This window comes from Cololabis saira, chromosome 24, assembly GCF_033807715.1.
Source record: "Cololabis saira isolate AMF1-May2022 chromosome 24, fColSai1.1, whole genome shotgun sequence".
NCBI classification, from domain to species: domain Eukaryota; kingdom Metazoa; phylum Chordata; class Actinopteri; order Beloniformes; family Belonidae; genus Cololabis; species Cololabis saira.
In genome coordinates this window covers 16,759,259-16,902,132 of record NC_084610.1, presented here as the reverse complement: position 1 = coordinate 16,902,132, position 142,874 = coordinate 16,759,259, and the positions used below count along the sequence as shown (strand labels likewise).

The window sequence follows — 142,874 nt, the reverse complement described above, 5'->3', positions numbered from 1 at the left end:
TGGATGTGGGTTGGGATGGGGGGGGTTAAGACTGTTAAGTCAAAAGTTGTTGTGAAATCTCCTTTATAATAATATCCTGTGTGTGAATAAAAAAAATCAATAAAGATATTGTTAAAAAAAAGAAAGCCTGAGGTGAGGCGTGCAGGGACAGCTAGCAGCGCCAGCTAGGTATGTTTTTAGTTTGTTGCACATCACATTTAGCTCAAGTGAGCAGTGAGGACGCGTTCCCGTCGGTTCTCCATCTGCACATCAGCCGTCACGGCTGCATCCGGGGCCCCAGCTGCAGCCGAGCCGCGTCTTGTTTACACCAGGGGCCAAAGCGTGTCTGACCTAGTTGATGAAACGCCCAGGAGGAGTTGGAAAAGTGCAGACAACAAACACGAGCCATTGTGTAAATCAAGCATGTTGTATGAAATAACTTCACTGAAGTGTTGCAGAGTTTAAAGCACACGGAGGGGAAGGATCCCGCTGGAAAAGGATCCAGTGAAACTCTCTTTTCCCAGTTTGAGTGTATTTGATGAGCGAGTCAAGCTTTTCCTCAGATGATGGAGCGAGGACAGTGATACGGGGGTTAAAGCAAAGTCTGTTTTCAGAAGTCTGTCCAGACTCCAGAGACAAGTCCACCTCTGTGTGCAAAATCCTCATTTATAACTAATATCACCATCATGGTGTTGGAGGCCAGAAACGTTTGAGAACACATGAGCAGCTCTTCCATGTTGAGTCCAATTGTTTTAAATTTAGATCAAAATTTAAGCTTACCTTGGAAATTTAAACATTTAGTTGTTGGATTCAATAAATGCAACAAGCTTTACCAGAAACGGATTAACATATTATTCCGTCAAACATTTTTGACATGACACTAATGTTGCAAACACACACCACCATCCCACACACAATTCAAGAATTAAGAAATACATAAAATCCCCCAATGTACTTATAGTGATAAGAATCAAGATTTAGAGATGTTTTTTTTACACTTGAAATTAAGCTAAATTTAGGTTTTTCTCATATTATTTCATGTGTGAGGATTACAGGACCAGACCAAGTGAACATGCAGTTTCACTTCCCCGAAACAATAAATAAATCAATCACAGGGATTTGTGGGGGTCTCACATACTTCACCAGGAGGTATTTTGGCCACAGATGTTAATGTTTGAGGATCTGAACTGATGAACAGTCCCTCTTCACCACACAGCCCCACAAATATTCTCAACTTACATGTTCCTGATGACCAGCATTAGGGTGACCAGCTTCATGGCGTAACGGCAGATTTTGAGAGAGAGAGAATATGGACTAGGCTTGTGTTGAAAAAAATACATTTTCCGATTCGAAATCGATTCTCATATGAATTCCTAAAAATCGATTCGTATGTCTAAAGATCGATTTAAATTATTATTATTTTTTTCCATCATTACATTTTCGCCCGGTGAACTTTAATCCCAGTAGTCACGTCCTTTAATTCAAACATGCGTGGGTCACAATTATCAAACAGATCCAGGGCAGCAAACAGAGGACGAATGAAATGGGTTTTATTTTTTCCCACATTCTGTTTTAATTTTTTCTATTTCTGTTTTTAATTTTTGAGAATTTGATTTTCAGCATTTTATGCAAATGTACCCCAAGACAGTATATAAAGTAATGAAATATAGACAAGTTATGCAATTATAAATGAAAACTTTAATGTTTTCACACCTTTAAACATATTTAAAGGCAAAAACATGGCACCAGTTATTCTCGTGTCCAACAAAACATTCCTTTTTTGGGCTTTAACAAAAAAGATACCAAAAGTTGTAATGTAATGATGGGGGGAGAGAGAAAAAAAATAAATAAAAATAAATAAATAATCGATCTTTAGACATACGAATCGATTTTTAGGAATTAATATGAGGATGGATTTAGAATTGGAAAATCAATGTTTTCAACACAGGCCTAGATCAGACCCATTGGACTAGACTAAAGATGTCCAAATTCTTTCCTGATGCAAGTTCAACTTGCAATCGCTGCAAGTTACTGCCTGCCACTCATGCACACATGTTCTGGTCATGTAAAGAACTTGAAGAATTTTGGTCTCTTACTTTTAGAACAATTTCTGATTGCCTTGAAAAATTAATTTCTCCGTGCCCATCTATAGCCATCTTCGGCGTTCCCCCAGACACAATTGTACTTTCAAAGGCAGAGGCTTTCGCCACTCTGCTCGCCAGGCGATTCATTTTATTCAAATGGAAGGAGGCAAACCCCCCCAGCTTCAATCACTGGATAAGGGATTTACTGTTTTTTGAAACTAGAGAAAATAAAGCATTCCATGAGAGGCTCTGCTAAAACCTTGTCTAAATTGTGGAACCCTTTCCTGAAACACATTAAAGATAATATCAAATTGTCTGCGGTCCCATAATCATTGAATCCTGCCTACCAATTTAAAAAACCACCATGCTTCATTTCTTCTGATCTCCATGTGTGACAGTGCCTACTTGTTATTAGTATTGTCTTTTCTTCTTTTTTCTTGTTTGTTTTGTTGTTGTTATCATACTCTGTGCTCTGACTTTACATTTTGCTGAGGGCATCACTTCCTTTATTGTACATACCATGTTTGATATTGTAGTTCATGCATGTTCTGCCTCTACCTAGAGCAGGGGTCGGCAACCTGCGGCTCTAGAGCCGCATGCGGCTCTTTAGTGCCGCCCTAGTGGCTCATGGAGCTTTTTCAAAAACCTTTTTTTCCTCTTTATTTTCTCTTTTTTCCTTTCTTTTTCGTTTTCCTTTTTAATCTTGACATTTCAACTTTTTTCTTGAAATTTTGACTTTTTTCTCAGCATTTCCACTTTTTTCTCGAGATTGCACTTTAACATTAATCTCGACATTTCGACTTTTTTCTCGACATTTCGACTTTTTTCTCGTCATTTCGACTTTTTTCTCAACATTTCGACTTTTGCCATTTGCCTTCATTCTAAAAGGTGCGGGTATGGTTCTGCGTCACACACACGCAGAGCACACGGCGCACCCGTGATGCCGTCACAAATCGTTCAGAGTTCTCCGTCTCTCCATTTGGTCGCGGTGCAGTACCCCCCGCGGCCACTAGTTAGCGATCTTTTTCTGAATGGTTTATCCGACTTTTTCCGGTCACAGTAAATCAAAGAAATAAGGACAACTATTGTGCAAAAAACAAAAACAAAAAAAATCACATATAAACGAAGAAAAAAGCCCTGGAAGTTCACTACTGATTCAAACCGGAAACCGGAAATGCTTCGCTTTCAAACGAACCAATCACAGCCCTCTCTGTCTGCGTGTGGTCCGCGTCTCCTCGACGCGTAGTTACAATTTTCGGGAGGTGCACGTCACTGACGGCGCATGTGACGGCGTGTCCTCTGCGTCGATCCAAACCACACGCCGTAGACACGGCGTCGTTTTGACGCAGAAGCATAATTCAGCCTTAAGGCTTATACAAGACTTTTCATTTTTTGCGGCTCCAGACATATTTGTTTTTTGTGTTTTTGGTCCAATATGGCTCTTTCAACATTTTGGGTTGCAGACCCCTGATCAAGAGGATGACCATAATCTTGTTTTTTGTCATCGTTTCTTGTACCGGTCTTTATGAAAAATTGAAAATCTTAATAAACAAAGTTTAAAAAATAAATAAATGAATAAATAAAGGCCGACACACTTCAACCGAACACAGCTAATTGTTGTAAACGGATCACATTAAAACTCTAGGCATTAAAAAAAACAAACAGACACACTGTTTTGAATCACCTTTGTAGTTTTTTCATTGAAATATGAGTTTTTTGACTTCCATGATGCCGTACTTGGTGATGAGTTGTGACAAGCAGCCATGTGGATGGAAATGTTTGTTCATTCGGTTCTGAAGCGTGTGGAGTCCAGACAAAGCGACAACCTTTTTATCCTGACAGCTGAATCCAGTCCGACCACGGACTCCCGGCTCAGGCAGACACGCTCACGTGCGGCGCGACTCTCTGTCCACGTCCTCGTTCTCTGGGGAACCGAGAAGTTCCTGGATCCTCTTCAGGTCCTTGTTGGTCTCCTCCTCCTGAGAGCTCACGTTCAGATTGGCAATCAGCTCGTCCGTCATCTGCAACCGCGCCGTCCTTACGGGTGGAAAAGAGACCAGAAAAACTAATAAATAAACTAAAGTCAGAAACTGGTGAAAGATTTACCAAGCTCTTGGTTTGCTTGCTTTTTGAACACTTTTATTTCCTGCTTAGCTGTGCGACGCTTGAATCAAATCAAATCCAATCAATCTTTATTTATATAGCGCTTTTGATGCATACAGGAATGTCTCAGAAAATTAGAATATTGTGATAAAGTTCTTTATTTTCTGTAATGCAATTAAAAAAACAAAAATGTCATACATTCTGGATTCATTACAAATCAACTGAAATATTGCAAGCCTTTTATTATTTTAATATTGCTGATTATGGTTTACAGTTTAAGATTAAGATTCCCAGAATATTCTAATTTTTTGAGATAGGATATTTGAGTTTTCTTAAGCTGTAAGCCATGATCAGCAATATTAAAATAAAAGGCTTGCAATATTTCAGTTGATTTGTAATGAATCCAGAATGTATGACATTTTTGTTTTTGTAATTGCATTACAGAAAATCACAATATTCTAATTTTCTGAGACAGTCCTGTAAATAAAAATGCAACACAAAGTGCTTCACATAAAACGTTAAACAAACATAAAACTTAATAAATGGGCGGACTCTGGCTATGTTCTTAAGGTGATTAAAAACCTATTTTTGTTGTGTTTTTGATATGAGGAATAAAATTCAGCTCAGAGTCAAAAATAACACCCAGGTTCTTTACACAGTGTGATGGTTTAAAATCTTGTAGTTTTGGTAAAAGTTTCTCTCTCTTTGCTTCAGGACCAATAATTAAAACTTCTGTTTTGTCCTGGTTGAGCTGTAGAAAGTTCTCTGCCATCCATGACTTTATATCTAAAATACAGTTAAGAAAGGCATCAATTGGTTTGGTGTCTTCAGGAGTCACGGCGATATACAGCTGTGTATCGTCATAACTATGAAAATTGATGCCGTGTCTCCTGATAACGTCGCCAAGCGGAAGCATATATAAATTAAAAAGTATTGGGCCTAAAATCGAACCTTGGGGTACCCCACACTTTATTTTGTAGGTTCTTGAGGAACATGTATCCATACTTACAAAACATTGTCGGTCTTTGAGGTAGGAGCTGAACCAGTTTAGGACCAGAGAGGCCCGCCAGGTCTCTGAGTCTATTTAACTAAGTTTAGGTGATCTACTGTATCAAAAGCAGCACTTAGTTCCAGTAGCACCAGGACTGACAGTTTCTGAATGAAGGCTAGAAAAATGGCCATCTAACAGTTTCAATCATTTTGAACACTTGGAGGTTGAGACAAGTATAGTTTGGGTTCTTTAACCGAAGTGAACCCTTTTTCTTGTATCTCACCATTCGGCAAGCTTTAGCTCATGAAGCTCTCTGCGCTCCCTCCTCCTCCTCTCTCGCATGGTTTCTCCCGTCAGCGACTGCAGGCCGAGGGCCAAAGCTCCAACAGGAATCCTGGTGGGAGGTGAGATATCAGAGACACAGCCTCCACTGAAAACCAGACTTTCATGACAGAACCAAAGCAACAATATCTTTGCAGGTTAAATACTGTCCAACATCACACCACTTCCACTCAAAACATATTCATTCAGGTAGAGCATCGTTTTGACTTTACACACACACACCTGCTCACTCACCTACATACTCACTGCACAGTTTTGGGGGACAGATAATCACAGTAGCCTAGCTTTGATTCAGTCTCAGGGACCTGAAATGGTTTCTGTTTGTGTCTCTGCTTGTTCTCGTGTCTGTTTGTTTTTTCTCTTACAGATCTCCAAGGCTTGTGTGCCCGTTGTGCGTTTCCCTGTGTTTTTCGCGTTTCAGACTAGCAGCAGATGTCACCCCTGACCCCCACCACCCATTAAAAAAAAACCCCAACATATAAAAATAATGGATTACATTTAGTTGCACTTTTCTTGGACACTCAAAGCGCTAGTCAGTGTATTTATATTAAAAAAAAAAAAAGCATTTGTGTGTAAGTTGGTCAGTCGTGGATGCAAACTCAGTGAATAAGCAGTACGTCCACTAACGGTTGATTTTATTTATGGGGAACGGGTTCAAGTTGATTGTCAAATGTTGATATTTCTAGGTGCCTGGAAACTACAATCACTCTAAATGTGACTGTGTGACTAATATAAAGTCAGAGAGTATTTATTTATTCTATTTTTTTTTAGGTCTATGAGGACACTACCAGCTAGCGTTCTAGTACCAGATACTGGTTTTAAATACCTTAATATTTTTTTGAAGGTATAAATATTATAAACTCATTAATTTTCAAATAAAAACACTCCTAAACTTCAAGTATTTTTGTGCTTTTTCAAGTCTGCAGCCTGCTGGGATTTTAGCCTCAGCACTCCAGTGATCAACCTCAGCCCAAATCTAATTCAAAAAGACGACAATCAGTGATTCTAATATTCAGCATGTGTAAATGTGAACCTTACGGTGATACAAAAGGTTAATCGCTGGCTTTTTTTTTTTTTGTTAAATTACTTTTTCCATAATAATAAAGAGTTAATTTTATGAAAAGGGTAACTTGCGAACTCAATTGTCATTTTAAGGAGGTCTTGTACCTTTTAGGAGTTGTTAGATTTTAGAGTTTAGATTTCTGACCTTTTCCATCTTTACAGTGACAAAAAAGTACACACATTTACATAACGCCACATGCTCTTGATATAAATAAAAATATATTGGATATATTAAAAATGCATATATACATGCCATAGGTTTTTACCATCAATATATATGCATACAAAAAAAAACCAAAAAACATATCAGCTTGTGTCTGGTGACAGAAGAATCCTGAGGCGAGACGTGAAGCGTGATGTTCTTCGCCGTTAGCCGCCTCCTTCCACGCCCTCGCGCCAACCCTCCTCCTGCACCTGGAGCCGCGGAGGCCGGGGATGTTTGCACACATCAAACGCTTCAGGTGGCAGCCCACTCAAGCACACGGGGAGAGGAGGCAGCGGGAGCCGTGGCAACGGCGCTGAGAGCCAACAGGAGGGATGGCCGAGCCAACATGGCAGCCCTCCATCCCCCCCCCACTATCCTGGGCCACCAGGCTCCTCTAACACACATCTCTCCTCGTACAATCTGCTTTTAGCTTTTCACTCAACTAAGTGGCGAGGGATGAGAGAACCGAGACGGGCGAGGAGCTTGTGAAGAGCCACCAAGTACAAATCAGAACGTGACTGATGAAACTTTGAAGCTGGAGCAACAATGATGCTGTACATGTGGAGCGGCAGCTGATGCCTCGGCCTGCGTTTCTCTCTCCACCGTCCAAAACACGGCCCAGTGCGGGGCAGACGAGCCCCCCCGGGGTGGGGGGGTGAGGGGTAGAGGGGGCAGCTGGCCAGCAGAGGGTTGCTGGGAGGGCCACAGCTGGCTGCCAGAGAGCTGCTGCTCTCAAGCACACAGAGAAGCAGAGCTGGGACCACGTTTACCACGTTAGACTCACAACCAGGGCTGGGGATCGAGTCAAATGTCAAGAATTTATTCGATTCCGATTCTTAAGATTCAGAATCGATTATCAAGATTTGATTCCGATATTGATTTGGGTTAGTGTTATTAAAACTGTTTTTTCAGCTGTTGCATGAATTATATGACTGTAGTTAGGCAACATATTAATACTAGTATTATATTGAGATTCAACAGCAAGTATTGCAGCTAATGATGCTGTAAGGACCGATCACCTCCCAGAATGCTGATAGAACTGCTTTCAGAAACATCGTGGGGCAGAATTATCAAACAGATCCAGGGCAGCAAACAGAGACGTATGAAATCACTTTTATTTTTTCCTCACATTCTGCTTAAATTTTTTCCATTTTCGGTCTATTTAGGTTTTTAATTTTTGAGAATTTGGTTTTTAGCATTTTATGCTAATGTAACCCCAAGACAGTATATAAAGTAATGAAATATAGACAATTTATCAATCTTATATATAATCGATCTAGACATACAAATCGATTTTTAGGAATTAAGGAGCTTGAGGCTGGATTTATGAAAAAAAAAAAAAAAAAAAAAAAAAAAAAAAAATTGTATACGTTTTAAGTTTTCTAGTAATAATGTCAGATGAAGCGTTCCAAACCAAAAAGAATGAGCCCTCTAGTGTATCTCTCCGTTGCCTTGAACAGGCTGTGTGCTGCAAAATGTGCTGCAATTCTGGGCCCGAATTTCCCGCGCTGGGCTGCAGATGTGACGTCACATGACGCTGCATGCACGTTCTCCCCGTTCTCCCGTGCCGGCTTCACTGTTGGCTGCAGTACCCCCGACGGCCGTCGTGGCGAAGGGTGGCGCTAGAAAGTCTCATTTCTTAAAAAGGAGCCTCAAGCTCCTTTAAAGTGAGAATCGATTTAGTATCGGAAAATAATTTTTTTCAACACAGGCCTACTCGCAACACTAGATATCAGTGGCTCTACTGATGACAGGCAGACGGCTGAGCCTCTTACCCCAGGACGGCCCCGATGACGGACCCGGCCACCAGCCCTCTCAGGCCCAGGTTCAGTCTGAACAGGCCCATGCTGACGGCTGCAAAAGAGAGGTTCAGCATCAATCACAGCTCAGCATAAACAGTAAAACACTGTCTGTGTTCAAACAACAGCTCTAATCATATGGATGTGTGGCAAGGCAAGTTTATTTGCAAAGCACAATTCAACACAAGGTAATTCAAAGTGCTTTACATCAACATGAAAAGTGGCAAGACACAATTAAACATTAAATAACAAATAAAATGAAATGATAAGAAAAGAGGTAAAATTCTAAAAAACACAAGTTGTTAAAAGTAAGGGCAGTAGAGTACAGCAGGTACATCTCATTCTTACAATGGCAAGAATTATGTTTCTAAACGGTCAAAATGTACAAAGACCGGGTCAAATACAGTATTACAAAAGTAATCGGTGCCTATTTGTGCGCTGAATCAGACCAATTTGACAATTCTACGTCACAATGCCTGCATTCAGGGCTTATCCATCACTAGTGTAACTTTGCGCGGTTTTCAAAAATCATAAGTATTTCAGTCAAGAGTAGCTTCAGTAAACAGTAATGTTTTTATCCCAGATTTAAAGGAGCTGACAGTTTGGCACGTAATGCGTGCAGCAACCAACGTCAGTTTTTATCCATGTAAACGTGTTTGCAAGAGCATAAGTGTGTCTGGTGTTATAAATGCAGAACTGTAAACATAAAACATCCACTGTTTCCACAGGTGCTGCATCAAACCTTCATTTTAAAACATATGTATTAGCATAGGCTGTTGAATATAAAGGCGCCACGCCACTCACCTCCGGCTGCAACATAGTTGCTCAGGGCGTCCTTGTCTCTGTACACAGACAACCCCGTGCTGATGGAACTGCAGACACATGACCACAAACAGATAAACACAATGATCCAATGAGAAAATACATCCAAGACTATATTATCCTCGATAACAGTACAGAATATTCCAGTGAAACCTCAAAAACGTATTTTAAATAATTTATCCACAATGAATGCTTCACTATGTCAAAAATGAATTTTGCTTGCTGGCCTAACAGCAGCAAAAAAGAGAATTGCAAGTAAGATGGAAACCACCACACGTTTAACATCCCCAATTGGTATTTGACTTTTCTTGATATTATCAATCTGGAAATATCCATAATGCAAAACAACTAAATATTTTATTTTGGTATATGGCAGCAGATCAAATTAAAGCCAAACTTGAAAGATGTATTTAAAATTGATATAGACTATCTTGTTGCAGCTATCCTTATCCAGTTTTTGATATTATGTTTTGCCATTGTTTTATTGTTATTTTATTGTTATGTTTTATTCTCTTTTTTTCTGTTTTCCTTAATATTAATTGTTTTCATCAAATGCTTAGGTCCGAGGGGTGGGTTTTGAAGGGGGTGAAAATATGTTCATAATGTTTGTTTGACATCATTGTGGATGCCACAGTTTATAATAAAAAAAGAGAAATATAAATAAAATCTAATGGTGGAACTCGATTAAAAAAATTAATCTAATTAATTAGAGGCTTTGTAATTAATTAATCGCAAATCAATATTCGACACAAGAAACAACATTTTTCAATTTAAATGGATTTTGGTACATGACTGAATCATTGAATTGACACATAAATCAGCTTAAACAACAAAATTGTGTTTATTTTGATAACTGAGTGTTAACATAAAGTGCAATATGAATAATAGGAACATCATTGCATTGAGGTTATAGCGGAGGCTGGAAGAGCTCCGGTGATAGGGAAATTCTTTCTTGCACAATTTGCACACAACTGTGCTTTTATCCAGGTTTCCACTCGGTAGTGTTTTAAAACTAAAATTTCCGCCCACAATCCAGCAACGACTTCCCATCGGTTTGGGTTTCCATTGTTGTTTCTGGTGTTGAGTACTGTGCATCAGTATTACGGGTAACTTATACTGGGAACTCGTGCGATGAGAAACGTTCCGCACTGTTTTTGGAGTGCAAAAGTAAATTGTGATTAAATGCGTTATTTTTCTGTAATGAATTAATCTTAATTAAAGCGATAAAGTCCCAGCCCTAATAAAAACATTTGATCACAATAAAAAACAAAATACATCTAAGTTCTCAGGCAGCACGTCACATCCTCCCTGTCAGATAAACAACCGATAACCGCTGCTTAGATTGAGCCTGCAGCCCAGGAAGTGTCTCATCTCTGGAGGATCTTACCTTAACAAGGTGACTATCAGAGACACTCTCCAGCTCCACCTCCATCCATACCGCACGAAACCCCGGATAGCTGCGTTGTGAGCCGAGCGCTAACGGGAAAGATATCAGACCATAAGGACACTGCTGCTTTTAAGTTGAAAGCTTGTATTTCATCAGATCTTACGACGTCACCCTCAACTGCTCAGCATTCATTAAAAAAGTCACATGACACTAGTGAGAAGAATTTCTAAACTTTCATCTCTAGGTTTTGAATGCTTTGGTTTTGTCGCAACTGGATTATTGTTTTGTAGTTTGGTCAAATACTTCAGTTAAGAATGTGAAGAAATTACAAGTGGTACAAAATAAAGCTGCACGTTGTGCTCTATTGTGTCCAAGTTTTAAAGTGTTTGGGAACTGGGTTCCATTCAGACGTAGCTCTGTACTTCACCGTTCTTTTACCATAGTTTGTCTTTATTTTTTGGCAGTGAAAAGTTACCTCTGAGAGCACGTCTTGTGCTGTAAGTATGATTTTCTGAACTGTAACCGTGCGGTTGGTTAAGATCCTTGATGCTTGAACTGAGCTTGACTTACCACTGCTTCCACGCGGGTTGTGTACACCTCGGCCTGGCTGACCTGGATGTACCTCTGTCTGGAGAAGCGTGCAGCCGGAAGGCCCCCGTACAGGAAGCCTGCCAGTGCAGCGATGGAGCCGCATTTCACCACGATGGTGAGCTCCTCCGGGGTTTTCTGTTTCTCACTGCAGGGAAACACACGCATCATTACTAGGCCTGTGTTGAAACAAAATCGATTTTCCAATTTTAAATCGATTCTCATATTAATTCCTAAAAATCGATTTATATGTCTAAAGATCAATTTTTTTTTTCATTATTACATTTTCGCCCAGTGCAGTTTAATCCCAGTAGTCGTCTCATTTAAATCACACATGCGCTGTTGAGCTGTTGCAATTTCTTTCTTTTTTTTGCACTTTAAATGATATTGAAAGGCATATTTGAGTTATTTATTTCTTAGTTATTTATTTCATACAAATAACTTTTGGTATTTTTTTTTGTTTATGCCCAAAAAAAGAATGTTTTGTTGGACACAAGAATAACTGGCGCCATGTTTTTGCCTTTAAATATGATTAAAGGTGGGCCGCTCGGTGGCGCAGTGGGTTAAGCAGCGGCTCACATACTGAGGCTACAGTCCTGCAGCGGTCGCAGGTTCGAATCCCGGCCTGCACACCTTTGCTGCATGTCATCCCCATTCTCTCTCTCTACCTCCTTCCTATCTGCAACTTAAATAAAGGGCCACTAGAGCCCAAAAAATCTTTAAAAAAAAAAAAAAATATGATTAAAGGTATGAAAACATTAAAGTTTTCAGTTATAATTGCTTTATATACTTTCTTGGGGTTAAATTTGCACAAAATGCTGAAAACCAAATTCTCAAAAATTAAAAACCTAAAAACACAGAAAATGGAAAAAATTTAAACGGAATGTGTTAGAAAATAAAAACGATTTCATGCGGCTCTGTTTGCTGCCCTGGATCTGTTTGATAATTCTGCCCCACGATGTTTCTGAAAGCAGTTATATCAGCATTAATGGAGAGAGAAGCAAAAGCATCTCTCTCCATTAAATGTAGAAATGAGCTGTTGGTACATGCCTGACCTGCATGTTCACAAGTAAGCAATCTGGTCCAATAAATCCCATTAAATAGTAGAACTAACTTGTTACAGCCTCTTGAAGCAAAACCCAGAACCCTAAACTAGATTAAGAATATCTGGTAACATCTTTGTCAAACTCTGGATGTATGTACTTTAGCTATCTTTAGCATTTTATTGTCTACTTCTACAATTCAAACGACAAATACAGAAACGTTTCTTTTAACTGCATTCTAGGCCTGTGTTGAAGAAATAAAAAATAAAATCGATTTTCCGATTCTAAATCGATTTTCATAGTAATTCCTAAAAACCGATTTGTATGTCTAAAGATCTTTTTTTTTTTTCATCATTACATTACAACTTTTGGTATTTTGGTGTTTATGCCCAAAAAAGGAATGTTTTGTTGGACACGAGAAAAACGTGTTTTTGCCTTTAAATATTTTTAAAAAGGTATGAAAACATTAAAGTTTTCAGTTAACTGCAGCAATTGTCTATATTTAATTACTTTATTTATATACTGTCTGGGGGTTACATTTGCATAAAATGCTAAAAACCAAATTCTCAAAAATTAAAAACCGAAACAAGAAAAAAAAAAATGGAAAAAATTAAAACGGAATGTGTTAAAAAATAAAACCGATTTCATATGTTTGCTGCCCTGGATCTGTTTGATAATTCTGCCACACGATGTTTCTGAAAGCAGTTATATAAGCATTCTGGGAGCTGATTGGTCCTTACAGCATCATTAGCTGCCAATACTTGCTGTTGAATCTCAATATAATACTAGTATTAATATGTTGCATATAACAGTCATAATTCATGCAACAGCTAAAAAAAAACAGTTTTAATAAAACGAACCCAAATCAATATCGGATCGAATCAAATCTTAATAATCGATTCTGAATCTTAAGAATCGGAATTCAATCGATTCTTGACATTTGAGTCGATCCCCCAGCCCTGCTGCATTTTGAACACAGTTTATATAAAAAAATAAAAAAATAAATAAAGAAAGCCAACAAACAAACACCCACTCTCTGTCAAAGAGGTCCTTGATGCGCTCCCATCCTGTGTCTGGAAACTCTGGCCTGCCAATGTTCCTTGGCAGGGATGTGGGAGGGGGGGCAGCAGCGGGACTGGTGGGCGAGGAGGAGGGCATCTGTGCAGGCTGGGCAGCAGGCCGGGCAGCAGCCACGTCAGCTGCGTGCACCCGGGGGAGCAGGATGCAGGAGAAACACGGCCCGGCAGTCTGGATGAGGCCCTGCAGCAGACCAGCGCTCAACGCGCCCCGGGGGGCTGAATCTGCCCGGCGTCTGGGCAGGGCAGAGCTTGTTCGGCGCTGCGCTGGATGCATCACGCTTCAGCTGGCGTCAGGCTGCGGCAGGGAGTCAGAAACACATGGTTGTGGGCTGAGATGCTGCACTCACTCGGTCCAATTTCAGCGCTGAAACAAATAGCCTTGAGGCAAATGAGATGCTGGCAGGACGAGAGGAGGGTCCAACTCAGCAGCTGTTTAACGATGTGGCCGCATTAAAACACACTGGAAGCACAATCTCAGGGTAAAACGGGACCATATAGTCCTCAAAACAGGAGATCTGAGCTAATCCCAGACTAAAATGTATTTTATCTTTGCAAATGTGTTCACAGTATGTTGCACTACCCACACATAGATGACACTGAGGTTAGCGTCTGCCCTGCCAGACGACTCAAGGACCATTTCACATTATTTCACAGCATTTCTGAACAATCAGACCACCTTAAACCAAGTCCAGTCTAAAAACCACAATGTTTACACACCTAAACCCTGGATCATGTTAAGTTATCTATATATAGCAAAGAATATGGAAGAGTATTAGGGCCAGGCAGGAGAAAAATAAAAATAATATTTCAGAGGAGGAAGATTTTTTTCCCCCCCATTATGCACTTCGAGAAAAGGACAATTTTGAGAAAAAAGTCAAAATGTTGAGAAAAGTCAATTACCGTATTTTCTGGACTATAAGCCACATACGCTCTATTTTTTAAAAAACAATCAAAAAAAGATATACAAGCCGCACCTGTATATAAACCGCATCCGCTCTATTTAAAAAAAAAAGATATTTATGTTGTTAGATTAGATATTTACTACATGTACAGAACTATTTTGAACTGTAAATGATGTTTGTACCTAAATAGATCCTTTCCTAACAGTGTCTTTTAACACGGCAGCAACTTTGCTGATTAAAACTGGACAGAACCAAGAGAAAATAACGGGTATTTATTTATCTATTTATCTGTTTGAAATCTGCTTCTACCGACTTCTATCTGCTAAAGAAGAAGTAGTGTATTCTTCTTTGCATTTATTTTGTCTTAGTTTTGATTCTAATTCCGGTTAGCACTCCCCCTAGCGGTGGAAGAAAAATCCACAGAATAGCCGCACCTTTGTATAAACCGCATGGTTCAAAACCTATGAAAAAAGTAGCGACTTATAGTCCAGAAAATACGGTATTCTCAAAATTTCGACTTTATTCTCGAAATTGTATTTCAACATTAATCTCGACATTTCGACTTTTTTCTCGAAGTGCACAAAAAAAAAATCTTCCCCTTTCAAATATTTTTTCTCCTGCATGGCCCTAATACTCTTCCGTGTATATAAAATGCAGTTTGTCATTTGAAAAACTATTATTCAACTAGTGAAAATGCAAACTAAGGTCATCTCCCTCCACTTCTGACAGTTTAGTTTAGTTTGACCACCTTGAACCAGGTCCCAACGTACCAGCTCATCTCAGACCTATATGTCGCTGAGAGATACTACATCTAGCTTGAGTAGCATTTTGGGTTACCTTGAAAGATCCAAACAATCTAATGATCTGTTACTCACTGATACATTAAGGACATTTGTACAACATTTAGACTGTGAACTTAGAACCAAAGTTTCTTCATAACCAACATTTAATAACCACATTTCCTGAGACACCCTTTATCAAGTATAATCTGATCACGTCTACACCACAAACCAAGAGGCCCGCTACTTCAAGATAGACAAAGTTGAATTATTAAATGTACAGTGGGGCAAAAAAGTATTTAGTCCGACACAAGTTGTGCAAGTTCTCCCATTTAAAAAGATGAGATATACCTGTAATTTTCATCAAGTTATATCTCAACTATGAGAGACAAAATAAAAAAAATAAAAAAAAAATCCAGAAAATCACATTATGTGATTCTTAAAGAATGATTGAGGGAGATTATCAGTGTCTTGTATGTCTTCCATTTTCTAATAATTGCTCCCACAGTTGATTTCTTCACACCAAGCTCCTTACCTATTGCAGATTCAGTCTTCCCAGCTGGTGCAGGTCTACAATTTAGTTTCTCTGTCCTTTGACAGCTCTTTGGTCTTGGCCATAGTAGAGTTAGGAGTGTTTGAGGTTGTGGACAGGTGTCTTTGATACTGATAACGAGTTAAAACAGGTGCCATTAATACAGGTAACGAGTGGAGGACAGAGGAGCCTCTTATAGAAGAAGTTACAGGTGAAAGCCAGAAATCTTGCTTGTTTGTAGGTGACCAAACACTTATTTTAAAGAGGAATTTACTGATTAACTCAGTAAAAATCCTACAATGTGATTTCCTGGATTCTTTCCCCCCATTCCGTCTCTCTTGAAGTGTACCTATGATGAAAATTACAGGCCTATCTCATCTTTTTAAGTGGGAGAACTTGCACAATTGGCCAAACACTTATTTTCCACTATAATTTGCAAATACATTTTTTTAAAATCAGACAGTGATTTTCTGGATTTTTTTCTAAATTTTGTCTCTCATAGTTGAGAGTACCTGTGATGAAAATTACCGGTATATCTCATCTTTTTAAGTGGGAGAACTTGCACAATTGGTGTCTGACTAAATACTTTTTTTGCCCCACTGTATGTATGGATAGATGTATGGACCAGAGAACCTCACCTGTGGAACAGCCTACTACCAGAGGCTGACATATATATGGCCATATTTTGTATTTTTACAAATGGAATAATGGTTTCACAAATCACAAACACACGTTTTAGAGGTGTAAGCACAATATTTTGTCACTGTTTGAGCAGATATCTCAAATACCCATTGGCGAAATCCAAATAATTACAGGACTGTCTCAGAAAATTAGAATATTGTGATAAAGTTCTTTATTTTCTGTAATGCAATTACAAAAACAAAAATTTCATACATTCTGGATTCAATACAAATCAACTGAAATATTGCAAGCCTTTTATTATTTTAATATTGCTGATTATGGCTTACAGCTTAAGATTCCCAGAATATTCAAATTTTTTGAGATAGGATATTTGAGTTTTCTTAAGGCAGGGGTGTCCAAAGTCGGTCCTCGAGGGCCGGTGTCCTGCATGTTTTAGATTTGTCCCTTTTTTTAATCAAACCGTGATACAAGGAGCTTGGTCATCAACAGAACTATCCAGACTTTGATGACAAGGTGGTGACGACTGTTAATTAGAATCAGGTGTGTTGATGCAGGGAAACAACTAAAACATGCAGGACACCGGCCCTCGAGGACCGACTTTGGACACCCCTGTCTTAAGGTGTAAGCCATGATCAGCAATATTAGAAGAATAAAAGGCTTGCAATATTCCAGTTGATTTGTAATTAATCCAGAATGTATGACATTTTTGTTTTTGTAATTGCATTAGAAAAAAAAAAAAAAAATCACAATATTCTAATTTTCTGAGACAGTCCTGTATAATATCAGGAAGATTACTGCTCGAGAATTAACTGAAAAACCTGGAACAAGACTAAACATGGCTCAAGGTTTTCAGGGGTCACAACCAACCACACCATGCACACCTGTCACACTAACAACGGAATAAGTCCTTTCAGAGCTATTGATTACATATATGTTCACTAGGAACTTTTTGTTTTACGTTGCCGGAGAGTTGCTACACGGACACTTTAGAGTGATGCACCCCACATGAACATGTTGGGCTGTAATGTTATTGAAAAACTATAACCCACTTGGGCTGAAATAAGACATTCTGTAGTCATTGAGTAATGAAAGAGGCAGAATTTAACAGTTTCTGTTAAAATACCTCATTACACTGTCTAAAGAAGATCAAAACCATGACTTAACCAGTGTGATCTTAAATGTGGTGTTTTGACCTCTTTTACACTGATGTCTAGTAACAGCAGCCTGATATTATTATCTTACAGTCCTGTAAAAGAGAGGTCTCTTACCAGCAGCGTTAAACTTCATCAGCCAGCAACTGTGTGGAACAGGAAGAAATGAAAGCGACTTCACTCACAGAAACATTTACGCGTCTCATTACCGACTGTCCTTGAGTATTTTATCTTCTTTCACTCCGTGAACGACAACACAGCGGCCGGCGAGTTGACCTCTGACCCCGGCAGGATGCGTCTCGGAGGCAGCGCCCCCCGGCGGTGGAGGACTGAATTTTTATTTTTTATTGACAGATATACAGGACTGTCTCAGTATTAAAATAATAAAAGGCTTGAAATATTTCAGTTGATTTGTAATGAATCCAGAATGTATGACATTTTTGTTTTTGTAATTGCATTACAGAAAATAAATAACTTTATCACAATATTCTAATTTTCTGAGACAGTCCTGTATACAAAAGGTACAAAACCTCAGGATAAAATGCAGTTAAAAATTAAGGACAGTCAATTATATATCAAAATAAAATAGAAGGCTTGAGGTTTAAGGAGGAAAAATAAATAAAAAAAAAAAGATCAGGAAATATATTTTTCACACTTATACACTTATATTAATATAGCTTTGAGAACAATTATATTTGGACGTTGGCTAGCAAATTTAGTACAGTGAATATGACATTTAGCAATAATTAAGAGAAAGTTGATTAAATATACTTTGTCTGGGCTTGTTATATCATTTTTTGATACACCAAATAGTACATGGTGAATGCTTAACTTAAAGGAAGAATCAACTTTAGCATTTATAAAATTATTAAGGTCAGTCCAGAGAATATGAGTATATGTGCAATTCCAGAATAAGTGAGATATTGTTTCATCCACATTACCACAAAAAGAACAGTGTGTCACTGTTTATCTTATATTTTAATAAAATTGGTCTTGACTAGATAGCATATATGAAGTATTTTAAAAGTAACCTCTCTTACTTTGTTTGTAATAATACATTTTCATGACAAAACCCATGTGTTTTTCCAATCTATCTCATTATATAAGTTATTCCAATAGAAAACTGCTGCAGGTTTAGAAACAATATCTCTCTGTATGATATATCTAATGAAATGATTCGTAGCTTTATCACTTATTATCACAAATATTACCGACATATATGTCATCAGGATTCAACCTTGGAATATTACAATTTCTACCTTTAGGAGAGAAATTTGGTATTTTAACCAAAGCATGATCTAAATAAATAAAAAAAAAACATATCAATTTTCTTACAGAAGTTAATGCATTCATTCCAGAAAATTCAGAGAGACTGAGTAGAGTGGTTTATGTTTTTAAAAACATGTTTATTGAAATGTTATAAAAGAAAGGTGGACCACAGTGTGATGGTGATTGTAATGCGAGACTGGCAAGACACTCGATTAGGGATTCTTTGGTCTAATAAGCACAGTAATTCACACATTTTAACAGGAAAAGGGTGGAAAAACAACAATTTTCATGGCATAGAACAGTATATTGTGAATACTACAACATATTCAACATAATCCTACATCAGTGACATCAACACTGGTTCTTTAAAATGCCAAACAAATTAGATCAAACTGAAAAATTATTGCTTGTTGTTGGCACTTTGTGTGAAAGGAAATATCCATTAGATATTTAAGTCACAAATCTCCAGCGGAGCTTTAAAGAGGTGACAGTAGAGGGCGGTGTAACGAAACTTGTGTTCACTGGTCTGAACCAGAAGCCTAAACGATGAAGTGATAGTCGAATACAACCAGTTGTACGACATATCTGCCGATATAAAGCAACAATACTTTCCACCTTAAACAACACAGATACCTAGCACTTAATAACCAACACACACGGACGTTAACAATGATACATCAAAGCTGCTCCTAATACTCTTAAAAAAGCTGGTGTTCAAGTGTTTTTCCAAAGACAGTTTCAGATGCTTCACTGCTAGAGATTTCCACTAGATTTGTACGGATGGTCAGTTCGAAACAAGAAAACAAAAAGTTTCTTTTCAAATCAACTGCTTCACTAATAGCCATCAGGACATTATGATTTTTCTCGAGCAAAGAACATAACTTTTTTTCTATCAGCCTTCTTAGGCCATTACGGACAACCAAACAGATGTTAAAATACAAAAAAAGAAGGAAAAAAAAAGCCAAAATAATCTGATTTAAAACTCTTTTAAAAGTCTAGCTGAAATTATTACTAAATTAATTATTACTACTATTTAAAAGAACGGCAGCTAATGTTCACTAAATCAAAGTCGCTATCTTAGGTCAGTGAAACTACACATTAACTTGCAATGTCTGTCAAACAGGCACATTACTAATTACTACCCATTAACAGAAATAAATATTTCAAAAACACGGAAGATGTTTTTTCAATATGAAGATCCGCCCTCTAGTGGCCACCTGTTGAAATGACACATTAAAAACAACTATCTCCAGATGTTTTCTCAGCTCAACTGTCACAGCTGCCAGTGTGCTCCACATTACACTTCAAATCTGGAAATAAAACTCATGTGAAAAGCACCTGGATAAAGTTTTAGACTTCAGTTAAATAAAAGCGTCTTCTTACAGGATTGTACGGAAGAGTATTAGGGGCCATGCAGGAGAAAAAATATTTGAGGGGAAGATTTTTTTTGTTATTGTGCACTTTGAAAAAAAAGTCGAAATGTCGAGAAAAAAGTCGAAATGTCAAGATTAATGTTGAAATACAATTTCAAGAATAAAGTCAAAATTTCACTTTTTTTCTCAACATTTCAACTTTATTCTGGACATTTCGACTTTTTTCTCGTCATTTCGACTTTTTTTCTCAAAATTGTATTTCAACATTAACCTTGACATTTCTTCTTTTTTCTCGACATTTCGACTTTTTTTCGACATTTCGACTTTTTTCTCAAAATTTCGACTTTTTCCTCAACATTTTAACTTTATTCTGGACATTTCGACTTTTTTCTCATCATTTCGACTTTTTTCTTGAAATTGTATTTCAACATTAATCTTGACATTTCGACTTTTTTCTCGACATTGCGACTTTTTTCTCAACATTTCGACTTTTTTATCGACATTTAAACTTTTTTCTCGACATTTCGACTTTTTTCAGAGTGCATAATGAAAAAAAAATCTTCCTCCTCTAAAATATGATTTCATTTTTCCCCTGCCTGGCCCTAATACTCTTCCGTAGGATTGCGTGCCGTGGCTGAGGAATTACATTCAACGCTGCCATGGTCCTGGCGAGCCGCTGCTTCACAGCTCCGTTCTGCTGGGTTTGTGGACGACCTGTTTGTAGCTGCTGCTCCTGCTGGGCTTGTAGGTGAGGAGCTGGCTGAAGGCCGTCAGGAGTCTCTCCCAGTAGCAGGAGACGTCCTGCATCTGCAGGTGCTGGAAGATGAACTCCTGACCTCTGCGGGGAGATGGACAGGTCACGGCTCGGAGGAGGACAACGGAGCAAGTTTCTACCAAATTCAGACGTAAAATAACATCCAGTACCTCGTGGCAATCTCCTTTGCGACTGCATCATTGTCTTTGACGAACTGTAAAAGCTCCCTGAGGACACAGAAAAGTACGGAAGAGTATTAGGGCCAGGCAAGACAAAAATAAAAATAATATTTTAGAGGAGGAAGATTTTTTTTTCATTATGCACTTCGAAAAAAAAGTTGAAATGTCGAGAAAAAAGTCGAAATGTCGAGAATAAAGTCGAATTGGCTTCATATTGATTTGAAACACATATCACACATATGCAGTTGCATAACTTCAGAAACGTCCCCCTAACGTTCCACTCCAAGGATGTAAGTTAGTTAGTTAGTTACAGCTGCTGCTGCATAGCTGTCAGTCGCTCTGCTAACTGGATTTGATGGGCCAGAGGAGACATTTCCACTTTATTCATCAAATTGTTTTTCAACTTTATTCTCGAAATTTCCACTTTATTTACAAAATTGTATTTCAATATTAATCTCGACATTTCGACTTTTTTCTCGAAGTGCACAATAAAAAAGAAATCTTCCCCTCTCAAATATCTTTTCTCCTGCATGGCCCTAATACTCTTCCGTAGAAAAGGGCCTTCACACGAGGAAAAATCAAATCCCGAGGCTGTAAAACTCAGCCATGAGAGGTGGTTTACCTGACGTCTGACAGATCCTGCTGAACTGGGATGTAGTGGACCCAGGGCTTGAGCTGAGGGTAAAAAAACTCCTGCCACTCATCCCCGACGTGGAAGACCAGGGAGCCGCAGAGGAAGAGGTGTTTGAGCCGGAAGCTGGCGGCCACACCCCGGAAATTGAACAAGTACCTGCGAGGCGGTGAAGAGGAAACATCATGAGGAAATGCAAAGGAGTCATTGATGTGTATGAGGCCATGTCAACTGGTGCTTTTCCACTAGCACCTACTCAGCCCGACTCGCCTCGCCTCGGTTCTTTCCCACTAGGGGTCTAACGTGCCGAGTAGATACTTTTTCTGTAACTAGCTGACTGAGCCAAGTTGAGTCGAGCCGAGCTGAGATGAGTAGAGCTGAGTAGGTACTAGTGGAAAAGTGCCAAAAGTGTACAATGTCCTGTCTTAATCCTGGTATCAAAGGTGCAGCGTACTTGTAGTTGCAGTGATCAACCAGGGGGATCTCTTTGGCTGGAGGTCTCCCGAGTGTATCCTAACAAAGAGGGACATGGTTTTCATCCCGGGTACGAGTCTGGGTCAGTTTATTCACAAACACCACGAGTGTACGTGACCCTGGAGCGCTGCGGCATCGGTGCCACTGACCTTGTCCGACTTCCAGGCCTGGTTCTTGGTGTACTCTGCATCCACCAGCTCTGGAGCTTCTCTGGACAGGAGGATGAGGGGGTCGCGCTCTGGGCTGGTTCTGCCGCACAAACACAGCACGAGGGTGTGGAGAGGGTTTAGTAGGAGGGGATGTGGGGTAGGAATGGGCGATATTTTACCGTTCACGATATACCGTCCAAAAAATTCCCTACGGTAAGAATTTGTCATCCCGCGGTAAAAACGATAAATTCCAGTTGATGACGTTTTTGTGTTAAGCTGATTTATGGTTCTGTGTTAAATCAACGCACAACGTACATGAAGGAAGGAAGGAAGGAAGGATATGAGCAAGGAAGGAAGGAAGGAAGGAAGGAAGGAAGGAAGGATATGAGCAAGAAAGAAAGAAAGAAATGAGCAAGAAAGAAAGAAAGAGATGAGACAGAAAGAAAGAAAGAAAGAAAGAGAGAGAAATGAGCCAGAAAGAAAGAAAGAGAAATGAGAAAGAAAGAAAGAAAGAAAGAAAAAGAAATGAGAAAGAAAGAAAGAAAGAGAAATGAGAAAGAAAGAAAGAAAGAAAGAAAGAAAGAAAGAAAAATGAGAAAGAAAAATGAGAAAGAAAGAAAGAAAGAAAGAAAGAAAGAAAGAAAGAAAGAAAGAAAGAAAGAAAGAAAGAAAGAAAGAAAGAAAGAAAGAAAGATTCCCGTTTCTTTTTTTAATCGTAATTTTTATCATTATCGGGATAAATTCCAGATTTTTTAGTCCATACCGCCCATCCCTAATGTGGGGCAGCATTTCCCCTCCCGGGTGACAAATCTCATGTCTCGTTGATATAAAGTTGCCAGTTTAATCTTAAAAAAGGAGCTGATTGTACTCCGAACTGTAATTGAATCCTGATTGATCACATGACCGACCTGGAGCCTCTGAAGAATCCTTTGGACTTTTTGTGTTCCCACGGCCACCGTGATGCCGACCTGTCAGGGATGAGCAGGGATTCATTTGGTTAAGATTAAAAAACACCCGTTTGCAATCGCGCCCAAGCAATACAGTTAAAAATTACAGAACTGTCTCAGAAAATTCAAATATTGTGATAAAGTCCTTTATTTTCTGTAATGCAAAAATGTCATACATTCTGGATTCATTACAAATCAACTGAAATATTGCAAGCCTTTTATTATTTTAATATTGCTGATTATGGTTTACAGTTTAAGATTAAGATTCCCAGAATATTCTAATTTTTTGAGATAAGATATTTGAGTTTTCTTAAACTGTAAGCCATGATCAGCAATATTAAAATAATAAAAGGCTTGCAATATTTCAATTGATTTGTAATGAATCTAGAATGTATGACATTTTTGTTTTTGTAATTGTATTACAGAAAATCACAATATTCTAATTTTGTGAGACAGTCCTGTATGTATTTCAAATAAGTTTCTGACATTTCGGAGGATAGTTTGTCCCGTCCAACTGTTTAGTAGTTATAAATTTGTCATTTCCTCTCCTTATATCTTCAGAATCAGAATGTTTATTTGGCCAAGTCAGGTCAAACAAGACAGGGAATTTGACTCGGTTATTTTCGCTCACTGTACAGTAAATACTTTTTACTTACTTTTTAAGGTCGTTCCTCATCAGGTCCCATCTCCCCAGTCCAGTGGGGTATATGGGCCACACAGCGGGCCCGCCCTCCCAGAACGTCCAGGCCGGGTACATGATGTCCTGGTAGTCCGAGGTCTGCTCGGGTCAAACGTTCACACGTGGGCTCTTAAACAAAGACCTTCATGTGTTGATAATATGACTGTAAATATTCTGACCTTACTGAAAGAGAAGACGGGCAGAGGCGGCTGCACCCAGCTTGGGACTTGTGGGTAATCCCTCACGTTCACCACCATCTCCACGTCTGGCAGCCTGTCAATCACCTCCAGGATGAAGTGTTCCACCCCGCTGCACCTGGAAAACGGGATTCAGGAATAGAGGGTCGGCTTTGACGTCACTTCCCCACTGGACCAGCCCCCTTACTCGCACTGAGGGGCAAAACATCAGCAAAAATGGCTGCAACTAGTGGAGAAGACGGGATAACAGCCGATTATGGGCTTAAATTAAAGGCAGTTGGACTTGACAGTGACCCGTACAGTTACCCCAAGAACCAGTGGTCCATGGACATTAATATTTGGCCACGAATCCAGTTTCCTGATATTTATATGAACTTAATTTCTACACCGGGGAAATACACAAAGCAAAGCTTGAAGACATACAAAAGTCTTGACGCTTGGTCCTACTTCAAGGCAGGATTTGTTGGCGAAATTAAAGTGATGAGGACACCGAACTTTATGATTTGACCGTTTAACGTTAGCTACCCAAAAATCCAACATTACCTGATACAAAAAGGGAACCGCAAATCCACGTTTGGTGCCTTGAATCCAGTTGTTTCTGCAAATTGCAGCGATCCATTTTTCTCTCTTAAGCTTATTTTACGGCAGTCTGTAAAACGATAACTCTGATTTCTTGCTAAATCTATGAGTACAGTCGATCGCACAACAGCTCTTTCCTGTTTTAGATGTTTTCCAGTTGCTCAAACTGAAAGTTTACGTTGCCACTCAGTCTTTCTGCCACTCAGTGGGCGTAACCTGCTGTGAAGTCACATCTGTGACGTCATGCGATTTCCCTCTATTACAAACTAGATGCATGCATTTGATATGTGCATGAAACATTACAAATCCCACCCCCCCCCTTACCGAGCAGGGAACATGCAGTTGTGCTCTCTGTACAGTTTGTGTCCAATGATCTGGTAGTGGGTGCCCACTCCTCTCTGAACCGTAGCAGCCATAACATCCTCAGGGATTCCGCTTTGAAAGGGCTGCAGGTCGTGCTGGAGGACGCTGAGAGCCAAATAAAGAGAAACGTCATCAATGTAGTTTTCTCAGTCTTATTATTTAAGTTTGTTCTTGTAAATCGGTACATCTCTCACCTTAGATGGCAGCTGCAGTTGACCGAGTTGCACGGCGTGTCCTCTTCAACAGATTTTGAAATCTTTTCTCTGATTTTCTTCCACCGTTCGTCTGCGTCAAAACACATTGAGGCCAGTTAAGCCCAAAATGTACATCAATACTGTTTTGTTTTGACTGACGTTTCTTCTGGATGGGCATGAGATAATCAGTGACATCAATGAGACGCTATTTTATATCTTTATGCACTAAAATGCTGACTCAAATAGGGTTGCTATGTTTCTGCAAAATTAAAAAGTCTTTATTTGAAGTTACAGCATTCAGAATTAATGGGAAACACGTATGCTACTGAATCATGATGTGGTCCTGCTGAATCTGAGTCTGGGTTTATACAAGCTGATCCTAGATCCTAGGATTTGCAAAACAGCTCATGTGGACAATGAAGAAGTCTTCCGGTCATCGACCCAAAGCAGAGGTGGTAGTAACGAGTTACATTTACTACGTTACATTTACTTGAGTAAGTTTTGGGAAATTTTGTACTTTTAGGAGTAGTTTTGAATCACTATACTTTTTACTTTTACTTGAGTAGATTTGTGAACTGAAAAAACTGTTACTCTTACTCCGCTACATTAGGCTACGTTGAGCTGTTACTTTTCTTTTATCCGCGTCAATCTCATGACATCACTGGGTGATTCTTTGGGAAAAATGTTTGTTTTTGCATGTTTTGTCACATTTACACAGACTCAAACACACACAGAGTTTATATGAGTTCATGGGCTTGTTCTAGTTCTAGGTAAAAAAGAGAAGTACAAAGGCTTGAAATTGTGTGCTACTTGTGCTTAATTTATTTTTTTATTCTGTTATTATTTTATTTATTTTATTATTTATTAAAAGTACTTGAATTTACTTTAAGATTATTTTAATTTAAGCTATTTTTATTAATATTAATTTATTTTATTATTTTATTGATTTAATTTGCCTGAAGATGATTATTTTGTGCTTTTGTCTGTTTGAATGGTTGTGTTAAAAAAATAAATCAGACGTTACTCAACAGTTACTCAGTACTTGAGTAGTTTTTTCACCAAGTACTTTTTTACTTTTACGCAAGTAATTATTTGGATGACTACTTTTTACTTGTACTTGAGTCATATTATTCTGAAGTAACGGTACTTTTACTTGAATACAATTGTTGGCTCCTCTACCAGCTCTGGTCCTGGCCCACATCACACTCCAGTATTAAAGGTCACCACTACAGCATCGCTCTATATCTGTTTCTGGTGGTTAAAGTCATTAAACCTCCTTCAGCTTGTATTAATAAACCCACTCCTGGCCCAGATCCCGACTCCAGAACCAGTTCTGGCCCAGCTCCCCTCCAGAACCTGGTATTTTATAGGTTAATGTCTCAGAACCAGAGACTTGACTGTAACAGTGAGTGTTTGGGGAACAGTAGCCTCCCTGCAGAGTTAGCTGCAGTAGCTCAGGAAATACAGCCACAAAAGTTTCTGCAGAACCAAATGAGGTAAAGTCTCAGGAATACATTTAAATAATAATAATAAAAACATAGTTGATAAAACATGTTTTACCTGATGCAGCGACAGAACTTAAATCGTACATTTGCAGAAGTATTAACAAGCTCCACAGGCGCCTCATCCTCTCTCGATCGTCTAGCGATGTCTGTCCGGAACAAAGCGGAGCGAGGATCGAGGAGTGAGGATCTGCGATCTGCTGCTCTGGCCTGACTACCGCCATTACGGTTATGGACGCAGCAGCATTTACTACCTTAATACTTGGAAAACAAAAACTGCCATTAAAGGGACAGACAGACCGAGGTGTCTTCAGTATTCACCTTCATTACTCAGGTAGAAGTATAGATACTACAGTTTAAAATACTCCTGTAGAAGTTGAGGTATCAACTCAAGGTTTTTACTCAAGTAAAAGTATAAAAGTACTGGTTTCAAAACTACTTAAAGTATAAAAGTAAAAGTAATGTAAGGGGGAAAAAAGCCATTAAGGACAAAAGCCATTGAAAATGAATGTATCTTAGTATAATGCAAATATATTAAAGAACCATATGTGTACTATTGAGCATTAACATGTGTTTCAGACAGCAGCAGATATGATGACTAGTTGCCTATAAGTATTGTAATGGTGCAAAAAGTCAAACTTCAGAGGCATGTTATCATTTATCCTAACCTTTATTGGAATGTACATCCAAGTTTAGTTGCAGGAATCTGAGGGAACGGATGTAAGAACAAAACTGGACAAGAACATCTGAAACAACCACAACCAAATTCACTCTATCCGGATGGAGCAATTTAACTGGATAGTTTTTTTTTAAAGGCCGAAATGAAATAGAGTAACGGGGCTGTTTTTAAAATGTAAGGAGTAAAAAGTACTGATAATTGCGTGAAAATGTAAGGAGTAAAAGTAAAAAGTCGTCTGAAAAATAATTACTCCAGTGAAGTATAGATAACCAAAATTTCTACTTAAGTAAGGTAACAAAGTATTTGTTCCTTTTTACTAGACACCTCTGCAAACAGACACATCAGAATCAGAATCAGCTTTATTGGCCAAGTTTGAACATTGCCCAACAAGGAATTTGACTCTGATTATTTCGCTCAATGTGCCCAGATTTAAAAGTAGCAACAGTAAATAACAAATGTACAGCAAAAAAACAATGTGGCACTTATTAACATATATACAATACAATTAAAAAAGTGAAAGGTGGAGCAGTATTGAGGTAGACATGGTAAAGACAGCTCTTAATAACAAATATACAGTTTTTAAAAAGTGAGAGTTGCAGCAGAATGAGGTAGATATGATTAGATTATTGTGAGGCGCGTTGTTACAGCATATTGCACAGTGGTTGATTACTTTGAGACTCTATGAGTGATGAGAGTTCATCAGAGCAACAGCTTGGGGGAAGACTACAAGACATTGACTACACTGTTAATTCATTCTTTTTTTTTTCCAAATCATGTTTATTGATTTTCTCTCAAATAACCAACATACAAAATATTCATAACAACAAGCCCAATCCCCAAATATATGACATAAAATATGTGAATACATTAAATAAATAGGAATAATAATCAAAAGTAAAGAATAAAAGAAAATAAAGAAAATAAAAGAACTTAACTCAAGGGGGAAAAAAAGATGTATACATACAATGCAATACATTTTTCAATTGCAATTACAATTAGCCCATTTCCTGTATAAGAACAGCAAAGTCACAAAAAAAGGGGCATTGAAAATAAACAGCAATTAACTGTCATCTAATCTTTGTTCATGAGAATCATTGGGCAGATTGTCCATAAAATGTAAAAAGGGTGACCACATGTCATTAAATTCTTCAACTTTACCTCTTAGAATGTATGTTAGTTTTTCTAATACCAGGTGTGAAGACATCTCTTTTAACCGCTGAGTGGAATTAGGACTCTGACTCTTCTTTTCTTTCCATTTGCACCAAAGTCTTCAGGGTATAATGTAATAGACATAATCTAGGTTGTGAATTCATTCTTGATTAAAACCATAGCACAATCTTTTTTACGGCTAAGCAATAATATGTTGTATCAAATACCGAAAGACTGCCACAATTCCTAAAGCTTTTCTTCAGAATCAGAATCAGAAGGAAGTTTATTGCCAAGTAGTTTAACACACACAAGGATTTTTTTGTGGTGATTGGTCCAATACAAAAGAACAAATAATATAAAAAGAAAAAATTCTTATTCTAAATTCTTATTCTCAGAAAATTCTTATTTCTGATACCAAAAGATTGTCTTGATGACATTTACTTGATGAGTGCCTGGTGATGAAATGAGCCCAATACAAGGAGTTTCTCTATGGGGAAAAGAAAAGGAGGAGGAATGATGCCCTCCTGAGATTTGGGATGAGAGAAGACGGAGAGAGTGGGAGATAGAGGACAGGTAGGGAGGGAGAGCCATCAAGAGAGAGCAAAGAAGCAGGGAGAGTAGAAAACCATGAAATATAAGAGATTATACGACCAAATCTATTGATGTATTTTAGCTTCAGTGCATATTTCTTAAGTTTTTGGACGTGAGAGACTCTTTGATTTCCTTGGCAAACCCCTCCACGGCCGAGCAGCGATGCGGGGACTGTGGCTCTCTCTTCTGTCCGGCCTCTGCCTTTGCCTGGCTCTCCCCTGCAGCGCCGAGGAAGGTCTCGAGTTCCCCAACTTCGATGGGAAGGACAGGGTTCTGGACGTCAACGAGCGCAACTTCAAGAAGGCTCTGAAGAGATATGACCTGCTGTGCCTGTTCTACCACGAACCTCTGCCGGCCAACAAAGGCCTGCAGAAGCGCTTCCAGATGACGGAGCTGGTGCTGGAGGTGAGAAAGAGGAGGCTGGAGTTTAGAGAGTATCGCTGGCATTCTGAGCAGATGATCCTACGTATTGTAGATATAGAAATGCAGTGGTTTTTACGGGTGTCGCTGCTGAATTAAGTCATCATTTTAATTGCTCTCAGATGTTTTGGGTCTTCTTACATGAATTTCATCCCCTGGTGGGTTGTTTATAATTGTTGCAGATGTTTTCAGGTGTGCAAATTCCCCAAAACCTGCCAAGAAGATGTCATTACTGGTAACAGCATTATGAAACGATGCATGTGTTTTGACATATAGCGTCCTGATGGCTCTTCCGTAACTGATAACAGGAGATTGTCTCTGTGAGCGGAGGTGAGATCCCTGCAGGTCATATTCTCTCCCACTGACTTGTCTTAAAGATTAATTGTGTGATGACTGAGCACCATTGTTGGGAAAGCAGTGAATGCCTCTTCCCTTTCCTGTCTCCTTAATAGGCTCCGTTAAACCACCAGTTAAAAAAGAGTGCTGTCAAACTGTCAGTTTCAATGTGCAGACTTAAAATGGAAAGCTGTGATTTTAACACCATTATGTGCACTCCTCTGTGGCTCATGTGCCAAGGGACTGTTTTATAGGTCGTTCTGCTAATTAGAGCTCGTTCTCAAAACCGTTAGGCCCATTCTCGTGTCTTTAGAAATCAATCAACTTCACGCGTTCTTTTCCACTCAAAACGTTTGGCGTAACACCACCCAGTCGCTCAGCCCCAAAGCCGTCTGCGTCTGGAACTTTCTACTTGGGTGAGCAGCTGGGACCTGCTGGGTACTGTGACATCACAAGTTTATCCTCCCGTCTCCAGGTCCTGCTACGTCTGCTGCACCGTGGAAGAGGAGAGTCCACGGCTGCAGCACCAGGTTCAAGAGGGGCACACATTTTGAAACTGGTTTCAAAATGACCCAGGGCTGCCCCTGGACGAATTGGGGCCCTAAGCAACATGTTATTTGGAGCCCCCCCCCCCCGACCCCCACCCTCACACCTCTCCCCATCCCAAATGTATCATTGCCCACGGTTACATGATGTTTTTCAATTCGGAATTAATTATTCTGAATTAAATAATTCAGAGTTTACATGGAAATAGTAGTTCCTAATTGAGGTTTACATGGAAAACACGTTTGATCGGCTTTATCCAATTCCTCTAAAGGTCTGGGGGTTGGGAAGGTTCTTTTTTTTTTTTTACCTTGTCTGCACACATATTAATGATTGATACCATGACGGTAGAAACCAAAGGCATATATATGTGCATTATTGCTATATTTAATATATATACATATATATATATACGCATACATATGCATACACATACATAAATATACACATACAAACCCAATGATTTTTTTTTTGGGGGGGGGGGGGGGTGACATCCACTGCCAATCCAGGAAGCAGGAACACACGGAGGCACACGTCAAACACTGGAAATCTGCAACAAAAACCACAAACAAAACACAAAACCGACAAAACCAACACAGAGCCGACCAAAACATGAACAGCAATCGACCCAAATCTTGAGATCTGATCGCAGTCTGAGCTAAGCTACCGCTACCTAACCCCAAAAACTACAGAGCAAGCGTGCAGGTGAACAAACCAGTGTGTATGTCTATGTGTGTGTGTGCGTGTATGTATATGATCATGCGTGTGTGTGTGTGTGTGTGTGTACATGTCTTTGTGGCTATGTGTGTGTGTGTGTGTGTGTGTATGTATACGTTTGTGTGGCTGTGTATGTGTGTGTATGTGTGTGCATATGTATGTGACTGAGTGGCTATATGTGTGTGTGTGTGTGTGTGTGTGTGTGTGTGTGTGTGTGTGTGTGTGTGTCTGTGTGTGTATGAGCGTGTATATGTATGTGTGGCTAAATGTGTCTGTGTGTGTGTATGCATATGTGTGGCTATGTGTGTGTATGTGTGCATGCATGAATGTATGAATATGTATATATGTGTATGTGTGCATGAGTGTGGCTATGTGTATGTATGTATGTGTGTGTGTGTGTGTGTGTGTGTGTGTGTATGTATGTGTGTGTGTGTGTGTGTGTGTGTGTGTGTGTATGTATGTGTGTGTGTGTGTGTGTGTGTGTGTGTGTGTGTGTGTGTGTGTGTGTGTGTGTGTGTGTGTGTGTGTGTGTGTATGTATGTGTGTGTGTGTGTGTGTGTGTGTGTGTGTGTGTGTGTGTGTGTGTGTGTGTGTGTGTGTAATAAACCAAACAAAGCTCCACCTGAAGTGTATCTATAGTGGGGGAGGGGGGGGGTGGGGGGGGGGGCAACCCAATCGGAAAATCGATTTTTTTCAACACAGGCCTATGCGCTACCGTGCAAATGCGTCCCCTCGCGCAAAATGTGGTCCCGTTGGAAGATGACACCCTACGCACAGCGCGTGTTCTGCGTTTAGAGAGGGGCGGCCCTGACCCCACCACAGTGAAATTGCAGACTCTGCACTTTCAACCAGCTGCTATGAACCGAGCAGTAGAGAAATGGTTGAAAAGCGAGCCTTTGGGTTGTATCTCTTAAGTATTTTGAACAAAATATGACACTGTTTTATTTCATTAGACCTCTGGAAGTTCATCAACTTGTGTCTCCACGACAAATACAGATATGTAACGCACCGTAGCGCCACTAAAGATCAGTTTAAGTGCTTTTTGTGACTACCCAGCTTACGGCTCAAGTCCTGGAGAACAAGGACATTGGATTTGGGATGGTGGACGCCCAGAAGGATGCCAAAGTAGCTAAGAAACTGGGTACGACCTCCACATCACATGTCCTACACCACTTTTGATATTCATCTAAAAAAACAATAATATCATTTTGTGTGGATGACTTTCCAATAGATTATTTTAAGATTGCCCACCTTAGAGTAAAGGAAGATCCCTGTGCTGTGTACCCAGGCCTGGAGGAGGTGGGCAGCGTGTACGTGTTCAAGGGCGACCGCGTGATCGAGTTTGATGGGGAGCTGTCAGCGGACACGCTGGTGGAGTTTCTGCTGGATGTGAGGGAAAACGCCTGCTGCTTCATCACAACACACTCTTATCTACGGAGGAGTATTAGGGCCAGGCAGGAGAAAACATAATTGAGAGGGGAAGATTTTTTTTATTGTGCACTTCGAGAAAAAAGTGGAAATGTCGGAAATGTCGAGATTAATGTTGAAAAAAAGTCAAAATGTCGCGATTAATGTTGAAATACAATTTTGTGAATAAAGTCGAAATGTCGAGATTAATGTTGAAATACAATTTTGAGAAAAAAGTCGAAATGTCGAGATTAATGTTGAAATACAATCTCAAGAATAAAGTTGAAATTTCGAGAATAAAGTTGAAATACAATTTCATGAATAAAGTGGAAATGTCTCCTCTGGTCCATCAAATCCAGTTAGCAGAGCGACTGACAGCTATGCAGCAGCAGCCGTAACTAACTAACTAACTTACATCCTTGGAGTGGAACGTTAAGGATATGTTTCTGAAGTTATGCAACTGCATACGTGTGATATGTGTTTCAAATCAATATTGTCATCAAATTTTGAGTTTTTTCTCAATATTTCGACTTTTTTCTCGACATTTCGACTTTTTCCTCGAAGTGCATAATGAAAAAAATATTCCTCCTCTAAAGTATTATTTGTATTTTTCTCCTGCCTGGCCCTAATACTCTTCCGTACATCAAACACAGGCACGTAACATTATTTTATCTCTGCTCAGAGATGTGTCCAGAGGCGTTTTGGGCTTTATACCAACTATTCAGGTGTAGCCTGAGGGATGAGGGTGACCCCGACCCTCAGGCTCAATACACACACAGCTGAAGCCACTTCAGTAAAAACATTACAGCACTCCACTTGGAAACGCTTTCATTTAGATCTCAGATATCTGAGATATTTTCTTGAAAATTTACAAGCTTAAAAAGTCCGAATTGGAGTTTTTTCTGCACGAATTGTTGGAATTTTTCTCATTTTCTTTGTCTTGATGATCTGTGACTTTATAAACCCCCAAAATCTTTTTTAAATTTAAGCTCCTCAGACGGATTTACTTCAACTAAACGGCTCTACTTCAACTTCAAATTTAAATCCTGCCATTTAGTCTTTAGTTGTGTATTTAAATCGCTTAATGCTTCCCGTCAGATTCTCTGAACTGATCCGACTCAATCTGAACTAATTGTTGGTTTAAATAGTTGGTTTTGTCGTGAAGATGGCCTAACTTTGTTTTAACGCCCCCGCAGGTGCTGGAGGACCCAGTGGAGATAATCAATAGCGCCATGGAGCTGCGAGCCTTCGAGAGAATGGAGGAAGACATCCGTCTCATCGGTTACTTTAAAGGAGAGGATTCATGTCAGTTTTTCGAGCGTTGCCTGCATGTAAATGAATGCGTTCATATTTAAATCTGCCGCAGCGTGTGATGAATTGAAGATGCAGCCGCTCTGCATCACAGCCCCCTGAAGATGCTGCGCCGTGGTACCCAGATATAAATCTGGAGACTAATGGAGCAAGCTGTTAAAGAGAAACCTGATTCCAGACACTCACCCGGTCTCCTGAGAGGCTTTAAATAGCCTCTAGCTCTCCATCTAATAGGTCAAACTGCAATTATAGTTTCTCACACACAAAAAAGGGAGTTAAAGTGAGGCAGGGAAGATGCTATCTGGCTCAATGTGACTGTGACACGAATTTCCATTATGAAGCCTATATGTGTCCAGAGATAGGTTGGTCCTTGGGGGTGACCTTGTTGGAAACAAAGCCAGAAGCACTTTACAAGCGTATAAAACGGTGTTAGGAGACACTTGGTTACCAGAATCATGATGCCGGGAGAGGAGAGGATTTGGCTGCTGCCCACTGTATTCATGCTCACCTGAGGATGTGACCGGACTGTCAACGCTGAGCTTCCACACACGCTTCACCCGTCACGCTCTCGTTCCCTGACCTCCTCGTGTTTCTGTCTCCTTTTCTTTCTCAGACTACAAAGCTTTTCAGGAGGCATCAGAGAGGTTTCAGCCTTACATCAAGTTTTTTGCTACATTCGACAAATCTGTAAGTGTAAATCACTAAATCACCCTCTGTCAAACATTTCTGTGTGTGATTTCCATATTAAACTTCAAATATTACCACGAAGGTCTGCAGACGCACCGACACCTCCAGAGCGGAGATAAAAATCCTAACTTTATTTAAAAAAAAATATATATATATATATATGTATAAAGAAAAACATAATAAATAATTAGAAAAGAAAAAAAATATATATATTAATAAAATAAATATATAAAAATATATATTATATATTAAAAATGCATATATATATATATATGCCTTAGGTTTTTACCAACATGGTATTAACCATTAATATATATGCAGACAAAAAAAAAATCCTAACTTTATGGTATGATCCATAAAAAAGCAGATCATCTATATTTTAGGTGCCCCAGAATCCGACAAATAGATTAATTTAAATAGTGTTATTTTTGACTTGTATTGTTGAATTAATCAAAACTTATCATTTCTGGTGTGAATGCAAATGCGTATTTTGAGCTGAATGTAAAATAAATGGTCTAAAAGTGCAAAATATATTTGGTTTCTTCACTATCTTTATGTCTAAAGATGCTGAAAAGCTTTGGATAAAACAACCATTAAATAACCTTTACTGATGTAAATTAGATGAAAAAGCTGTTTCCCATTCAAATGTTTGTTTACCAGCAGCCACTGAATAAGCTAATAAAGTTACTGAAGCTGTAGTTTAAGGCTGAGAAGCTTTAACATGAGTTAACACACCCATCAGCAACGGTGAGGCTGATCAGTTAGCGTGTCAAACTAAACTCCAGATAACTGTCCTACAACCCCTTCAAGAATCATTACTCTATTTATTTGACTATTCTTGCAAATAATATGTAATGCATTAATAAGTTAGCTTTCCATTTGGCGCTAATGCCAGGCTAGCTGTAGCCCCGTGTGATACAACTAAAGTTTTATACTGAACAAGAAATTAAAACAAAGAAAGAAATCCATAAAATGACTCATTATTACGGAAGAGTATTAGGGCCATGCTGGAGAAAAAATATTTGATATTTTGATATTAGATTTTTTTTATTGTGCACTTCGAGAAAAAAGTCAAAATGTTGAGAAAAAAGTTGAAATGTCGAGATTAATGTTGAAATACAATTTCAAGAATAATGTCGAAATTTCGTGAATAAAGTCGAAATTTCGCCTTTTTTCTCAACATTTCAACTTTATTCACGTAATTTTGACTTTATTCTTAAAATTGTATTTCAGCATTATTCTCGACATTTCGACTTTTTTCTCGAAGTGCATAATGAAAAAAAAATCTTCCTCCTCTAAAATATAATTTTTATTTTTCTCCTGCCTGGCCCTAATACTCTTCCGTACATTATAATCATGATCAACATATAACAAACACTTCAAATAGGAAATATTGGACTTTTTTGTGTATCATGGCAGGCATTAGGGGTTAAGCATTAACGTGTTAGTGGGGGCATCGCGGGTCGTGCTCTTGCTGTCCCGCTGACGCCCCGTTGCCTTGTTTCAGGTAGCCAAACATATGTCCCTGAAGATGAACGAGGTGAACTTCTACGAGCCCTTCATGGAGGAGCCGGCCATCCTGCCGGGCCGACCCTTGACAGAGATGGACATCGTTGACTTTGTCAACCAACACAGAAGGTGGACTGACCTCAGGGACGAGCTTAGCTCAGCTGTTGCCAGGCATTCATGTCAGAGGGGCTGAACTGACCATGCTCATCTTCACAGGGCCACCTTGAGGAAACTGCGGGCAGAGAACATGTTTGAGACATGGGTGAGTCGTCACTGGTCTAAAAGCTATAACTTAACCTTTGCTACATTAATGCATTTCCACTCAAACCTCACTGACCGTCAACAGTTCGCACAATTAAACAATTAAAGAACCACAAATCTGGGTGCACGTGGTGTCACACTGGGTGTCCCCCAGGGGTCAGTATTGGGTCCACTTCTTTTCACCATCTACCTCCTACCCCTGGGCTCAATCCTCCGTCACCACGGGGTCCATTTCCACTGCTACGTCGATGACACACAGATCTATATCTCCTCCAAACCCACCGCTGCTATTCCTCCCACTTCCCTCACCAACTGTCTGGACGACATCAAAACCTGGATGAGCAAAAATGTTCTAAAACTCAACGGCAATAAAACTCCTCCCTTCTCCTCTCAAGTCAAGAGCCTTGGCATCATCCTGGACAGCACCCTTTCATTTGCACCTTATATTCATACCATCACCTGGACTGCATTTTTCCACCTCCGCAACATCTCCAGACTCTGTCCAGCACCGTCCCAGTCCAGCACTGAAATCCTGGTCCACTCTTCCCGTATTGATTACTGCCCTCCTCACTGGCCTCCCTACCAAACTCACCGACAGATTACAACTCGTTCAGAACTCGGATCATTACCCGCACCAAGTCATGTGACCACATCACCCCCTTCTTAAGGCGGAATTATGGTTCTGCGTTAAACCTACGCCGTAGGGTACGCGGCTACGTGGGAGTCTCTCCGTAGCCTACACCGTAGCCTGAAGTGCACCTCCCAAAAAATGTAACTACGTGTCGACGCGACGCAGACCCAACGCAGACTGAGAGGGCTGTGATTGGTTTGCTTGGTAGCAACGCATTTCCGGTTCCGGTTCGTGAAGCAGTAGTGAACTTTCAGCGCTCTTTTCTTCGTGTGTGTGTCTGTGATTTTTTTTTTGGGGTTGTTTTGGTTTTTTGCACGATAGTTGTCCTTATCTCTTTGAATCACTGTGACCGGAAAAGCCGGAAGCTAAACAAAGTATCAACTAGCGCTCTGGGGGGATATTGCACGGCGGCGAAATGGGGAAGTCCGAAGGGTTCACGATGGCGTCACAGCAACGGCGTAGGCTCTGCGTTGGTTTAACGCAGAACCTTAAACCACGCTTTATCCAACTCCACTGGCTCCCAGTCCACTACCGCATCATCTACAAAAACCTCCTCCTCACTTACAAAGCCCTCCACAACCGAGCTCCCACTTACCTCTGTGACCTCCTACATCAGGGGTCGGCAACCCGCGGCTCCAGAGACGCATGCGGCTCTTTAGCGCTGTCGTAGTGGCTCCTGGAGGTTTTTCAAAAATGTTTGACCTTTATTTTCCTTTTTTTCTTCTTTTTTTTCTTTTTTTTTCTTTTTTTCTTTTTCTTCTTTTTTTCCTTTTTTTCCTCTTTTTTTCTTCCTTTTTCCTTTCCTTTTTAATCTCGACATTTTGACTTTTTTCTCGACATTTCGACTTTTTTCTCAACATTTCAACTTTTTTCTCGACATTTCGACTTTTTTCTCAACATTTCGACTTTTTTCTCAACATTTCGACTTTTTTCTCGACATTTCGACTTTTTTCTCGACATTTTGACTTTTTTCTCAACATTTCGACTTATTTCTCCACATTTCAAAATTTTTCTCGACATTTCGACTTTTTTCTCAACATTTCGACTTTTTTCTCGACATATTGCCTTTCGCCATCTGCCTTCATTCTAAGGCTTATACAAGACTTTTCATTTTTTGCGGCTCCAGACATATTTGTTTTTTGTGTTTTTGGTCCAATATGGCTCTTTCAACATTTTGGGTTGCAGACCCCTGTCCTACATGAATTTCCTCCCTCCTGCACCCTCCGCTCAACCTTTGCTGCACTTCTCAACATTCCCACTTCACGCTTCAGCACCATGGGTGCACCATGGGTGCCTGAGCCTTCAGTTGCTCGGCACCCAGACTCTGGAACTCCCTCCCCCCACACATAAAACAGACAGACTCCATCACAACATTCAAAACCCAACTCAAAACCTAGCTGTTCAAACTCGCTCACTCACTCTAATGGACACTGTGCACGACTACACTACACCAGTTTGTTCTATTTATTGGGTTATGTACTTTGTTTATGCTGTCTGTTGCTGCTTTTTTTGTATTAACTGTATTTTAACTTATAAAATGTGTTTGTATCACTTGTAAGGTGACCTTTGGGCGACCTGAAAAGCGCCTCTAAATAAAATGAATTATTATTATTATTATTTAATGGGTAACAGAAACCAGAGTGGTCCTACAGTCTCTTCTGTTTCCCCAGGAGGATGATATGGATGGAATACATATTGTTGCTTTTGCTGAAGAAGAGGATCCAGGTCTGCAGCTGCACTTCACACCTGTTTATTCTTTCACATTGCAATTGGAGCGTCTCCCTGCAGCTGAGCCCAGACTCCTCTCTCCTGTCACCTCCAGATGGCTATGAGTTCCTGGAGATCCTGAAGGATGTGGCCAGAGACAACACCAACAATCCAGAGCTCAGCATCGTGTGGATCGATCCGGATGACTTCCCCCTGGTTCTGTCTCACCGTTAATATTCACATTCAAAAAAGAAACTACATCTTTATACAGTCTTTTGACATATTTTTGATTGTCTCCACCCTACAGCTGACCACCTACTGGGAAAAAACCTTCAAGCTGGACCTGTTTACTCCTCAGATCGGCGTGGTGAACGTCACGGACGTGAGTACGGCCCTCGGGTGACTAGAGTTGCACCGATCAGGATTTTGAGGGCCGATCACTGATCTCCAAAATCAGTATCTGCCGATCCCAATATTGCTGATCACTGATAACAGCGTGAAATCCATAAATTCTTCAATAAATATAATACAATATTTCACCCTCTAGAGACTCTTAGAAACGACTTAGACTCATTTACAAGGAGTAAGTGTAGCTTACTAGCTTAAGCAACATGTGCAGCAACACAGACAACAGCAGACATGTCACTCTCTAAAAGTTGATACAAGTTGTAAACTATAAACCTTAGTTTTCCTGTGGAAAGAGGAATTCAATCTTAAAATAAAAACGAATTATGAATTATTAAGCTTTGTGAAAGCTTTAGCGGTAGCATCCGCTACATGTGAGGAAACTCTTGTAGTGAAGCAAAACTCTTCACACTAGAACTCCAAATGTTACTCGTGAAGCGACTGACACGACTGTTGTCCTGCATGAGGGTTAATGAAGGTTAGGGGTTGGATGTGACTGTATATAGTCTGGTAAAACTCCGGCGGTCATTTATCAGTGAAATATTAACGACGCAGCAGCGCGAACCGCGGATCCAAGCAGCTAACGATGCGTTTAAACCCGATGTCTTCTACAACAGAAAGCGGCTGATGAGCAAAGCTTATTAATCCATTACCTTATAATGTAGTTCTTTATTTTTCTTGCTGTTGTTGCTGTCCTTTATAGGTCTCTGTTATGTTCAGCGGAGTTAGCGGTGTTGCTCCTTTTCTTTCTTAGTTTAGTTTATTGTGTTTTGGTCATATTACAGATGTTTGCATATACACACTGTATATGTATACACACACAGGTATATGTATATATATATATATATATATATATATATATATATATATATACACACACACATTTCCTTTTTTTTTTTACCAAAAAGGTATAGGCTGAAGCCTCATGGCTTATTTTGCCTATCCTTTTCAACAAAAGGCAGACTACAGAAAAGGAAAAAAGATACTAATAAGAAGAAAACGAAACGAACGAACAAAACAAAGAAAATGAACAAAGAAGAGAAGAAAATAAATGTGGTCACTCACGATTGAGGACAGCATCATTTAGACAGTTGGATATTTAATATCAAGATAATTTATATTAGTGTTCTATATTTATCTGTTATTTTAGATTTATAATTTTTTTTTAATTTGTAAATTGAGCTACTTTTTTTTAGTTCCTCATCCAGGCGGTTCCATATTTTCACCCCTTCGACACTGATACACCTTGACATTTTTTTTGTTCTTGGCCATTTCTGCTTTCTTTCTCTGCATTAGCAGCAGCCAACTTTGGCAACTCAATATACTCCTTGAAATTCTTTTGTAACATTCAGGGTTCTCCTTTGGACACACCTTGCAAACTGCAAATGTGTTGTCCTATTGTAAAACAACCATACCATAGGCCATTTTCAGTGTTGATGTTTTGTAGAGACGGCCACGCCCCCTCAGGACCGCTCGGTCTGAGATGTGGGAACACAACGCGGGCGGCGGTTTGTTGTTGTAAAACGTCATCTGATCGGCTGCTTTGAACTATTATTTTCCGATCTCCGATCAAAACCGATAGGGCCATTATCGGCCGATACCGATCGGTTGCCGATGGATCGGTGCATCTCTAGTCGTGACTGCTGGTGCTGCTCTCTGATCTGCAGGCCGACAGCGTTTGGATGGACATGTCCAACGACGAGGACCTCCCCACCGCCGAGGAGCTGGAGGACTGGATCGAGGATGTGCTGTCTGGAAGGGTGAACACCGAGGACGACGACGAGTTTGCTGACGACGGCGACGGAGACCACTACATGACGGAGGACGGAGACGAGAGCCACGACTTGGAGGAAGAAGACGACAACGAAGATTAAACTGTCAGGAGTTGGTGCTCAGACGTGAACAGCTGGAAATAGTCAGAGCACTTTATTAGCCTTTTAAAAACACCAGACTTAAGAATGAAACTTAGTGTCTTTAAAAATGTATTAAGCGTAGACGATAGTTGAAATACATAGACGTTAGTATGTGTCATCTACGGAAGAGTATTAGGGCCAGGCAGGAGAAAAATTTAAATAATATTTTAGAGGGGGAAGATTTTTTTTTCATTATGCACTTGTTGAAATACAATTTTAAGAATAAAGTCGAAATTTTGTGAAAAAAGTCAAAATGTCGAGAAAAAAGTCGAAATGTTGAGAAAAAAGTCAAAATTTTGTGAATAAAGTTTTGATTGATGATTTGAAACACATATGCAGTTGCATAACTTCAGAAACTGAACGTTCCACTCCAAGGATGTAAGTTAGTTAGTTAGTTAGTTAGTTAGTTACGGCTGCTGCTGCATAGCTGTCAGTCACTCTCCTAACTGAATTTGATGGACCAGAGGAGACATTTCCACTTTATTCACCAAATTGTATTTCAACCTTATTCTTGAAATTTCGACTTTATTCTTGAAATTGTATTTCAACATTAATCTCATCATTTCAACTTTTTTTTTTTAGATTTTATTTGGGCCCTAGTGGCCCTTTATTCAAGTTGCAGACAGGAAGTACAATCTCAAGAAAAAAGTCAAAATTTCGTGAATAAAGTTGAAATGTTGGGAAAAAAGGCAAAATTTCAACTTTATTCACGAAATTGTATTTCAACTTTATTTTCGACATTTCGACTTTTTTCTCAAAGTGCACAATAAAAAAAAAAGCTGCATAGCTGTCAGTCGCTCTGCTAACTGGATTTGATGGGCCAGAGGAGACATTTCCACTTTATTCACCAAATTTCGACTTTATTCTTGAAATTGTATTTCAACATTAATCTCGACATTTCAACTTTTTTTTTTAGATTTTATTTGGGCCCTAGTGGCCCTTTATTCAAGTTGCAGATAGGAAACAATTTCAAGAAAAAAGTCAAAATTTCGTGAATAAAGTTGAAATGTTGGGAAAAAAGGCGAAATTTCAACTTTATTCACGAAATTGTATTTCAACTTTATTTTCGACATTTCAACTTTTTTCTCGAAGTGCACAATAAAAAAAAATCAAATAAATCTCAAATATGTTTTCTCCTGCATGGCCCTAATACTCTTCCGTAGTCACCTCATGTATCATGTCCTGCACTCACAAGGAACAATGCTCAGATTTAAGGTCTTAAAACCAAAACTCTTTAAAAAATGATGCTAAAGCAAAGTTACGTAGAAAGAATGACCCATCAAACCTGCACTGACGGGGATGAGGCCGGATCCTGATTAATAATGATAATAAGATAAAAACCACACGATTAAATGAACATATCATTTGTGGATCTGTCAGAACACGCAGTCTAGATGTTGAAAACACGTCTTTTCCCTGTCGATGAGCATTTTCACCTTGAATTATTCAAACCCCGGTAAATAATTCAGTTGTGTCCTAATGGAGGAGGACCTGGCCAGTGAGGGTGAAGCGGGCGGGGCCGAGACGGAGGTGAAGGCTATATCAGGACCCGGAAAACTGTCTGTACCGCCAAGCATGAATAAATCATACAAGGCTACGCACGACTCATTATTTCCCTGGAGGTGGAAGGGAGGCAGTGTGTCAACAGGATGTTTGCATCACGGTGTGCCAGTTACACCTGATCTATTCCACATTCAACCGTGTGAACGTTTAAATGTGACCTGAGGCGAGTAAACACGCCGTATAGCATCTCCTGAGGAAGAGGAAGATGTTCGGAGTCCAGGTACACGTGTTGTTATTCCAGGGAGGCCCGAGGTCACGGCACCCCTGCTTCCACATGAACGACTGAACTCTCTCGCGGCGGATGATTGAGCCTAAAGATGCACAATTTGAAACAGTCAAGAACAAAGAAAAAGAGGAGTATGAAGATGTTGATTTCTGCTCAGAACCGAGGCTGCTAGAAGCTGCACGGAGAGATTTACTCTCATCACTTGAAATAGACACAAACAAGTCATTACAGAAGAGATGGAGAGGGAGAGATGAGGGGAAGAAAACATTCCATTTAGATGCAAATGCTCCTCATTTTCCTCTCCATCCAGCATCTTCCTCTTCGGTTATGGGGAGGGGGGGGGGATTAAGTCGAGGACAGATGAGTTCCGACAGGCGGCCTCGCGCCCCGGGCTCCGGGAAGGATGAGGTTGTTCGTTTTCAGCACTGGACAGTGACACTGACATCCATTTACCCACAAGGCCCGGCTGCGCGCAGCGACAGGCTGACGGCGAGCCAATTACCGCTGAGCTCCACGACCACGAAGAAGCCACCGAAACAAGGCCCCGGAAAGCTGATATTGTGCCCTGGCATGTCAGGCGGCGGGCGGCCGGCCTAATGCGCAGCGACAGAGAGGCTGCTGGGAGCCGGCCCAGGCAGGAGCTGCAGATGGAGGAGGATGGAGAAGAGAGCAGCGAGTATTAGGAGGTGTGGAGAGGTGGGAACGAGGCCGGGGGGCTTCTAGGTGGAAACTTTCTCACCGCTCATACCCAGACTGACAGCAGTTTACTCTGTGGTTGAGAGGAAACATCACTCCAACACGGGAATCATTTCATCTCCAGCTGTTTTATACTTATCCAAAATAACTATTTTATGGAAGAGTATTAGGGCCATGCAGGAGAAAAAATATTTGAGAGGGGAAGATTTTTGTTTTATTGTGCACTTCGATAAAAAAGTCGAAATGTCGATAAAAAAGTTGAAATGTCGAAAATAAAGTTGAAATACAATTTCGTGAATAAAGTTGAAATTTCGCCTTTTTTCCCAACATTTCAACATTACTCACGAAATTTTGACTTTTTTCTTGAAATTGTACTTCAACATTATTCTCGACATTTCGACTTTTTTCTCAACATTTCAACTTTTTTCATAACATTGTTCTTCTTGTCTGCAACTTGAATAAAGGGCCCAAATAAAATCTAAAAAAAAAATACAAAAAAGTTGAAATGTCGAGATTAATATTGAAGTACAATTTCGATAAAAAAGTTGAAACTAACTAACTAACTAACATCCTTGGAGTGGAACGTTTCTGAAGTTATGCAACTGCATATGTGTGATATGTGTTTCAAATCATCAATCAAAACTTTATTCTCGAAATTTTGACTTTTTTCTTTGAAATTGTACTTCAACATTAATCTCGACATTTAGACTTTTTTCTCGACATTTAGACTTTTTTCTCGAAGTGCATAATGAAAAAAAATCTTCCTCCTCTAAAATATTTTTTATTTTTCTCTTGCCTGGCCCTAATACTCTTCCGTACTATTTCAATTCAATTCAATTCAATTTTATTTATATAGCGTCTATTACAACAGAAGTTGTCTCTAAGATCTTTCCAGAGACCAGAACATGACCCCCAAGCAATTATTACATAAACAATGGTAGGTAAAAACTCCCCTACAGAAAAACTTTAATCCAACAGTGGCAAGAAAAACTCCCCTTTAGGAGGAATAAACCTGGACCAGGACCTGGATCATAAGAGGGGACCTCCTGCCGGAGGCCGAACTATGTTCGTTAGTGTGCAATAAAAGCTATAAAAGCAAGATGGCAGAATATTTCAGTGCTTGTACGTGGACTGTGTCTACGGACAGTAATAATGCCATTATTGACCTCGGTCTCAACACAACCAGGAACGAAATAAGGCCAAAAGCACAAAAGCACAAACCAAGGAGAAGACAAACCTGCTAACGTCACGTCGAGCCGCACATCCCTCCGTCAACTCAGCTGCTCCTGAATCAAATGAGATCTGAGCTGCCTGCTTGTCTTTATTTTCATCAATTTCCAATTCAATTCAATTCAATTTTATTGAATACCAGAACATAAACCCCCAAGCAATTATTACATAAACAATGGCAGGTAAAAACTCCCCTACTCATCCCAACTCATTAACGTCAGCGTTGATTCTAAAGAGGAGCTACTGGAAGAAAGTTTCAGGTTCAACAGATAATCAGTAAAAATACATCAAAATAATCATATAAAGTGCAGTTTACACAAATGTATCATGTTTACGAACATTCAGCCTAAGTTTGGAGTCGCTGGTTCAAAGTTACACGAATACTGTTGGAGCCATTTGTCACTTTTTAGCTGCAGGGCACCAGGTGAGTTTACATGTAGGGGTTGGCAGACACAGGTGAGGCCCCTGGGAGGACAGATGGTTTTTTACCAGGACAAGAGAGGTGGCAAAAGGGCCATTGTTCTTTGTTTGATTGTTTGCCAATGGAATAAACCTCAAGAAACTTTATTTTTTGCCTAAATGGACTCTGTTTATCCTGCGTAAATTCAGTCCCTAGGTGTCTCAGTGGCCGTTTGATTTGACTCAGTTTATTATAGTTTGATACTTTTATAATAATTCACCTGGAGGACAAATAGCCGCTACAAATACGATGAAGCGTGAACCTGAAAGTAACTTCACCATGGTGCTGCTTTCACAGAATTCACTTCTAATGGGTTAATCATGACACCTTAAACAACACAGAGATACAAAAGGATCTCTAAATGGTGTCAGGCTCGTGATCCATCCTTACAGGCGGCTAGAAACAGCGCCAGCTCTCCTGTTGTGTTTGGGTCGCACATGAGATTATAGTCTATTTAAGCTGCTTACATCAGTTGTTTCTAGCATATTCATTTCCATTTGTAATGGTTTTACACGTTAAAGAGCACAGTCCTCCCCTGGAACCTGTCACTTCAGCTTCCTACAACACTAAACATCAGCCCTCTGAACTCTCTGGTTGCTATGATACCAAGAACTGTATGTGGTTATGTGGTCTTTGTACGTTTTGACCGTATAGAAAAACAAGCAAAAACAGTATGACTGTGTTTACATGCAGTCAATAACCCTTTTAAAACCCGAATATTAGCAATAACCCGAATTTGCACGGCCATGTAAACACTAATAACCCCTTTGAATAACCCGAATTTGCTCATATTCCGGTTTTTAAAAACCTGAATATGAGCACTGGGTTCCTCCTTTTAAAACCCGAATATTTGGTCATGTAAACGCCAAACGGAATATCCCCATCAAACGGAACAGGAATTTGTTTTCTGCGCATGCTCTGTTCACAAGGAATCCTGGTCTTTTGAGTCCAGGAAGTTCTGGAGAAACGCAAGACCACACCACACTTTTGGAGTGAGGAGGAGACTAATCATTTCATAAATGTAATGAAGGATATGAACATTTGGGCATTTGTAGACGGTAGAAAGTACGGGGATAGCGAGATTTAAAAGAAGATGAGCGAAAAGTTGCGCAAAGCAGCATTTGTTTTGAATTTGGATCCAGGAAGAAGAAGTGGAAATGACGATAATTGCGTCATGATGTTCTCCGTGCGTCGCTGGTTTGATCCAGATATCCTGAATGATTAATTACCATGTATACACGGATAACCCTGTTTGCTCACGTATGGAAACGGAATATTCTGAATGTTTCAGTAACTGGAATATTAGCAATAACCTGAATTTTGACTGCATGTAAACGTAGTCTATGTGAGATTTTTTAGTGCGTCCGAAACATTAGTACGTACTCAATAGTATGCGCTATCCATACTCATTCTGGAGAAATGTATTAGTGTGGATTGATGGACACTAGCTAAGCAGAAACTTCCAGATGCGTATATGTCATAAGTATAATATTAAGTATAATATCATTATATAATATTAATATTATAATATTCGTATATAATAATATTATATAATGTCATGTTGTTTCGGCCAGAATAAACGGGAAAGAGCGGAGCGGTGCTGCTACTGCTGCTGTGACAGGAGTTGTTGCCGTGGTAACAACTCCCCCTCCCAACGGCAGGAAGTGCCGTGTGGCTCTGAATAGTACGTCCGAATTAATGCTGACTACTGATATTTACTCAAAAGTGTGCCGAACTTAAGTATACTTCTTAGTATATTCTGTTTAGTATGGCATTTCGGACGCACCGCTGGAAACAGGCTTTGTGGCATAGAATTATCAAATTGCTTTAATTCACCGTACGAATTGTTACAGATTACTTTTGTAATACTGTATTTGACCCGGTCTTTGTACGTTTTGACCGTATAGAAACGTAATTCTTGCCATTGTAAGAATGAGATGTACCTGCTGTACTCTACTGCCCTTACTTTCGAACAACTTTTTATCATTTTACCTCTTTTCTTATCATTTTATTTGTTATTTACTGTTTAATTGTGTCTTGCTGCTTTTAATGTTGATGTGAAGCACTTTGAATTACCTTGTGTGGAATTGTGCTCTACTAATAAACTTGCCTTGCCTTATTTTATATTTGATATACGTTACTGCTGCTCCGACTTTCCTTACAAAAGAGAACTCCAGGAATCTCCAGGAAAAATATAGGAAACTAAAGTCAAACTAATGTCAGTGTAGGTGACGGAGGGAGTTGTATTTTGGGATATACTACAGACATTAGTTTGCTCTGGAGGAAACATCGACACCAGCCCTTCAGCAGTTTTACAAATGTTTATAAAAATGTTTTATTCTTTCGTTGTCTTCTTACAAATGTCAGAACTTTGAAACTGAGAATGGTCTTACACCACGATGTCACATCTTCATCGTAAAGTTGTCCATCAAATACTCAGCAGTGAGAGAAGAGCGTAACCTGGCAACAGGGTGACAGATGGTGGGGGGTGTAGAGGAGGAGGGGGGGGGGTACATACACATGTGTGCTGGTTTACATAAAAACATACAGTGTAAAAACAGTCACGTTGGGTCATACAAAGTTAAAGTGTCAGTAAATATAAAATAAGTTTCATTTGGACCGATCACAGCTCCTCCAGCAGTGACATCAACCACGAGTTGATCTGGCCTCGGCTGTGTTTCCTGCTTTTCTTTTTCCTCTGATGAACTGATCATGAGCAACGTTGTGCAGGTTTCCACACACGGCCGCCAGGGGGCAGCAGAGGATGCAGTTAGAGGCTGCCGGTCCATAACTCTGATATGTAAACAGCAGATGTGTGACGGGGAGGGGGGGGTCATGAGGTGTAATATTAGCTATTTTAGGACTATTATTCTTTTTTCTTCATTCACTCCAGTGGAGCCTCCAGTGATCTGGCCCCGGCGGCAGGGACACCAAAACTAAAAGCCATCATTACAGGATTTTATTATACTGTTGTAGTCAGTACTGGAGTTGAGGGGGGATGAGGGGGGAAGGCATCTCCCCTGATATAAAAACAGTCAAAATCATCCCCCCAGTAAAACTGCCATCCCCCCTTTCCTTCCCTTATGTCATTTCATCAATGAATGTGGTTTTACTGCTATTTCAACATTTAGAGTCATCACCAGAAAAACAACACCAGAAAAATAACTTATTTGACAATTTTCACCTGTTTCAAGTAAACTTTCACTTGAAATAAGTCGGAAAATCTGCCAGTGGGACAAGATTTATCTTCTCATTACAAGCAAAGAAATCTTGTTCCACTGGCAGATTTTTCTACTTATTTTAAGTGAAAATCTACTTGAAACAGGTGAAAAGTGTAGTTTTTTCCAGTGATGAGTCTTGTTTTAAGTGTAATGAGATTTTTTTACTAAAATAAGACATTTTAACTAGAAATAAGACAAATATTCTTGTTAAGATTTTGAGTTTTTGCAGTGATCCATTTTACTTATCCTGTGAAGGACAGAGTCATATTGATAAGTTCAGAAAACTGTTTTTTATTGTTGTGTTTTGATGTATTTGATGTAAGCCCAGTGGATATTTAAAGTTTACAGAAGGCTGCATTTAACTGCTGCTATGTCATTCCTGCAGTATTTCTGCAGCTGTTTTGGTCACTGCTATTATTTGTAATATATTATATTATTTGTAATCAGCACAAATTATCTGTCCCCATATGATAAAATCCACCATCCCCCCTGATCTTTTTTTTACAACTCGAGTACTGTTGTAGTATACAGGCTCAGAAATACTTAAAGAAACGCCTACTGAGATGCATTTGGCCCAAATGATTTGGGATGAAACGCAGAACTGACGATAGAATCTATGTGACCGGCAAGTGTTTTTTTTTTTTTTTATCATGAGGCCAGTGGGGTGGCCAGCAAATTTGTGGGGGGGGCTGTGGCCACCCCTGGCCCCCCCCTGGTGGCGCCACTGCGCGGCAGACAGCAGCGGGAAGAGAAGACGTCGGGGAGGAGGAGGCTGCGCCGCCGCAGCTCGCTGGATGGCATGAAAATGCCAAAGTTCCAATAAAAACCATGGAAGCAGCATTCTTGGAGGATGAAAAAAGATCACTGGCGTGAAACAAACAAAAAAAGTAAAAAAAGTACAAAAGAAATGACTAAAACGATGTGAAAGACTGAGGGTGTGCAACAACTACTGCTTAAATAAAACTTCTTTATGATTCTGTTTTCTTCCTCTCCTTCAAGTGAAGAATGCGGATAATTAAGCTGAGTTTAGTTTGCTGTATTTTTTAGTTCTGTTAGAATAGTTGTGAGTAATCACTGTTGTAGGGATTAGAGACAGACCCTGTGACCTGCGGGTGGAGTTTAGATCCTCATTTGTGGAAACATTTTCAGTAGAAGGACCATTTTGATATAATACAATTAATGAACTCAATGCTTCCTCCAGTTTTCACATTAAAAGCCTTGCACCCTGGAACCCTGGTAGCATACATCCATCATACAGCAGTTTTTAATGTGTCACCAGAACATTCCTTTCTCTCTGCACAGGTTCCCAAACGTTTTACACTGTGTTGTCAACGTGAGTCTTCAAAATGACACTTTTCCTCTTATAGGAAGTCTTTTAATGTGAAAAAAACAAAAACACGAAGAGGCATGGAGGTCTGCAGGTAGTAGCTTAATAATCCGAAAGTTAATTCTTGTTCATATTAAAACTGTGACAAAGGAGGGTTTTCATTGGCTACAGGTAGACCCCCCCCTCCCCAAATTCCTACGAACTTCCTGCTGTGGAAGCTAAATGTGCTCAGGAGAAATCAGTAGTAGTGTTTGGTTCTGTGGCGGTGCCAGGCCGGTGCAGCAGACGCCGGAGCCCTGAGAAGACGGCTGGACCAACGATGGAAGGCAAACGTCTCTGGGCACGAGTCCGTGTGTCCAGCCTGGTAACAAGTCGAGACATCGCACTTTGGTTGTTGTTGGGGGGCTGGACCTGCTGGAGTGTCCCAGGTCTGCGGTTCTGCAGACGTCCAGGTCGGATATTCCTTCAGGAAGTTCCTCTGACGGCTGGCATTAATGCATTAATGCTAACTCCCATTTCTTGGTTTTGGGGTTCCACAAAGTCCAAGTCACCTAAAAAAGGTCCAAACACCCCGGGTGTTGCAGGAGAGACGACCGTCCCGTCAGGGTTCCTGGTCCAACTCCGAGTCGCACATCTGTAGTGGTTTGTCCATCCGTCCGTCTGTCCCCTGGGAGGTTCCCAGCGTCTGCAGGGGTTCCAGGAACCTCCAGATTGTCTGCAGGGGTTCACTGCAAAAACTCTAAATCTTACCAGGAATATTTGGCCTATTTCTAGTTAAAATGTCTCATATTTAGTAAAAAAATCTCATTACACTTAAAACAAGAGTCATTACCAGAAAAATAACTTGTTATTTGACAATTTTCACCTGTTTCAAGTACATTTTCACTTGAAATAAGTAGAAAAATCTGCCAGTGGGACAAGATTGTTTTGCTTGTAATGAGAAGATAAATCTTGAGTATTAGGGCCAGCGGGAGAAAAATAAAAATAATATTTTAGAGGAGGAAGATTTTTTTTCATTATGCACTAAGAGAAAAAAGTGGAAATGTTGAGAAAAAAGTGGAAATGTCGAGATTAATGTTGAAATTCAATTTCAACAAAAAAAGTCAAAATTTCGGGAATAAAGTTGAAATGTTCGACTTTTTTCTCAAAATTGTATTTCAACATTATTCTCAACATTTCGACTTTTTTCTCGACATTTCAACTTTTTTCTCGAAGTGCACAATAAAAAAAAAAATCTTCCCCTCTCAAATATTTTTTCTCCTGCATGGCCCTAATACTCCTCCGTCAGTGGGACAAGATTTATCTTCTCATTACAAGCAAAACAATCTTGTTCCACTGGCAGATTTTAAGTGAAAACCTACTTGAAACAGGTGAAAATTGTTGTTTTTTCCAGTGATGAGTCTTGTTTTAAGTGTAATGAGATTTTTTGACTAAAAATGAGACATTTTAACTCGAAATAAGTCAAATATTCTTGTTAAGATTCTGAGTTTTTGCAGTGTTCCAGGAACCCCCAGCACGTCTGGCTCCAGCTGTGTTTGGCTTTAGCGTCTCAGATTGCAACGAATGATTGTGTCGACACAAAAACGATACACATCCACACACCCAAACATACAGTATGTGCACACAACCGTAACCAAGGTGACCAAATCCTGGCGAGCAACGCTTCCTTTCATCCACCTCATACATTTACAGATCAGTACATTTGGACAAGTGATATATAGATTCATATAATATATATATATATATAAAAGTACAAAATCAAAAACTTCAAACCCAGAAGGAAAGACGTGAGCGAGTCGTGGTGAGGAGTGAGAGACGGAGGGCGTCCTAGACGGAGGTCTCGGACTGCAGCCGCAGGACAAACTTGTGGGACTTGGGGTCGATGTATTCCTCGGAGAGCTGGATGTAGGGCAGGCTCCGGGCCGTCACCACCAGGCTGAAGTCCACACACTTGAGCAGGAAGACGGCGCCGTCGCTCAGGCCGCTGGTGACCGACGCCTCGCTGATCAGCGTCCACTGCCGGGCCTGCCAGTGGTCCCGGCTGTACTGCAGGGTCGGCCCCGGGGCCAGGTAGCTCTCCAGGAACGCCTGGGGGGAAGAGAAGGGAAGAGAGGACGGAAACACGTGAGCAGGACTAGGGAGGACCCCATAACATTGTTTTCACACCGAGTACGGGTATTTTAATTTGTGTACTTGGCGATATCGAGTACTACGGAGTATTAGGGCCAGGCAGGAGAAAAATAAAAATAATATTTTAGAGGAGGAAGATTTTTTTTCCATTATGCACTAAGAGAAAAAAGTCGAAATGTTGAGAAAAAAGGCGAAATTTCGAGATTAATGTTGAAATACAATTTCAAGAAATAAGTCAAAATTTCGTAAATAAAGTTGAAATGTTGAGAAAAAAGGCAAAATTTCGACTTTATTCCTGAAATTTCCTGAATGAAGTGCACAATAAAAAAAAAATCTTCCCCTCTCAAATATTTTTTCTCCTGCATGGCCCTAATACTTTTCCGTAGAGTACCGTGCCAGTAAATAACTAGGTTAAAAATGCAATGAAAAATACAATGAATTGGAAGACAGGTTTAAGTTGCAACAGATAAATTCAATAAAAAGAAATAAAACTATTAGAATAACTATTTTAAACAAAAAATAATCTTTCTGTGTAAGTAAAAAGTCTCCACACTGGTACTGTCTTCACATTTAAGAAAATGTCACATATAACATATCAATGAAACATCATATCGCGGCTCGAATGCGTCGAGAAGACTGTGAAATCCTTTGTCCACTCCAACTGACAGTGGCTGCTCATCCAGCTATATAACGGGTTGGAGCCTCCGTTATTTTAACGGCCCGTGGGTCGTCTCTTGTCTGTCGCTTTTACAGAACCTGAGCTAAAGTTGGCTGTTGTGGTCTTGCAGTAGCGTTAGCAAACTCTGTATACTCAGCTTTATGATGCGTCTTGAGATGTTTTATCAAGTTGCTGGTATTAAACGACGTATTCTCCTTTCCTCCTCTTGACACCTTAGCAGCACGTAGCTTGCAGTCTGCCTTGCTTCTGTCAACGTCCCTTATTTTGAAATATGTCCACACTGCTGACATCCCGCTAGCATTAATTGTCGGTATCTTGCCTGAAATGGCCCTGCTCATGGGTATCACTCTCTACTCATCACCACGCTGACTGCAGCTCAACATCTCCCCCTAGAGTCACTAATCAGTAACTACAACAACAATGAAGTGGTATCGATGCGTGGTATCGGAGAATTTTTGCGAGTACGAGTATAAAGGGTATGCATTGACATCACTTCCCCACTGGACCAGCCCCCTTACTCACACTGAGTGGCAAAACATCAGCAAAAATTGCTGCAACTAGTGGAGAAGACGGGATAACAGCTGATTATCGGCTTAAATTAAAGGCAGTTGGACTTGACAGTGACCCGTACAGTTACCTGAAGAACCAGTGGTCCATGGACATTAATATTTGGCCACGAATCCAGTTTCCTGATATTTATATGTACTTAATTTCTACACGAAGCAAAGCTTGAAGGCATACAAAAGTCTTGATGCTTGGCCCTACTTCAAGGCAGGATTTGTTGTAGAAATTAAAGTGATGAGGACACTGAACTTTATGATTTGACCGTTTAACGTTAGCTACCCGAAAATCCAACATTACCTGATACAAAATGGGAACCGCAAATCCACGTTTCGGTGCCTGGAATCCAGTTGTTTCTGAGAATTGCAGCGATACATTTGTCTCTCTTAAGCTTATTTTTTGGCAGTCTGTAAAACGATAACTCTGATTTCTTGCTAAATCTACAAATTCTGATTTCTTGCTAAATCTGAGTACAGTCGATCGTACAACAGCTCTTTCCCATTTTAGATGTTTTCCAGTTGCTCAAACTGAAAGTTTACACTGCCACTCAGTCTTTCTGCCACTCAGTGGGCAAAACCCGCTGTGAAGTCGCATCTGTGACGTCATGCACATTCCCTCTATATGAGAGCAGTATCGGCCCCGATACCGATACTAGTATCGGTATCGGGGCCTCCCTAAGCAGGATCAACACACAGGGAGGCTGCAGGTGAGGGTGTGCAGACCTTGGGCGTCATGTTGTGGGTGATGCAGAAGGCCAGGTGCTGCTGGATGCTCTCCATGCTGTGGCAGTGCTGCTGCTTGGTGGTCCGCAGGTACTTCTGCAGGGCCCGGGCCATGGAGGGGAAGATGGCCTGGGCCGCCTCCCGTGGGTCCATCACGTCCCCCGGGGTCTTCTTCTGCTCGTCCTCCTGCATGCGTTTGATGTGGGTGAAGGCCTCCTCCACCGCCACCACCAGCCTGGGACCACACACAAGGCAAGTTTATTTGTATATAGCACAATTCAAGACAAGGTCATTCAAAGTGCTTTACATCAACATTAAAAGCGGCAAGACACAATTAAACAGTAAATAACAAATACAATGAAATAAAATGATAAGAAAAGAGGTAAAATAATAAAAAGCACAAGTTGTACAGAAGAGTATTAGGGCCAGGCAGGAGAAAAATAAAAATAATATTTTAGAGGAGGAAGATTTTTTTTTCATTATGCACTTCGAGAAAAAAGTCAAAATGTTGAGAAAAGTCGAAATGTCGAGATTAACGTTGAAGTACAATTTAGAAAAAAGTCGAAATGTTGAGAAAAAAGTCGAAATGTCGGGAGAAAAGTCGAAATATCGAGAGAAAAGTCGAAATGTCAAGAGAAAAGTCAAAATGTCGAGATTAACGTTGAAGTACAATTTCGAGAAAAAAGTCGAAATGTTGAGAAAAAAGTCGAAAATGTCAAGAGAAAAGTCGAAATGTCGAGAAAAAAGTCGAAATGTTGAGAGAAAAATCGAAATGGCGAGAAAAAAGTCGAAATGTTGATCAATGTTGAAGTACAATTTTGAAAAAAAGTCTAAATGTTGAGAAAAAAGTCGAAATGTCAATTTCAAGAAAAAAGTTGAAATGTCGAGAAAAAAGTCGAAATGTCGAGAGAAAAGTCGAAATGTCGAGATTAACGTTGAAGTACAATTTCGAAAAAAAGTCGAAATGTTGAGAAAAAAGTCGAAATGTTGAGAGAAAAGATGAAATGTCGAGAATAATGTTGAAGTAAAATTTCGACTTTTTTCACAAAATTATATTTCAACATTAATCTCGACATTTAGACTTTTTTCTCGACATTTCGACTTTTTTCTCGAAGTGCATAATAAAAAAAAAAGTCTTCCCCTCTCAAATATTTTTTCTCCTGCCTGGCCCTAATACTCTTCTGTACAAGTTGTTAGTAGAGTACAGCAGGTAAGTATTTAATTTAAGAGTATGCTTCAGTAAACAGTCATGTTTTTAGTGCTGATTTAAAGGAGCTGCCAGTTTGAGCAGACCTCAGGTCTACAGGAAGACCTGAGGTCTGCTCAGGTCTCCCTGTAGACCTGAAGGCTCCTCGTGGGAAACCGTGGGCCTGAGCTGCAGCTCCTCCCTGCTGGGGGTGGGACCTCACCGTGCTTTCCGCTTGCGGACGCGCCTCTCGTGCTCGGCCTCCTCGTAGTACAGCTCGTTGTGGCTGGTGTCCCTGCGGCGGGCGGCGGCGGCGATCATGGCCCTGGACTGGGAGTGCGCCAGCCCCGCTGCTGCGCTGTTCCCTGGACCTGCGGCAGCAACAGCGTTAGAGGAGAGGACCGTGTGGGGGGAGCAGCATTGGTGAAGGTGGGGAAACAAGGCTTTGATGGTGACGTACGGTGCAACGTGAGGGAGCAAGCTGCTGCTGGGTGGAGGGGTTGGATTACCCACGCTCATAAACCTCACCCCATTTCAATTATGTTGGCCTTCGCCGCACTGGTTTACGATGACGGAGTATTAGGGCCAAACTAAGACAAAAAAACATTTGGAAGTTACGAGAATAAAGTCGTAATATTATGAGAATAAAGTTGTAAAATTACGAGAATAAAGTCGTAATGTTGCGAGAATAAAGTTGTAATATTATGAGAATAAAGTCGTAATATTATGAGAATAAAGTTGTAATATTATGAGAATAAAGTCGTAATATTATGAGAATAAAGTTGTAATATTATGAGAATAAAGTCGTAATATTATGAGAATAAAGTTGTAATATTATGAAAATGAAGTTGTAATATTCTGAGAATAAAGTTGTAATATTACGAGAATAAAGTCGTAATATTATGAGAATAAAGTCGTAATATTATGAGAATAAAGTTGTAATATTATGAGAATAAAGTCCTAATATTACGAGAATAAAGTCCTAATATTATGAGAATAAAGTCGTAATATTGCGAGAATAAAGTTGTAATATTCTGAGAATAAAGTTGTAATATTACGAGAATAAAGTCGTAATATTATGAGAATAAAGTTGTAATATTATGAAAATGAAGTTGTAATATTATGAGAATAAAGTTGTAATATTATGAGAATGAAGTTGTAATATTATGAGAATAAAGTTGTAAAATTACGAGAATAAAGTCATAATGTTGCGAGAATAAAGTCGTAATATCACGAGAATAAAGTCGTAATATTACGAGAATAAAATCGTAATATTACGAGAATAAAGTCGTAATATTATGAGAATAAAGTCGTAATTCATGAGGACTCTAACAGGAAGAGCTTCTTCTCCCTGTGTTAAAATGAGGAATATTGAGCATCTTGTGAAGTTATATTTTGGTATCAGTTTCACAAATAAGGAAATACTTAATCTTTTGGCACATCAGCATCGAATTATTATCATTATAAGGACTTTAAAACGATTGTGCAAACGACTGCGTCTATTTCGAGGAAGGAACCACACAGACTTGGAAGAAATTGCGTCTTTTGTGGAAGAGGAAAATCACAACAAAACCTCTTTGAATGGCAGCAGATGTAACCACCGCTAGCCCTGCAGTCGACCACTACTATACTATACTATACTATACTATACTATACTATACCAGACAGCTCCTCTTCCACAAAAGACATATGTGCTCTTCCTGTTAGAGTTCTCATAAATTACGACTTTATTCTCGTAATTTAACGACTTTATTCTCTTAATAGTACGACTTTATTCTCACAATATTATGACTTTATTCTCGTAATTTCCAAATTTTTTTTTGTCTTAGTTTGGCCCTAATACTACGTCATATATTACATCGTATTTGTCTGATAGAACCTTTTCTGTGATGATTGGGGACTCCTGCTCCTCTAGTACCTCTCTGGTCCCGCAAGGTTCTATTCTTGGTCCAATTCTTTTCTCTCTATACATGTTACCACTTGGATCTATTATAGCCAGGCACAACCTATCATTTCACTGTTACGCCGATGATCTGCAAATCTATCTGCCATTGAAGCCCAGAGATACCGATGCACATCCTTCCCTGCTTGCATGTATTGCTGAAATCAAGCAGTGGTCGGCCCAGAACTTCCTGCACTTAAACCAGGACAAGACAGAGAGCATTGTGTTTGGGGAAACTGTGACGACTAGCTTTGGGGCCTTGTCCTCTTCTTTCAGTCCTTATGTCAGAAATCTGGGTGTGATTTTTGATAGTTTTTTCAAATTTGACAGACAAGTTGATGATGTCGTTAGGACAAGTTTTTATCAGTTACGCCTCCTAGCCAAAGTGAAATCTTTTTTCCCACAGCCCCTGCGCTCCCCTGCAACTTACGCACCATCTGTGACCTTAAAACCTATATATTTTGAATGGCTTTTAATACCCAGTAGTGTGGTGACTAGAAATGGGCGATATATTTTACCGTTCATGATATACCGCCAAAAAAATTCTGCACGGTAAGAATTTGTCATCTCATGGTAAAAACGATAAATTCCTGTTGATGACGTTTTTGTGTAACGGAAGGAAGGAAAGAAGGAAGGAAGGAAGGAAGGAAGGAAGGAAGGAAGGAAGGAAGGAAGGAAGGAAGGAAGGAAGGAAGGAAAGGAAATGAGCCAGAAAAGAAAGAAAGAAAGAAAGAAAGAAGGAAAAGAAATGAGCCAGAAAAGAAAGAAAGAAAGAAAGAAAGAAGGAAAAGAAATGAGCCAGAAAAGAAAGAAAGAAAGAAAGAAAGAAGGAAAGGAAATGAGCCAGAAAAGAAAGAAAGAAAGAAAGAAAGAAGGAAAGGAAATGAGCCAGAAAAGAAAGAAAGAAAGAAAGAAAGAAAGAAAGAAAGAAAGAAAGAAAGAAAGAAAGAAAGAAAGAAAGAAAGAAAGAAAGAAAGAAAGAAAGAAAGAAAGAAAGAAAGAAAGAAAGAAAGAAAGAAAGAAAGAAAGAAAGAGAATAAATTCCCTTTGATGACGTTTTTGTGTAACAAACATGGCGGAAGACGGAGTCATTACATTACATTCCAGTTTTGCAGTACAGGTGGACTCATTTAATTGGTTTTTATTAATTCAATTTAATTGGTGTAGTTTAGTAGTATTTAGTAATTCTTTTAGAGCAGTGTTTTGGGGGCTCCAAAGACTGAATGTGGTGATAGATTTATATTTAAAAAGGTGGAGTTGAATTGGTATTTTTTTTATCGTCATTTTTATCGTTATCGGGATAAATGCCAGAAATTATCGTGATACATTTTTTAGTCCATACCGCCCATCCCTAGTGGTGACACTTTTTACTCTTTTTCTTTTATTCTAGTTATTTTTTTACTCTGTCTCATGATTGTATGTTGTATTTCTGCATGTTTTATTCTGTAAAGCACTTTGGCTCACCTAGAGGTGGCGCTAAAGGGCTATATAAATAAAGTACATTTACATTTACATTACATTTACATTCCCTTTCATCACCTGCAGCGCTGAAGCTCCAGGAGCTGACGGGAGGAGCCCTCCCCTCCTTCCTCATGATGGCTCCCAGAAATGTGATTATTAACAGAAAAACACGAGGATCCTCCCACATCCAAGCCTTCACGCCGCTCTGCCCCTCCGTGCCTTCGGGACGTGCCGAGCGGCCAATTAAAGCAGCATCCTGGGCAGCTTCACAAGGTGGCTCTGAGGATTGGGATGGGAGGCTGCTGATGAACCCTGCCCCATGCTAATGCGCGCTAACGCGGCCGCAGCCAGTGAATAATTCACGCGGGGCAGGGATCGGAGCATGAACAGAATAATTCATGGGGGAAGAGGAAGGTCTCGCTCCGCTGCGCTCGTGCTGTTAGACGCAATTCACAAGAGAGGACTAATGTGCTGAACTGGAGTTTTGTAAGACACTTTAAAAACTAGCTTCTGTAAAAACAGTCCCGTCACTGTCAGGGGGGGGATGTGGGGGGTTTGTGAAGGAATGATTGGCCTGGTTCTGGCTAGCGATGGGAATTGATACCATTTTTACGATTCCAATTCCATTTTCGATTCTGCTTAACGATTCGGTTCTTTATCGATTCTCATTTGGGGAAAAAAGGACAACAATGAGGCAAATGGTGCTAATATGAAAGGCAGTGTTCGTTAGTTAATTAGTTACCTGCAGTATTATTATCCAATGACATGCTAACGTTGCTGCTGTTGCTGGGTTGAGAATTACTGACGTTGGCCCGGAGCGGATTGAAAACGCAACATTCATTGATAGTTATTGCATGTTGGTAGTAGGGATGGGCGGTATGGACTAAAAAATTTATCACGATAATTTCTGGCATTTATCCCGATAACGATAAAAATGACGATACAAAAAATACCAATTCAACTCCACCTTTGTAACTATAAATCTATCACCACATTCAGTCTTTGGAGCCCCCAAAATACTGCTCTAAAAGATACTAAATACTACTAAACTACACTTATTAAATTGAATTAATAAAAACCAATTAAATGAGTTACACCTGTACTGCAAAACTGTAATGACTCAGATCCGCCATGTTTGTTACACAAAAACGTATCAACGGGACTTTATCCTTTTTTCTTTCTTTCTTTCTTTCTTTCTTTCCTTCCTTCCTTCCTTCCTTCCTTCCTTCCTTCCTTCCTTCCTTCCTTCCTTCCTTCCTTCCTTCCTTCCTTCCTTCCTTCCTTCCTTCCTTCCTTCCTTCCTTCCTTCCTTCCTTCCTTCCTTCCTTCCTTCCTTCCTTCCTTCCTTTCTTTCTTTCTTTCAGGCTAATTTCTATCTTTCTTTCTTTCTTTTCTGGCTCATCTCCTTCCTTCCTTCCTTCCTTCCTTCCTTCCTTCCTTCCTTCCTTCCTTCCTTCCTTCCTTCCTTCCTTCCTTCCTTCCTTCCTTCCTTCCTTCCTTCCTTCCTTCCTTCCTTCCTTCCTTCCTTCCTTCCTTCCTTCAGTTTTACACAAAAACATCATCAACGGGAATTTATCGTTTTTACCGCGAGATGACAAATTCTTACCGTGGGGAATTTTTTTTACGGTTTATCGTGAACGGTAAAATATCACCCATTCCTAGTTGGTAGTATTTCCTCCCTTTGACGAAATATTGACTTGGCAAGTATTGCAAGTTGTCTTGTTGTCGCCTTAACTGAAATGTAACCAGACTGTCAAGCGTTTGATCACCTGGGCGCCATGTTTACTATTGACTGCTGACTTATGCAACGTTATGCAAACGATTCCAAGGAATTGAAACACTGGGAACTGGTTCTGAACAAGAACCGGTTCTCGATTCCCATCGCTAGTTCTGTGTAAGGCTGGACCCAAATACTTCATATCTGGACATTAGCTCATTAAGTGAACATCCCTTTTTTTTTTTATGAATTAATTAATTAGTTCAAACAAAGCTCTGAATATTCCTCGTAAGCATCTGCCGGGGTATCCAAGCCAGCTGTGGTTCTATGACATCACAGACCCAGACTGGAGTAAAACGATCAGCTTCTCCATCTTTTCCTGCATCCAACTTCACATCACGCTGCCTTTGCTGCACCTCCGAAATCTGTAAGGCCTATTTCCAAAGAGTGGAGCTAAGTGTCTGACTCCACCCCCAAAAAACAACCGCTAACGGAGCTTTTCAACCATGTTGTAAGTAGAGATTTGATTAGCCCATCGGTGCACCGAATCAGCATTTCAAATCTTTAAAAATCAACGTAAAATCGTACCCTGCACATGGCTTTGAAGATAAACCAGCCTTTGTGGTATCAGCTTCAGTAGACATCAAATCTCATCAAAACACGGTGGCTTTGAAAAGGATTTACAAGTCTGAACAAAACAAGCTCTCCTGAAACGGTGCTGCAGCCAGTGGACAGAAAACCGCATGCCTGACAAGAAATATTGGTTCATTGAGGATGAAAATGTCATTTAGTAGTTTAGTTATAACCTCCAACAGGATGTAATGTCTTTGATCTGTATTCATTTCAGCACTTGAGGTCTTAAATGTGTATTGAAAACGGTTTAAAGGAATCTGCATCTGAGGGGGGAAAAACCAAAAGCAACAAGAAGAACAAATAGCTTGTAAAAGAGCTTGTCAGGCATCATAAACTGGCTGAGAGCCATTTGGATGCGGCGCAGCTGAGTGCTCCAGCTGCTTTGAGCTCTGGGCGTTTCCACCCTTCCACCAACAACATTACTGTGTGTAAATGTGTGGTTAGTGCCGAGGAAGAGGGGAAGCTGCTGGAGACGGAGACGGCAGGCTGAAGGGTCCCCGAGCAGCTGCTGCAGGATCACGGTGAAGGATGGTGGAACTCAGGAGACGAGTGACGAGACAGTCGGCATAAATGCTATTGATTTATCAGCCGTCTCTGCAGCCGTCTGCTCTGACAGTTAAAAGGAGGTGAAAAAAAAGGGGGAGACAAATGCAGCAGAAGAAAAAAAAAATAGGAGCAAGTCAAGTTAGTGCACTTAGTGAAGCGTGAGTACACTTGAGGGACAATAGTGATTCACTAGTGTTACACTGGGGCAGCTGCTGCGAGGACGACGTCCTCCTGTGACATGCAGAGTCCTGGTGCATCTACCGGGGATTCACGTGAACACAAGCAGGAACAGGGCTAGGGATCCATTCAAATGTCAAGAATCGATTCGATTCCGATTCTTAAGATTCAGAATCGATTATCCGATTCCGATATTGATTTGGGTTAGTATTATTAAAACTGTTTTTTGAGCTGTTGCATGAATTATATGACCGTAGTTATGCAACATATTAATACTAGTATTATATTGAGATTCAACAGCAAGTATTGGCAGCTAATGATGCTGTAAGGACCAATCAGCTCCCAGAATGCTGATAGAACTGCTTTCAGAAACATCGTGGGGCAGAATTATCAAACAGATCCAGGGAGGAAACAGAGGCTGTATGAAATCTGTTTTACTTTTTCCCATTTTTGAGAATTTGGTTTTTAGCATTTTATGCAAATGTAACCCCAAGACAGTACAGGACTGTCTCAGAAAATTAGAATATTGTGATAAAGTTCTTTATTTTCTGTAATGCAATTAAAAAAACAAAAATGTCATACATTCTGGATTCATTACAAATCAACTGAAATATTGCAAGCCTTTTATTATTTTAATATTGCTGATTATGGCTTACAGTTTAAGATTAAGATTCCCAGAATATTCTAATTTTTTGAGATAGGATATTTGAGTTTTTTTAAGCTATAAGCCATGATCAGCAATATTAAAATAATAAAAGGCTTGCAATATTTCAGTTGATTTGTAATTAATCTAGAATGTATGACATTTTTGCATTACAGAAAATAAATGACTTTATCACAATATTCTAATTTTCAGACAGTCCTGTATATAAAGTAAAGAAATATAGACAATTTATGCAATTATAACTGAAAACTTTAATGTTTTCATACTTTTAAACATATTTAAAAGGCAAAAACATGGCACTAGTTCTTCTTGTGTCCAACAAAACATTCCTTTTTTGGGCATAAACCAAAAAAATACCAAAAGTTGTTATGTAATGATGAAAAAAAAAATATCGATCTTTAGACATACGAATCGATTTTCAGGATTTAACATGAGAATCGATTTAGAATCGGAAAATCGATCTTTTCAACACAGGCCTAGTTGGGAAGGTGCGTTAGTTACTTACTGTCAAAAAGGTAGGCTTTCAGTTTAATCCTAAAGATGTCTTTAAGATTCAGCGTCAGTGCGAGGAGACACATGAGAGCAGAGAGTCAACGGTTTGGAAACGTTCCCCCCGACAGCTCAAACGCACCTCAGCAGGCACTGAGACGGATATCACATGTTGCAGCACATTTCCTACAAATCACCGGTGCTTGATATCACTGTCAACAACTTCTCCCACTCTGCCACACGTGCAGATCCACTTTCTTCTTCCGAGGCAACCACTTAACCACTCACCTGAAGAGACCTGACAGCCACTCGGGAGAGGCAATTCAGTGCAGGGAAACAAGCTACATGTAACATGCTAAAGTATTTATATGAGCCGCTGTGTGAGGAGAAACATACTACAAGCACTTGGATGAATTTCAGCAGCAGGTCTTGGTGTATTTTTGACGTCCTGTCACTTTAAGACACCATGACGGGGCGTTGAGTGATCCTGAAGAATAAACATTTCCTGTTCAAACTACTGACACTGTCACTCAGGGAAGAAAAATAAACAAAAGCTAAGTAAAAAAAATGCAAGTTTTGTATGGAGCCAAATCAAGGCCAAAAGTTTTGCTAATTTGAAAATAAAATTTGAACCTGAAAATTCTTTTTTACAGTTTAAATTTTTCTTTTTTCAGTATCAGATCTTTTTTTCAGTTTCAGAACTTTTTATTTCAGTTTCAAATCTTTTTTTCAGTTTCAGATCTTTTTTTTTTTCAGTTTCACTTATTTTTTTTCCAGTTTCAGATCTTTTTTTTCAGTTTCAAATTTTTTTTTCAGTTTCAGACTTTTGGCCCCGATCTGGCGTGGGGGGCGTGGCATCAACTGAGAGGGGCGTGGCATCATGGGAGTTATCAGTAGAAGTATGATTCAAAACTGTATATACACTATATTCACGTGATTGGCAGTGGAAAAAACTGATATTAGTGACACATTTCTGTTTAAAAAGCTGTTTTAGTCTGAAACTGAAAAAAAGATGTGAAACTGAAAAAAAAAGATGTGAAACTGAAAAAAAGATTTGAAACTGAAATAAAAAGTTCTGAAACTGAAAAAAAGATCTGATACTGAAAAAAAAATCTGATACTGAAAAAAAAAAAATTGAAACTGTAAAAAAGAATTTTCAGGCTCAAATTTTATTTTCAAATTAGCAAAACATTTGGCCTTGATTTGGCTCCATAGTTTTGACGGTGGAGATTTTTTAAAATGTATTATTTACATAAATTTTGCACTGGTTCTCGAGAGAATGAAAATAAATGTCCAACTAGAGGCGAAAAATGTCCAAAAATGAAGATGTCTAAACAAGAAAACCTCAAATAATCAGGTCTTTACCAAGAACAATGGTAAATATGACATTTTACACCGTCATCTATATTTAACACAAACTACTAACAAAAACCAAGTGCGATCCTTGATTCAGTAACTTGTAGAACAGCTCTGAAGTAATACCGTTGCTTTGTGTGGCATGTTATCGTTCCCCACATCTTCGTGGAGGAATGTGGCTGACTCTTTACGACGCGGCTTCAGCTCACGGAGATTTACGAGCTTTCATTTCAAACTCTCCTCAGGTCCTTCACAACGCTCCAGACATGCTGCAGTGCTGAACCCTGGTCGCTGTTATGACACCCGGTTGGTGTGTTGGGATCTGTTCGGTTGTACCATTTCCATTTCAGCCCGATTCTAACAGACATCCGACTCTAAACTCCAACCATGTTTAACATATAGAACATTTACAATTAAAGCCTTTCTCTAAGACACGTCACACCCCTGGAAAGTCTGATAAGATCATCTGGAAGAGCGTTGAGGCCGTCAGGATTTTAGATTGGGTCGTTAGAAGGGAAGAACCGGGACAATATCTTCTAATAAGATATAACTCTAGTCAGCTTTAGTTCCCCAGGAAGCAGGAGGGTGGACTTTGTATTTCACAAACTGCTTCTGCATTTGAAAAATTCCTTTTTTTGAATATTGACACAATGTAATTCGCTGTATTTAGTTGATTGTTGCATAAGATACTAAGATACTGAGATACTAAGATAGTATCTTACTATCTTAGTATCTCACTAAGATAGTAAAATACTAAGATACTAAGATACTAAGATAGTAAGATACTAAGATACTAAGATACTAAGATACTAAGATAGTAAGATACTAAGATAGTAAGATACTAAGATACTAAGATACTAAGATAGTAAGATACTAAGATAGTAAGATAGTAAGATACTATGATACTAAGATAGTAAGATACTGAGATACTAAGATAGTATCTTACTATCTTAGTATCTCACTAAGATAGTAAAATACTAAGATACTAAGATACTAAGATACTAAGATACTAAGATAGTAAGATAGTAAGATACTAAGATAGTAAGATAGTGAGACACTAAGATACTAAGATAGTAAGATAGTGAGACACTAAGATACTAAGATAGTAAGATAGTGAGACACTAAGATACTAAGATAGTAAGATAGTAAGATACTAAGATACTAAGATAGTAAGATAGTAAGATACTAAGATACTAAGATAGTAAGATAGTAAGATAGTAAGATAGTAAGATAGTAAGATACTAAGATAGTAAGATAGTAAGATACTAAGATAGTAAGATAGTGAGACACTAAGATACTAAGATAGTAAGATAGTAAGATACTAAGATACTAAGATAGTAAGATAGTAAGATAGTAAGATAGTAAGATAGTAAGATACTAAGATAGTAAGATAGTAAGATACTAAGATAGTAAGATAGTGAGACACTAAGATACTAAGATAGTAAGATAGTAAGATACTAAGATACTAAGATAGTAAGATAGTAAGATACTAAGATAGTAAGATAGTAAGATACTAAGATAGTAAGATAGTAAGATACTAAGATAGTAAGATAGTAAGATACTAAGATAGTAAGATAGTAAGATACTAAGATAGTAAGATAGTGAGACACTAAGATACTAAGATAGTAAGATAGTAAGATACTAAGATACTAAGATAGTAAGATACTAAGATAGTAAGATAGTAAGATACTAAGATAGTAAGATAGTAAGATACTAAGATAGTAAGATAGTAAGATAGTAAGATAGTAAGATACTGTACTAAGATAGTAAGATACTAAGATCAGTCCCTCCAGAAATTTGGAGTGTTGTGATCACAATAATGAACACAAATTCAGCCAAAGTCTGCAATACAGGGTTGCATTTATGGCAACATCTCAGCTTAGTCGGCACTCATAGACACTATTAGCAAACTGCAACGTTATATTTATAAACAGAACAAAAGGAGAGCAGGAGGAGCTGGAGCAGAGCCACTTGTGCTGGCTCCATCCATCCGGTCAGCAAGTGCACTATTACGCTGTCATCTGCCAAAAAAAACCAGCCAAGGAAGTGCAAAACTACTACAAACAAGTGTTGCACGAAAGTGGAACTTAATTATTCTCCACGTGGTGGAACACAAACTTCTGGATGTCAACTTTTCTACAGCAAAACGTTTAAAAACTAGTTTTTATTTTAACATGCACTAACAAACGTTTCATATGCAGCTTATGTTTACACATTTGAGAGTTAAAATTATACATTAAAATTGAGAAAAATTTAAATTGTCTTGCTTGAAATCTTTGTGAAAAGTTGCAACAAAATAGCAAAAATCACAAAACCACTGCGAGATCCTGGAAGGACGGATTAAGAGGTGATGAAAGATCTGTTTTTAAACGTCCTGGTGAATGTGACCTCAGACGTGATAGAGGATTTTTAAATGTTCCAATTAACTCAATATTGTGATAAAAGTTAATCATTTTATTTTAATTTAATAAAAACTGTTGTAGCTAAAAGTAAATGTGTCATAATGAAGCGTGATCAATGGAAATCAGTGGAATTATCAGGGATGTTATTAAGTATCACATTTTATCTGAATGAAATGAAGCAGAAATAGTTTTGGAAAACAGTGATGTACTTTGCTTTACACATTTAAACAACCAAATCATTCAATAACCTAGCAAACTACGGAAGAGTATTAGGGCCATGCAGGAGAAACAATATTTGAGAGGGAGATTTTTTTTTATTGTGCACTCCGAGAAAAAAGTTGAAATGTCGAGAAAAAAGTCAAAATGTTGAGATTAATGTTGAAATACAATTTTAAGAATAAAGTCGAAATTTCACCTTTTTTCTCAACATTTCAACTTTATGTCGACTTTTTTCTCAATATTTTGACGTTTTTCTCTTTTTTCTCGAAGTGCATAATGAAAAAAAAATCTTCCTCTAAAATATTATTTTTATTTTTCTCCTGCCTGGCCCTAATACTCTTCCGTAAGCAAACAACGGCCACATTCAGCAAGAAGAACTTTTCTTGAAGACATCGCTTCATCCTTGGTTTGTCCCACTCACCCTCAGCGGGGGCTGCTGGGAACTCACCATCCACGTTGTAGACCTTGAGGCCGGCCAGGTGCTTGGCGGCGCGGGACTTGGAGGCCGAGAGCAGCGCCGGGTTGTGGACCGGGAAGTCGCTGTAGTAATGCTCTATGATGGCCAGAGCCGCCCGCTGAATGCTGCAGAGGAAGAGGAAAATTAGTTAGTTAGTTAGTTTTGGCCCTTTCGCACTAGTACCGCCTCAGCTCGCTTCTACCCGGCACGCCCCCGTCTTGCGCTTTTGCACTAGGGGCTGAAGCGGGTAGAGCCGCTCCAAGCAGATACTTTTTCTGTAACCATTCTGGCGAGGTTCTAACCGGGCTGAGCCGGGACTATTTCTGACGTCACCACATTACCGTAGGCTACGCGGCTACGCAGGAGTCTCTCCGTAGCCTACGACATAGCCTGACGTGCACCTCCCAAAAAATGTACGAGGGGAGGCGTCGAGGCGACGCGGACCCAACGCAGACCGAGAGGGCTGTGATTGGTTCGCTTGGTAGCAACGCATTTCCAGTTCCGATTCGTGAAGCAGTCGTGAACTTTCAGCGCTCTTTTCTTCATGTGTGTGATTTTGGTTTAACGCAGAGCCTTAATTCAGGCTTAAGCTTATGACGCCTACCCTTTTCACAAAAAAAAATGTTTGCTTTTAAAAACTAGTGCATTTAGGATTTAGAGAATGAAATAAAATACATAAATAAATCCATATGAGAAGTTGCCCGAGTATAAACAAAATAACTGTATACAAACATACAGCATATTCCACGTCATTACTAAATATCATTCCATACAGTATATATATAAGCACATACATACACACACACACACACACACGCATACTGTATATACACACACACACACACACACACACACACACACACACACACACATATATACATATACATATATATATATATATATATATATATATATATATATATATATATATATATATATATATATATATATATGGGTCAATGACGTGACGTCTATATTTTCTGAAAAAATGATTTTTTTTTCAATTCAAAAAAGGTTTTAATGGATAAAAAAATACCATATATATGACCTACCTGTCCCACATATGGACTCACTTGAATTTTACAAAAAAATACTAGTTATTTGGGATTTTGTTGTTGTTTTAAGCGTCAAAATGTCATGTGGTGCGACCGTCCGACCATGCCTCTTGTTTTGAAAACCTTTTTTGAAATCACTCTAAATGTTTTTAAATCAATCTTCTGCCCTATCTGGCGTGATTTCCCAAATGTCTTGTAGTGTGTAAGATTTATACACATTTATATTTATATTTCCATCATAATATACAAACAAAGTTTGACTGATGACGTCCATTTTATGAAATATCATGTGACGCGACCATTAAAATAACCATTTTTGTATAATACTGAAAACTTGTAAAAAAAAGATGTCAAGATGTTAAGGAAATTAATTCATTTTAATATGAATCATGGTTGCACCACATGACTTTCTTTAAGGCTAGTGCCAATTCATCTTGACAAAAATCACTTAATTTAAACGTTTTATAGGAATTTATGTGTACACAACATTCTTAATGTTTGAACTACTGCAATAGATATTCTTTTTTTTATTATTTTAAAATTGACCTGTTGAAAATCCTTATTCGTCATTGACCCATATATATATACATACACACACACATACATACACACATGTCCATAGCTACGTGCCTATGTGAATTATACCTTTGTTTTATATGTATTAATCATTTTGTATTTATAGGTGCTTTTGAATTGTAATAACGTGCTACACATTTTCACTTCTGTATCTCAGCTGTTCCACAGATTAACTCCTGTCACTGAGATGCAGCGTTAATCACAGGACTGGGGGAGACGTCTCGTGAGAAAAAGTCAACACTTTCTACTTTCATCCCTGCAAAGTCTACAAAAGAGCAGCCGACAGCCGGGAGAAGGCAAACGCTGAGATATTCTTCTTTTCCTGAGAATAAGAAAAAGAAACCTTTTCCTCGTATTTCTGCAGGATGACAAGCAACGTGAAGCAGGAAGGAGGTGAAGCTTTGATGGAGGAAGGGAGAAGCACCTGAAAGCGTCTCCTTGATGGATCTAAATGGGCATATTTATAGGTATGATTTGATGTTTGGGCTGCTGCATTTCCGAGCGACTCGGCGAGGAGACGTGAGGAGGAAGCTGAAGGAGGAAGGACAGGCGGAGATGAAAGGCAGGAGCTGACTGGGCTGAGAGCAGCTGCTGCTCATGTCACGTCTTGTCTCCCATCAAACCTTTTAAACCCACTGTACACAAGTTTTCACAAGTTACACACCATAAATCACTGCCTCTTTTATAAAACACTACGTCTGTGCCTTTACTCCGTGTCCTTCACACAATCAAACTTTGACTGCTTCCTGTGCATAGAAAGTATTTGGAACATTTCCTGTAAACCAGCTCGGCACGGCTGCGGCGACTAGACGCTGTATTTGGGGGAACGGTGAGTCTCAGAGTCGGATGAAGGACCTGTTTCACAGAGGAGGTTCAGTAAAGTTAAAATGCTACCTCAGATCTGACAAACCGTGAGATGAGAAAAAAGATGACAGGCTAACCCTGCAGAAGAGGACGTACGGAAGAGTATTAGGGCCAGGCAGGATAAAAATAAAAATAATATTTTAGAGGAGGAAGATTATTTTTTCATTATGCACATCGAGAAAAAAGTCGAAATGTTGAGAAAAAAGTCGAAATGTCGAGATTAATGTTGAAATGAAATTTCGTGAATAAAGTCAAAATTTCGTGAATAAAGTTGAAATGTTGAGAAAAAAGGCGAAATTTCAACTTTATTCACGAAATTTCGACCTTATTCTTGAAATTGTATTTCAACATTATTCTCCACATTTTGACTTTTTTCTCGAAGTGCACAATAAAAAAAATCTAATATCAAAATATCAGAAAAGTCGAAATGTCGAGAAAAAAGACGAAATGTTGAGAAAAAGTCGAAATGTTGAGAAAAAAGTCGAAATTTTCGAGAAAAAAGACGAAATGTTGAGAAAAAAAAGTCGAAATGTCGAGATTTCATGATCCAACTCTGAGGTGCAGATGTCTTTTCAATGACTTTTCAGCAGCGCCGAGACAAACTAAAAAAATTAAAAAGTGTCGCCGCTTGAAGCTTCTTTCACTCTCATTTTTTAATTTGGTATCGAACACAAGCCACGGACCCAGCAGCACATCTATCATCTCCTCCAGGTTCTACATCTTTAGTGGTGTTGTCTTCTTCATTTAGATCACACAATCAAATACGTTACAGCAGGTTCACTCCAACCTCCTACTTCTGCTCCAGGTGCTGGATTGTTATGGAAAAGAAACCAGGCCGAGTTGAGATGAGCAGAGCCGAGTAGGTGCTGGTGGAAAAGCACCATAAACGGCGGTGCAGCAACGTGTGAAGCTGGAGACGTTTGAGTAGGAACCTGATGCAGAACATTTACAAGACTGAGACTAAACGGAAGAACAGCAGTGACAGCAGGAGAAATTAAATATTCCATCTGGGTATGTATGGATCTGATGCTCAGGACAGGTGTTTCCTTTCTTATAGAAGAAAGTAGATTTAGTCACGACCCAACTGGAGTTTTGACTTCAAACCTCCAAATACGAGTGTGGGAAATTATTGTTTTTCCATCCCATGCCCCTTGGGTGACGGCAGAGCCGGCGCTGCCCGATGCTAACGGACATGTTTCACCACGGAACTGCTCAACGGGCCTCTTTTCATTTTCACATCCGTCTCCCTGGATGTGCGAGTGCTTCTCGTATCCAAGAGGAACTTTATCCTCATGAAACGCTGCAGCATGTGCTTCCTGTTAGAGTCAGAGAGGAGAACGGTCCAACTCCAGACTAGGGATGGGAATCGAGAACCGGTTCTTGTTCAGAACCGGTTCCCAGTGTTTCAATTCCTTGGAATCGTTTGCATATTTTTCAAACGATTTCCTTTTCGATTCCAGTGAGCGTAACGTGCGTAAGCCAGCAGTCGATAGTAAATATGGCGCCCAAACGATACAAAAGCTCGAAGGTCTGGTTACATTTCAGTAAAAAAGATGACAACAGGCTAATTTGCAATATTTGCTAAGTGAATATTTCGTCAAAGGGAGGAAATGCTACAAACATGCAAAAATGATCAAGGAATGCTGTGTTTTTCCAGCAGCATCAGCAACGTTAGCATGTCCTTGGCTTATAATACTGCAGGTAACTAATAACTAGTGAACACTCCCTATCATTTTAGCAGCATTTGCCTCATTGGTTGTTCTTTTTTTCCAAATGGGAAGCGATAAGTGAATTGTTTTTTTTTTTGTGATCAAATGTTTTTATTTATATTTCTTTTTTTTTAATTATAAACGGTGGCATCCACAATGATTTCAAACAAACATTATACACATATTTTCACCCCCTTCAAAACCCACCCCTCGGACCTAAGCATTCGATGAAAACAATTAATAATTAATAATAAGGAAAAAAAAAAGATAATAAAAAACAAATAAAATAAAACAAAGACAAAACATAATAATATCAAAAACTGGACAAGGATAGCTGCAACAAGGTAGTCTATATCCATTTTAAATACGGTACATCTTTCAAGTTTGGCTTTAATTTGATCTACTGCCATATACCGAATATAAAATATTTTGTTGCTTTGCATTATGGATTGCGGCTGTAGATACTTCCAGATAGATAATATTAAGAAAAGTCAAATACCAATGGGAGATGTTAAGCGTGTGATGGTTTCCATCTTACTGCAATTATCTTTTTTGCTGCTGTTAGGCCAGCAAGCAAAATTCATTTTTGACATAGTGAAGCATTAATTGTGGATAAATTATTTAAAATAAGTGTGAGTTGAGGGTTTACCCCCCCCCCCCCCCCCCCCCGATAAGGGAATTGTTAAAGAACCAAATCGGTAAGCAGAATCGTAAATGGAATTGGAATCGTAAAAATCGTATTCCCATCTCTACTTCTTACTCCCTGAAGGGGCTCCTGGACACGTCCTCTCCTCTTCTCTTCAGCTCCCGCCTCTGAACCAACTACACGTTCAACAAGGGCTCGGCTGCTGAATCAGTAGAAACTATCCGTCCAGCCGGAGCTCTAACCTCATCGGTTTTACTGCCTTGCCATCTGGTGACGGTCACATGGATGAACTCTGGCTGGAACATCGGACGCTATCGCCTTTACAGGACAGATGTTCCAGCTGCTTTACAGACTGGAAACAGGCCTGAGTCTGTGTGTTTATGTTGACCCCTGGGATGAGGGGGGGGGTTCAAATAGGAAAACACTCTTGGATACACATATTTTAAGGATTAACGGCGAGGACTTGCTCTGAGCTGGCGCTGGTGCGTTCAACAGACGATCATTAATCCCCGCGCCGCTGCCGGGTCATGTTGTGACAAACGTAATCAGATCAGGGTGGAGCATGTTGTGGTTCTGCACTTCTATCAAAATGGACAAAAATACTTATTTATAGGGCCAGGGATCGATTAAAATGTCAAGAATCGTCTCGATTCCGATTCTTAAGATTCAGAATCGATTATCACGCTTTGATTTGATCCAATTCGATTCCGATATTGATTTGGGTTGGTGTTATTAAAACAGTTTTTTCAGCTGTTGCATGAATTATATGACTGTAGTTATGCAACATATTCATAGTAGTATTATATTGAGATTCAACAGCAAGTATTGGCAGCTAATGATGCTGTAAGGACCAATCAGCTCCCAGAATGCTGATAGAACTGGTTTCAGAAACATCGTGGGTCAGAATTATCAAACAGATCCAGGGCAGCAAACAGAAAGTATGAAATCTGTTTCATTATTTCCCATTTATGAGAATTTGGTTTTTAGCATTTTATGCAAATGTAACCCCAAGATGGTATATAAAGCAAAGAAATATAGACAATTTATGCAATTATAACTGAAAACTTTAATGTTTTCATACCTTTAAACATATTTAAAGGCAAAAACATGGCACTACTTATTCTCGTGTCCAACAAAACATTCTCTTTTTTGGGCATAAACAAAAAAATACCAAAAGTTGTAATGTAATGATGGAAAAAAAAGATTAAAAAAAAAAAATCAATCTTTAGACTTACGAATCAATTTTTAGGAATTAATATGAGAATCGATTTATAATCGGAAAATCGATCTTTTCAACACAGGCCTACTTATTTATATCGTTTATTGACTGAAAAAGCATCTGACTATGATGACGAAAGAGAAATCACTTACAAGTAGGGATGGGAATTGATTTTTACGATTCCAATTCCATTTTCGATTCTGCTTAAGGATTCGGTTCTTTATCAATTCCCTTATCGCTTCTCATTTGGAAAAAAAACCACAACGATGAAGCAAATGGGACTAATGTAACAGGAAGTGTTCCTTAGTTAATTAGTTACCTGCAGTATTATTAGCTAAGGACATGCTAACGTTGCTGCTGGGTTGAGAATTACTGAAGTTAGTCCGGAGCGGATTGAAAACGCGACATTTATTGATTGTTATTCCATGCTGTTTGCGCAAATGTTTTAGCATGTATTTTTCCCTTCGACGATATAACCACTTGGCAAGTATTGCAAGTTGCCATGTTGTCCTCTTTTATACTGAAATGTAACCAGACTTTTGAGCATTTGTATCGCTTGGGCGCCATGTTTACTGTTGACTGCTGGCTTACGCACGTTGCTTAGCTTTTGTCTCAGTCATTAGTATCTGGGTTCAGTTACTTTATCCAGAACCAAGTGTTTAATGAGTATCTTCAATAAATACATGAGAAATTATAATTATGTCGATTACCTATTATTGTAACTTCTAGTATATAATCATCAGATCACGTTTTATAGCAGAAATCCCTTGAACGCCAAAGGTCCACTTTCCTACAGAGTTAATGGGCTCACATGATTTCAGGAAGAGAGTATCACTTACATGTTAACATAACAGACCGTATTAATGATTCAGCAATGCCAGGAGAGCAAAGTGAGATCATCTTCAGGAAGCCAGATGCAGGGAGGCACGGAAGAGTATTAGGGCCATGCAGGAGAAAAAATATTTGAGAGGGGAAGATTTTTTTTTATTGTGCACTTCGAAAAAAAGTCGAAATGTCGAGATTAATGTTGAAATACAATTTCAAGAATAAAGTCGAAATTTCGACTTTTTTCTCAACATTTCAACTTTATTCACAAAATTTTGACTTTATTCTTGAAATTGTATTTCAACATTAATCTCAACATATTCGACTTTTTTCTCGACATTTCAACTTTTTTCTCAACATTTCGACTTTTTTCTCGAAGTGCATAATGAAAAAAAAATCTACCTCCTCTAAAATATTATTTTTATTTTTCTCCTGCCTGGCCCTAATACTCTTCCGTAGGGAGGATCATTGTTAATGGTCACTTGAAAAAGGTCTGCGTCAGACCTTCACCCTTCCTAACGTACATCAATTATTAAGCTGAGCAAACAAGACACTTTACAGGCTCGGCAGCGGCATGAATGCAACTTAAACAAGGAAATATATGCCTTTCTGTTGGAGCCCTATTGGCTGCTAATGACCCCTCCTGTGACGCGGCTGGAAACTCCCCCGAATGAAGGGGCTTCAACGCCCACCGCTCTGCTAACAAGATTCCTAGGCCAGAAGGAATCTTTCCCATATTCATCTTCTCTGGTCAACAGGGGGCAACAAGCCTCCCTCTGGCCCCAGAGTGGCAGCAAAGGCGAGGCAGACGGAGACAAGCTATCTGGCCCCGGGGCCCCGACATGAGCATGAGGCCGTGGACGGATGCCAGAAACACAAGAACGCTGCACAAAAAAATAAAAAAATAAATAAATAAATAAATAGATAAAGATAAAAAATTAAAATAAATATAAAAAATATATAAAAAAATAAATATGAAAAATATAAAAATAAATATATGATATATTAAAATATATATTATATATTATATATAAAAAATGCATATATATATGCCTCAGGTTTTAACCAACATGGTATTAACCATTAATATATATGCAGACAAAGTAAAAAAAAAAAGAAAAAAAAAGGAAACACAAAAATGTGGGCAGTCTCAGAGGGGACGGATAAAAGACAGGCCGAGAGGGCAACACACACACGCTGGCGTCTGCGTCCGGCTGCACGTATCTGCTGCATGGGTGCGTGTCGGCTGACCAGATGCTGGGCTGCAGTCTGCTGGGAGCGCTAATTAGCTGCCTGTTTACAGTCACAGACGGACAACAGAGCGCGGCGGCGCGCCGCCGGCACGCCAGGGCCCGCTGCGGCCCACGCCGGGCCAGGCGGGGCTGGCTATCACAGCTCAGGGAAGGACAACAACCTGGAGGCGGCCGGCGAGCTCGCCAAGCGCACCATTACACACATATGCTTGTCTGACATGTTTATACCCAAGCAGAACCAATGAGCAATCTACGGAAGAGTATTAGGGCCAGGCAGGAGAAAAATAAAAATAATATTTAGAGGAGCAAGATTTTTCTTCCATTATGCACTCGAAATTTCGAGATTAATGTTGAAGTACACTTTTGAGAAAAAAGTCAAAATGTTGAGAAAAAAGTCAAAATTTCGTGAATAAGGTTGAAATGTTGAGAAAAAAGGCGAAATTTCGACCTTTATTCTTGAAATTGTATTTCAACATTAATCTCGACTTTTTTCTCGAAGTGCAATAAATAAAAAAAAGTCTTCCCCTCTCAAATATTTTTCTCCTGCATGGCCCTAATACTCTTCCGTAGCAATCAGCCTGGAACAGATGCAGCTTCAGCCGGCATCTAAAACAGGCTGCTTTTATGTATTAGAAATCATTTCTATCAAAGTAGGAGCATATTTAACTGCACATATAGTTTCCTTTACTTGACTGTAATCACATAAGCCATGCTGTGTTTCCCAGACTCATCTTAATGTCTCTCAGAACTGGAGCTGCTGTATTTGGGTAAAATCCTCCAGATTCTTAGAGGAGAAGGGGACGTTCTTCCATTCTATCTGGAAATGCAAAAAAGTTCAACAATTCTGGTGGGAGATTAAACGAGCTTTAGAGACTATACTAGGTAAAAAATTTGTTCTTGACCCTAAACTGTTTATCCGAGGTTTATATCCTGATAGACATCATATGTCTAGGAAAATAATCCGTGCCCTGGATTTGGGTTTACTGCTTGCAAAAAGAGTCATAGCTCTCATGGAAGAGAACCAGTAAACCAAAACTCATTGACTGGATTAAGGAAATGTCTACAACTTTACCTATGGAAAAGATTATTACATTATAAGGGGCAAACTATCATTGGCCAAAGTTACATGATGTTTTTTAATTCGGAATTAATTATTCCGAATTAAATAATTCAGAATTAAACAATTTTTCTTCGAGTTTACATGGAAATAGTAGATTTAAAATTGGAATAAACCAGCCACTTACTTAAGTTTGAATGGCCATTTTCATTCAGAATTACATGTTTACATGGTAATTTTTAGTCATTTTAAATCATTTTGAATTAAAGAGGAATTTAATTTCCCATGTAAACGCACTCATTGGAAGGATTTTAAAAACCAAATAAAGATAATTGGATAGTTGGAAAAAGAAAAAAATCCTCCTGATTCATGGTTATAAACACACGCTTTTCCTTTTCCTCCAGTCCCAGATTCAGCTTGGCACTCGTCAACGCTGCCCCCCCGTTAGGTTCTCTCGTCTTGATTCTGCAGACTTCAGTCTCCCGGGTCCTTCCTCTGGGCCGCGCCCTCTTTGTTCTGCGCCCCTCTGAGGACTTTCCCCTCCCTCCTCTTTTCCTCTTCTCTCCCCATCAGCTGCCCCTCCTCTTTTATTTTCCATCTCTACTCCAACCTCCACCATTACCGTCCGTTTCCCCTCAATCTTAATTGTGTCTTGCCGCTTTTAATGTTGATGTAAAGCACTTTGAATGACTTTGTGTTGAATTGTGCTATACAAATAAACTTGCCTTGCCTTGACATCCATCCGTATACAGTCACCTGGGTTTTCTGATGCCTCCTCAATGCTGAGAGATGTGTACTGCTAATCCCTGGCGTCACATACTCAGCAATATCTCTACCTCATGTCATTTGCAAGTTTACGCTGAAGAACGGTGTCCATAAAGACATTGCCCTGTAGCCCTTGCTTCATCTCTGTGGTGCGTTATTCCAGGAGTGTATGCTTACAGCGGGACTGATGAAGGGATATTTATCCTGTTCAGTCGTAGTGTGTGATGTCTGGAAGTGGCCTGCGTAAGGGTTTCAGTGTGCTTTTCCCGACTAGATTGTCACAGAGATGTCAAACCTGGGTAAATCCATGCTAAAGCAGTTGATGAAGCTAATCAAGCTAATCATCGTCTATAACGGAAACGTTTGCACGTGTGTGGCCCCAGTTTGTCATAGGGAGGGGGATGGACGTCTGACTGAACATCTACAGTAATCCCTGGTTTTTCGCGGGGTTACGTTCCAAAAAGAACCCGTGATAGGAGAGGTAGCAACCTTTATTTTTTTTTTTACAATTTTTATACAAGGCTTCAAATTGTGGAGATCAGCACCGCCCCACAGCGACCCGATTGGTTGGATTTGAACGGGAGAAAATGAAAAATGATCATGAAAAAAAATACAATAAGTACAGTAGGACAATTTGTGATAGGCGCGTATTTCACTACAATTCTCGAAATTGTACTTTTTTCTCAACATTTCGACTTTTTTCTCGAAATTGTACTTCAACATTAATCTCGACATTTTGACTTTTTTTCGACATTTCGACTTTTTTCTCGACATTTCGACTTTTTTCCCGAAGTGCATGATGAAAAAAAAATCTTCCTCCTCTAAAATATTACTTTTATTTTTCTCCTGCCTGGCCCTAATACTCCGTAGGATGCAGCAGCAGTCAGAAGAGCGCCAGTCACAATTTGTCCTACTGTACTTATTGTATTTTTTTTTCATAATAATTTTTCATTTTCTCGCGTTCAAATCCAATTAAAAAAATTTAAAAAAAGGTTGCTACTTCACGGTTTTCACTTATCACGTGTTCTTTTTGGAACGTAAGCCCCGAGAAAAACCAGGGATTACTGTAGTGCATTTTTAAGACAATATCAATCCACATTCTGCACACCTTACCAAAGCATAAGGGAGGAAGAAGAGCTTGCTGGGTATTAGACAGACGTATCTGTGGTACTGCAGGAGTAAGAATAGACGTATAGAGCGTGCCTCTCACCTGAGCTGCCCCAGGTTGAAGTGCTTCATCTCTCCGTCCGTGGAGCGGGTGACGCTCACGCAGAAGCGCGGCTGCAGCTGCCGCAGCTCCAGCAGCACGATGGCCAGGTAGTGGATGAAGAGCAGCGCGTCCACCAGCGAGACGGCGTACTGCACGATGCCCTGGTAGTTCTCGTCCTGGGGACACGCACGTTTCCACAGGTGAGACGCATGACACACCTGGACACATCTGTCTGCATCCCTCCATTCAAGAACAAAATAACCCACCATGGTCCCTAGGGGTGTAACAATATATCGTGCCACGAAATTCTGCGATACAAAAATGTCACGATACTTGTTGTGGAGGTGACAAACTGTAGCGCTATATTGGGACAAATTTATCCAGTCAATACAAGCAGATGCTGATTTGATTGATGCTTTTTCAATGTAGTGATTATGTTTTAACACAAAAGGGCGCGCTGAGCTAGTGGGTGACTAATCTGCGCCGCACCTCCCTCTCCCATCTTTCCAATGCTTGTTGTTTCAGTGGAGTGTGTAGTGCATAGGATTTACAAGTGGAATGGAGAACAATGTACAGAGGTGTCAAAAGTATTCACATTCATTACTCAGGTAGCAGTATAGATACTAGAGTTTAAAAATACTCCTGTAGAAGTTGAAGTATCAACTCAAGTTTTTTACTCAAGTAAAAGTATAAAAGTACTGGTTTCAAAACTACTTAAAGTATAAAAGTAAAAGTAATGTAAGGGGGAAAAAAGCCATTAAGGATAAAAGCCATTGAAAACGAATGCATCTTAGTATAATGCTAATATATTAAAGAACCATATATGTGTACTATTGAGCATTAACATGTGTTTCAGAGAGCAGACGATATGGTGACTAGTTGCCGCCTAAGTATTAAGTATTGTAATGGTGCAAAAAGTCAAACTTCAGTGGCATGTTATCATTTATCCTAACCTTTATTGGAATGTACATTGGAAACTACCGGAGTCAAATTCCTTGTTGGACAATGTTCGAACCTGGCCAATAAAGCTGATTCTGATTCTGATTCTGATCCAAGTTTAGTTGCAGGAATCTTAGGGCAACGGATGTAAGAACAAAACTGGACAAGAACATCTGAAACAACCACAACCAAATTCACTCTATCCGGATGGAGCAATTTAACCGTATAGTTTTTTTTTAAAGGAGTAAAAAGTACAGATAATTGCGTGAAAATGTAAGGAGTAAAAGTAAAAAGTCGTAAAAATAAAATAATTATCGAGTAAAAATAATTACTCCAGTGAAGTATAGATAACCAAAATTTCTACTTAAGTAAGGTAACGAAGTATTTGTACTTGTACAATTGTATAGGGTAACGTTACCTAAAGGTTTATTTACTTTTATTTATTAATTTAATTTTAGTTTGTTAAATTTCTGGAAACGAAAAAAGTCAAGTCATACATGAGAGAAACAATTCAGTTTGTGGCAAAATATTTGTACTTGTATGAAACTGAAGATGCATAATGCAAACCTGACGTTTACTTTTAGTTCAGTTTGTGGAAAATGGTTGGCCTGGCTTTTTTCTTTAAAACTTAAACAGTTATAAAGCATTACAAACTGTAACAATAGGGCAAACGCACAGCATTGTTTTGTATTTTGTGTCTTTCAAATAAAAGACAATTTTTTCCAGTCATATGTTCCTCATTCAAGGTTGTTAAAAAAAAAAACTTTATAATATCATATCGTTATCGTGACCTCAAAATCGTGTATTGTACCGTATCATGAGATTAGTGTATCGTTACACCCCTATTTTATTCATTATCCCTCTTGTCAGCAACCGTTGCAGGTTTTCTTTCCTTAATGCGGGGGTCAGCAACATCTTTAGCGCTGCCCTAGTAGCTCCCTGGAGCTTTTTCAAAAATGTTTGAAAATGGAAATAGATGGGGGAGGGAAACATATTTTTTGTTTTAATATGGTTTCTATAGGAAGAAAAACATGACACAAACATTCCTAACGTTTTCCAATGCTGTAAAAATGTGTAGAATAAATATTACATTTCAACATTTCTGTTAACGAAGATTTGCGTCGGAGCCTGCGACACACGTTTCTACGAGCAGGGCGGCGCCAGGCAGGTGGCTGTTGTAAACAAACCGGCCAAAGGGATTGTTTCCAAAGAGAAAAAGAGAAAAATAACTAAGGAGAAAAGAGGATTCAACGTTTCTTGGACCGAATCATTTGCATTCATTGCCTGAATGTTTACTCTGTATGGAGAAGTTGTCCAATAACAAAAAGAGTCATGTGGAAAGACATTTCCAGGGAAGGCATGCTACATTTGCAGCCGAGTACCCAGTTGGGAGTGAGAGAAAAAGTGTGATTGCATTACTTCTGGAGAAATTAGAGGAGCGCAAAAATGGATTTAAGAAGTGGATTGCATCTCCAAACTCCACTACTACTGCAAGTTTTGTTGCAACCGTTGCAAACGACGATAAACCATTCAGGAAAAGGATGCAACCCCCTAGTGCTCAGGGGGGGTATTGCACCTACGCCGCCGCCACGGCAACGGCGTAAGCTCTGCGTTGGTTTAACGCAGAACCATAAATCAGGCTTAAGGCTTATACAAGACTTTTCATTTTTTGCAGCTCCAGACATATTTGTTTTTTGTTTTTTTGGTCCAATATGGCTCTTTCAACATTTGGGTTGCTGACCCCTGGATTAATGGAACGATAACATCAACCCATGACTCGTAAAGCCTGCACACAACTAACAAACTGAGCTTATATGGAAAATAAGCTCCAGCTCATTTCAAAACACAGATCGGGACATATCCCCGCGAGGGTGAACCAGAAGATTAGACACGTGTAAAACCAGATGCAGAGCATATGAATATTAAGACACATTTCAAAGCAGTGCAGCCTCTTAGCCCCTCTGTTTGTGTGAGCTCTCCTGCAGCGATGTAGATGACGGGAACATTAGGGATTTCAAATTATGACTAACACAGTAAACAGACGCGGGATCTCAGATCTGTGTTCTGGTTGTTTCTGAGATGTAGTTAAGCTGCTGAAGCTGACTTCATTATGCACACTTGTGTGTGTAGGCCTGTGTTGAAAAAATCGATTTTCCGATTCTAAATCGATTCTCACATTAATTCCTAAAAATCGATTTGTATGTCTAAATATCGATTTTTTTTCATCATTACATTTTCGCCCGGTGAACTTTATTCCCAGTAGTCACGTCATTTAATTCACACATGCGCGTGTGGTGGAACTATCAAACAATGAACATGGCGTTGAAGCGTTAACAAAGTGCTGTTTTTTAAAACTCCTGAACTAAATTAACTTTTCTTTCGAGAAAATGCTCTAAGAGGGGTCACTAATGGCGCTTTCCCACTAGTACTACTCAGCCCGACTCGACTCGCCTTGGTTTGGTTCTTTTCCTCTAGGGGTCTAACGTGCCGAGTAGATACTTTTCTGTAACTACTCTGCTGAGGTTTTAAGCGGCTGAGTCGGCTGTATCTGACATCATCACACTACAGGCCACCGATTGGTCGGGGGGTTGGAGTCAGACGTCTGAGTCAGGAAAGAGCGACTCTGACGGCTTCTTGTTCATTTTATTCAACCAGCAATGGCAGCGCAAAAGTCTGTTTCATGATCCAACTCTGAGGTGCAGATGTTTATAAACCTGGTGGCTGAGGAGAGAATTAAAAAGGGATCTAGACGGCGATAAGGAACGACCAGATCCACCAGGAGTTCTGTCACTTCATAGCTGCTCACGGCTCCAGCTGACTTTTCAGCAGCGCCGAAACAGACTAAAAAAAATTTAAAAGCGTTGCCGCTTGAAGCTTCTCTCTCTCTCATTTTTTAACTTGGTATCGAACACAAGCCACAGACCCAGCAGCACATCTATCATCTCCTCCAGGTTCTACATCTTTAGTGTTGTCTTCTTCATTTAGATCACACAATCAAATACGTCACAGCAGCTTCGCTCCAACCTCCTACTTCTCATCTGGGTATTGAAAAGAAACGAGGGCAAGGCGAGTCGAGTCGAGCTGAGTAGGTACTAGTGGAAAGGCACCATAATACAAAATTACAATTCCCTCTATAACAGACGTCGCCGTTAAAGTACATGATCAGCCTCTTTGTGTTGTAACGTTTATGCTTTTCACTCTGTAAGTGATCCTTCCGTGTCCAGTCAACCGCGTGCTGACAAAACTTGCAGATCATTGAATGGTCAGCCAGGTTACACACAGACACATTCTTACACACGCCCAACCGTGCACAACCATGCATTGTTTACTGCATGAGCTGCTGCAATTTATTTCTTTTTTTTGCACTTTAAATGGATATTGAAAGGCCTATTTGAGTTATTTATTTCTTAGTTATTTCACAATAATTATTGTGAAATTATTATTTCACTAGTTATTTTACAGTCATATAATTACGGAAGAGTATTAGGGCCAGGCAGGAGAAAAATAAAACTAATATTTTAGAGGAGGAAGATTTTTTTTTTTCATTATGCACTTCAAGAAAAGTCGAAATTTCAAGAAAAAAGTCGATATGTCAAGATTAATGTTGAAGTACAATTTCGAGAAAAAAGTCGAAATGTATTTAGAATAGAATAGAATAGAATAGAAGACTTTATTGATCTCCCAGAGGAGAAATTCAATCGTGCAGCAGCCAAACACACACTCGCTCAACGGTTTATACAAAAAATTTAAATAGAAATAACCAATAAATAGCTAAATAATAAAAAAAAGAGCAATATAAAATGTAGAAAAATTTGTAATGTACAAGAGAAAAAAATAGTAAACACAAAAAAATGGATAACATGTGCAAAAATACGTGAGGTATTTAGTGGGAAAAGGTTATTTAAAAGTTATTTCAACTTTATTCTCGAAATTTCAACTTTATTCACGAAATTTCGACTTTATTCTTGAGATTGTATTTCAACATTAATCTCGACATTTCGACTTTTTTCTCGAAGTGCACAATAAAAAAAATAAATCTTCCCCTCTCAAATATTTATTCTTGACAATTGGATCGATCCCCAGCCCCATGTGTGTGTGATGCCAGCGGTGCTTTCTCCCCACACACCTGTGAGTCCAGGATTCGGACCGAGTAGAAGAGCCAGTAAGAGATGACGAACAGCAGGACCAGCACGGCGAGCAGAGCCTGGAAGGCGAAGACCCGCGGGAGGCCGGCCCGCGCCGGCCTGCAGAACAGCGCCCACACGGCCAGCAGCAGGATGAGCAGCTTGAAGGCCACGGAGATGAAGAGGCCCTCGCAGGCCGTGCCGCAGTTCTGCAGCTTCTCCGGCCAGAGGATGTGGGGGAGGACCAGGAAGGCCACCGGCGTGAGGAACACCAGCAGGCCCAGGATCACCGCCAGGGTCCGGGCCAGGTAGCGCCGGCAGTCCAGCCCCACGCTGTCCTCCAGGTCCTTGGTGATGCGAGCGATGTCCTCCTGGGACAGGCTGTGCTCCGAGGTGCCGGTGATGGCGGTGGTGGTCTCGCCCCAGTTGTCATCCTGAGAATACGAGGAAACAACCACAGATTACAAACAATAACAGCGTCTCTTGGGTCCCCCCTTATGATCCAGGTCCTGGTCCAGGTTTATTCCCTCCTAAAGGGGAGTTTTTCTTGCCACAGTGACTACGTTTACATGCAGTCAATAACCCTTTTCTTTTCTTTTTTTTACATATGTTTTTATTGGCAGATTGTTTCCACAATACAGAGCAAAGCAGATGAACCTTCATTTATTTTTTTCCTCCCTCTCCCCATCCCTACCCCCACGGTTATCATCATTCATTTTCCTTTGGGAATAGCAAAAAAAATACAAATAAAAAATTTAATAAATAATAATAGAAATTAAAATAAATTGTAAATAAAAAGATACTAATAGAGTGACATAACAAAAAAGTAGTAGTAGTGCAATGAATGTAAACTTAAATAAGAAAATAAAATGAAAACTAAACCAAAATGGGTTATCTAGAGATTAATAATTATTTCTTAGATCAATAATTAGCAATTCCAGAAGTAGTCACAAGTTATACTAGTAAACACTTGAGTCGGAATGTTGTCATATATCACCCCCAGAGTTATATATCAATGTAATTGGGCTGTTACTATTTTTAGGGATAGAAAAACGAAAAACAACAAACAACAAAAAACAAAGACATCAGCTCAGTCCTTTGGAAGTACCCTCACATTTTCAACATAGGTAATAAATGGTTGCCAGCTCGAGAAGAACCTTTCTAAAGAACTTTATTTTTTCCAATTTTAAGAAATCCATAATATCTTTGAGCCATAAGGTAGTAGAAGGAGGCTTTGGGGATTTCCACCCCAACAATATTCTACGTCAATAACCCTTTTCTAACCGGAATATTAGCAATAACCCGGTTGCGCACGTCCATGTAAACACCAATAACCCCTTTGAATAACCGGAATTTGCTCATATTCCGGTTGTTAAAAACCCGAAAATGACCCCTGGGTTACTCCTTTTCTATCCTGAATATTTGGTCATGTAAACGCCTAACGGGATATCCCCATCAAAAGGAACATGAATTTGTTTTCTGTGCATGTTCTTTTCACAAGGAATCTTGGTCTTTTGAGTCCAGGAAGTACTTGGTGAAATGCAAGACCAAAATGCAAAATGAAAGATATGAACATTTCTGCATTTGAAGATGGTAGAAAGTACCGGGATAGCAAGATTTACAAAAAGGTGAGCGAAAAGTTGCACGAAGCAGGATTTGTACGAACGCCAGACCAGATCAAGCTCCGCTGGAAGACGCTGAAAAAGGCGAACTACAGGGCCAAGAAACAAAACAACTTCTACTGGGCTGTTCATTATCCACCGTGCTGCTGTTATTGTTGTTGTTTTGGATTTGGATACAGGAAGAAGAAGCGGAAATGACGGGAATTGCGTCTTGACGTTCTCCGTGCGTCGCTGGTTTGATCCAAATATCCCAAATGATTAATTACCATGAAAACAGGGATAACCCTGTTTGCTCACGCATGGAAACAGATTATTCAGAATGTTTCAGTAACCGGAATATTGACCTTAACCCGAATTTTGACTGCATGTAAACGTAGTGAATAACAGCATCTCTTGGGTCCCCCCATATGATCCAGGTCCTGGTCCAGGTTTCTTCCTCCTAAAGGGGAGTTTTTACCTGCCAGTGTTTATGTAATAATTGCTCGGGGGTCATGTTCTGGTCTCTGGAAAGATCCTAGAGACAACCTCTGTTGTAATAGACGCTATATAAATAAAATTGAATTGAATCTCTCCCCTGACCCTGCTCAGGACTGAACGGCTCCGGAAAATGTATGCATCTCTCTCCCTTTGTTTCATCCTCCTTTTCCTAATCTGAGACCAATCCTGCCAGACAAGATGTAGCAGCAGTGAAGGATGAGGACATTTGTGAACATGAAAAGCCAACATCCTCCTGCAGCTCGGCGGCGTCTCCTGAAGTTACCGCCACACGCCTTCCTTTGCGTCTGACTCCAAACACAAACAAAAGATTTTCAAGCATGTGAAAGAGAAAGCAATAGAAAGTGGGAAGTGGAAAAACCAAACAGCGCGAGCTGCCAGCGGGCCTGTGCGCTGACGTCTGGGTCTGACTGCATCCGCAGATAATGAATGTCAGCGGTGTGGGAGCAGCGCCGCTAGAACAACAGGGATAAGTACCCTTCACATGGCAGTCATAACAAGCTCCTGATATGGTCTGAGTGTTGCTCATGCCAGCAGAAAACCAGGCCATTATGCTAAAGGGCACTCAGGAAAATGCAAGGATGACGTCCAGAAGATGTGCCCATTAGGGCTGGGGATCAATTCAAATGTCAAGAATCGATTCAATTCCGATTCTTAAGATTCAGAATCGATTATCACGATTTGATTTGATTCCGATATCAATTTGGGTTAGTGTTATTAAAACTGTTTTTTGAGCTGTTGCATGAATTATATGACTGTAGTTATGCAACATATTAATACTAGTATTATATTGAGATTCAACAGCAAGTATTGGCAGCTAATGATGCTGTAAGGACCAATCACCTCCCAGAATGCTGATAGAACTGTTTTCAGAAACATCATGTGGGTCAGAATTACCAAACAGATCCAGGGAGGAAACAGAGGACGTATGAAATCGTTTTTATTTTTTCCCACATTCCTTTTTAATTTTTTCCATTTTCGTTCTTTTTTGGTTTTTAATTTTTGAGAATTAGCTTTTTTTTTTAGCATTTTATGCAAATGTAACACCAAGACAGTATATAAAGTAATGAAATATAGACAATTTATGCAATTATAACTGAAAACTTGCATGTTTTCATACTTTTAAACATATTTAAAGGCAAAAACATGGCACCAGTTATTCTTTTTTTGGGCATAAACAAAAAAATACCAAAAGTTGTAATGTAATGATGAGAAAAAATAAAATCGATCCTTAGACATACGAATCAATTTTTAGGAATTAATATGAGAATCGATTTAGAATCGGAAAATCGATTTTTTTCAACACAGGACTAATTATGAACCGCCAGAGGATTGTCCAGTAGATGCAGTAGGAACAGAGGGGTTTAGGAGGAGGAACATGGTGCTGACCTCGGGGTGAGAGCAGAACAATGGGAGGACCCCTGCACCAGCAGGACGACCTTAAAGCCTGACAGAAGCTGCCCTGAAGCCTCATACAGCTCAAGAATCTCTTCAGGAATGTCAGCGCTGCATCCACATTTAGCAGGAGAGAAGGTTCACCGTTGTTCACACAGACGGAAAACTCAACTATCTACGCACCTCCAGAAGAATATCACTTTAACACCACTTCATTAATGCTTTTACCAAAAAAATAGGTCCCAACAATCTAAATCTCCAGTCTCCACATCATTTACAGTATGACAAAGTACTGTCCCATCTCCTCGAGGATATTCCTTATTCATATACAATAATAAGCAATATCTGTCTACCTCATACACATCCTACCTGCTTTTTTTGCACTGTTTTTCTTTCTTTTCCCATACTGCACTACTTTTTTATTTTTCATTCCAATGTTTATACTGTTTATATTTTGTAATAATATTTTTTTTTTAACCTTTTTTTTACTCTTTCCCTGCAAGTGTGTGTGTTGAGTGTACTGCTGCTGCAAAAAGTGAATTTCCCCATTGAGGGAGAAATAAAAGACAATCTTATCTTATCTTATTTGTAGCTCTAGTTAATGCAATTTTATAATATCAAAAAATATTCCTGACATGAATAACCCCTTTGGTGATCCCATTTGACCAATATTAGCCTGGAGACATCAGGAAATCACCATGCTGGTGTGGCAACACAAGAACTGTCAGCTTCAAATAAGTATTTTTTTAAAGCACGCATTTATAAAACTGGAATTTCAACGGTAGAGACAAAAAATCAGAAAAGGATCATTGGGCCGCTCGGTGGCGTAGTGGGTTAAGCAAGCGGCTCTTATACTGAGGCTACAGTCCTCCTGCAGCGTGTCAAACTAAACTCTATATAACTGTCCTACAACCCCTTCAAGAATCATTACTCTATTTATTTTACTATTCTTGCAAATAATATGTAATGCATTAATAATTTAGCTTTACATTTGGCGCTAATGCCGAGCTAGCTGTAGCTAGATACAACTAAAATTTAAGTTTTATACTGAACAAAAAAATAAAACAAAGAACGGGCCGCTCGGTGGTGCAGTGGGTTAAGCAAGCGGCCCAAATACTGAGGCTACAGTCCTCCAGTCCAGCGGTCGCAGGTTTGAATCCCGGCCTGCGCACCTTTGCTGCATGTCATCCCCATTCTCTCTCTCTACCCCCTTCCTGTCTGCAACTTGAATAAAGGGCCACTAGAGCCCAAAAAACTCTTTAAAAGAAGAAAAAGGATCATTCCCAGGTAACAACATGCTAACTATTGGCTGGTTGGTCGGTCTTCCCTGACAGCCTCCATGATGAAACCCGGCATCACCTGGCCTCTGACCCCAGGCTGTAAATACTGGTGTAGCTGTCTGCGTTTCCCTGCAGGGCCGAGTCTCCGCTGACCCTCCCAGGAGAGCTGAACTCCAGCCTGGAATGCTGGCTCAGGTTCACCGGGTCAGAGGGAGTTCATGCCACCGAGGCTGGCTGCAGCCACGGGGACAAACATCAATCATGTATTTTTGTATTTTTCTTTGTCTGCATATATATTAATGGTTAATACCGTGTTGGTAAAAACTGAAGGCATATATGTATGCATTTTGTAAGGGATAATACCCGACGAGGTGTACATCATCATAAATATATGGACGACGCGGGGGCGTGAACAGTTTGCCTCCGCGAAGTACCATGATCACTTACCAAAAAACATAAATATTAAATCAGTTATTCATGCTTTAATGTGTTTTCAGTTGAAATCATTAATTTTATAACAAGCCACAGCTGAGCGGCTGAGTGGACTATTTAATCTCTCATCTGCAGCCGCTTGTTCGTTTAAAGTTTGTGGCTCGTGCTCCTCACCACTGCTTTCCGGAACATTGGGAGATGATAAAATGTTGCTCCATTTTGGTCTCTCCTGTACTGATGGAGCCCAGTCAGCCCGCAGGCTGCTCTCACAGCGATGACCCGTCACCGACATGATCTGGCGAGTTTCCAGCCCAGCATCAGAGAGACGGCCAACAGCCGTGGTCCGGAGGCTATGTCACCTCCTTGTGCCGTTTCTCCAGTTTCTTTTAATTTTCTTTTCTCTCCTCTTCTGCATCCCAGTCATCAAAATTGTTAAATTCACCAAATAAATTAAAAGAAATGACAAAATCACTCATGTCGCCGTTCTGCGGTAGCCGGCTCTTCTTTTCTGAATCTCCGTTGCCGTGGTTACCACCTGGCAGTTGATCCAGCGCAATGATATTAAAGTTATCAGGCAATTTGACCAAACTTGTTTTCTAGGTGTAGGTTATAAGTGATAACCTACACCTGCCAGCCAATCAGAATCGAGTATTCACACAGACCGTGGTATAATAATATATAATATATATCATATATATTTATTTTATTCATACTAGGGCTGTTCGATTTTGCCCAAAAATAAAATCTCGATTTTTCTTCTCTCAAAATCCGATTTTCGATTACGATTACGATTATTTTGTGAATTGACAAAAGGCAACATTTGCCCCATTGGGCTTTAAGTGCAAACTTTGCTCTTATTAAACCAACAATTAATGAATAAAGTGCAAAACTCTGTAAAATAAGCTGAAAAAAAGTTTTAAAATATAAAGTTTTATCACTGAAAAAAAATCAGCAAATCAGCACTTGCAAACATACAGTAAGTTATATTTCCAATTAAATAAAACAAGACATTTTCTAATTAAACTAAACTGGGTCTTTGCATGCTAAATAATAATGCAACCCATGAAGGAGGTAGAGGTGTGTAATGTCAGTCATTACATTTGCTATTCCATCAATCATTAATATGGTATCAATCATTATTATGTGTGCAGACAAGGTAAAAAAAAAAAAAAAAAAAAAAAATTAAAAAAATTAAAAAAAAAAAAGTGAAAAATCGATTTTACGATTTTCACATTTTAACATCGTTCTAATTACATAATCGCGATTACGATTTAAAATCGATTAATCGAACAGCCCTAATTCATACATACCCGGTATATATATATATATTTTTTTTTTATTAATTTTTTTTTTTTTAAATGTGAAGGGGAGGCGGGGTGTGGGGTGACATCCGCTGCTAGTCTAAAACACGAAAAACACAGGCAAATGCACAACGAGCAGACAAGCTTTGGAGATCTGAGAGAAAAAACAAACAGACACGAGAACAGACAGAGACACAAACAGCAACCATTTCAGGTCCCTGAGACTGAATCTAAGCTAGACTACTGCAATTATCCGTCACCCAAAACTGTGGAGTGAGTGTGTAGGTGAGTGAGCAGGTGTGTGTTTCTGTGTAACTGTGTGTGTGTAAAGTCAAAACTATGCTCTACCTGAACTGTAACTATAGTGGAGGAGGGAGTGCACAACCCCGCCAACCGAGAGACCAGAAGCCGACAAGGAAGAAACCCGAACCTAGGCCACCACCAGTCCCACGGAGGACCAGAAGAGGGCGGGAGGAAACCCCCCCAGCAAGCCCCGCCCCCCCAGCAAGCCCCGCCCCCTCCCACCAGCGACAGAGGGAAGCCCCGGGCGGAGCCCCCCATGACCACAGGAGGAGGCAGCCAGGAAACCTACGGTGATGGACCAGGACCCAGCCGAGCACCAGCCACCCGGCATGGGCCTATCAATCATTTCTAAAAGTTGGCACAAATGTGGTTGACACTTATTTATGATGAACTATTAGATTAAAATGTTGACAAAACACATCCTCCACACAGAACTAAAGCAACATCTCGGGTTTCTCTTGTCAGCAGAGCAAAAGGTGGAGCCGCATGCTTTGGTTTAATTAAGAGTCATAAATCTTTACACACTCACAGTTACACAGACATACACACCTGCTCACTCACCTACATACTCACTCACAGTTTTGGGGGAAAGATAATCGCAGTAGTCTAGCTTTGATTCAGTCTCAGGGACCTGAACGGTTGCTGTTTGTGTCTCTGCTTGTTCTCGTGTCTGTTTGATTTTTCTCTTACAGATCTCCAAGGCTTGTGTGCTCGTTATATATTAATGAAATAAATACATATGATATATTAAAATATATATGATATATATTATATATTAAAAATGCATACATACATATATATGTATATATACATATATATATGTATACACATATACATATATATATATATATATATATATATATATATATATATATATATATATATATATATATATATATATATATATATATATATATATAAATTAAAAAATTTTCATATTGAGAAAACTCCATTAACAGGTGATAATAATCTACTTTTGACAATAACTATTTAGTCTACAACTCTAAATAATGATTCCCATGACGTGAGTCATGTGATTAATGTCAACTTTAGAGCGGAAAAACGAGTTAGCTAGCTGTTTAAGAAAAAAAAATGTGTTGCGAAATTGACTTCAGATTTAACACTAGTAAGACCTGATGGATAAATTTGTGACAACAACGAAGCCTAAAGCTGGAGATTGTAACGTTACAGCTCGGCCTAACGTTACTCCTTCCACGTCTGACGAGGCCAAAGTTTTCTCAACCATAAACACATGTGAGCTAATAACCCAGTCAGGAATTGGTTAATAAGGTGATATAAGCAGAATAAAACACATTCAAAAGTTATTATAAGCCAGGCTTAAAATGTGACACGTTAAAAAAAGGGAAAAAATTAGAATTACAAGCGGGGGTCCCTGCTCTGTTTTTCTCTCATCCACGGGCTAAAAAAGGTTGAAGACGCCTGCCTTAGGTTTTTACCAACATGGTATTAACCATTAATATATATGCAGACAAAAAAAAAAGAGTCATAAATCTTGGCACGCCTAGACGACTTGTAAACGCATCGTTGACATTTTTTTCTGCTGTGGTGTGCAGTGACTCTCTTCTATTACCTGTGAACAGGTTCTCGCGCCCTGAACCGGTCGATTCACCGTCTGATGGGCGAAGGCAAGCAGGCAACGTGTGTGTGAGCTTGAAAACAGGAAGTCAATAGGCATTAGGTGTAATAAAGAGAGCCTCTCTGACTGTAGCGTGCTTCAACAACACCCAGGGGAGGCATGAATCACAGCAGCACACACCGATCGCTCGCGTTCATACCTCCAGTTAGACGGCGCTGCTTCAAAAGTGCATGTTGTTGAGAGAAACACCTTTGTATGTGCGAGCCAGGATTAGTCAGATGTCTGCAGTGACGATCAGTTTAAAAACATGTTCACATGTCCGGGGTTGTGTCACGTCACGGCGAGGATTACGGCTCAGAGCAGTAATTATCCCGCTCCTAGCTTGTGAGAACTCAACACAAGGGGCTGCTGCGGCCGGAAGGCCAGACATTCAAAACATAAACAATGAAGGACGGGAAAGGTGGAAGGTCGGCTCTGAGTGAAGGCGACATGGCAGAGAGGCGATGATTAGTTCGGAGCAGGTGAGTGACAGTGTGGCGGCGAGCCCAACTACAATGTAAAATAAACCAAATAATGGGACAGGAAAAGCCTTTTTGGCTGGCTAAACTGAAGATGGAAAGTATAAAAATAACTACCACTACTACTACTTATAATAACAATAATATAAATAATGTTAATAATAATAATATTAATAATAATGATGCTAAAAATAATGTTAATAATAATAATAATGATGCTAAAAATAATGTTAATAATAATAATAATAATAATGATGATGTTAAAAATAATAACAATAATAATAATAATGATGATGATAATAATAACAATAATATAAATCATGTTAATAATAATAATAATAATAATGATGATAAAAATAATGTTAATAAAAATAATGTTAATAATAATAACAATAATAATGATGATAATAATAACAATAGTATAAATAATGTTAATAATAATGATAATAATAACAATAATGTAAATTATGTTAATGATAATAATAATAATAATGATGATAATAATAACAATATAAATAATGTTAATAATAATAATATTAATAATAATGATGATAAAAATAATGTTAATAATAATAATATTAATAATGATGATGATACAAATAATGTTAATAATAATAATAATAATAATAATAACAATAATGATGATGTTACTAATAATAAAAATAATAATAATGAGGATGTTAATGATAACAATATTGTTAATAATAATAATAATAATAATAATAATAAAAATAATAAAAATAATAATAAAAAAAATAAATAATAATAATAATAATAATAATAATAATAATAATAATAATATGTGCAATACAGAAAAGTTGGTCTTGAAAGAAACACTTTTGAACATTCCTGTACCTGGGCTTTCCCTCCAACACTGTGACTAAAAATAGACTCTGCTGACCCACATTTCCTCCCAGGATTAACCAATCACCATAACACCGATCTGACTCAGTACAAACAACCCTGGGGAGAAAAAGTGAACTTGAAGGAAATGCAATGAAGTTAGGGGAAGAAGAGATGGAAGAAGACGATAAAAATGTCCAATAAAAAGACAGCGAGAAGGAGAACGCACACACGTCAGCTGAGCACCTGTCAGGGCCGCTAACGTCCTCCAACTGCAGTGATTTATGTGACCCAGATGAGGTTTTATAAGTAATTCCTGGGCAATGGGAGGAGCTGAGGTGCTACGCTGGAAGGAAACAGCTGAGTAAAGGAAGTGAAATGACGTGTTCTCACCACTACAGTAACTATGCCCTCAAAAATGTTGGGATCGCATAAACCTGTCGCTTTGTTTCTTCTAAATATCTGTGTTTCAGATTTGCAGGGTACTGTGACATTATCAGAACCGGAGTGGAATCATGCAGCCTTGCCATCTTCAGGAGTTGAACAAAAAGTTAAAGAGGCTGTTTTTGAGCTGCATCTCTGCAGTAAACTGATCCAAACATAGGGCTAGGGATCGATTCAAATGTCAAGAATCGATTCGATTCCGATTCTTTAGATTCAGAATCAATGATCAGGATTTGATTCGATCCGATATTGATTTGGGTTAGTGTTATTATCTGTTTTTTGAGCTGTTGCATGAATTATATGACTGTAGTTCTGCAACATTAATACTAGCATTATATTGAGATTCAACAGCAAGTATTGCAGCTAATGATGCTGTAAGGACCAATCACCTCCCAGAATGCTGATAGAACTGCTTTCAGGAACATCGTGTGGGTCAGAGTTACCAAACAGATCCAGGGCAGCAAACAGAGACGGATGAAATCGCTTTTATTTTTTCCCACATTCCATTATAATCTTTTCCATTTTCTGTCTTTTTTGGTTTTTAATTTTTGAGAATTTGGTTTTCAGCATTTTATGCAAATGTAACCCCGAGAAAGTATATAAAGCAATGAAATATAGACAATTTATGCAATTATAATTGAAAACTTTAATGTTTTCATACCTTTAAACATATTTAAAGGCAAAAACATGGCAGTAGTTACTCTCATGTCCAACAAAACATTCCTTTCTTGGGCATAAACAAAAAAATCCAAGTTATTCGTATGAAATAAATAACTAAGAAATAAATAACTCAAACATGCCTTTCAATATCCATTTAAAGCGCAAAAAAAGAAAGAAATTGCAACAGCTCAACAGCGCATGTGTGAATTAAATGACTTGACTACAGGGATTAAAGTTCACCAGGCAAAAATGTAATAATGAAAAAAAATCGATCTTTAGACATACGAATCGATTTTTAGGAATTAATATGAGAATCGATTTAGAATCGGAAAATGTATTTTTTCAACACAGGCTTATCCAAACAAGTCACAGACATTTTAACACCCAAAAGTAGGTCTGGAAATTTCTCCTAAAAACCTCCATAACAGCAAAACTGCATGGCCCCAAACTGTCTCCATCACCTTTGAGCCAAACAAAGATACGGCGGCAACACGGAGAGAGCAGTGACGGGATGCAGAATGTGCAAACAAACAAAATTACTCTGATAAAAATCCAGTTATGCTGCAAAATAAGTGCAACATGAAACAGTAGCTGCTAAGTCTATAAACACTTCCTGCGTCTACGGTCTTATGCCTTAGGTAAGGGTGTATTGGGTGATAATTTGCACATTTTCAGCGGTTTTAGTCAAAACAGTGAGATAAAAAACTCATTTTAGCAGTGCAGGCCAGAGTAACTGACATATTGTACCGCAGAAAAAAGAAAAACAGTGCCAGCACACATCAACAAAGCTTTCAGAAATGCATTTTCTGCCTTTTGTCTCCACCAGAGTGTAAATAACGGTAACTCTCTCTCACAGTCAATCAGCCGTCCGCTAAAAGCCTGTTTTCCTTTATTCGGTTGAGAGTGGAGCGCAAACAAAGCTCCTCGCTCTGCAGGAACGAGTGCACTCTGCTCACTCCTGGGAGGTGAGGTGTTGTGTTTATGTTTGTGTAAAATATAGCAACAGGCCTTTCAAAGGGGCTCGGCGCTGCCGTCTAAACACAGTGGGGACACGCTGCCCGGCTGCTAAACCGCCAGGATTAGGGAGGGAGGCGACTACAAAGACTGGACATGTGAGGGAAAGTCTCTTCTCTCTAGAAAAGGACATGGAGGAGGAGGAGGAAGACGATGACAGAAGTAGTGATTCTTTCGGTCCTTATGTCAGAAATCTGGGTGTGATTTTGATAGTTTTTTCAAATTTGACAGACAAGTTGATAATGTCGTTAGGACAGGTTTTTATCAGTTACGCCTCCTAGCCAAAGTGAAATCTTTTTTAAATCGTCACGACCTGGAGAAAGCTGTTCACGCTCTGATCAGCTGGAGATTAGACTATTGTAATGCTCTATATGTTGGCGTCTCCACGTCCTCTATTAACCTTCAACTAGTGCAGAAAGCAGCTGCCCGTCTTTTAACTAACACTAAAAGACGTGAGCACATTACTCCAGTCCTCTATTCACTCCATTGGCTTCCTGTCCATTATAGAATTGATTTTAAACTTTTAATGTTTGTTTTTAAAGCCCTCAACGGCCTTGCCCCCCCCTATTTATCTGAGCTTTTAACGGTGTGTGAGCATGGCAGGGCGTTGAGATCCTCAAACCAACTGTTGTTGGAAGTGCCCAGGTCAAAGTTCAAGCGCTGGGGTGACCAAGCCTTTTCAATCGCCCCCCGGCTCTGGAACAAGCTCCCCTGCAACTTATGCACCATCTCTGACCTTAAAACCTATTTATTTAGATTTAGCTTTTAATACCCAGTAGGGTGGTGACACTTTTTACTCTTTTTCTTTTATTCCATTTATTTTTTTCTCTGTCTTATGATTGTATGTTGTATTTCTGTATGTTTTATTCTGTAAAGCACTTTGGCTCACCTAGGGGTGGCTGAAAAGGGCTATATAAATAAAGTACATTAACATGGGAGCCCAGCTGGGGCTTGTAAAGCTGCATCTAAACAAACCAAAGGCCTCCTGAAACAGTGTTTGGACAGACAAAAGAGAGATGTTGAACCTGCAGCCACAAGACTAAGGCACCATAACATCATTAAAAGTATTCTAAAGTCAAGTCAGGGGCTGCCAAAGCGCCCTACATAATTAGGTCGTGGAACGGGAAAATAGTCTCAGAGATGTACAACAGAAAAGTGGTTAAGTGTTGCAGGTCAAAATCTCAGTTGGATTGCTGCAAAAACATCCACCCATCCATCTTCTATACCCACTACCTCCTTTGCAGGGTGTCGGGGGTCTGCTGGAGCCTATCCCAGCTCATCACAGGTGAGAGGCAGGTCCACCCTGGACAGGTCACCAGTCCATCGCAGGGCCACATATGGCGCTTTTCCACTAGTACCTACTCAGCCCGACTCGACTCTCCTCGGTTTGGTTCTTTTCCTCTAGGGGTCTAACGTGCAGAGTAGATACTTTTCTATATCTATTCTGTCGAGGTTGTAAGCGGCTGAGTCGGCTGTATCTGACGTCATCACACTACAGGCCACCGATTGGTCGGGGGGTTGGAGTCAAGACGTCTGAGTCAGGAGGTGGAAATCAGAGAAAGAGAAACTCTTGACGGCTTCTTGTTCATTTTATTCGACCGGCAATGGCAGCAAAAGTCTGTTTGGTGATCCAACTCTGAGGTGCAGATGTTCATAAACCTGGTGGCTGAGGAGAGAATTAAAAAGGGATCTAAGACAGGCGATAAGGAACGACTAGATCCACCAGGAGCTCTGTCACTTCATAGCTCAGCAGCGCTGAGACAAACGAACAAAAACAAAGAAAGCGTTGCCGCTTGAATCATCTCTAACTCTCATTTTTTAACTTGGTATCGAACACAAGCCACAGACCCAGCAGCACATTTATCATCTCCTCCAGATTCTACATCTTTAGTCTTGTTGTCTTCTTCTTCGAGTCGAAACGAGGCGTGGAGAGTCGAGTAGGGCTTAGTAGATATTAGCGTAAAATCGCCAATAGATACACAGACAACCAGACACTCACACCTACGGGCAATTTAGAATCATCAATTAAACTACTACGCATGTTTTTGGACTGTGGGAGGAAGTAACCGGAGGGAACCCATGCAAGCACAGGGAGAACATTCAAACTCCACACAGCAAGGCCCCCAAGGGGCCAGGGAGTCGAACCGGGAACCTTCTTGCTGTGAGGCAACAGTGCTGCTAACCACCAAGCCACCGTGCTGCCCCTGTGCAAAAACAAATGCTCACAAACCTAAATGAACTGCTGCACAACTGTAAGAGAAGAAGAGACAAAAACTCTGCATCGTACAAAGACAGCAAAGATGGTCCAAACAGCCCTGTGCCCAGGAAATCTGTTTCAGGGGAGACAGTAGCAGACCAGAACCGTCCTCAACCTGTCAATCCAGATCATGTTGAACCAGAGTTCAGTTGGACCCGGACTGACCCTTGCTTTCTGTTGGACCTGGACTGCGATACTCAGCTCTGATCGAAGTGACCAGCACTAACAAACATACAGTTTTGGATGAATGAGTTTCTCATATAGTAAGGGTGCTTTCAGACCTGTGGCCCGTTTGTTTTGTTCCGATTCAGGGGCTAAATCGATACAGTTGTTTCGTTTTTCGCTTGTGGCGTCTGTGTTCACAAGGCAGCAGTTCAAAGCTGTTAACAAATGCCATGCACGAACCAACTGTTCTCTCATTGGTAAGAAATGAACGTGGAAGGAGTTTCCTCTTCTGTACCCCGGGAAAAACAACAACTATGGAGCATCGTAAGTAGGGTTGCCACCCGTCCCGTAAAATACGGAATTGTCCCTTATTTGAGAAAAAAATGCTGCGTCCTGTATTGAACTAATACGGGACACGATTTGTACCGTATTTTCATTAACTTTTACACCATATTCTAGTTGAATTATTGAATTAAGTTAACTTTTACACCATATTCTAGTTGAATTATTGAAATAAATTAACTTTTACACCATATTCTAGTTGAATTATTGAAATAAATTAACTTTTACACCATATTCTAGTTGAATTGTTGAAATAAATTAACTTTTACACCATATTCTAGTTGAATTGTTGAAATAAATTAACTTTTACACCATATTCTAGTTGAATTATTGAAATAAATTAACTTTTACACCATATTCTAGTTGAATTATTGAAATAAATTAACTTTTACACCATATTCTTCACCTGTAGGCTATATTATACATCTGGGCTGATGTGGACATACGTAGCATAGGAGGATATTTCAGTTGCTAGTATGTTTGGCTGTCTGTACAGTCATGCAAGTTCAATGCTATTAAAGCACTTTAAACTTTAAATCAAAGCATTTTGTTTTTTCATATAAAATAAACACATTTTTATTCAGTTTAGAAGTTTTGGGGCTTTTTTTTGGCTCCTGCGCTGCTGAAATCGGGGCGTCCTTTATTTCTATTTCTGAAAGGTGGCAACCCTAATCGTAAGCGAGTGTTGAACCAAAGTATCGATTATGTTCTCAATACAAACGAACCGCTCCAGATCTGAAATGGAAGTGAGCCGAGACCACCTCTCCTAGACGATCTCGGCTCACTTGTTTTGTCCCGCATCCGAGCGTGATTGCTGTGTTCACATATACCAAACGAACCAATCTTTAGGGGGAAACGCTCCCTGTTTCGGAAAAACTGCTCCAAACGGGACAGGTGTGGAAGCACCCTTAGTCAAGGCGTACTGTTGATGTGTTGTTATTTTTGTGTCCTTTACTATTGCATTATAATTCATAAGTGCATTTATACTGTTAATGTTTGTCGTGCCAAAAGTTCAAGAGAAACGTACGGTCCAACCGCGGTCAGGAGTGACAAAGACCAGCGTTTCCTCTCCGCATCAGCTGCTTTCACAAACATCCTGTCATGCAGCAACGTTGGATGTAGCAACACAAACCAGGACTAATGTTATTATCACGCTGCATGACAAATGCACCCCGACCTGAGTGTGCACGCATCAGATCTCATGCAAATGATTCCATTAGGAACTAAAGCAACACGAGACACGAAAACTAAACATCTGTTGTTTATGTAGCACCTCGTCACTCAGCATTGTTTCCAGTGAGTCAGGAACGTCTCGGTTAACTTTTACCTGACTTGTTTGAGTCCCTGGTCCACAGCTGGTGGCTGGGGGGGAGTTAGTGTTTGAGTCTTCTTCTGTGGTGACAATCACTTCCTTTCTCTCCTCTAAAGCCTCACAAACCTCCAGAACCTGCAAAACTTCCTCCCCTGCCTCCATCATCCAGAAACCCTCGTCTCCAACACTCGTCCTCAGCCCGGTTCACACAAATGTCCCGTTGGTACAAAGTTGCTGCCTTCCTTGCTCCGATCCATCCCAGAGTCTGAGCGAGAGTGACCTCACTGACTCTCCTGATCTACAGTACAGCCCCTTATCTGCCTTTATATAGAAATCTCCCCCCACGGTGCCTGGGGGGAGATCGTATGGGACTGTGTGCTCACTTGGTGCATAATGTACAGGCTTTATGAAGAAAGACAGAGAGCAAGGGAGCGTGGAGAGTGGGAGAGATGAAAAGGAGTTGGGAGGGGGGGGGTGAGGAATCACGTGGGCTGTCCTGACTGCAGCTGGAGTGTGTTGGGGGGGATAAAAGGATTGATGGAGAGGGAGGGAGAGAGGGAGAGAGGGTGAGGATGACCAGAGGAGGACAACGATGAAAAATCTGAGTCCAGTCGGCAGCTCAAATAAACAACACACCAATTAGGTGTCATGGCCCTCCACTCAAAGATGCCTTTCTCTTCCTCCGTTGCTTGTCCTCTCTCCGTTTCCCCCTCAAGGCATCCTCCCCGGTTCACCTCATTCTCTGCTTGTCTCTTGCCTCGGCCCCACTCTCCATCCATTGCTTCTGACCCAGTAAACGCTGTGGTGTCGCTGACACAGCCACACGTGTGTTTATGTGTGCATGTGTGTGTGTGTGGGGGGGGTAACACACAACCTGTCCATCCGGCCGACTGGAGGCCCAACAACCCTAATCTAGCAGAGCCAGAAGCTGCAGGCCCACATCTGCAGCAGACAGTCCCGGCATGTTGGCCTCTCTACGCAAACCAGAGCAACACACCAGAGGGAATGCGCATGACGTCACAGATGCAACTTCACAGCGGGTTACGCCCACAGAAAGACTGAGTGGCAGAAAGACTGAGCGGCAACGTAAACTTTCAGTTTGAGCAACTGAAAAACATCTAAAATGGGAAAGAGCTGTTGTGCGATCGACTGTACTCATAGATTTAACAAGTAATCAGAGTTATCGTTTTACAGACTGACGAAAAATCAGCTTAAGAGAGACAAATGGATCGCTGCAATTCACAGAAACAACTGGATTCCAGGCACCGAAACGTGGATTTGCGGTTCCCATTTTGTATCAGGTAATGTTGGATTTTTGGGTAGCTAACGTTAAACGGTCAAATCGTAAAGTTTGGTATCCTCATCAATTTAATTTCACCAACAAATCCTGCCTTAAATCCTACATATATATATATTTTTTGAATATATTTTATATATAATTTAATTTATTTAGATATATATATATACACATACATACATATATATACATATATATACATACATATATATATATATATATATATATATATATATATATATATATACATACATACATACATACATACATACATACAGTACATACATATTACATACATAATTATTAATACATTATTAAGTATGATATATATAGATATATGCAAATGCTGGCCTCTATGAAGTGGTTTCATGTCTTTAGAAAGCTATTTTTGATGGAAACTAAGTCTCCGAGCTGTAGTGGGGTGATGACTGCTTTGTTTTTTATTTGACCCCCACAGTCCTGACAAAAGTGCTGGACAAATTAGAAAGTTTTAACAGATGAAAGAAGTGTTTTGATTTCAACAATGAGAATAAACCCAAGGTTGGTCAAATACAGAGTAAACAGCAGGTGGAGCGAGAGCATTTGTGGCCAAGTTAGTCACGTAGCTGGAGACGGCTCGTTGCCGGGCCACTACCTGATCTTATTAAGCCCTAAAACAGGAATTCAAGAGATTTTCCCTGGTCCCAACTTTGTAAAAGCTTTTTATCAGATGATGTGACTCGTGTTTGACCTTTTAGACTGTATGGACACAAAAATCTGAATTTCCATTCTGACTCCATTCAGAATTGAGCCACTTCAGTCCGGTCCGGTGTGATGTCGGCCAAGGACTGGTTTGACAGGGATGTGAGGGCCCTACATGGCCCAGAGGAGAGGAGGAGATGAAGAACAGGGCCGTGTCTGCTGGATATGTGGCCAAGTCTGGGCCCAGCAAGCCTTTCTGTGTGGGCTGCACCAGTACCACTGGAGAAGGGAGACAGGCACTGTGAAGATCCTTTACCAGGACCATGCCAGAGTTGGACAATGTGGCTAGTTGTGTGGATGCGGTCTGAAGACAAAGAAGAGCCACAAAGCTACTACTGTGATTTTACTACTGTCTTTTAGCAGACACTTTTCTCCAAAGCGACTTACATCTGAGAGAACAACCTAGTAGCAAGAAATCCCATATCAAGCTCACAGAGAGTGACAGAAAATCCCTCCAAGGTATCAAGCCAAAGGAGCTATGATCTCAGATGTCCATCCACGCCCAGTCCAGTCCAGTCCAGTCTAGTCAACTTTGTTGAGTGTTGTTCCCATCTCGACTTACTGATAACTAGAGATGGGAATCGATACGATTTTTGCGATTCCGAATACCATTTTCGATTCTGTTTAACGATTCGATTCTTTATCGATTCTCTTATCGATTCTCATTTGGGAAAAAGGAGAACAAACAGGTCGATTAGCATCAACTTGGTTTTATATCTTTGAACAAAAAAATACAAGTGAGGTCAACAGTGAGGTCTTAAGACGCCCCCAGCCTTGGCCCTAACATGATAGGCAGGGTTAGTTTGTTAGTTACCTGCAGTATTAACAGCAGACTGGCTAACGTTGTCGCTGCTGCTAGGTTGAGAAGATTCACTCCGGACTCGGAAGAGATCCAACACGCGACATTCATTCAAAGTTAATGCATGCTGTGTATGCAAATGCTTTTGCATGTTGCTAGTGTTTCCTGCCTTTGTTGAAATATCCACATTGCAAGTATTGCAAGTCGTCCTGTCCTTTTTGGTAAAATGTAACCAAACTTTTGAGCGTTTATGCCGCTTTGTCGTCATGTTTTTCTGCTGGGCGCGAATGACGTCACCACGCACGTTGCGTAACTATGCAACATGCGTTGTGACGTCATTCGCGCCCACTGGAATTGATAAGGGAATTGTTTGTAAAAAAGGCAAACGATTCCAAGGAATTGAAACACTGGGAACCGGTTCTCAACAAGAACCAGTTTTCGATTCCCATCCCTACTGATAACTAGATCCGCCATGTTTGTTACACAAAACATCATCAATGGGAATTTATCCTTTCTTTCTTTCTTTCTTTCTTTCTTTCTTTCTTTCTTTCTTTCTTTCTTTCTTTCTTTCTTTCTTTCTTTCTTTCTTTCTTTCTTTCTTTCTTTCTTTCTTTCTTTCTTTCTTTCTTTCTTTCTTTCTTTCTTTCTTTCTTTCTTTCTTTCTTTCTTTCTTTCTTTCTTTCAGGCTCCTTTCTTTCTTTCTGGCTCGCTCGCTCGTTCGCTCCTTCCTTCCTTCCTTCCTTCCTTCCTTCCTTCCTTCCTTCCTTCCTTCCTTCCTTCCTTCCTTCCTTCCTTCCTTCCTTCCTTCCTTCCTTCCTTCCTTCCTTCCTTCCTTCCTTCCTTCCTTCCTTCCTTCCTTCCTTCCTTCCTTCCTTCCTTCCTTCCTTCCTTCCTTCCTTCCTTCCTTCCTTCCTTCCTTCACGTACGTTGTGCGTGGATTTAACACAGAACCATAAATCATCTTTACACAAAAACGTCGTCAACAGGAATTTATCGTTTTTACCGCGAGATGACAAATTCTTACTGTGGGGAATTTTTTTGACGGTTTATCGTGAACGGTTAAATATCGCCCATTCCTACTGATAACAGAGGTTTTTTTAACCCTTCCTAACCTGTCCCTTCAAAATCCAGCATCGTGTTTTCCTCCCTCCATCCCTCAGGGCTGGCAGCCCCCCCTCCACTACGACACACTCACACCCCGCTGCAGGAAACCGTAGAGCACTCACCAGGAAGAAGGGATCCCACACATGGACACAAGCCCTCTGCCTCCTCCAGTTTCTGGACATGGCTGCCCGGATTTCACCCCCTTACGATGGCCGACAGTGAAACTACCTGCGTAGCCGCCGACTGAGGAATGCCAAGCGGTCTGGTTGCTCTTACCGAACACTTCACGGTAAACATTCAGCTCTAGTTGGCAAACAGCTGCGACCACAAAGCAGCTGAGCTTAATTGGGTGGATTGGGCTGTGGGGGGGGGTGCTGAAACAGGGAGGAAGAGGGCCGTGAGTTTGGGGAGCCAGGAGAAGATGGGGAGGAAGAGCAGAGTTGGATTTTTAGAACTGGCCACTTCAATATTTCATGTGGCAAATGCTGCACTAAGAGTCCGGCAACAGTTTCCTCTTCCGTGAAGATGGAAGACAGCAGGAGGATATTATGTGTGTGGGAAACGCCGGCACCATTGGGACGTCACCCTTTAGAGGCATGATGTCACACGGCGTTAATTCCCCTTAAGTTGGCTTTAAACTATAAAGGTTATGCAATCAAATGTAAGTCATGCAAATAAACACGTTCAAGTGCATTTCAAGCCAAATTGCCTCTCACTCTTACGTTGACAGAGTGTGCCTGATCGCATCAAAACATCAAAACATCAAAACAATATGGAGCTTTTCCTTCCTTTTATGCAGAAACATGCATATCCGATACTTGCCGCCGTCCTTTCTCTCATCACGGGCTGGAAAAGGAAGGAGCTGTTTCTGAGAGCAAGCTCTCTTGTGTATCAGTGTTTGACACCGTGTACAACACCGCTGCCTTGCTGCATCATCCTGAGTGACTCAGATCTACCTCCTGCTACGAGCATGTTCATTTACGTACAACAAAAACAGAAAGACTAAATGAGTCACATGCTCAGCTGATTCAGCATCAGCCCGGCTGTAGGAAGTCTGCAGCTCCACTCACGCCCATCGTCATTAACACGAATCCAGAGGAGGACGAGCCAGAGATCGATCACACATAGATCCATCTACAGACTCTGCTGCTAAAGAAACTTTCAGATGTGTATTTCTTTTAACGCTCTCCCATTAGTATACAGCCTGGAGCTACGGACTGGTTTCTGAAACTGGAGCAACCAGCTAGAAGAGTTCTGTTCAAACACATCATGCAATCAAGATTTTTCAAGCAGTTTTCACCCATGACCCGCTGGCACTGTCCACAGCATACGGCCTGGATGGCGTTTACACACTTATACCAGATAAGCGGGGCATGTCGGGGTCCAGCGCTTCAGCTTCCTTTGATATGCACATGTCAGCGCTGATGGAACAGGTCTTAGATTTCTGTTTAAGCAAGTTCACTTGCAAGTAAATCTGTGCCTCAAGTAGAGATGCACCGATCGATCGGCAACCGATCGCTATCGGCCGATAGTGCCCCTATCGGTTTTGATCTGTGTTCTCAAAATAATAGTTCAAAGCAGCCGATCCGATGACGTTTACAACAACAAACCGCCTGCATGTGCGTTCCCACAGACGCAGGTGTCCCAAGGAGGCGTGGCCGGCCTCGCCGGTGTGGGAGTTTTCCACGTCGAATAGGACAACAAATTTGCAGTTTGGAAAGTGTGTGCAAAGGAAACACCCCGAGGAGGAATGTTATAAAATAATTTCAACACAACGAAGCTGATAAGATATTTGAACGTTTCTCAAGTCAAGGACTATATAAAGAAAAGGAGCGTGCAGCAACGACGCTAACTCACCTGTAACAGAGACTTATAAACGACAGCAGCAACAGCAAGAAAAATAAAGAAGAACTACATCGTAAGGTAATGGATTCAAATGTCTTGATCATCAGCCGTTTGTCGTTGTAGCAGACATCGGGTTTAGCCGCGTGGTTAGTAGCTTGGATCCGCGGTACGCGGTGCTGCGTCGTAAATATTTCACTAATGGAATCCCGTTGGAGTTATAACAAACTATACAGTCACATCCAAACCCTAACTCTCACTAACCCTCACGCATAACGACAGTCGTGTCAGTCGCTTCACGAGTGACATTTGGAGTTCTAGTGTGAAGAGTTGTGCTTCACTACAAGAGTTTCCTCACACGCGGCGGATGCTATCGCTAAAGCTTTAGCAAACCTTTCATTCATAATTATTTTCTTATTTTAGGATTTATTCCTTTTTCCTCAGGAAAACTAAGGTTTATAGTTTACAACTTGTATCAACTCTAAGAGAGTGACATGTCTGCTGTTGTCTGTGTTGGTGTACTGCATGTTGTGTTGTACACACATTTATTACCACAGGAAAGCTCAAGTTAATAAACTACATAAGAGTCTCTAGAGTGTGAAATATTGCATATTGCCTCAGCCTGCAATAAATCACTGGTCAATTCATGATACATTATCCTCTCCTAATTTTTATACCTAATAATACAATGTCAGTGTTGTGTACATGAGACAACAATATTGAAGAATGTATGGATTTCACACTGTGACCGTTGATCGGCAATATCGGGATCAGCAGATTTTGGTGATCGGTGATCGGCCCTCATCATCCTGATCGGTGCATCTCTAGCCTCGAGACATATAAGAACATCTTTGCACTGCATGCTATGTGATTAATTGACCGGGAGCAGTTTGTCTCACCTTCATTTATTCTAATTTCAATGAAAAGGCATCAGTCTCCTCACACAGAACACACAACAGATGCCTTGCCGGAGCATCAGCTGGGCTGAATGACTTGTACGAGGGAGCCGGCTGGGTTAAGTGTCTACAACGGCAGATTGCGTGTTCTTCCACAGAGCTGCTCGGAGTCTGATGTCTGAAAGATGTATGAGTAGCAGAGCACATGCAAAAGATCATGGATACTGGTATGTGTTTGAGAGAAACTCTGCCCAGATCATAAAGAATTTAAGGAAAATGTTGACACTGATAGGGACTGAAGTCTCATTCTGTCTGCAAAGTAGTTTTGAAAACAGTAAAAGCATGCCTACAAATTTCTGTGACATGAATGTCTTCTGCATCCTGTGAATATTTCCTGGCAGGCTGTGAAATCCACATCCACCAACATCTCTGATTATTGATTATTTGTTAGCATTAATTCTTGAACTTTTATCATTATTTCATTTTCATTAACTATATTGTATGTCAGTGTGCATTGGTCTCCCAGTTTTTATTATTATTTTTCAGTCAAAATGTTAAGCACTTTCTATTTCATGTACCTGGCTGAAAGGTGCTATACAAATAAAATCTGATTGATTGATTGATTGATTGATCTCCCATCAGCAGTAGGCCTGTGTTGAAAAAATCGATTTTCCGATTGTAAATCTCATAGTAATTCCTAAAAATTGATTCATATGTCTAAAGATCGATTTTTTTTTTCATCATTACATTACAACTTTTGGTATTTTTTTTGTTTATGCCCAAAAAAAGGAAAGTTTTGTTGGACACAAGAATAACTGGTGCCATGTTTTTGCCCTTAAATATGTTTAAGGTATGAAAACATTAAAGTTTTCAGTTATAATTGCATAAATTATCTATATTTCTTTGCTTTATATACTGTATTGGGGTTACATTTGCATAAAATGCTAAAAAACAAATTCTCATAAATGGGCAGAATGAAAACCGATTTCATCCTTCTCCGTTTCCTCCCTGGATCTGTTTAAATAATTCTGCCACACGATGTTTCTGAAAGCAGTTCTATCAGCATTCTGGGAGCTGATTGGTCCTTACAGCATCATTAGCTGCCAATACTTGATGTTGAATCTCAATATAATTATAGTATTAATATGTTGCATAACTACAATCATATAATTCATGCAACAGCTCAAAAAACAGTTTTAATAACACTAACCCAAATCAATATCGGAATCGAATCGGATCGAATCTTGATAATCGATTCTGAATCTTAAGAATCGGAATCGGAATCGATTCTTGACGTTTGAATGGATCCCCAGCCCTAGTAAAACAAGCGCTCTTCTTGAGTGTCTGCAGCGAGGCATCACAGACAGCCGTGAGAACATCCCTGCCCTCAGCACTGCTCTGCTCTGCCAGCCGAGGCTCTGATGAGGTCCCAGCAGCGGAGTAATGAGCGCCGCGCTGCACCCAGAGCCTCTGAGGCCGGGGTGACGCATGCATAGCCGAGCATATGCGAGTCTAAGACCTCGGCGCCCGAGCCGAGCAGACGCAGCAGGATCTGCGCTGAGCCCTGCTCTCAGTAGAGCTGGGAGCTCTGATTACGAGTGCCGGAGTCAGCAGCACCGCTGCAGGCCACGGCATGAATAAGACATGAGGAGCCAAACACAGAGCACGGCTGGGCCGTGCAGCAAATCCTGACAAGCGTTAGAATTAGTCACCGTGCGCAGACGAAAACACAGGCTCACATCAGAGTCTGCTGAAGAGCCTTCCCACCAGAGGAAGTCGCTGCCAAGTAGGTCAGTAAATCATGCTGGATCGTCTCTCCACTCATGGAGGAGACGGTTTGCAACAGGTCGCTGGTGGATATGCAAGAGCTGCATGTGTGCTGCCTGCCACAGATCTTCCCTTTCTGTTTAAAAATGGTAGAATCATCTTTTATCGCTATAGAGGGAACGCGCATGAGGTCACAGATGCGACTTCACTGCGGGTTACGCCCACTGAGTGGCAGAAAGACTGAGTGGCAGAAAGACTGAGTGGCAGAAAGACTGAGTGGCAGCGTAGACTTTCAGTTTGAGCAACTCCAAAACATCTAAAATGGGAAAGAGCTGTTGTGCGATCGACTGTACTCATAGATTTAGCAAGAAATCGGAGTTATGGTTTTACACACTGCCGAAAAATAAGCTTAAGAGAGACAAATGGATCGCTGCAATTCACAGAAACAACTGGATTCCAGGCACTGAAACGTGGATTTGCGGTTCCCATTTTGTATCAGGTAATGTTGGATTTTTGGGTAGCTAACGTTAAACGGCCAAATCATAAAGTTCGGTGTCCTCATCACTTTAATTTCTACAACAAATCCTGCCTTGAAGTTGGACCAAGCGTCAAGACTTTTGTATGCCTTCAAGCTTTGCTTCGTGTATTTCCCCGGCGTAGAAATTAAGTTCATATAAATATCAGGAAACTCGATTCGTGGCCAAATATTAATGTCCATGGACCACTGGTTCTTCTGGTAACTGTACGGGTCAATGTCAAGTCCAACTGCCTTTAATTTAAGCCGATAATCGGCTGTTATCCCGTCTTCTCCACAGTTTCTTCTACTACTTGCAGCCATTTTTGCCACTCAGTGCGAGTAAAGCCGGGCATACACTGTGCGATTATCGGCTCGTTTTGAGCCGATTTTCCAGTCGTGCAACTTTTTTTTGATCGGGCCCGATTTTGACCCAATCGTTGCTCGTGCCTCGTGCAGTGTACGTGGGGTAACGACGAGAGATTAACACCTCACGACGAGCTCCCGATCACAAATCGTGAGGTCGCAAGAAAATCAAGCGTGTTTGAAATCCTGGTCGCTCCTCGTGAAGGCATCGCACAGTTGAAGCAGCTACGACAGCTATATACATATATATATATATATATATATATATATATATATAATTATAAAAAAATAAAGGATCCCATAACCTTTGATCAGGTGGGCAGGACGCACGTTTGGGTTGGAACAGCCCACCCCTGCCCCAAAACCGGCCTCGAGTTCCAGTACACAGAGGTCCGACGGGAGGATTATGATCGTATAGTGTGAGCAGACGGGTCGCATCCGAGCATCGGGTCGTACAGTGTGAGAACATAAATCGTGGGCTCTGAACTTTTGAACTCCGCGATCTAGTCGTGCAGTGGGAGATGGGGCAGTCTCATACGATTTAAAATATCGCACAGTGTATGCCCAGCTTAAGGGGGCTGGTCCAGTGGGGAAGTGACATCAATGCATACCCTCTATAACGTTGGTCGCTTAGCAACAATGCTGAGAACGGCCAATGAGCTTCAGCAGCAAATCAAGAACGGGATCCTTTGATGAATCGTTCATTACAGTCTCAGATATAATCCCATGGTGTCATGTCGGTTTATAAGAAGAAAAAAGAGGGACAACAACGACCCATAACTATGTTCTTCTCTCGAAAAAACACACCTGCACCGCGGCTTTAGAAGAAAAAGACGCTACAGAGTCGGGATGCAACGGCGCAGTCAGAAGAGCAGCGAGTCACAATTTGTCCTACTGTACTTATTGTATTTTTTTTTTCATAATCATTTTTCATTTTCTCTCGTTCAAATCCAATTAATCGGATTGCGGTGGGGCGGGGCTGATCTCCACAATTTGAAGCCTTGTATAATAATTGTAAAAAAAATTAATAAATAAAAAGGTTGCTACATTGCAGATTTCACCTATCACGGGTTCTATTTGGAACGTAACCCCCGCAAAAAAACCAGGGATTACTGTAATGTGATAAACCCACACACGTATTAACACTGCTCAGTTAGAAATAACACTTAAAACTCATTTCTGTCACTGCTAATTGACCAAGAACACTTGTAATCCCTCTAGTGATACCTTCAACCTCAGGTCTGAACGTGCACCAAACCAGCTTCCACTGGCACGCTGCTATCTGATCAATCAGTCTAGATACGATCTGTCTCTCATCTGAATCCAAGCAGCATCATCGTCTTTCGTCAATCACTTCACAAACACGTACCAGACACTATCCCGGTGTTTACCCTTGTATTACAATTCCACAAATAGTCCATCCCATAGTCCATGTTCTGCTCTTGCCTCTGTGGGCGTCTCCGTCAGCATGATGGCTCGGGTGGAGGTGGCTCTCTGAGCGACGGTGAACAGCAGTCCTGGCTCAGCTTGGTCTGAGCTCGGCCCATGTCAGAGGGGGGGGCTCAGCCCCTCAGCTTGAGCTGGCACTAACCGTGACCTCGCCCCACCCCCGCAGCAAACACACGCTTGACTTTTTACAAAGCCGATCAGGTAAGAGCCTTCCGGCCAATGAGGCGCCCCGCTGCACCCATGTCCCGGTGCTGGTGTTGGTCGGGACGGAGCCTCCTGACGGAAACGGCCCGGATCTCCACAGAAATGGACTCTCCCTCCTGGCTTTGGCCCTGAATACCAGATGGCCTGTCTCGGCCAGCCTGATAAACACAATTATCATTCCAACTTGTTTTGATTTCACTGACTGATAAATCTCTCTAAATCCTCCGCAAATCGGACTGGCCCAGTTTTTCCGGCGTCCAGCACCTCGGTGCAGGAGCTTGTGGAGGACACAGTTCCAGGTCAGTGTGCTGAGACTGGGCTGTTGCCTGATAAGTGGGCTCATCAGGATTTATTATTTTACCTCTTTTCTTATCATTTTATTTGTTATTTTACTGTTTAATTGTGTACCGATCACTGAAGCTTACTCTTAAATTAAATACTTGTGATTTTTGAAAAGTTACATTAGTGATGGATAAGCCCCGATTGCAGGCATTGTGACGTAGAATTAGGGCTGTTCGATTTTGCCCAAAAATAAAATCCCGATTTTTTTCTCTCAAAATCCGATTTTCGATTACGATTACGATTATTTTGTGAATTGACAAAAGGCAAAGAAATGATTTCAAATATGCTGTTTTTTTATTGAACATTTGCCCCATTGGCTTTAGGTGCAAACTTTGCTCTTATTAAACCAAAAATGAATGAATAAGTGCAAAACTCTGTAAAATAAGTTGAAAAAAAGTTTTAAAAAATATAATAGAATATAAAGTTTTATCTCTGGAAAAGAAAATCAGCAAATCAGCACTTGCAAACATACAGTAAGTTATATTTCCAATTAAATAAACAAGACATTTTCTAATTAAACTAAACTGGGTAAAAAAAAAGTGAAAAATCGATTTTACGATTTCACGTTTTAACATCGTTCTAATTACATAATCGCGATTACGATTTAAAATCGATTAATCGAACAGCCCTACGTAGAATTGTCAAATTGGTATGATTTCACCTCACAAATCGGCACAGATTACTTTTGTAATACTATATTTGACCCGGTCTTTGTACGTTTTGACCGTATGGAAACGTAATTCTCGTCAGTTGTGTGAAAAAAGACCTGGAAACAGGCATTGTGACATAGAATTGTCAAATCGGTTTAATTCACCGTATGAATTGTTACAGATTACTTTTGTAAAACTGTATTTGACACGGTATTTGTACGTTTGACCGTATAGAAACATAATTCTTGCCATTTTAAGAATGAGATGTGTACCTGCGGTACTATATACATAATATATATATATTTTTTACTTTTTTACCCCTCCCCTGCATGTGTGTGTTGAGTGTGCTGCTGCTGCAACAAAGTGAGTTTCCCCTTTGAGGCGAGAAATAAAGGATAATCTAATCTAATCTAATCTAATTGTACTGCGCCTTACTTTTTAACAACTTGTGCTTTTTTTTTTTATTCTAACCTCTTTCCTTATAATTTTATTTCATTTTATTTGTTATTTACTGTTTAATTGTGTCTTCCCACTTTTAATGTTGACGTAATGCACTTTGAATTACCTTGTGTGAATTGTGCTATACAAATAAACTTGCCTTGCCTTTAGCAGCACTGGTTTGGAGGACTCACCTGAACCTGCTCCCCCCGGACGGCCGAGTCCCCAGCAGCGGCTCCGCCGGCGGCGTGTTGATCGTTACAGACTTTTCAGAGCGGCTGTCTTTGCTGTGCGGCTTGTGGCGGTCCCGGCTTCGCTCCCTGGGAGACACAAAGCACAGACATTGTGAATATTAGATGTTTAAAAGACCCCCCCCCCACCTAACTCTGAGCAGAGCATGAGAGGCAGGTGACCCCATCCCCGGCCCAATATCCTCATCGCCACATGGCCGGACGCCGCTCTGCAGTTCCATTATATCAGAAAAGCTCCACTCCTCCGTTAATCCCTCGTCTGTCTTCTCCCCCCCTCCGGCCTCAGGCGTGACACAGTTGGTTATAGTTTCACCAGGACGCACAGATCAAGAATGCAGATAAAGCAGTCGCACAAAGAGACTGTTTTGAGGTCTCCACGGCAAAACACCTCAAGCGGGATTCATATGAAAGCAGCTGCATCAAAGCAGAGATCTCCATTTACACTGGATAAGATGTCATAAACAAACACACTGAAGCTCACGCCAGGACTTTACTCTCTTTTCTGCTTAAATACAGAAACGGCTTTAATATCAATATCTACGGAAGAGTATTAGGGCCAGGCAGGAGAAAATAAAAATAATATTTTAGAAGAGGAAGAATTATTTTCCATATGCACTTGGAGAAAAAAGTCGAAATGTCGAGAAAAAAGTCAAAATGTCGAGAAAAAAGTCAAAATGTTGAGAGAAAAAAGACAAAATTTCTTGAATAAAGTTGAAATGTTGAGAAAAAAAGGCGAAATTTCAACTTTATTTCAACATAAATCTCGACATTTCGACTTTTTTCTCGACATTTCGGACACAAAGTGCATATTAAAAAAAATCTTCCCCTCTCAAATATTTTTTCTTCTGCATGGCCCTAATACTCTTCCGTAGGACTTTACTCTCTTTTCTGCCTAAATACAGAAACGGCTTTAATATCAATATCTACGGAGGCGTATTAGGGCCAGGCAGGAGAAAAATAAAAATATACTTTAGAGGAGGAAAATTTATTTTCCATTATGCACTTGGAGAAAAAAGTCGAAATGTCGAGAAAAAAAGTCGAAATGTTGAGAAAAAAAGTCAAAATTTCATGAATAAAGTTGAAATGTTGCGAAAAAAGGCGAATTCCGACGTTATTTCAACATTAATCTCGACATTTCAACTTTTTCTCGACATTTCGACTTTTTTCTCAAAGTGCACAATAAAAAAAAAAATCTTCCCCTTCACAAATATTTTTTCTCTGCATGGCCCTAATACTCTTCCGTAGGACTTTACTCTCTTTTCTGCCTTAAATACAGAAACGGCTTTAATGCAGTGCTTCCTCTGTAACGCTGGAAGCAAAAAGAACCAATTTAGGACCAAGCGTATATCCATATTATGCCGTATTACATGTTTATTAAAGGTCGGGTATTGGAACGTGCAAGCCTCAGAGGAATATTAGCATCAATCGTGTGAAATCCTGAAGCACAACAACGAGCAGAAAAGAACAGTGGAGTGACTTGTAAGAGTGGGATGTCTGTTGTTTGTGGTTTTGTCAACCCAACCATCTGTTAAATTCTCCCTGTTAATTTGATCTGATGCTGGCATTAAAACCTTAATTAGATCAGCTTTAATCTGCAGCCTGACAGTGAGTGAAATTAAATCCTGTCACAGCTAAACAAGATAAATATCAAGCTTTACCTTGGATTCTAAATGGCAAAAGAACAAGAGTGTGGAGAAGTCTTGAGCAGAGCTGAACTTTCTAACCATAACACAGAGGACATCCTGCCTGCAGGGGGCGGGGAGGAAGCCGTGTGATTGACAGCTGTGGAAACATCACACAGCTGATTACAGGGTGTTAACCAGCCTGCCTTCCACCTCTATTCTTGGACTTCCTTTCAAACACGGACTTGATTTCCTTCAGAAAAATCCAAAACAGTGACTATTGTTTGGGCACAGAGTAAAATAAAAATGCAGCGGCAGCAGCCTCCTTCAGCGGTGGCCTGACCGGCGTGTTCTCATCTCAGACGATCAGGAGACGAGGGCTTGGTGGAAGCCAGGTGACCACCGTCTTTTTAAAAAAAATGTTTTTATCCCGATTTTTTTCCCCATTTTTTATCACCCAGTGCTCCTACCTAATGGCGCTTTTCCACTAGTACCTACTCAGCCCGGCTCGACTCGGTTTTGCGCTTTTCCTCTAAGGGTCTAACGTGCCGAGTAGATACTTTTCTGTTTCTACTCTGCCGAGGTTCTAAGCGGCTGAGTCGGCTGTATCTGACATCATCACACTACAGGCCACCGATTGGTCGGGGGGTTGGAGTCAGACGTCTGAGTCAGGATGTGGAAATCAGAGAAAGAGCGACTCGCGGCTTCTTGTTCATTTTATTCGACCAGCAATGGCAGCAAAAGTCTGTTTGGTGATCAACTCTGAGATGCAGATGTTCATAAACCTGGTGGCTGAGGAGAGAATTAAAAAGGGATCTACATGTAGACGGCGATAAGGAACAACCAGATCTACCAAGAGCTCTGTCACTTCATAGCTGCTCAGCTACCAACGGACGTTTCAGCAGCGCTGAGACAAACTAAAGAAAATTAAAGAGTGTCCCTGCTTGAAGCTTCTCTCATTTTTTAACTTGATATTGAACACAAGCCACAGACCCAGCAGCACATCTATCATCTCCTCCAGGTTCTACATCTTTAGTGTTGTTGTCTTCTTCGTTTAGATCACACAATCAAATACGTCACAGCAGCTTCGCTCCAATCTCCTACTTCTGATCTGGGTATTGAAAAGAAACGAGGACAAGGCGAGTCGAGTAGGGCTGAGTAGGTACTAGTGGAAAAACGCCATAAGTAACAGTCCTGGGCATTGCTCCCTCTACCAACCCCGGTAGGCCCCTACACTGAGCTCAGGTCTCCTCCTTAACCTGAGGAGTGAACAGGCCGCTTCTTTTCACCAGACAGGGTGGGGCTTCTCTGGCCGGACGTAGCGCGTGGAAGGATCACGTTATTCCGGCCTGATCCTCCCCACCTCATCTAGCGACCCGGTTGGCCAGACGGGGCATGTGTCGCCCAGGACTGTTGCATGTTTTTGTGAGGGTAGCTCACATTAGCTACCCAAGGGAACACGGGGAGAACATGCAAACTCCACACAGAAAGATCCTTTCACCAACCCCACCCATGGTGTGGGCACTGACCACCGTCTTTAACTGTCATGATGAGTGTAGCGGCGGTTATTCTGGCTGGATCCAGTCAGACGCTGGTACCGGTTACGTTTATCAACCGGGGAGGAGTAGGAGAAGCAGCAGCGCTCACAAAGCAGCCATGCTGCTTCAAAGTCATCCTCAAAATAATAAGCAGTTGTGAGGAAAAAGTCATGCAAAGGCAGCGGCTGGAGAGAATGTAGTGTTGACAGGGAGCAAAACAGATATTATCAGACGTCCTCTGATTTAGACTTTTATTGTCTTTTCTTTACACCTACCAAAGGCTGTTGCACGTTACTGTAAATCCAGGCAGCATTCAGGAGACACGAGTGGGGATGCCAGAAGAGCATCCAGAAGTGGTGATGCATTTCTCAGCAAATACACAGCAATTCTTTAACATGTCAGTAATGGTTAGTTGTTTATTTGCTCGTCAAAGAGACTGAAATGTCATCTGTGGTTTCAGGTTGAGCGGGGGTCATTTCCTCCAGGCCGTTTTTGGTTAGCTTGACCGCTACGCCAGGAGGGCGGTACATGATGGATGAATAGGTCTGAAAAATCTACTTTTTAAGTTATGAAAACTCAGATTTTACCAGCGCCTGGTTCTAGGACCAGTGGGAAGACCTGACTTAAGTCGGTGTTTTGGTTGTAGGACCAGTGGGACGGCCTGACTAAAGTCAGTGATTTGGTTGTAGGACCAGTGGGAAGCCCCGACTTAAGTCGGTGTTTTGGTTGTAGGACCAGTGGGAAGCCCCGACTTAAGTCAGTATTTTGGTTGTAGGACCAGTGGGACGGCCTGACCAAAGTTAGTGTTTCGGTTCTAGGACCAGTGGGAAGGCCTAACTAAAGTTGGTGTTTTGGTTGTAGGACCAGTGGGAAGGCCTAACTAAAGTCTGTGTTTTGGTTGTAGGACCAGTGGAAAGCCCCGGCTTAAGTCAGTGTTTTGGTTCTAGGACCAGTGGAAAGCCCCGGCTTAAGTCAGTGTTTTGGTTGTAGGACCAGTGGGAAGGCCTAACTAAAGTTGGTGTATTGGTTGTAGGACCAGTGGGAAGCCCCGGCTTAAGTCAGTGTTTTGGTTGTAGGACCAGTGGGAAGACCTGACTTAAGTCGGTGTTTTGGTTGTAGGACCAGTGGGACGGCCTGACTAAAGTCAGTGATTTGGTTGTAGGACCAGTGGGAAGCCCCGACTTAAGTCAGTGTTTTGGTTGTAGGACCAGTGGGAAGGCCTAACTAAAGTTGGTGTATTGGTTCTAGGACCAGTGGGAAGCCCCGACTTAAGTCAGTGTTTTGGTTGTAGGACCAATGGGAAGGCCCGACTTAAGCCGGTGTTTTGGTTGTAGGACCAGTGGGAAGCCCTGACTTAAGTCAGTGTTTTGGTTATAGGACCAGTGGGAAGCCCAGACATAAGTCTGTGTTTTGGTTGTAGGACCAGTGGGAAGGCCCGACTTAAGCCGGTGTTTTGGTTGTAGGACCAGTGGGAAGGCCCGACTTAAGTCGGTGTTTCGGTTCTAGGACCAGTAGGAAGCCCCGGCTTAAGTCAGTGTTTTGGTTCTGGGACCAGTGGGACGGCCTAACTAAAGTTGGTGTTTTGGTTGTAGGACCAGTGGGACGGCCTAACTAAAGTTGGTGTATTGGTTGTAGGACCAGTGGGAAGCCCCGACTTAAGTCAGTGTTTTGGTTGTAGGACCAATGGGAAGGCCCGACTTAAGCCGGTGTTTTGGTTGTAGGACCAGTGGGAAGCCCAGACATAAGTCTGTGTTTTGGTTGTAGGACCAGTGGGAAGGCCTAACTAAAGTCTGTGTTTTGGTTGTAGGACCAGTGGGAAGGCCCGACTTAAGCCGGTGTTTTGGTTGTAGGACCAGTGGGAAGGCCCGACTTAAGTCGGTGTTTCGGTTCTAGGACCAGTAGGAAGCCCCGGCTTAAGTCAGTGTTTTGGTTCTGGGACCAGTGGGACGGCCTAACTAAAGTTGGTGTTTTGGTTGTAGGACCAGTGGGACGGCCTAACTAAAGTTGGTGTTTTGGTTGTAGGACCAGTGGGAAGACCTAACTAAAGTTGGTGTTTTGGTTGTAGGACCAGTGGGAAGACCTAACTAAAGTTGGTGTTTTGGTTGTAGGACCAGTGGGAAGACCTAACTAAAGTTGGTGTTTTGGTTGTAGGACCAGTGGGACGGCCTAACTAAAGTTGGTGTTTTGGTTGTAGGACCAGTGGGACGGCCTAACTAAAGTTGGTGTTTTGGTTGTAGGACCAGTGGGAAGACCTAACTAAAGTTGGTGTTTTGGTTGTAGGACCAGTGGGAAGGCCTAACTAAAGTTGGTGTTTAGGTTCTAGGACCAGTGGGAAGCCCCGAATTAAGTCTGTGTTTTGGTTATAGGACCAGTGGGAAGCCCCGACTTAAGTCAGTGTTTTGGTTGTAGGACCAGTGGGAAGGCCTAACTAAAGTTGGTGTATTGGTTCTAGGACCAGTGGGAAGCCCCGACTTAAGTCAGTGTTTTGGTTGTAGGACCAATGGGAAGGCCCGACTTAAGCCGGTGTTTTGGTTGTAGGACCAGTGGGAAGCCCTGACTTAAGTCAGTGTTTTGGTTATAGGACCAGTGGGAAGCCCAGACATAAGTCTGTGTTTTGGTTGTAGGACCAGTGGGAAGGCCCGACTTAAGCCGGTGTTTTGGTTGTAGGACCAGTGGGAAGGCCCGACTTAAGTCGGTGTTTCGGTTCTAGGACCAGTAGGAAGCCCCGGCTTAAGTCAGTGTTTTGGTTCTGGGACCAGTGGGACGGCCTAACTAAAGTTGGTGTTTTGGTTGTAGGACCAGTGGGACGGCCTAACTAAAGTTGGTGTATTGGTTGTAGGACCAGTGGGAAGCCCCGACTTAAGTCAGTGTTTTGGTTGTAGGACCAATGGGAAGGCCCGACTTAAGCCGGTGTTTTGGTTGTAGGACCAGTGGGAAGCCCAGACATAAGTCTGTGTTTTGGTTGTAGGACCAGTGGGAAGGCCTAACTAAAGTCTGTGTTTTGGTTGTAGGACCAGTGGGAAGGCCCGACTTAAGCCGGTGTTTTGGTTGTAGGACCAGTGGGAAGGCCCGACTTAAGTCGGTGTTTCGGTTCTAGGACCAGTAGGAAGCCCCGGCTTAAGTCAGTGTTTTGGTTCTGGGACCAGTGGGACGGCCTAACTAAAGTTGGTGTTTTGGTTGTAGGACCAGTGGGACGGCCTAACTAAAGTTGGTGTTTTGGTTGTAGGACCAGTGGGAAGACCTAACTAAAGTTGGTGTTTTGGTTGTAGGACCAGTGGGAAGACCTAACTAAAGTTGGTGTTTTGGTTGTAGGACCAGTGGGACGGCCTAACTAAAGTTGGTGTTTTGGTTGTAGGACCAGTGGGACGGCCTAACTAAAGTTGGTGTTTTGGTTGTAGGACCAGTGGGAAGACCTAACTAAAGTTGGTGTTTTGGTGTAGGACCAGTGGGAAGGCCTAACTAAAGTTGGTGTTTAGGTTCTAGGACCAGTGGGAAGCCCCGAATTAAGTCTGTGTTTTGGTTATAGGACCAGTGGGAAGCCCCGACTTAAGTCTGTGTTTTGGTTCTAGGATCAGTGGGAAGGCCTGACCAAAGTTAGTGTTTTACACAGTTTTTGTTTCTATTAGTGTGTAAATAGGTCCTCAGCCCTGAGCTTCCCCTGTTCCTGGACTCCTGCTGGGACAATCAACGTGAGGAAACACTGCACGGTTGGAGTGAGGCGGTTCTCAAGCTGAACAAGAAGCGCTCTGAAAGCGCCTGTGACATGAAATGCAGAGGTGAGCAGACCTGCAGCCGGTAACAGGTCGGCTTCTGTCTACCGGTATCCCCCCCACACATAGCAGGCTTCTTGGGTGATCATGCTGGGTGGAAACCTCCCTCCCAGCCCGTACACACACCCCTCCCTCTTCCCACATCCTCTCCCTGACTCATTAGCATGCAGCATGCTGGCTGGTACTCTGCGCTACGATGGGATTAATGGCATCTGACTTCCAGCGTGGATCCCTGACATTTTTTTGGGAACGTTGACGATTGGAAAGGGGGAGGAGGGGCTTTCCGAGTCCCTTCAGCTCTGCTGAGGTTGAGTGTGACCAAAGTATGTCCGACTTGCAGGCAGGTTTGGGTCTAATGCGAGCTAACTGTTGGCACCTGTGGCCCAGGAACAGCACTCCAGTCACCAGCTTTGGTTGTAGCTTTTATCAACTTGGGTTACGGCATTATGTAGACCTGAGATCTGCTCAATCTGTCAGCTCCTTTAAATCAGGCCTAAAAACATTACTGTTTACTGAAGCGTACTCTTAAATGAAAAATACTTACCTGCTGTACTCTACTGCCCTTATTTTTTTTAACAACTTGTGCTTTTTATTATTTTACGTCTTTTCTTATCATTTTATTTCATTTTATTTGCTATTTAAGCGTACTCTTAAATTAAATGCATATGATGGATAAGCCCTGAATGCAGGCATTGTGACATAGAATTGTCAAATTGGTTTAATTCACCACACGAATCGGCACAGATTACTTTTGTAATACTGTATTTGACCCGGTCTTTGTACGTTTTGACTGTATAGAAACGTAATTCTTGCCATTGTAAGAATGAGATGTACCTGCTGTACTTTCTACTGCCCTTACTTTTTAACAACTTGTGCTTTTTATTATTTTACCTCTTTTCTTATCATTTTATTTCATTTTATTTGTTATTTACTGTTTAATTGGGTCTTGCCGCTTTTAATGTTGATGTAAAGCACTTTGAATTACCTTGTGTTGAATTGTGCTACACAAATAAACTTGCCTTGCCTTATGTGCAGGTCAAAGCCAATTTATGATTCGGTCTGTGTCTGGTAGATTGTCAAGTAAGCTGAATGATGAAGTCCTGGCCACATCTTAAGCGGAGACTGCTGACGTGGGCTGCTACGCGTCCATGCTTTGTTATCCAGGCTGTCATGGAAAACCAGCCATGGACCGAAGTATCCTCTCTGTGGCTGTCCGGCTGGGCCATAAAGCTTTTTGTCAGCGTGCCAATCTGGTAAAATCCCTGGTAGCTAGTTGGGCCCTTGCCAGATAAAATATAACAAGCACCCACTGGGAAAAGTCATCTGAAAATCATAAACAAGTTAGAGACTGATGAAGTGGACGGCTGTAATCATTTCAACAAGTGAAATCCTTTAATTAGCTTTACTTACAGACTAATTAATCCAACAGAAAAACATCTTAAAGTTGTAACTTTCAAGAATGGGCTCATGCAGGGACCTCTATACGGTATTCAGACTGTGAATAAATCTGTTTAAATTACTCAATTGGTCCCTTATGAATATGAAGCGCCGCTCTGTAATTGGAATTACGGCAATCAAAAGAAGCAATTTTCCACTCGAGCAGCTGCTAATGTCTTCAAGTTAAAAATCATTCATACAGTCAAAACTGAAGTGGGAACCAGATTTGGGGGAAATTTTGAAGACTTAAACTGGCTCCAGACCAGCTGGTCATGTTTCCAGAGACGGATGGAACCCCCTGGAGCGAGGAACGGCAGCGCAGCTGAAAGCCTGCTCTTTTTTTAATAATTTGCTCAGCAATAGATGTATTTTCCAAATGAGTGTTTAGGTACTGCAGTAGGAATGGGTGATATTTTACCGTTCACGATAAACCGTCAAAAAAATTCCCCACGGTAAGAATTTGTCATCTCACGGTAAAAACGATAAATTGAGGAAATGAGAAAGAAAGAAAGAAAGAAAGAAAGAAAGAAAGAAAGAAAGAAATGAGCCAGAAAGAAAGAAATGAGCCAGAAAGAAAGAAAGAAAGAAAGAAAGAAAGAAAGAAAGAAAGAAAGAAAGAAAGAAATGAGCCAGAAAGAAAGAAAGAAAGAAAGAAATGAGCCAGAAAGAAAGAAAGAATGAAATGAGCCAGAAAGAAAGAAGAAAGAAATGAGCCAGAAAGAAAGAAAGAAAGAAAGAAAGAAAGAAAGAAAGAAAGAAAGAAAGAAAGAAAGAAAGAAAGAAAGAAAGAAAGAAAGAAAGAAAGAAAGAAAGAAAGAAAGAAAGAAAGAAAGAAAGAAATGAGCCAGAAAGAAAGAAAGAAAGAAAGAAAGAAAGAAAGAAAGAAAGAAAGAAAGAAAGAAAGAAAGAAATGAGCCAGAAAGAAAGAAAGAAAGAAAGAAAGAAAGAAATGAGCCAGAAAGAAAGAAAGAAATGAGCCAGAAAGAAAGAAAGAAAGAAAGAAAGAAAGAAATGAGCCAGAAAGAAAGAAAGAAATGAGCCTGAAAGAAAGAAAGAAAGAAAGAAAGAAATGAGCCAGAAAGAAAGAAAGAAATGAGCCTGAAAGAAAGAAAGAAAGAAAGAAAGAAAGAAAGAAAGAAAGAAAGAAAGAAGAAAGAAATGAGCCAGAAAGAAAGAAAGAAAGAAAGAAAGAAATGAGCCAGAAAGAAAGAAAGAAAGAACTGAGCCTGAAAGAAGGAAAGAAAGAAAGAAAGAAAGAAAGAAAGAAAGAAAGAAAGAAAGAAAGAAAGAAAGAAAGAAAGAAGAAAGAAATGAGCCAGAAAGAAAGAAAGAAAGAAAGAAAGAAAGAAATGAGCCAGAAAGAAAGAAAGAAAGAAAGAAAGAAAGAAATGAGCCAGAAAGAAAGAAAGAAAGAAAGAAATGAGCCTGAAAGAAAGAAAGAAAGAAAGAAAGAAGCCAGAAAGAAAGAAAGAAAGAAAGAAAGAAATGAGCCAGAAAGAAAGAAAGAAAGAAAGAAAGAAAGAAAGAAAGAAAGAAATGAGCCAGAAAGAAAGAAAGAAAGAAAGAAAGAAATGAGCCAGAAAGAAAGAAAGAAAGAAAGAAAGAAATGAGCCAGAAAGAAAGAAAGAAAGAAAGAAAGAAATGAGCCAGAAAGAAAGAAAGTAAGAAAGAAAGAAATGAGCCTGAAAGAAAGAAAGAAAGAAAGAAAGAAATGAGCCAGAAAGAAAGAAAGAAAGAAAGAAAGAAAGAAATGAGCCAGAAAGAAAGAAAGAAAGAAAGAAAGAAAGAAAGAAGAAAGAAAAAGAAAGAAATGAGCCAGAAAGAAAGAAAGAAAGAAAGAAATGAGCCAGAAAGAAAGAAAGAAAGAAAGAAAGAAAGAAAGAAAGAAAGAAAGAAAGAAAGAAAGAAAGAAAGAAAGAAAGAAAGAAAGAAAGAAAGAAAGAAAGAAAGAAAGAAAGAAAGAAAGAAAGAAAGAAAGAAAGAAAGAAAGAAAGAAAGAAATACCGCCCATCCCTATACTGCAGCAAAGAATGCAGAGAGAAAACAACAGGGTGCTCAACTATTATGGGATGTGCCATTGTTTAGGTTGGGGTTTATTCCCGGCCTCTCCGTTTAGACGACGCCACCGTCGCATGGCAGCTCTTGGCATTAAAAGTTCACCTTCACACAAAGTTTCAAAGGCAGCAATTTAATTTTTTGTGTATGAAATTAGAGGCCAGCTGGTGGTTTTGGCACAATGGTGGTTGGAGCAGGGGGGTGGAAGGGCGCCTGGCAGGGACGTCCATATGTTCCTCCCAAACACGCTGTCGCCTCTGTGACAGGCTACAGAAACGCCGAGGGATGAGGGGACGGACGTCTCCGCGGACGCTGGAACTTCCCCGAGGATAACGAGTTGCTCAAAAACAAAAGTGTGACCACGTTTGCTCTGCATAACCTTCGGCTGAAAATCATAAACAAGTTAGAGACTGATGAAGTGGACGGCTGTAATCATTTCAACAAGTGAAATCCTTTAATTAGCTTTACTTACAGACTAATTAATCCAACAGAAAAACATCTTAAAGTTGTAACTTTCAAGAATGGGCTCATGCAGGGACCTCTATACGGTATTCAGACTGTGAATAAATCTGTTTAAATTACTCAATTGGTCCCTTATGAATATGAAGCGCCGCTCTGTAATTGGAATTACGGCAATCAAAAGAAGCAATTTTCCACGACGGGCTGCAGGTTCCGCTCACAGCGCGACTGAAGGCTGATTTATGGTTCCGCGTTACACCGACGCAGAGCCTACGGCGTAGGGTACGCGGCGACCCGCACCTACGTGGAAATGCAGTCTTTTTTTCTGCTATTAAAACATGATTTGTAATGTGAATTTGCAACACTCAAACTACAAATAATAGTTTTTGACATGACATCAGAGATTGTACATGCTCTCTGTGAAAGTAGCTCCACAACTGGAAATGGGCGGGTGGTTTGGAGTGTCTGGGACAGTCATATCCGATCTGAGTGTTTGGATGTTCAGACTGACACGCATCTGCCCAAATGAGATATGGATCGGATATGAAACTACCTCCTGGAGGTGGTTTCCATCTGGTTTGCAAAAATCGGATATCATGCGGTTTGGGACTGTTCAGACTTCAAAAGAGTCATCCAGTTTCAATCTGGATGGGCTAAAAATCGGATATTTGCCTGCAGTCTGAACGCGGCCTTAAACACATTTGTTTTTGTTTAGTAAAATTAAAAAACAGCACTTTCAAGTACATTCCAGAAAAGTGGAAACTGAACATTGCAAAATAGTTCAAATATCCTTGGCATAAAAGACCAACAGTTAAACATAAATGCCCTTTCTACCATAAATGGTTTTGAAAAACAACAGAAACAAAAATGATCCATCAACTGATGACAGCCCCTCCTATTTGGTCATTGTCCTGAGCAAAATATCTTTGCCACATACTGTAGGCCATAACAGTTTGATCAACATTAGTGTGACTTAACAACCAACCCTTTTATCCAGGTTTCCACACGGTAGTTTTTTGAAACTAAAATTTCTGCCCACCGAACCCAGCAACGACTTCCCATCGGTTTCCATTGTTGTTTCTGGTGTTGAGTACTGTGCATCAGTATTACGGGTAACTTATACCGGGAACTCGTGCGATGAGAAACGTTCTGCACTGTTTGGAGCGCAAAAGTAAATTGCGATTAAATGCGCTTTTTTTTTGTTGCGTTATTTTTCTGTAATTAATTAATCTTAATTAACGCAATAAAGTCCCAGCCGTAAAATAAATATATATGATATATTAAAATATATATTATATATATATTATATATTAAAAATGCATATATGCCTTAGGTTTTTACCTACGACGGAGTATTAGGGCCAAACTAAGACAAAAAAAAAAAATGGAAATTACGAAAATAAAGTCATAATAATATGAGAATAAAGTCGTAAAATTACGAGAATAAAGTCGTAATATTACGAGAATAAAGTCGTAATATTTTGAGAATAAAGTCGTATATTACGAGAATAAAGTCGTAATATTAAATATATTATAAATATATAAATATAACTTCACAAGATGCTCAATATTACTCATTTTCACACAGGGAGAAGAAGCTCTTCCTGTCAGAGTTCTCATAAATTAACACTTTATTCTCGTAATGTTACGACTTTTTTCTCGTAATATTACGACTTTATTCTCGTAATATTACGACTTTATTCTCGTAATATTACGACTTTATTCTCGTAATATTACGACTTTATTGTATTACGACTTTATTCTCGCACCATTATGACTTTATTCTCGTAATTTTACAACTTTATTCTCATTATATTATGACTTTATTCTCGTAATTTCCAATTTTCTTTGTCTTAGTTTGGCCCTAATACTCCGTCGTATTTACCAACTTGGTATTAACCAATAATATATATGCAGACAAAGTAAAAAAAATAAATAAATAAATAAAAATGGGTTTGATGAGGAGGAGAGGAAACAGGAGAGGAGGGCAGCACGATCAGGGTATGACACGGTGACAGAGGAGGTTCCTGAAGCAGCAACAGGTGCCAGTGGGGGTGGGAGTGGGAGCAGCCAACGACGCCCACAGAGATATGTGAGGAGGAGGCCGGCGGAGGCCACCAGTGACACGGGAGGGGCTGCTGTGGAACAGGAACCTCCTCTCCAGTGACCTCCTGCTCTCGTGCTCGTTCAGACTCTCAACACATCCGCTGAGCCTTCAGCCGCCAGGGCTCTTCAGCCGCCAGGGCTCTTGGCACCTGTCTCCCGCCGCCTTCCTGAGGCCGTCACCCGCAGCATCGGTCCGATGACAGGCTGATGTGGCTGCCGGAGCCGTGGGCTCCACACATGCCGGCCATGACGGGAGGACGGAGACATGCCGGTGGGGGACAGCGTGTGAACATGGAAAGAGGAAGCTGAGGGTAAAACTCCAGTGATCCTGTCGTCATATTTCTCCAAATAGAGGGTCTGCATTGATGTCACTTCCCCACTGGACCACGACCCCTTACTCGAGCTGAGTTGCAAAAAATCCAACTGGCAAAAATGGCTGCAACTAGAAGGGAAAACTGTGGAGAAGACGGGATAACAGCCGATTATGGGCTTAAATTAAAGGCAGTTGGACTTGACAGTGACCCGTACAGTTACCCCAAGAACCAGTGGTCCATGGACATTAATATTTGGTACAGTTACCAAGAACCAGTGGTCCATGGACATTAATATTTGGTACAGTTACCAAGAACCAGTGGTCCATGGACATTAATATTTGGCCACGAATCCAGTTTCCTAATATTTATATGTACTTAATTTCTACGCCGGGGAAATACACAAAGCAAAGCTTGAAGGCATACAAAAGTCTTGATGCTTGGTCCGACTTCAAGGCAGGATTTGTTGGAGAAATTAAATTGATGAGGACACCGAACTTTATGATTTGACCGTTTAACGTTAGCTACCCAAAAATCCAACATTACCTGATACAAAATGGGAACCACAAATCCACGTTTCGGTGCCTGGAATCCAGTTGTTTCTGCGAATTGCAGCGATCCATTTGTCTCTCTTAAGCTTATTTTTTGGCAGTCTGTAAAACAATAACTCTGATTTCTTGCTAAATCTATGAGTACAGTCGATCGCACAACAGCTCTTTCCCATTTTAGATGTTTTCCAGTTGCTCAAACTGAAGGTTTACGCTGCCACTCAGTCTTTCTGCCACTCAGTCGCATCTGTGACGTCATGGGCATTCCCTCTATAAGAGATTACAGCATGAATATTTCAGCAGGATTAGTAGAACAGGTGTCATAAAGACGCTGCAGCTCTCCACTGACAGGCTGCATAAAAGGTTTTTGCCTTCACTATGGCAACCAAAAAGGTTTTTTTTTGGGGGGGGGGGGGGGGGGGGGCTTCAATTTAAATATCCTCCCGGCACTTCTGACATCGTTGCACCTTGAAGTGAAAGGTATTTTTATTTTCATCATAGATAAATAAGTTGAAGGTTAAAGCTTGCACACATCCACTTTGAGCCGATGTGTCTCCATGGAAACGGGGACCGAGGCTGATGATTGACTGTTATTATAGTTCAACCCAAACACAGATTAAACAGGAGCTTTCTGGACAACAGCCTTGAATCCTCATATTTTTCATTAATGTGTTGTTAAAATAACTACCCAACGGGCTTCTACGTCCAATTCACAGCAATTTTAGAAATGTTTTCCTCTTATGTATCATAAGAACCTACAAATGTGAGCTAACTGTATACTAGGAATGGGTGATATTTTACCGTTCACGATAAACCGTCAAAAAAATTCCTCACGATAAGAATTTGTCATCTCACGGTAAAAAACGATAAATTCCCGTTTAGGAAGGAAGGAAGGAAGGAAGGAAAGAAGGAAATAAGGAAGGAAGGAAGGAAGGAAGGAAGGAAGGAAGGAAGGAAGGAAGGAAGGAAGGAAGGAAGGAAGGAAGGAAGGAAGGAAGGAAGGAAGGAAGGAAGGAAGGAAGGTAGAAAAGTGGAAGGGAAGAAGGAAGGAAGGAAGGAAGGAAGGAAGGAAGGAAGGAAGGAAGGAAGGAAGGAAGGAAGGAAGGAAGGAAGGAAGGAAGGAAGGAAGGGCGAAAACAAGGAAAGAAGGAAGGAAGGGAGAAAAGAGGAAGGGAATATGGAAGGATAGAGCAGGAGGAAAGAAGGAAGGAAGGGAAAAAGGAAGGAAGGAAGGAAGGAAGGAAGGAAGGAAGGAAGGAAGGAAGGAAGGAAGGAAGGGAGGAAGGAAGGAAGGAAGGAAGGAAGGAAGGAAGGAAGGAAGGAAGGAAGGAAGGAAGGAAGGAAGGAAGAAAGGAAGGAAAGGGGAGAAGGAAGGGAGAAAAGAGGAAGGGAAGAAGGAAGGAGATAGCAGGAGGAAAGAAGGAAGGAAGGGAAAAAGGAAGGAAGGAAGGAAATGAGCCTGAAAGAAAGAAAGAAAGAAAGAAAGAAAGAAAGAAAGAAAGAAAGAAAGAAAGAAAGAAAGAAAGAAAGAAAAATTGATAAATTCCCGTTGATACGTTTTTGTGTAACAAACATGGCAGATCTGAGAGCGAGATAGATTTATAGTTACAAAGGTGGAGTTGAATTGGTATTTTTTTATCGTCATTTTTATCGTTTGCCGGGATAAATGCCAGAAATTATCGTGATACATTTTTTTACAAAGGTGGAGTTGAATTGGTATTTTTTTATCGTCATTTTTATCGTTTGCCGGGATAAATGCCAGAAATTATCGTGATACATTTTTTTAGTCCATACCGCCCATCCCTACTGTATACTAAGAATGTGAACATATTCAGTTGTAAACCATCAGGAATCAGAATAATGGGTGGCACCGCCAGCCCTTCACACAACGCCGTCTCAGTCCAGACCGTCCTCGTCTGTCGTCCCAGGATAAGCAAACAACCAAGCCTTCAACAACCTCCCGAAGTCTCATGTCTTTAAACAACACCTCCCTTTGACGCCTTTGACACGTTCACGCTGCACACTTTTACACCTGTTCTATTTTAGAACTGGTGTTTAAAAAGATTAAACACCAGTTCATGAGCCAAGCAAGAGTTCTTCTGTGCTGAAGCATGAGTGATGTTTTAGATTTGCTAGATTAGTACATGCAATGATTTACAGTAATTTTGCTGCATGAGGGAATGATTGATCAAGAAACACAGATGTTTCAGAGACTCTGAGGTGAGAGTGGACATGAGATCATGCATGAGCATCATGTATTTCTAAAAGTAAGTACATGTTTTACCTGTATTCCTGTTTAAAGTGTTGCCACATTGGGCGATCATTTGGAGGCAGATTGTTGAATTTACTTTGGATAAATGTTACACAAACCTGTTTATTTAGTTATAGTTATATTACCAAGAAGGTTTAAACATGTTTTGTGGTATTGTGGTATTTATTTTATTCATTTGCCTAAATTTGTTATTTGTTATACTTTTTGTAAGGTTATTATGAAAGCAGGACAGAGTTATGATACTTTGGTGTTATTTTAAGAGTATTATTTAGTATAGATGTGTATTACAGATAGCCTAACTGTTCTCTATGGATCTGTTATTTTGTTCTGTAGACCAGTGGTCCCCAACCCCCGGGCCACGGCCCGGTACCGGGCCGTGGGTCAAAAAAAAAAAAAAATTATTAAAAAATAATTTCTGTAGAATCCCCGACTGATGATGGATGACTCTCAAACTGATGGTTCACAATGTTTTTATTCCTTGGATGTAAATACACTGCAAACACACCGTAAGAGCTATAAAGGAATAAAATAAAATAAAATAGTTAGTCTTTCTACATCAGGGGTCGGCAACCCAAAATGTTGAAAGAGCCATATTGGACCAAAAACACAAAAAACTAATATGTCTGGAGCCGCAATGAATGAAAAATGAAAAGTCTTGTATCAGCCTTAGAATGAAGACAACACATGCTAAATTTTTCTGTATTAGTTAGAACTTGGGGAAGATTTTTTTTTTCATTATGCACTTCGAGAAAAAAGTCGAAATGTCGAGAAAAAAGGCGAAATGTCAAGATTAATTTTGAAGTACAATCTTGAGAAAAAAGTCGAAATGTCAAGAAAAAAGTCAAAATTTTGGGAAAAAAGTCGAAATGTCAAGAAAAAAGTCGAAATGTTGAGAAAAAAGTCAAAATTTTGGGAAAAAAGTCGAAATGTCAAGAAAAAAGTCAAAATGTTGAGAAAAAAGCTGGAATGTCAAGAAAAAAGTCAAAATGTTGAGAAAAAAGCTGGAATGTCGAGAAAAAAGTCGAAATCTCGAGAAAAAAGTAAAATTTCGAGAAAAAAGTTAAAAAGTCGAAATGTCGAGATTAAAAAGAAGAAAGAAAAGAAGAAAGAAAAAAAGAGAAATAAAGGAAAAAAAGAAGAAAAAAGGAAAAAAAAGAAAGAAAAAAAAGAAAAAATGAAGAAAAAAAGGAAAAAAAAAAAAGGTCAAACATTTTTGAAAAAGCTCCAGGAGCCACTAGGGCGGCTCTAGAGCCGCGGGTTGCTGACCCCTGTTCTACATTCATATAAGTTTAACTTAAATACAGACCGACGCAGCTGCTCGCTCGGTTGGCAATAAAGCTACCACAATACATGAGCGACCAAACTCAAGCTGGACATAAATACGGTATAAAATTTGCACAAATCCTCATCAGCAGGTTCTTTTTGTGTCAGTTAGGCTCCACTTTAGCATTCAAGACACTAGTTTAGTCTTGCAGACAAACTTTCTACTGCCGTTAAACTTTTACCGTTAAAGTCCGAAGCGCCGGATGTTTACGAGGTCTCGGTGAGACGCCTTCAAAATAAAAGCACTAAATATCGGTCTACTTAATATATAACAATAAAATAAAAGCCTGGCTTTAAATAACGTTAATGAGAAAACACATTTATAGAAACACTGATATTATAGGTAATTTACAATTTCCATTATTTCATTTTATTTCTTCAAAAATTATGTTTTTATTATTATTATTATTATTATTATCATTATTATTATTATTACTACTACTATAGCGAAAATACCACAGTTTTTAATGCCGGTCATTTTATTTAGTTTTATCAGCTACACCTTTAGATTGGGCCGTAAAAATTTTGTCAGACATTAAACCGGTCCGCGGTACAGAAAAGGTTGGGGACCACTGCTGTAGACCACACACTCCTTCAGCCTAATAAACTGGTGAAAAAGAAAGTTCTGCCTCCCTTGTGTTTGGTCAACACCCCCTTGGAGACGGCTATCATACCTAAACCCTTAGTCTCACCTACAACAGAGATTGATCATGTAGCTGCTCAGGTAAAAAGCAACAACAGGAGAGCAATCTTACTAGTAGTTAGAGAAATAACAGGAATAATCGTTCAGTTGCGGCTACAAGCAGCAAAATTGTCACACATTCTCCTTAGGGGTTGCTCTTTTGATAAAACCATTGTGCCAAAAAAAAATTGGTTGGGTTTTTTTTTGAGTTTTTTCGGGTTTATTTTCGGGTGTGTTTTGGGTTTTTTCGGGTTTATTTTTGGGTTTTTTCAGGTTTATTTTCGGGTGTGTTTTGGGTTTTTTCTGGTTTATTTTCGGGTTTTTTCGGGTTTATTTTCGGGTGTGTTTCGGGTTTTTTCTGGTTTATTTTCGGGTGTGTTTCGGGTTTTTTTCGGGTTTATTTTCGGGTGTGTTTCGGGTTTTTTCTGGTTTATTTTCGGGTGTGTTTCGGGTTTTTTTCGGGTTTATTTTCGGGTGTGTTTCGGGTTTTTTCTGGTTTATTTTCGGGTTTTTTCGGGTTTATTTTCGGGTGTGTTTCAGGTTTTTTCTGGTTTATTTTCGGGTGTGTTTCGGGTTTTTTTCGGGTTTATTTTCGGGTGTGTTTCGGGTTTTTTCTGGTTTATTTTCGGGTGTGTTTCGGGTTTTTTCGGGTTGGACCCATGGACTTACACTTTGATTTCCTTGTAACATATATCAGTCCCAGAATCCTAATATTCTGCAAAATTTGAGTTTTTTTTGTTATGTTTGACACTGGTAAAATGGATGGCAGTGTATACTTTAGTATTGTTAGAGGTTTTGTGTGTGTTTTTTTTTTTGGCACAATGGTTTTATCAAAAGAGCAACCCCTAAGGAGTATGTGTGACAATTTTGGTGCTTGTAGCCGCAACTGAACGATTCACCTGTTTTCTGCCTGTTGTTTCTCTAACTATAGTTATTTAGCGACTTGAAGGGAATAAAATAAAACAGTTTTGAACAGCGCCCAGTCCTCCATGTGAGGCCGGAAACATGGAGACACAAAAGAATGAATGAGCAGGCTCTCACCCGTGCCTGTGCGATCCCCGAGAGCGCCCAGAGTAGTAGGAATAGCCCGAGTAGGTGGACTCCGTATCCATGGCGATGAGGTCCTGCCGGGGCGGCCGGGCTCCGGGCAACACCGAGCTGCTGAGCTCCAGCGCTGGCAGACGCGGCCCAAGGCGGGCGAGATGCGATCGATGGGCCGGCTCAGGGGGCTGACAGAGGTGGGGAGCCGCCGGCGCTCGGCCTGGAACGCGACCCTGCGGGGGCCCGGGGAGAAAAACATCAACCTGCAGGGGAAACGCAGCAAAACACATTCAAGATGTGAAGCGTTGAGAACATGGCCTCACATCTGACTAGGACAGTGTTGAGAAAATTGATTTTCCGATTCTAAATCGATTCTCATATTAATTCCTAAAAATCGATTCGTATATCTAAAGATTTTTTTTTTTCCATCATTACATTACAACTTTTGGTATTTTTGAGTTTATGCCCAAAAAGGATGTTTTGTTGGACACGATGTTTTTGCCTTTAAATATGTTTAAAGGTATGAAAACATTTAAGTTTTCAGTTATAATTGCATAAATTGTCTATATTTCATTACTTTATATACTGTCTTGGGCTTACATTTGCATAAAATGCTAATAACCAAATTGTCAAAAATTAAAAACCAAAAAACACAGAAAATTGAATAAATAAAACCGATTTCATACGCCTCTTTTTGCTGCCCTGGATCTGTTTGATAATTCTGCCACACAATGTTTCTGAAAGCAGTTATATCAGCATTCTGGGAGCTGATTGGTCCTTACAGCATCATTAGCTGCCAATACTTGCTGTTGATTCTTAATATAATACTAGTATCAATATGTTGCAGAACTACCGTCATATAATTCATGCAACAATTCAAAAAACAGTTTTAATAACACTAACCCAAATCAATATTGAATCAAATCGAATCGAATCTTGATAATCGATTCTGACTCTTAAGAATCGGAATTGAATCGATTCTTGACATTTGAATCGATACCCAGCCCTGAGTCTGACTGTTCAAGAGGAGAGGAGCCGAGAACAAGGAGATGGTGGATGTAAAGAAGACAAAAGTCATTCTCGTCGCAGGCTTGTCGTGACTCCTACTTCATCAATGCTCACATGCAGCCAAGCTGATCCGCATTTCAAAAAAAGAATCAGTCCATCTATCAGTAAACTTATATAATGACAATAAGCATCTCTGGGGAGGTCATACCCCCGCTGATTGTTCCAGATTAAGGAAACGCTGCAATCCCCAAACAGCAATTTGCTCTTGTTCCCATCTGGCTGGAACCGGCGCTCAACGGCAGCGTTAAGTCTCTGACACACTGCGGACCTGACGAGCTTTAGGATGTGTCCCGCGAAGCTGGAGGAGGTCAACGGTTATTTTGAACGATAGGTTTGATGACTTAGTAGGGCTGGGCAATATGGACCAAAAGTCATATCTCGATATTTTCTAGCTGAATGGCGATACTCGATATATATCGATATTTTTTCTGTGCCATAATTGGGGTTTCCCCCAAAGCATTATAGCATAGCATCTCTGTTAGCTTCATTTTTTCTGAGGCAAACCCTTAAAAAAACAGTCAGTTTTAATACAAAGCCTCGTGCCAAATGTCACACAGGTACCGTTATTAACAGAGGTCTGCACAATATCAAAATGTATAAAACAAATGAAATAAAAATAAACTGCCTGCATATATAGAATAAAATGCTTCTTGAATAAAATACAATTTTAAAATACAAACAATTAAATTGAAATACACTGTGCAATTAATACAATGTAGACAGTAACAGGCAGACTTTTCCACTGAGGTTGACAGTTGTGCAAATAACAAAACATTTGTGCAAATCTCAAATAAAACATTCAAGTCAATTTGTCACAAAATAAGCTATATCAAAATCATTAAAGAAAAAAAAAAAATGTAATAATCGATATAAACGATATTGTCTCGTACCATATCGCGTTTGAAAATATATCGATATATATTAAAATCTCGATATATCGCCCAGCCCTATGACTTAGGGGTTACAAGTGTGGATTTATGGCGCTTTTCCACTAGTACCTACTCGGCTCTACTCATCGGCCTGGTTTCTTTTCCACTACAATTCATCACCTGGAGCAGAAGTAGGAGGTTGGAGTGAAGCTGCTGTGACGTATTTGATTGTGTGATCTAAACGAAGAAGACAACAACACTAAAGATGTAGAACCTGGAGGAGATGATAGATGTGCTGCTGGGTCCGTGGTTTGTGTTCGATATCAAGTTAAAAAATGAGAGAGAGAGAAGCTTCAAGCAATGATTTTTTTTTTTGTTTGTCTCGGCGCTGCTGAAAAGTCAGCTGGAGCCGCGAGCAGCTATGAAGTGACAGAGCTCCTGGTGGATCTGGTCGTTCCTTATCGCCCGTCTAAATCCCTTTTTAATTCCTTCCTCAGCCACCAGGTTTATGAACATCAGCACCTCAGAGTTGGATCATGAAACAGACTTTTGCTGCCATTAGCTGTCGAATAAAATTAACAAGAAGCCGTCAAAGTCGCTCTTTCTCTGATTTCCGCCTCCTGACTCAGACGTCTGACTCCAACCCCCGACCAATCGGTGGCCTGTAGTGTGATGACGTCAGATACAGCCGACTCAGCTGCTTAGAACCTCAGCAGAGTAGTTACAGAAAAGTATCTACTCGGCACGTTAGACCCAGGGGTGATAGTAAAAAAAAATCCTGAGCCTGAACTTTTTTTCCCTGGGAGGTAAGCGAGCCCCTAAGCCAAGATATATGCCCCGATCAACACAATTGTCATTTTTTGTCCTCTTAAAGTGTAAGTCTGGTGTAAATTGACCCATGGTCCTGTTGTTCAAGCTCACCACATGCAGCCCATAGAAAACAGAATGAGACAATTGAACAACATAGGCCAGGGGTGTGATTCCCTGGGACAACATTTTGATAAATAGTTCATTAAATTGAATATTCTGATGACTTTTGTAGATTTTCCATATTTTTGTAGATATGCCTCCACGCTGCCAAACACACACAAACACAACCGCATGTGAAGCAGTAAATTGGTTTAGAATGGCCTATTTCACTGTCATGAGGAGGAAATATTGTAGAAAAACATTAATGTCCACACTAGTATAAATAAAGGTTTGCATGGCCTCACAAAATGATGCCGTTTACAATGAGGTGGCGGCACTTATGATTCTAATGTAGGGCTGAACGATTTTTGAAAATAATCTAATTGCGATTTTTTTCCTCAATATTACGATTGCGATTTAATGTGTGATTATTTTTTTTCAAGGTCCTGTTCTCATGTATTTTTCAACTACACAAGCAATAAATCAGTCTGTTTCAAGTAGATTTTCACTTGAAATAAGCAGAAAAATCTGCCAGTGGAACAAGATGTTTTTGCTTGTAATAAGAAGATAAATCTTGTCCCACGGGCAGATTTTCCTACTTATTTCAAGTGAAAATTTACTTGAAAACAGGTGAAAATTGTCAAATGTTATTTTTCTGGTGATGACTCTAAATGTTGAAATAGCAGTAAAACCACATTCATTGATGAAATGACATAAGGGATGAAAAGGAGGGATGGAAGTTTTACAGGGGGGATGATTTGGACCGTTTTTATTTCAGGGGGGGGATGATTTGGACCGTTTTTATTTCAGGGGGGATGATTTGGACCGTTTTTATTTCAGGGGGGATGATTTGGACCGTTTTTATTTCAGGGGGGGGTGATTTGGACCGTTTTTATTTCAGGGGGGATGATTTGGACCGTTTTTATTTCAGGGGGGATGATTTGGACCGTTTTTATTTCAGGGGGGGGTGATTTGGACCGTTTTTATTTCAGGGGGGGTGCCATCACATCACCCCTCATCCCCCCTCAACTCGAATACTGCTCACACGGAACTCAGAACTTCTTCATAAATAACTCAAAAATCCCAGAGAGGAAAAAAAACACCAGCAAGCTAAAAAACAAACCAATAAAGCTCTCAGAGTTAACAAAACGAACCAGCAATGAACTCGCAGCCGCTCTCTAACCTCCTGATGAGCTCACGGGCTGCAGGTGTGGTTTAAGGCTGATATATGGTCCCGCGTTACACCAACGCAGACCATACGCCGTGGGTTACGCGTATGGTCGTACTACGGCGAAAGCTCTGCGTCGATTTAACGCGGAACCATAAATCAGGCTTCACAGCGCCCGGTTGGTACTCCTCGCAGCGCGCAGCTCCTCGCCGACTCCGCGCTCATATATTTAATACATTTATAAAGCCCATATATTTATAAAGCCTCACTTGGCCGAGCCCTAACGCTGAGACCATGGTAGATTTAGGTTACACGCGGCACTGTTGACTTTTCCCTGCCGGCTCTGCTCACTTGCTAAACAGTCCCCTAACAAACAGTGTCCAGCAGCGCTACGTTCCGCCGTGCGGCGTTCCCAACGTTGTGTACATACTCACCGGTATTACGGTATATGAAAAATTCATATCATAAGAAAAATAGACGGCAAACCTGATTTTATTTTATTTTTTTCTCGCAAACACCTCGGTATGCCGGAAATCCGGCGTGACGCCGGAGCGCTATCACCCCTGTAGACCCCTAGTGGGAAAGAACCAAACCGAGGCGAGTCGGGCTGAGTAGGTACTAGTGGAAAAGCATCATTAGAGAGCTGTGACAGAAGCCTGCTGTGAGAAAAACATGGTAAAAATGTCAGAATGATGGTTTTACCAGCATGTCAAACATTGTGGGAGAATAAGCACCTTCTGTGCTGCAGGTTCAGCCTTTCTAAGCTGCCAGATCTTAATGTGACGGCGCTCAGTACTCGAGTTGTAAAAAAAAAATCAGGGGGGATGGTGGATTTTATCATATGGGGACAGATAATTTGTGCTGATTACAAATAATATAATATATTACAAATAATAGCAGTGACCAAAACACCTGCAGAAATACTGCAGGAATGACATAGCAGCAGTTAAATGCAGCCTTCTGTAAGCTTTAAATATCCACTGGGCTTACATCTAATACATCAAAACACAACAATAAAAAACTGTTTTCTGAACTTATCAATATGACTCTGTCCTTCACAGGATAAGTAAAATGGATCACTGCAAAAACTCAAAATCTTAACAAGAATATTTGTCTTATTTCTAGTTAAAATGTCTCATTTTAGTAAAAAAAAATCTCATTATACTTAAAACAAGACTCATCACTGGAAAAAACAACAATTTTCACCTGTTTCAAGTAGATTTTCACTTGAAATAAGTAGAAAAATCTGCCAGTGGAACAAGATTTTTTTGCTTGTAATGAGAAGATAAATCTTGTCCCACTGGCAGATTTTTCTACTTATTTCAAGTGAAAATTGACTTGAAACAGGTGAAAATTGTCAAATAAGTTATTTTTCTGGTGTTATTTTTCTGGTGTTGACTCTAAATGTTGAAATAGCAGTAAAACCACATTCATTGATGAAATGACATAAGGGATGGAAAGGGGGGATGGCAGTTTTACAGGGGGGTGATTTTGACCGTTTTTATTTCAGGGGGGGATGCCATCCCCCCTCAACTCCAGTACTGACGGCGCTACAGTCACACATGACGTGGGACTCGGAGAGGCCCCCGCTTTACACAGCACAGCACCCAAAGGACCCGCCGCCAGATTCAGTCCCCCTGAAAGACTGCTACCTGGACTGGGAGCGTCCCTGCAGCGTCTCCCTCCCACCCCAGACCGGACCTGGAGAGAGGCCTGCAGCCCTGCAGCTCCCACAATTAATAACCAGGAGATGACATTTTACAACTAATGATGTTTTCCCCCAGATAGGGTAACTTAAGTCCTCTACGGAGTTTCTGTATTTTCCTGAAAAAAAGGATCTAAATGTCAGCCGGATGATTAATGAATCCAAACAGTTTTTACGCTTCATGAAACACCACAACTAGATATGCTACAGCAGGGGTCTTCAACATTTTTTTAGCCCAGGGACCCTTGGATGAGAGAAAAATAGAGCAGGGACCCCCGCTGTAATTCTTATTTTTTCCCCTTTTTTTTTTAATGTGTCAAGTTTTAAGCCTGGCTTATAATAACCTTTGAATGTGTTTTATTCTGCTTATATCACCTTATTAACCAATTCCTGACTGGGTTATTAGCCTACATGTGTTTACGGTTGATGAAACTTTGTCCTCGTCAGACGTGGAAGGAGTAACTTTAGGCCGAGCTGTAACGTTACAATCTCCAGCTTTAGGCTTCGTTATTGTCACAAATTTATCCATCAGATCTAACTAGCGTTAAATATGAAAGTCAATTTCGCAACAAATTTTCTTTTCTTAAACAGCTAGCTAGCTCGTTTTTCCGCTCTAAAGTTGACATTAGTCACATGACTTTTTTTTTTGTTTTGTTTCTTTTCTCAAGTCCGCAGTCCCATAAATCACGCACTTTATACCTCTACTCTGCACCTTATAACTGCTACAGCAGCACTTTACATTAGACACTTTACTTTAATCTGCTGCTACGACTATAACTTATGAATGTAAAATACTGTGAAATGTGTTATGTGGTTGGTTGTATTATTGTTGTATAGGTTATATTATTGTATTTCATAACTGAACACTACGACGGAGTATTAGGGCCAAACTAAGACAAAAAAAATTGGAAATTACGAGAATAAAGTCATAATATAATGAGAATAAAGTCGTAAAATTACGAGATTAAAGTCGTAATGTTACGAGAATAAAGTCGTAATATTACGAGAATAAAGTCGTAAAATTACGAGAATAAAGTCGTAACATTACGAGAATAAAGTCGTAATAGAATAAAGTCGTAATATTATGAGAATAAAGTCGTAATATTATGAGAATAAAGTCGTAACATTACGAGAATAAAGTCGTAATGTTGCGAGAATAAAGTCGTAATAGAATAAAGTCGTAATATTATGAGAATAAAGTCGTAATATTATGAGAATAAAGTCGTAAAATTCCGAGAATAAAGTCGTAAAATTCCGAGAATAAAGTCGTAATGAATAAAGTGGTAATTTATGAGAATAAAGTCATAATATTATGAAAATAAAGTGGTAATTTATGAGAACTCTAACAGGAAGAGCAGTCTTCTCCCTGTGTTAAAATGAAGAATATTGAGCATCTTGTGAAGTTATATTTATATATTTATAATTTATTACAACTTTATTCTCGTAATATTATGACTTTATTCTCATAATTTTACGACTTTATTCTCATTACATTATGACTTTATTCTCGTCATTTCCTTTTTTTGTTTTTTTGTTTGGCCCTAATACTCCGTCGTAGAACACTGTATTGCTCTTAACTTGCCTGTTTTTATATCCTAGCCGGGGGGGACTGCCAATGGGAATTAGCCAATAGGCTACAGTTGGGTGCATCTGCCTTTATTTTTAAACGCATAATGATGTGCACTGTCCCTCCTCATCAAATAAATAAAATGAAAATGAAATGATGACGTGAGTCATGGGAATCATTTATGTAGAGTTGTAGACTAAATAGTTATTGTCAAAAGTAGATTATCATTATTTTGGTTAAAATTGCCTTTATTTCTTTATAAGTAGGAGGACCCCCTGCGGTACCTCCGCGGCCCCCTAGGGGTCACGACACCCAGTTGAAGACCCCTGTGCTACAGTAAAAGAATTATTATTGTACATTGCAGTATCATTATTAATATCATAGACACCAACCATTAATAAAGATTATGACGAGTGGCTAATAGGATCTACATCTAATTATTTCCAATAAAATCAATAGACTGCTGGTAAAAAAAAAAAAAATCAGTGTGGAAGAAGAGAGTGACTAACTTTAAAGACTGCACCGAAGGGCGTACGAGGTTGTTATTTGAGTGCACTTGATTTGATCTGGTCAGAATAAGTGGGCAAACATGATTTGCTCATAAAGCATGAAAGCTTTGAAGACGTGGAAGAACAAGATGCACCTGGCTCCGATTCAGGCTGACGGCTCATATTTACGTAAACGAATGAGAGAGGAGAGAGAGGAACAGGAGCCACAGACACCAGCAAGCCAAAAGCATGAGCACCCAGGATGCACACAGTTTATATGTCTGTATACACACGCACACACACATCTCATAATTACTGAATGGCTCTTATTCAGCTCCTAGCTTTTAAATTTAACATGAAGTTGTTTATATGATGTGCTAATTATAATTTAAAGACATGAAAGATGGATGCGTCATTCAAAAATACATCTTTTAATGAACTTTACTGCCAGTCGCCGTGGTGTTGCATCGCCGCCGCTGTATTGTTTACCTGTACTTTATTGCACATGTGCAACTCTCAGCAGGGATACGGAGGAGGATACGGAAGAGTATTAGGGCCATGCAGGAGAAAAAACATTTTTTACTGTGCACTTCAAGAAAAAAGTTGAAATGTCGAGAAAAAAGTCAAAATGTCGAGATTAATGTTGAAGTACAATTTCAAAAAAAGGTTGAAATTTCGTGAATAAAGTCAAGATTTTGTGAATAAAGTTGAATTTCGAGAATAAAGTTGGAAGCGCCCTGGGGAGGTGTTTTGGACGCATCCATAGGCAGAGGAGGGTAGTAACGAGTTACATTTACTCCGTTACATTTACTTGAGTAAGTTTTGGGAATTTTTTTACTTTTAGGAGTAGTTCTGAATCACTATACTTTTTACTTTTACTTGAGTAGATTTGTGAAGAAGAAGCTGTTACTCTTACTCCGCTACATTAGGCTACGTTGAGCTGTTACTTTTCTTTTATCCCCTCCGCGTACGCGTCAATCTCATGACATTACTGAGTGATTCTTTGGGAAAAATGTTTGTTTTTGCATGTTTTGTCACATTTACACAGACTCAAACACACAGAGTTTATATGAGTTCATGGGCTTGTTCTAGTTCTGCCTACGGAGCCTGGTTAAAAAAGAAAAGTATAAAGGCTTGAAATTTTGTGCTACTTGTGCTTAATTTATTTTTTTATTCTGTTATTATTTTATTTATTTTATTATTTATTAAAGTACTTGAATTAACTTTAAGCTTATTTTAATTTAAGCTATTTTTTATTTTAATTTATTTTATTTTATTGATTTAATTTGACTGAAGATGATTATTTTGTACTTTTGTCTGTTTGAATGGTTGTGTTAAAAAAATAAATCAGACGTTACTCAACAATTACTCAGTACTTGAGTAGTTTTTTCACCAAGTACTTTTTTAGTTTTACTCAAGTAATTATTTGGACGACTACTTTTTACTTCTACTTGAGTCATATTATTCTGAAGTAACAGTACTTTTACTTGAGTACATTTTTTGGCTACTCTACCCAGCTCTGTCCTTAGGCCAGAAGACAGACCTAACACCGTGGAGAGATAACATTTCTTTTCCAATCTCTCCTCCTGGAGTAGCTCGCTGTGGAGAGGGGGGTCTGTACCTTTCTGCTCAGGCTAATGCCCCCTAGACCAGATAAGCAGAAGATAATGGATGACTGTCTCGCTTAAGTATTTTAACAATTGACATTTTTTCATTTTGAATACCTGAATCCATCATCCAGATTTTTAGACTATCACACCTCCACTTCACATTGTTCTGACGTGGCTCGCAGCTCTGCGTCTGCAAAGACGCTCCCGAGCAAACCAAGAGCACAAATTCAGATCTATGACAACTGCTTAAAAGGAAATGAGGAAAAAAGCCTCACTTAGCCGCAGTTAGAGCACAAACTACACTCCTTATCAGCCACTTGAGGGGAAATATACTTCACCGAGTCCCAAAATAAACAGTGGCACTAAACATCTTATGTGACCCAGTTCTAAGGCGTAGCACCTTCACTTTACTGGCACAAGTATGTGCTACTTGGACTTCAGACTCAGGGTTGCAGAAGTGCATATTTGAATATTTCCATTTTGCTAATCTTTTTGGAAATAACTAACCCCCCTTACGTCTTCTCTGACGTAAAACTGCTTTACAAGGACTGAGTTCTTTTATTGTGCTTACATTAACAGATTATCACTGATCGATTCTGTTTAATGGCAGGATATGAACGTTGAAGTAACATGGATCATTTTGCCATTAGAGGCACGAGCGACAGACCCAAGCCATGTGTGCTGACGTTTGAGTCAGGAAGAGGAAATCAGCGAAAGAGCGACTCTGACGGCTTCTTGTTCATTTTATTCGACAGCTAATGGCAGCAAAAGTCTGTTTCATGATCCAACTCTGAGGTGCAGATGTTCATAAACCTGGTGGCTGAGGAGAGAATTAAAAAGGGATCTAGACGGGCGATAAGGAATGACCAGATCTACCAGGAGATCTGTCACTTCATAGCTGCTTGCAGCTCCCAACGGACTTTTCAGCGGCGCCGAGACAAACTAAAAAACATTAAAAAGCGTTGCCGCTTGAAACTTCTCTCACTCTCATTTTTTAACTTGATATTGAACACAAGCCACGGACCCAGCAGCACATCTACCATCTACTCCAGGTTCTACATATTTAGTGTTGTTGTCTTCTTCTACTTCTGAGTAGGTACTGGTGGAAAAGTGCCATTAGTTTAGCCCGTTTCAGTCGGAGAAACACGGCATACCTAGGTGTCCATTTCAAACTAATCTTCATTGCAACTCTTCTCTAAAAAGGAGGAGAGATGGAGTTGATTACAATAACGACAGTTAGCCGCAGTTGAAAACTTAAAATGACATTTTCTCAGCATGCAGGTCACATGTTACCCATGGCTGAGCTTTTACACTGTTTTTACGTCGCTGTGGTCAGGTAAATTAAAACCCAAAAACCCCCCTGCTCTGGCATCGGCGCTGGCGTCACCTCCGAATGCCGAGTGGCCACAAGCACCGGGAGTATTGAATGATCCCCGCTAAGTGACAGTGACATATCACAAAGACACTTCCAATTCCAACACCTGCTTCAATCTCCTTAAAAGGACGGGCACACACGGCTAAACGAGGGATTAATAAGGTCAAATGAGTGTGGGGTCCAGGTTCAGTCAGAGTGCAGATACAAGTGGAGACAGCAGACGGATTAAAGGCTTATTGATTATCCCCTGTTTCAGTGTATTTTTTCAACAAAAAAAGGAGAAGGAAGTGCTGTGTTCAGGGTCTTCATCAGCGCTAATTCCCCCACCCCCACCGAGCACGCTTTCTTTGCGCTGATCCAGGGAGAGCCCCGGCACCCAAGAGCCAGATGATGTGCCAAAGTTTCCTCACACGTTTGCTGTTGCGGTAACGCGTAAATGTTAGTTAGTTAAGTTTATTTCGGTCATGACATCACAAAAAAAAAAAAAAAAATGACAACAAGAAAACGAATTGTTTTCAAAGAAAACATTACAAAAAATTTCCAATATACAAATACCATCTAGACCGAAAAAGGTGTAGGCTGAAGCAAAGCTTATTATTTGCCTACCCTCAAAAAGATTGATTAAAGTAATGAAGTGAAAGCAAGAAGTAAGAGAAAAGACTGACAGTAAAACAAATTGCCTCCATGGGGATAACAAAAATTCCTCAAGAAATAAAAAAATTTTTAAATAAAAGGTGCAGTCTACATGTTACCTTCGTCCTTAAAAAATCTAATCAAATCACTAATTAAATAAATACCCAACTCAACATAGCAAGCATCACCACTCATTAATTTGATATAAAGAAATCATCCTTCTTTTCAATGTTTTTTTTAAATACGGTTAAGGTTCTACATAATTTCAAATCCCTATCTAATATATTCCATACATCCACCGCTGCACCATTTCTCAACACACAGTCG

General features: G+C 40.2%; 4 protein-coding genes across 4 annotated transcripts; 1 reads left to right on the top strand and 3 right to left on the bottom strand.

Moving 5' to 3' along the window:
* Positions 1–3,434: 3,434 nt before the first annotated feature.
* timmdc1 (translocase of inner mitochondrial membrane domain containing 1) lies at positions 3,435–13,833 on the bottom strand. The gene is made up of 7 exons (XM_061715624.1): positions 13,439–13,833; positions 11,345–11,510; positions 10,775–10,863; positions 9,370–9,437; positions 8,542–8,620; positions 5,441–5,551; positions 3,435–4,100 (listed from the first exon to the last, which is right to left on the bottom strand). Exons 1-7 carry the CDS (start codon positions 13,756–13,758, stop codon positions 3,950–3,952), a joined length of 984 nt encoding a protein of 327 aa, XP_061571608.1. The 5' UTR covers positions 13,759–13,833; the 3' UTR covers positions 3,435–3,949.
* A 6,795-nt stretch (positions 13,834–20,628) lies between these two features.
* poglut1 (protein O-glucosyltransferase 1) lies at positions 20,629–26,922 on the bottom strand. The gene is made up of 11 exons (XM_061715672.1): positions 26,839–26,922; positions 25,279–25,369; positions 25,046–25,189; positions 24,125–24,260; positions 23,923–24,044; positions 23,228–23,287; positions 22,320–22,419; positions 22,151–22,209; positions 21,688–21,855; positions 21,057–21,113; positions 20,629–20,970 (listed from the first exon to the last, which is right to left on the bottom strand). Exons 1-11 carry the CDS (start codon positions 26,903–26,905, stop codon positions 20,814–20,816), a joined length of 1,161 nt encoding a protein of 386 aa, XP_061571656.1. The 5' UTR covers positions 26,906–26,922; the 3' UTR covers positions 20,629–20,813.
* Positions 26,923–29,226: 2,304 nt separating this feature from the next.
* Positions 29,227–41,190, top strand: LOC133424981 (calsequestrin-2-like). The gene is made up of 11 exons (XM_061715605.1): positions 29,227–29,604; positions 32,272–32,356; positions 32,504–32,604; positions 33,819–33,927; positions 34,547–34,620; positions 36,128–36,258; positions 36,346–36,391; positions 38,692–38,746; positions 38,844–38,944; positions 39,036–39,110; positions 40,801–41,190. The coding sequence occupies exons 1-11, from the start codon at positions 29,362–29,364 to the stop codon at positions 41,005–41,007; spliced, it is 1,227 nt and encodes a 408-aa protein (XP_061571589.1). The 5' UTR covers positions 29,227–29,361; the 3' UTR covers positions 41,008–41,190.
* A 10,037-nt stretch (positions 41,191–51,227) lies between these two features.
* Positions 51,228–125,341, bottom strand: LOC133424832 (vang-like protein 1). Its single transcript, XM_061715364.1, is given in 10 exon segments — positions 51,228–51,857; positions 53,862–54,096; positions 55,271–55,418; positions 67,075–67,235; positions 78,290–78,465; positions 83,355–83,786; positions 111,936–111,970; positions 111,973–112,061; positions 113,717–113,774; positions 125,128–125,341. Coding segments are annotated over 10 exon segments (1,809 nt in total). The 3' UTR covers positions 51,228–51,596.
* Positions 125,342–142,874: the final 17,533 nt, after the last annotated feature.

Excerpts from the sequence above, each read along its gene's own strand:
- timmdc1 (XM_061715624.1), bottom strand. The coding sequence starts at position 13,758 with ATGCATCCAGCGCAGCGCCGAACAAGCTCTGCCCTGCCCAGACGCCGG. Across the intron at positions 11,511-13,438 it reads AAGGACCTCTTTGACAGAGA|TGAGAAACAGAAAACCCCGG; the intron begins GTGGGTGTTTGT and ends GTTTCCCTGCAG. Across the intron at positions 9,438-10,774 it reads CTGATAGTCACCTTGTTAAG|TTCCATCAGCACGGGGTTGT; the intron begins GTAAGATCCTCC and ends ATGTGTCTGCAG.
- poglut1 (XM_061715672.1), bottom strand. The coding sequence starts at position 26,905 with ATGAGGCGCCTGTGGAGCTTGTTAATACTTCTGCAAATGTACGATTTA. Across the intron at positions 24,045-24,124 it reads CCGTCTTCTCTTTCAGTAAG|ACCTCGGACTACCAGGACAT; the intron begins GTCAGAATATTT and ends TGACCCGAGCAG. Across the intron at positions 20,971-21,056 it reads GCAAAGGAGATTGCCACGAG|AGGTCAGGAGTTCATCTTCC; the intron begins GTACTGGATGTT and ends ATCTCCCCGCAG.
- LOC133424981 (XM_061715605.1), top strand. The coding sequence starts at position 29,362 with ATGCGGGGACTGTGGCTCTCTCTTCTGTCCGGCCTCTGCCTTTGCCTG. Across the intron at positions 33,928-34,546 it reads CTTTAAAGGAGAGGATTCAT|ACTACAAAGCTTTTCAGGAG; the intron begins GTCAGTTTTTCG and ends TTTCTTTCTCAG. Across the intron at positions 34,621-36,127 it reads TTGCTACATTCGACAAATCT|GTAGCCAAACATATGTCCCT; the intron begins GTAAGTGTAAAT and ends GCCTTGTTTCAG.